General features: G+C 40.3%; 1 protein-coding gene and 1 long non-coding RNA gene across 2 annotated transcripts; one reads left to right on the top strand and one right to left on the bottom strand.

Moving 5' to 3' along the window:
* Positions 1–20,047: 20,047 nt before the first annotated feature.
* On the bottom strand, positions 20,048–20,785 carry LOC114150486 (uncharacterized). The gene is made up of 2 exons (XR_003596757.1): positions 20,746–20,785; positions 20,048–20,427 (listed from the first exon to the last, which is right to left on the bottom strand). It is a non-coding gene; the product is annotated as an uncharacterized LOC114150486 (long non-coding RNA).
* A 13,203-nt stretch (positions 20,786–33,988) lies between these two features.
* On the top strand, positions 33,989–131,719 carry LOC114151415 (uncharacterized). The gene is made up of 5 exons (XM_028028609.1): positions 33,989–34,297; positions 42,345–42,466; positions 52,572–52,619; positions 120,906–121,111; positions 129,940–131,719. Exons 1-5 carry the CDS (start codon positions 34,030–34,032, stop codon positions 130,130–130,132), a joined length of 837 nt encoding a protein of 278 aa, XP_027884410.1. The 5' UTR covers positions 33,989–34,029; the 3' UTR covers positions 130,133–131,719.
* Positions 131,720–144,179: the final 12,460 nt, after the last annotated feature.

Below are 144,179 nucleotides of genomic sequence, written 5' to 3'. Positions count from 1 at the left end.
ATCTATCCATCTAGCTAGCTGTCTGTCTAGTTGCCTGGCTGTCTAACTAGCTAGTTGTTCATCAAGCTAGCTAGCTGTCCATCTACTGTATCTAGCTAGCTATTTAGCTTGCTAGATAATAATACACAGACCACCATCTTGTTTTAACCAGCTGTGGTTAAAACTAAAAATGAACACCAAAAATGTTCCAACAGAACAATGACCTAAAACACACATTAAATACAGTGATAGAATAGATAAAGCAGTGCTCAGATCAAGCTTCTGGATTGAAAAGAATGAGCAGGAAGAAAAACAATTTACTTTTAATTACTGAAGAGCTGCTACTCAGCTCACAATGAACCAGGACCTAAGTGAAGGCTGCAAAGAGACTCTGGCTTCTCAATAACTTGCTAAGGAACATTTAGCTTCATGTGTTTTGTGAAAGAAACAAGGGAGGGAATAAGAAGTCAACATTTGTTAACTCATCAGGGGAGGAAGTCATGGTTCTGCTCTGACTACTGAACTGTGAAAAAGTGGGAGTCCACTGTACACCTACCAAAACTAGTTTACTTTGGGAGTTCTACATCTCATTGATCTGTTAATATTGTATATCATGCTTGTGTTTTCTACCTCTACTTTGGTACATCTTGAAAGTCAACCTGGCTCTACTGCTTTCACCCGACCTGCAGACACAGGGTGGGCTCATATCCATTCAAGGATTATCCTCCAGCGTCTTCCACACCCCCTCCCAAAAAAAAAAAAATCATTAAATGAGAGTGTCAAAAGAAATAAGATTGGTTCCCAATTCTTCCCTCTCTGCAGCAAAAAAAATCAAAAACACTTTGTGTGCGAGTCGTATCCAAATAAGCCGAGGTACAGATGAGAAGCTTCTTGACAGCGACGAACGAGGCCCATATTGCATTAATGCGACGACAGGAGGAGGAGCAAGTGAAGGTTTCAAAGAGCGCCGCAATAAGTCATTATCAGCTGCGCTGTTGGCCCAACACCCAGGCACTTGACTGGCTTTGCTCCTGTCAATTTAGATGGAAATATTCCTTTAATACACATTGTAACATTTCAAATGGCTCGGAGTCTGCATGGAGCCGGTGTCCAAATGTGAAGCCTCCCTCTCATTACTGCAGACAGTCAGGCCAGCAGCATCTATATGCCCACATTATGGAGAGCCAACACAGAGCAGAGGAGGAAGCGATAATGGACGGAGCGGAGACAAAAACAGGTGCAGTGCTCAGGAAAGAAGGTTAATACTTTAAGTGGAAATGGGATACTTATTAACATTTCAACAGAACAGTTTGAATGCAGCTCAATGCAGTAAGTTCCACAACTTACAGAGAAATGCGCCTAATAGCTCCAGTGGAGAGACCCTGATTTCCCCACGCGCTGGTTTTACTTGAGCTTATGCCCAGTGTATCGACGGAAGACGCATTGTATTTCTTAAAATGATTCTTCCGAAGGCGAAATTTGTCTTCTCATTAATAAACAGGGTGAACAAACTAAAGCCGGCAGGTGATAAAGAACCGTTAAATTTATAAAATTTCAGGAAAATAACATCTAATTTTCTCAGGCTCGCAAGAGAAAGACCAATAACTATTTTTAAGTAAGAAAACAAAAGGGGTTACAAATGAGAAGTTTGAATAAAAAGCTTTTTCTTTTAAAGGAAATGGAGAACAAGCTAGTGTGGCCATTTACAACATGAAGGTTGATATGAAAATTTCACTGGAAAAACAAACACATAAACCATGCCACTGTTTGATCATAATGAATAATTTACAGTGTGTATTAATACCATCTTTGAAATCACCAGCAGTTCAGTTACTTCTTTGTGGATATGGAAACAGAAAAGCATCCTAAGTTAATTCAAACACCTTTTATTTATTTTATTTAGAGGCTGCACTTTTCACTCCCTTTCTTATCAAGTCTCAATGTCATAAATGTGTAAAATAAGCTAAAAGTTTTAGATTGGGTTTTAAAACAAACCCATCCGTAAGTTTTTTTCAAATTATGAATCCGATGACAATACCACTCTGCTGTCTGCGTTTTGGCTACATTTTTCCTCCTGTCCTGATCAGGTTTTACACCAGTTTCTCATGTTATATTCAGCTAATTGGGTTCGGAATAAGGTAGGAGGGGTAGGGGGTTCCCATCAGACCGTCAGTTCCAGAAACTACACAAATTTTTAAAAAAAAGAAATGTATTAAAATCACACATGGGGTCAGTGCGACCCCGCTGGACTGCACACAGAGTAAAAGGCTGGTGGGGTTCGAATGACCCCATCTCTTAAGAGCGCGTGGGGCTTCATTAATATAATACATAGTATTTTATTAATATTGATATCAAATAAGTACTTTGCACAACATCTAAAGCACAGGACAAATATTAAAGAAACAAAACCATTTTTATTCGGATAATATGAATAAAATCTAGTAACTTAGTACAAATACTTTAAACATGCATAACTTATTGAGTTTACTGACTATTATCTGATTTAGCCAAGTAAATCTTAAGATGGTTTCTTACAGAGATTCCTTTTGAATTATCACAGTATCTGGAAAATATGAAGGACAGCGCGCCAAACAAAGAATTACCTTTTCCACAAATGTGTGTGTATGTTGGGGAGTGAGTGGGGGGGAGGAGGGGGCTTCTGGGAACTCTTTGGAGATTAAATTTTGTTAATTGCCACCATCCATCAAGCATAACATTCATAAATGGAATAGCCTTTGGACATTTTAAGATAATGCCTAACTATTATGATGGATCACAGTTTCAGTTCTCGTGTTCAATCTGGTTAATGTCTGAGATAACAATTCGGCTTTAATGAGAATTATTTTGTATATTCCAAATCAGCTGCAACACCTGACAACCTGGAGGTTCTTGGGATCCAAAGCTGAAGACAAATTTGTTTAAAACACCAAATATGAATATGTACACAGATTGAATGCCCAATATGTCATGTGTTTTACGGCTTCTTTAATTGCACTCAAATAATGAAACACAACACATAAATCACAGCTGGGTACCATCTGGTTAATTAGTCGGGCTATCAGCTCAGGTAGCCAGCCTGCAGTCAGTCCCTCAGCAGACACTTCCCAGTTGTAGTTCTGAAACAGTATTAGCATAACAAGAATTATAGGTGTCTCTTCTACAGTTTCCATACTATGACTGTTTGTGTTTTTGCCGGCCGGAAAGTTTTTGTTTTTTTTGTTGTTGTTGAAAACCTGAATTTTTCTTTTTTGAGGGAAATTATAGTAGGACTGGCTGTGCACAGCAACAGGTGGGGGAGGGCTAGCACTGTATTTTTCTCTACTCCATTCAGCTGTATAAAGTGGCTAAGCAGTTTTAAATTCATACTATTTCTAAAGTTCAGTCTTTTTAGCAAAGCATTAAAACTTAGTGATTTTGAAACCTTGAAACCAGAACATTTTCTAGTATTTTCCAGACACAAAGTGACATTTTATAGCACAATAAAACAACAATTCAATTGTTATAAAAAAAAAAAAGCTCCACTTAGCGAATGCAACGTCGAAGAAATTTTACTTCCTGATTTAACACAAGGTCTCTTTAAAATCTCCTGCTCTTTCTGAAACTCTGCCTTCAGGAGATTAAAGGATTTTTCAAACATGCATGAAAGAATCGAGGCAACACTCCAGGTATGTTTTTGATAAGGGAATAACGTTATAACATGATGAACAGCTAAAAGTAATACTGCCCCTTTAAAGGGGAGGCATTCCTTAAAACAATTGGGCACTGCTTTGATGTGGTACAACATTATAAAAAACACATCAACAACGGAATTCTAAATTAATTTTTTTGTTTATTTTGTGCAAAAAAGCAAACCTTATAGAAAAAGGCAGAAACACAAACCATTCTTGCTAAACAGAAGCTTTCAGCCTTGCAGCAAGAAGAACCTGAGTTGGAATCCCGGCCTGGAGTGTTTTAGTCCAGCTTCCTCCTACAATCCAAAAACATGGCTGTTAGTTTAACTGGCCAGCAGCCATTCTCGCATTGCTTTGGTGAGGAGTGCTTTTAAAAATCACAATTTTCATCAGTGCACCCAAAAAGCCATTTTCTGGCTGGCAGTAATGGTCCTTCATAACACATTCTTCATCTTTCTGTCTCCGCCTGAGTGGCCTCTTTCTATCATTAAGGTATAAATTACAAGAATATCTTCAGTATTTACCATTTGATTCAAAATAATACACTAAATGTAATTACCAGTTTGTCTCCCTCACATAAAACAAAACCTTACCCAAACTTTTACGTTCTAACACTTTACTTAATACTTAATAAATGGCTGCCTGGTTGTTGGTCAAAACTGCTTCATGTTATCTTCTTAACAATATAGCAGCTAAAACACACATGCAGCTAAAACCATAATGTGTAGCACTGCTAAAAATGAGAAATTATGAAGATATCTACCTGGGTGTGTTGGATTTTTTTTAAAGCAGTTTTCTGGAACTAGTTGCCATGATGGACTGTAATCAGACAAGAAATGTGCAGATAAAGAAGAGAGGAAGAAGTGCATATCCGATTGTTTTATTATTATTATTATTATTTAATGTCTAGAGAGCTATTCATTTTCATTGATTAAGATACTTAATGGAATGATGTCTCTTAAGATGAGTGCTGACCCTAAAGCCCTTATTTCATCTCTGCTGTGCTTTTACTGTATATGGAATTTAAAGATAGCATAGATGCTAATATTGTTATAATTAATATGATGAACAAAGTTATGGGCTGCATATTTGCTTTGAAAAACTTTGGTTAGGTCATTTCTTTTCAGAGACGTTTCAGCTTAATTTTTTGCATATTGAATTTAAAAATGTTCTCCAAGGGATGAAACTGCAGTTACTATGGATACAGGTATTAATCTCATCTACCGCATGGATAAATGACTCGGTGTCAATGTCCCTCTGCTCTGCAGTGATGAAACAGATGGCCTGGGCTCAGTAAATCCATGTAACATTATCATTATGGCTGTTGGAATAGAGCCCCTCTCTACCAGTCCTCGAACGTCAGCATCAGCATTACTGGAAGTATCTAAGTGGAGGAGCTTCAGGAGAGAATTCACTTGCTTGTTCACTAATGGCGTTCAGCGGATAATGTTGATATCACTCACATCTGACCCAAAGCACAGAAAACGTTGCAATCAGCATACCTGTTAGCTTCGCTTTAGCGCCAGACTCTTCCTGTTTGCTGGTTGTTCATCTCAGCAGATTTTATTACTGCCTCCATGAGCTTATTTCATGCGTGAAAAATTCAAACTCGGGGAACTTTTAATGTCAGAAAACATTACTGACACCCAAATGAATCCAGGAAGTTTCCAATTAACAGGTCAAGTGATCGAATCTAGCTCCGAATCTCAAGACGGCGGAAGCTTTTACTCTGATTTCACTGACGGTGAGGGTCACTGAGCAGGACTCTAATTAGTTATTTCCTCCATCTGTCAGTCTTCAATATTTACTGCTCACTGATGAAACATGCTGTTAATTTCTTGTCTTGGAGCTGTCACTGTCTGCCTTTCTGAAAATATGCTACATTTATTAAATAGGGCCATGATTCTCAAACTGTGGTACAAGTACCAGTGGGCTGCCTTTACTGGTACACACAAGAAATTTTGATACTACTTATTTACAAGATAAATATGGCAAATTTACCAGTGATGTAGAGGTAATATGTAATAACAGCTAAAAAGACGAGTTGTTTCTTCAAGCATAAATGAACTTTGATTCACCAGAAGGGCAGTGGATGAGATTTGCTAAACGGTGAACCAGAACCCAAGTCTTTTTAAGACTGGTCAGCCTTTTTAGCCCAGATTGGAAAAAGTATGTTGACTTTCAAATGCAACCTAAATAAATACAGTGAAAATCAGGTTTGGTTAATCAATTTAATGAATTAAACTTATTTATTTAGATGTCTTTTTAAGGGACACCTTTGCATCTTTCACATTTTAACCACAATTTCTTGTTGTCATGTCAGTTAACCAGATTGCACCATGTTGATTTAAGTTTGCGTCAGGCAGGGTTCCAGCTGAAGTCTACCTGTAGCTCTGGGATATGAAACCCGACTTAACTTTGGTTCACATGTCAAAACAAAACCTCACCAAGTACTTTGGTCTAGTTTCTATATTAGGCTATATATTTATGAATGCTTGGAAGATTTAGACCCTGAGGAAGATTTAACCACCTTTCCACACGGAAAAGGCGTTTTAGTAGAGCCTAAACTTTTTCTTTTTCCCAGAGTGAAATTTTTGTTCTTGTGTATTCATACAGACAGTGAAAACCCTGACGGATTAACCAAACCTCTAACCTGACCTTCAACCCCAAACATGTCACACATACGTGGAAACACTGGCGGATTACATGTTCGCTGCACAAAGTTCTACAAAAGACTCGATTTGTTGTTCACCATTGTTGTTCTTTCGATGCGTTTGCAGCCAACCTCATGTGGAGCGCCACCTTCAGGCCTGGAGGAGTAAAAGCAGTCTTTTGGTCTGTCGTCGACGTTTCCGTGCTTTGGAGTCTGGGATCCAGGTTGGTGAGAAGCTTTCTCTTTCTGTTTCATTTTTCAAACTGTAAACTTAGAAATGTCACATTCTGTTTTTAAATAGAATGAATAACTAATTACCTTTTCATTTTTCAAACAATCATGAGAAGTAGGTTTTTTTTCTTTTGCTTTTAATGCCTTATCAAATTGGGGGGAAAAATCCATGTAATGTTGTAATGCTGTGTTCAAATCTCAGTAATAACGACTTAGAAAACGATTCCCTCATATGGTACTTTAATTTCAGAACAAATCAAAATGATTAACACAGAGACAGAAAAATACAGCGGTTCCTGTTTGTTTGAGGTTTCCATTCGTATCACTGCATTTTCTGTAATCCTGGCTAGACAACGCGGTGCTTTTGTTACTTTTACTGCAAGTCTGGCCTAATGTGAGGCTTCAACACAGTAACTTTAAAAAAAATGCAGCAATTGGAGAAAACAACTTCCACCCCTTCAGTCTGCCCTTCATAAGACGTCAGTGTCGATAAATGACAAGCAGGTGGAGCTGTGAGCAAAGTAAAGCTCACGAGCGACACTTGTTACATTTAGCTAGTTTTCCTTTCTCACAACAGAGAGAGCCATGTGCTGCTGCAACATTCCGAGTAAGATGTGCAGGCAGTATTCCACACAGCTAGGCGTAGATAACACCACCCAAATCCCAGAGGCTGACAGCCCCGTTTTAATTGCCCTTACTTCCACATCCCTGCCCCTCTTCCTGCGCGTCCTGCTCGACGCTCGCTGCTGGTCGCCGCTGGAAGTGACCGCACCGCGAGGCGCCTCAAATCCGCAAGTGGCGAACAATCAGAATAATTCGGCCCGCCGTGCGAGCCCGTTCGCGTGTGTGGGCAGAGGCGATGGCCTGTATGTAGAGCTTGTCATTTTTTCAATTACTCGAGCTGTGGTTAAATGTTCATTTTCAGCAGTCAGCCCAGAGCGAAAAAAAAAAAAGAAAAAAAAACCTACTGAGCCCCATTAGGTTTTTACCCACAGCCTCGCACTCATTAGTTCTCTCCGGTCAGACGAGAATGAGGGAGAAGCCGAGGCCGGCCTCTCTAAAGGAGGTCAGGGTGGGGTGTGGGCAGCCTCGACAGAGATTGTTAAGGCCTCCACAGCCGGTACGCCGCAAAGAGAAGAACTCTGGAAAGGCTTCGGTGACCTTTCATAAGGCCAAATCAGCCGGTACGCTGTTTTCTAGGTGTCTTGATTTGAGAGGAAGACCAAGAGCGTCAAAAAGGAGACGGAACATTCTCAACTTGACAACACAGAATGAAGGGTTTATAGTCATGTGTAAATCTAGACTCACAGGAAAATGCATTTAGTCCACAGCTAATAGGTGCAGAGGCTTTTATCCTCCCCATTGCATCCAGCAGGCTGCTTTTAGACCAGCGCAGGCATCATTAACCAGCGTCCTCTGTTTCCACTGACCTGAGGGATCCTGTCTTGATTTTGTGCCGCCACGGCTCTGCCAGCTAAATGGAGGTTGCAGGGAGATGGCATCCATTATTGAGGTACTCCATTCAAATGTCACCCGTTTACACTTGGCACTGTTTTCTCTTCTGGTAATGCTTGCTCGGGGCATGCGAGGAAAGAGGAGAAGAGGGGAGGGACGGCGGTGTCTGCAGCCCCTTTTCCTGCGAAGGAGTTTTCAGCTGACATTAGCCAGGAACAGATGCAAGGTGACACCACCGTAAAAGTCCCGCCACCTCACCTTGCACCTGGACACCTGGATGTTCTCCGGCGCGCTGGCCGGCATCCTCCCAAGTGCAGGCCTAAAACAAGGCTGATTATAACTATTCATCATCCGGCCTCCCGCTTAATTGGACCGAAAGTAGATTGCGAAGGGGGGATGTTTGGGGGCAGGGAGGGAAGCAGGCGGGTGGGTGTGGACCGAACGCAGTCCAGATAAAAGAGCTGAAAATACTCGAGGTGCCTTGCAAGGTACAAACCCACTTTCTCTCTGAGTGCAGGTTACTTATTTGGCCACTACAGACTCGACTTTCATTACCCGGTTACCCCTCCTGTCAGTGTAATTCACTCCTATCATCCCTCAACCCAGTTGAAATTAACAGGTAATTTGTAAATGTCACTTTGGGTTAGACACCTCATTTTCTTCTTTCCCCCCCCCCCAACAATCCGGCAACCGTGAGCTAATTTTTTTTTTTTTTTTTTTGCTTGTCTTTTGAATAAGATTTTCATTCAGAAACAGAGTTATGGTCCACTAAATAAATGAGAGTAATTGATGCGAGGGGGGTTGGGGGGGAGGAATGTGATTTACCGTAACCTATTAGAGTCAATCAATGACATAGCTCCCTGGTTTCCTTTAGTCTCCCTAATGCTTCATGTCTGCTGAAATTCTAAAGATGCTCATTTGAGGAGAGAAATTAGATGTGATGAGATGTTTTTTCGGGGTTTTTTTTCCACACAAGAACACCCACCCACACAAACCCCTCTCACAAACTCTAAAGCACAAATCGTTTATGAATACTTGGACATGGAAGTTTAACCCAAATGAGAAAATATTGTAGAAATCGGTGCGCATTTACACCTACTCTGTCTCAACTGTCAAAAGGGCAACTTAAGACTTTTACATGGGGGAAGCAAAATTGCATATGAAGCTATTTTCACAGGCAGAGAAGATTTCGCCAACTAAAATCAATACAGATATGAAGAAAAAGTAAATCAGATTTTTGCACAGCCTTCGCCTAACTAGAGGTGGAATGATACAGCTAACGAGACGAGACGATGAGTGATGTATGGGTAACAACGATGAGCAACTTTACTGGCAACAGTATAAAAACAGTGAGAGGCTTTTACAAATAAACTCTCACACATTAATATTCAGCCCAGGTATGATGAGTATTAGCCTGGCCACTGCCATCCTGTGTAATTCCACTGAAATAAAACTTCTCCTGCAGCACCGTTTTGGCTTTCTCCCATTCACTTAGATTCCAACCAGTAGACTTTTTTTAATGAACCAATCAGCAAACTGATTTTTTTTTTTCTTGCAAAAATCACTTCTGGCAGAAAAAAAATGACCTAGGCCATTATTTTAAGAAGTTGACAGCTTCTTTTCTTTTATATGTCTTGAAATAGAGCAATAACAATCCAGCAGAACACATCTAGAACAGGAGATTTGCTACAGGGATGTTCAGAGAGAGCTGAGGCAGTACTTAAAGCAAAAAGGGCTAAATCCTGTACTAGCAAGGTGGCTAAAAGAATGTTATGCAGAAATACATGAACGCAACAAATAATTATGATTTTAGGTTCCTGACATAAAATGTTGTTGCATGACTTAACAGACTGTTTTATACGACAACATTTTAGGGTCATTAGAAGAAGTAAGAGAAAAAAATGGTAGTAAGTTTCCAGACAATAGCTCAGAAGTTTTGAAGCTAATCTCATACGTTTTGTGGGACAAAGTTGCCAGAAGAAAATTCTGAAAATTTGAGATTAACCTCAGAAATTTTCTGAAAAAGAAACAAAACAAAAACATGGAAATTTCCAAGTTTGAAAACTCAAGAACTTTCAAAATTGTCCACTTTAGAAACTCAGAAAATTTCCAAACTTTGTGAGCCATGTTTTTTTTTCCCTCTAGAGAATTTGAGAAAAATGTAAACATTTTAGTATTTTTCAGGAAATTTTCTAGTTTTGAAACTCAGGAATATACACATTTGTTTTCCTAGAAAATTTCTGAGATTAATCTCAAAGTTTTTTGCCACAAATTTACCGCCATACATAAATATATTTTATCCTATTTACAGTGGCCCTAATACGCCACCGTAGTTTAATTCTCTGACAGCTCACGTGTTAAAAAAACAAATTCCTAAGAAGTTGATTTAACCTCAGATCTATTCTCTTCATCCGTAAAGCTTGCCCTAAGTTAATATTTTCATCTCGTCTTGTCCTGTTTGCTTTTCAACTTTCATCTGACAAAGCAGCCACAGCCTGAGGAGACATGGACAGTAACCTTTCCCAGCATCGCTTGTCTCGGCACGTGTCTGTCATATGCTCAACAGCATTGCATGTGACACTGCGCTCCGGGGCGCATTTCTCCCAAATATGATTTAGGATGATTGAAAGCTTTTTGATTTAGAAGTGTATTCTCTTAAGCTAAGTGCTCTCAGAGACCATCAAGGAAATTTAATTGCCCCACTTAGAGAAAAAAAAGCAGGTTTTCTGACCAAAATGATATCAGATCTTAACATCTCAATAGAAACGCATGGAAGTGGATGGTCAACTGGGCGCCTAATGTCATTGGGAAATGCAATTTTCTGATGGCATTTCCTAAGTCTGTCTCAGTGAAAGCACAAGATTGATCAAAATCTTAATGAGCCATTTTCAGAAGTGGATTTTGGATTTGGTTTTTATGGTAGATTATGGAGTCAAACAGGCATTGAACGCTGACCTTAGAAAAGGCAAAGTTTCTCCGTTTTTAAAAAGAGCAAATAGGATATTGGGTCGAAGCAGGGCAGCAGAGGCAAAGGACTGGAATGGTTAGTGTCCATGGACTAAAACCTAACTGTTCTGAGAATGAGATTTTAATATTTTCAAGTCCTTTACTCTGGTCTAGAGTGGGATGTCTGATTCCCTTGGTTTGTTGACGAACGAACAGCCTTCCTGAGAGCTAATGCCGAGCTAAAGCAACTGCTTCCAACCTTTTGTTCAAAAGACAGGAAACCAATAACAGAATTAAACGGTGAAAAGAAACTCAAGCTCATCAGGATGTCGAGTGAAACTCTTTCTGTCCATCTAGATGCTTTATGTTCTGTTGATATCTGACAATGATTGTTGGTAACAAGGCAACAATTGTGATGAAGTTCTGTTATACATTCTCCAGTTCTGGGCTCCAGGAAGTAGAGTGGAAATGTTAGGAAGTTCTGCCGCTAGAGACGTGCTTCACTATTTTTATGTATTATTCTTTCAATGTTTCCTGCAAACATTTGTAGATCAGTAGATGTTACGTTTGAATGGGAGTTTTAAAGTAATTCATCAAATTAAATCAATTCAAGTTTGAATGTAACTTTTACATTTTTTTTAAACTGTCATGACAGCATAAGAGACAGATAATCTGAAAAAATCAAGCTCCTCTGCCTATCTATCTAGAAACAACCAATCAGAGCAAGGAGGCGGGTCATACCTCTGTTAATCACTAGCTCATGTGGCGCTGCTCGTCCCCTCCCTTTTTCCCATCAGCGGCAGGTCCTGTTGTGAATGCTCAGGCTAGTTAGCATGTCCACCAATGAGGATGGATAAACAGTTTTTCTTCTCCATTAGTACATTTAGCAGCAAGTACATGAGATTGATCAACAGCGCTAAGTCTCTCCTCCTGGCTCTGATTGGTTGTTTTTGGTAGGAGCGGTGAATTTCTCCTGACGGCAATAGTAGCTCAGGGAAGAGGTGGAGGAGATAGATTTTTTTTTTCTCCCTTTATCTGTTAACATACTCTCATGACATGGTGACAGTTTTAGCAAACATGCCAAATCCATATTCTTTATAAAAGTTGCATACTGCAGCACACCCAATAATCTGTTCAACTGAGGACCAAATGTAACAAATGTAACATTTGTTAGGCTTTCAGTTGATGTGGTTCTCTTTCACACTGCACTGTGTCAAACGATCCAAACGTTCTCCCCTCCATCGCTACACCAAGAGCCACAGAAGCAGACACTGAACACTACTTCCTTTTTCATGAAATGAAAACGTAAACAGAGTCGCCTCAGATTTTAGCGATAGGATTTCTCTATTGTCTCTGGTAAAATATCAAGAGCCATTTGTCTTCCATGGCACTTCACGCACATGTTTGTTTTGGTTGTATTTACCCAGAATGCCCAGTGCTGTAGTCCGCTTCCTGCTTTTGAAGCGGTCTCCGGTCCGCTGGGACCCACACATGCATTGGAACAGCACCAGAGTTCACTTTAACCAAAGCAAGACCTAGATTTGTGGGCGGACCATCGTTGGCTTTCTTTGTACCACATCAGAGTTTGATTACACATTCACACCTCCCCAGACAAACCGGACTTTCTGTACAAATGACCCAGAGTTTGATTAAAGAGGGCCGGTGTGTACGCATGCAGCCTTAAACGTAATTTTCAGTCTGCCTTTATGCACTCATTTATTGTTTCTGTTCCGCCTCATCTTCATATGTGAAGCCCTTTTTCTCAGTTCAGCTCATATTTTTGTATTGCTGGTAATGTACATCTATACCACTTCTCTGGGTCCCACCACAGGAATGTTTCTGTGTGAAGGTTTATTCTTACTAATTGCGCAGCCGCTTGTTCAAGCCTCCGGTGTTGTGATGAAGAACCGGGCCGTTAGCTGTAGGAGTGTTTCTGCTCACCACACTTCGGCTCCAATGACTTCCTGTTTCTGCTCCTCGGTAAACAAACTCGCTCTACCACTGAACACAGCGTTTCAGCGTTTGTTACTAATGTCAGAGGCAAAACAATAACATCTTGTGTTTTGTCCCTTTTAGTTGCCGATGAGAAATTTTGGAACAGAATATCAGAGGCTTTGTAGATGAAGTACAAAAGAAATTTGCGACCACAGAAGGAGTATATTTCCGCCGCCCAGGATTTTCATACATATGTGGTTGAATCTGGGAGAGAGGGACAAGTTCAATCGGCTCAGTTTAAAATCAATTATGGATAAGTGGTTATTCTTCCTATGGCAACTATGGCAACGCAACCATGATGATTATTCTTTGCTCTTTTAAAAAGATAAACTTTCCAATTCCTTTAACTCTCAAATCTTGCTTAGAGTACCAGTCAGGGGAGACTGGATATTTTTCCTTGCCACACCTGATTCGAAGGTGTATAAGAGTTTTTGTAGATAGAAAAAAAGGATTCTGCCAAAACAAAAACTCAGAAATTTAGACACTAATCTAAGAAATTTTCCAGAAGAAAAACATGGAAATGTGTTCTAAAACTCTGTCAGAAAAAAAATCGGAACTTTTGAGATTAACCTAAGATATTTTCTAGAAAAAAAACTTTCCAATTGGAGTTTTTGGAGATTCAGAGGTCGGAAATGTTCATTTGACTTCAAAATTGTAGTTTTTTTTCTTGCACTTTGTTTTAAATTTGGGCTCAGAGACTAACTTGTTTGTTCTAGAAAATTTCAGAACTTAACCTCAAAATTTTAGTTTTATGGCAGGAATTTACTCCTTCACCCCCATACTCATGATTTCTCACGGCACGCTTGTGAAACAACGTTAAAGCTTAATCTATATTTATTTAACCTAGTCCGGAAAATTTAGGCTCTCCATTTTTATGGATATTATATGCTGGCTATGTTCTTTCTCTCCCTGTTTGATCTAAGACCGATGTGGTCAGAACCATTTAGTTTTATGATCATTTTATAGTTGACTCTTACGAGAGGCTCAAGCCGCACTACTTTTGATCCATAATGATATTTAATTGTCTTTAAAGTGCACAAAAACACTTGTTTTTAATCAGCGCGACACGAGCCGGTTTTGATCTTTGCATTTAGATATTTACAGATATGCCTGTAGATAATCAGACATGTTCAGTCGAGTCAAGCTCATCACAGGCGGCGCTTGAAGCTTTGAGACAAGATCCATTAAGATGTTATGGCAGAATGAAGGAATATGCCCTGTAATATCTACACGAGCTTTGGAGATAATGATCAAATGAAGGGGTCTTAGGAAATTAGCAATTCTGATTAGGATCCAATTATGGGGTAAGGAGGAAAAAAACTGACATTAATTCCAGGATGGCTTGTGCTTAACATTTGTGTGACTTCATTTGGGAATAAATGAAGGATCCTGCATATGGCTTCTCAGATGATTTTCACAGGATTATTAAGATAAAAAAATAATAATCTAGAACATATAAGTATTACTTTTCCTATGCGGTAGAATGATGTACATGAGCCCGGGTTGAAACTGTGAGGCCGGCGTGGAAAGCGAGAGACACCCCTCCCCTACGACTGACCTCTTCAGCTCCTTCAGACTAGCCGGGAGCAATTAGCAAACACCTGGTGACACTGTGCACTTGCTGACTTGTTACAACTGAAGATTCTTTTATCAACTTCTAAAGTTTTAAATGGGTTAGCTCCTCCTTATCTTTGGGGTCTTTTGAAATTTCTTTCTGGGTCCAGAACTTTATACGATCAAATAATCAGCTGCTACTGAAAGTTCCTTGGACTCGACTTAAGAGAAAGGGAGTTCAGGCTTTCTCTGTTGTTGCTCCTATTCTGTGGAATAATCTACCTTTCCAGATTAGATCTGCTCACAGCCTTGGTCATTTTAAATCGCTTCTTAAAACTCATTTTTATTCTTTGGCTTTCATTTGAGGCCTGACGCTGTGGCTCTTCTGTTTTGATACTTTTTTTTATTTTTCTTCTCATCAACTTATTTTATTGTCCTTCTTGTACGGCACTTTGGTGCAGTTTTACACCTGTTTTTAAAGCGCTATATAAACACATTTGACATTGCCATTAAAGGTAACATACGTAGTTGCTTGATTGTGCTGTACAGTGACACTTTAAAGGTCCAAAGCATTTGACTTCTGTCATCTAAATGTGTACATAATACAGTAAATAACAAAAAAGCATTCAAAGATGTCCTGGCATCACTCTCTATTGGTGCATAAACTTGTGTGTCCACAAGGCAGTTAAATGAGTCCATACATAAAAATAAAACTAAAACAAAAACAAAACCCAAAGGTGGCAGAGAGCAAAATAAATGCTACAACAATTGATCCTTGTATTACGACATAAGACACATGAATATAGTAATAATAATATTTCCTGAAATGTAAATGCTATTTTTAACACTTCATGGGAAGTGCAATAGGTAGAATTAGCATAGATAAAAATCACATCAAGGTGTAACAAACAAGCCAGCGTGAGCTGATTCTGAGCGGCCCACTGACGTGTTTGTTTGCCACGCGGTAACGAACCGGCCGGATTCACTGAACGCGTTCCGCCGCCTTCTGCGTAGGACCAGCCGCCTCGGAGAGAGGATGAACTATTAGCAGATGAACCCGAGTCGTCGCTTCTGTCTTCCCCCGAATCAGGAACTAGTTTGCCTGCGCACAACCTTCAGGAAATAACGCCGGGCCTCGGCCGGTGCCACGGAACCGCGACCAGACGCCGAGCGCAATTAAGCCCCGCGCGGCATGGGCGGCCATTATGTATGAAATCAAATTACCTTCATTAACCTGCCAAGTTGGCTGAAGGCGTCACTGCCCACCGGTGCGCTCTGTCCGCCCTCGCGCAGGAAGATGAATGACGAACCAGGAGAGGCGCAGCATGCTGATCTCCCTGCGGAGTTCTAATACTACGTCCCTCCCAAAATTTCCTAATGCATTCATGCTCATGGAAACCATTTGTGAAGCCGCGGCCACGTGTGTTTTAATGTTGCAAAATGAAATGCATGGCTCGAAAAACAATATCACACAGTATGAGATAATTAGCTCTCCTGGCTTGACAAATGGGCCGATACCTATGTGCATACATGCTCTTGAGCACTGAATATGTTCCTTCATGAATAGGCATGGAGCAGCATCCCTCGTCATCATACATTTATTTCTTGCCTTGACTCCTATTGCCTCAGCAATAGCAGTGCAAATAAGGAAAAACACAGTCGAAGGACACTTTAGGGACTAATACGGCAGAGTGAATAAGCATACGGTAACATACAGGGCTGTGAAAAAGTATTCGCACCTTTACAGTTTTCTTCTTTTTGTTGCTTCTTTGTCAGTCTTAAAGGCGCAGCATTGTGTAAAATTGACCTTTTTGAGCTTTGCATCATGTTATAATGTTATTTCCTTATCAAAAACATTCATGGAGTGTTGCCTTGATTCTTTCATGCATGTTTGAGAAATCCTTTAATCTCTATGGCAACCGTTCAGCTGTTCAAAACTGATTGGACCTTGCTCTGCCTTCAAGGACAAAGCTCCTCCCTGGAGCTGCAGTTTCTGAGCTTTTGCCTCTCACAGCAGCCCTCCCCCACTAAGCTCCTTCAGACTAGCCAGCAGCAATTAGCAAACACCAGGTGGAACTGCTGAGCTCATCATGTGAACTCAGCGAAACGCTGGTAAAAACATTGTTAAACAGTTAAAAGAGGAGCAATGTCATGATGTCTTCTTAAAGGCAGAGTTTAAGAAAGAGCAGGAGATTTTAAAGAGACAGAGGCCCAATTTCAAGGCGTTAAATTACGATGTCAAATTTCTTTGAAGTCATATTTGATATACACAGCATTTTATAACAACTGAATTTAACATAGATTCTTCATTGTACTTTAATATATCAACATGTACCTGGAGGACACATAATACTGCCCCTTTGATAAATAAAATCAGCATTTCCAAACAGCTGTAGTTCAGGTAGACGTATCTGTAAATTTACATTGATGACCCATCACAAAAAACAAAAAAAGGGGGCAAATACTTTTGGACACTGTTGCAAAAACAAGTACTTTGTTGCATTGCTTCCTCAGTAACATAAAGAGGAATACTCTCTCACTGCCGACCTCATTTGCCACCATGAAAGATGCTAAACTGTATTGAATTTAGACTCTTAAAGGGAGGGGTAAAAAAACATTTCCCCCCACAAACAGTTATTTCTCTCTGGAAAGCAGGAATCGGGTTTACAAAATGCAGTCCTATCTGGCTGCACGCATAATCATGGGGCCTTATGTAAAACTGCCAGCAGATGCACCGGGAGGAGCTGATATTTGTAGTGACTGGCTATCAGAGGCAGCATCGGAGGTAAGTGATTCTATTTAGATAGATAATAAATACGCGGTCATGGGGAACCTATATCCCAAACCCGACGTAATGACTTTGGGCTGCGGCTGGGAGAGAGGAAGTTACCGATCCGTCTTTACAATATTTACAGCAGCTTCGCTTCCCCTTCCATTCCTCTTGCTGCTAATTTTATTTCCTCCTCATTACGAACGGCACTTTTTTATTTTGATTTTTTTTAAATGAGAGAGGCCTCATCCTTGTCGAAATGTCTCCTCACTTCTCCTGTTTATCAATCACGCAGTGGCTTTTAAAAGCTGGAGGCACGCACGTAAAAATCACTCCTGAATTCCACTTAGCCGATGCGCCGACTGATTGGGGAATTAGTGTGACTGCTGTTGGAGTGGTGGCAATAACTGTTCAGAGATATATTTTTTAAAAAAACAACACACATCCATCCCAGGTATGCGCTGCACACTGCCAGGTATGCAGTATGTTAGTCACAGAGGTCGAGATTGAATTAGGGTGGATTTTATTTTAATTTTTTTTAGTAAATTTGTTGCATCTTTTAAGTACCTCGACAACTTTGTATGATTTTCTATGTCTGCCCTGCTGCGTCTCATTGCTAACAAGCATACTGTGACTTTTCGTTCTGAATGCCGCTTTAGATCTGATGAAATCATTTTTCTTGCTGTAAAATAAATCCCAAATCGTTCTACCCACTAGGCCATTACTTCATTTTCATTTTGAAAGTCAGAACATGTGTTCTCTTAATATACGAACGGATACAAACCTCTGGTTTAATCAGCATCAGGCAGCCCTAATATGACTTTCTCATTATAGGAGCTACTTCTTAGTGAAACTCTGGTAAAAACATTGTTTCACAGTTAATAGAGGAGTCATGTTGTGACGACTTCTTGGAGTTTCTTAAAGGGGAGGAGTTTTTAAAGAGACAGAGGCCCAATTTCAAGATGTTAAATTTCTTTAGTCGCATTTGATATAAAGCATTTTTATAACAACTTATTGTAACATAGTTACTTGATTGTGTTTGTGATTGGAAAATATATTAAACTGCCCCTTTAAGAAGAAAAAAAAACACAAGAAAGCACATAAAATGGTGTAGTAGGTATGCCGGGCCAATCGGTGGCGATGTAACGATGTCACAGAACAAGACACACACACAAAAAGCCATGTTTGGTATTTGGAAGATTGAGACACATGCGGGATAGAGAGAGAGGGAGATTGAGATTCAACATTATTGTTAAAAATTGGGAAAAAAAAGAAAAAAAAAGACCTGGCTCGCATGGGACATGGAAGCATAAAACCTGCATTTAGATCCAGTCTGGATCCGGGTTTCAAAAATGATCATTGCTAGTCTAAATATTAAACTAAAAAACTGGGGTGTTCACAGCACAGCTAGATTTATTCTCAGATTATATTAATTGCATACATTCTATGCAATTCTTTAAAAACTGTCATTTATTTCCACTTCACACTATGTACTATACCGGTCGATCTACGTTCCCACCCTCATCTATGGTCATGAGCTTTGGGCCATGACCGAAAGAACGAGATCATGGATACAAGCGGCTGAAATGGGTTTTCTCCGTAGGGTGTCTGGGCTCTCCCTTAGAGATAGGGTGAGAAGCTCAGTCATCCTGGAGGGACTCAGAGTAGAGCCGCTGCTCCTTCACATCGAGAGGAGCCAGTTGAGGTGGCTCGGGCATCTGGTCAGGATGCCTCCTGGACGCCTCCCTGGTGAGGTGTTCCGGGCACGTCCCACCGGGAGGAGGCCCCGGGGAAGACCCAGGACACGCTGGAGAGACTATGTCTCTCAGCTGGCCTGGGAACGCCTCGGGATTCCCCCGGAAGAGCTAGAAGAAGTGGCCGGGGAGAGGGAAGTCTGGGCCTCCCTTCTGAAGCTGCTACCCCAACGACCCGACCTCGGATAAGCGGAAGAAGATGGATGGATGGATGGATGGATGGATGTACTATTTGGCATTTGTCTGTCCCACTAAAATATACTGGATTGGTTATGATATGACTAAAGGTCGTATCATAAGGTTAATATGCAAAATCTGGAGATGAAAGATGTGACACAGATACAAAAAAACAACAACCCAGGCACCATTTGAAAATGGATAAATACTGTGGCCTAAAAAGTACAACTTGTGTAGTTTCTCCATAGAAATCATATTACAAAAGTAAACAGTTTCTGGATTTGAGCTAAAAGGGTTTGGGCTTGAAACATCTGGAGAAATGTGCCAACACAAAATACAATATGAGTTTTTTTTCCCATGAATGTGACAAAGACAAGGTGGACATGACACTCCTGTGCTGACAACCCCAGGCAATGTTTTTTTAATGGAGAAACCACCGGCTGCACTGTGAACGTCCACGGTGTTGCATTATGGATTCCTGAGCTGGTAGGTGTTCTCGGTTGTCTTACACACAGTTTTATTTGTTTTTTTTTTGTTATGGCACTTAACCCAAACATATGCACATCAGAAAACAGACAGATGCATGTAGTTACCCAGCTCAACTCCCTGGCATTCGCTCGTGCTTTAAAGCATTTGTTGGAGTGCTGCATAAATAAACTCTTGACTTGATATAAAGTCAAGAGTTTTTCTGTTTTTATCGGGAAGCTACCGAATTACAGTGCGACTGGAAAGTCTTCCACTTGTAACCAACTAGTGTAACTTACGAATAGATAAGTTGAGAAACTTAGATTTCAATGTTGAAGTTACAGTTAGTCTATCTTTCTAAGTTCAAAAAGGAGGATAATAAGCACAAACAACCATATTATCAAGAATGAACAGATTATTTAATACAACTTGAAACAGAATATTACGGTACAGTTTTTTTTTGTTCCAACATAAAGTGTCCACCTTTTTTATCAGGCAGTGTATTTTCTTTTGGTTCAGATTCCTTATAATTCAGTTCGTCCTTTGGAAGTTTTGTTTTCTTAGTTCAGTAATTTAAGTCAGTCAGTCAAGTCTTTGTTAAATGGCCATGTGTTTCTTTGGATCCAAAATCTTATCTTATCCAGTGCAAAGTAGGCAGCGGATCCAGCAGTCCCAGGTCTTGGGTTGAAACCTGGAGCTCAGCAATCCAATCCAGGCCTGCGATGCTATGCAGCTGGACAGTCTTCAAAGTTGAATGGGGTTCTAAAAAAAACCAACCTGCATATATATAGAACTTAATTAACTATTAAGTTTCAAAAGTATGCAGGAAGCAATAAATTCCATTTATCACAAAAATAATATTCAACTAATGGCAAGCTTGCAAAACAAACGTATCACACTGTATCCGACCTCTTAGTTTGTACATAACAAAAAATGCAATACAGTGAAAATCATCATTTTAATCTCACACGTTTCTCCGATTGGTTTTATTTACGTTTCTCTGTTCTTCCTTGTCGGAATATATGAGCAGTAATGCCTATGACGCCAGTTAGCATTAGCTTAATTTCGGTTGCAAAAACACGTTACAACACTCACCAGAGAAAATCACAGTAAAAATGTGTTTTACTGCCAGGGACCAGGTCACGGATCTTCTTTTCTCTTAACCGTTACCGGAATTAATCAAGAATTTATCTTATAGCATGCGGTAATTCGCACAACGTGCTACAGCCAGCTACGGTTTTCTTCTTCTTCTAATAGTTTCCTGCTGTCTAAACCAGAGTGTAACTCACAAGCCACCTGCTGGCGGTTTCTGGTATGACAAGAAAACTCAAAATGAAAATATAACTAAATTGCTGGGAACATTAAATAACAAAACAAAATCCTACAGAAATAAAATACCACTAACAGTACCACACATATACATGTGGGTTACACACTGATTAGACGTAATGACTTTCAAGGTGAACTTTCTAAAATATGTCCAATTAGAGATGAAGAAAAATCACCCAACGTTCCTTCTACCGCATTTCTAAATTTTGCATAAAAAGTAACCGCATCGACACACAAAAGCTGAACATGGTCCTTTCTTCACTAGCTTTCCATTACAAAGAAGTTCAAGTCTTGTCGCCATTCTGCTGATGTTGAACAAACACAATTTCGCAATTAAATAAATCCAATTAAAATCACACATAAATTAGCTACTTCATGTGATGAGTCATTAAAACATTTTTTTCCTCTGTGAGTAAATACAATACATGAAAATGAATAGATAAAAAATGAAATTGAACAGATATGTAAAGCGTTTTAGTTAACGATGTAAAAAATGCGCGATGGAGTATAAGAGGAAGCATGTTTACGCAATAACTCATTAAAATCACGACACAAAATGTAAACAGTTACTTGAGCTAGCGCTAAATATGTCAGCCATCATTCGGCGTTTAATTCAGATGTCGGCGTGACAGATATAAATGTAGATATACTTTCGAGCGGCGTTTTGGGGAAATTGTAGTCTTTGATTTTTAGAGATTTTCCAGCTGGCTGGAAGAAACACATTACACTTTTCCCTCAGCTAAAACAGAAAACAACATAAATTTGGCTGTCTGGATGTATTTTGTTCCCTTAAAACATGAACATGTCCCCAGTCTTGGTCGGTTCTGGGCAGATGTTTTTCATACTCTGTCCAGGTTCCTCTGAGTGGCAGGAACATCTGGCCCTCTCTTGGCCCTGTTTGGTTTCAGTGAGGCGGAGTTGCCTTCACCAGCCTCTAAACGACAGGCGTTGTCGTTCTGCTCTCTGTCAGCGAGGCGCACAGCTCTGACCAGGTGGAAAGGTGCTGCTGCTCCGGCTCACTAACAGTGGTTATACTATGACCTCATGTCGTGCCTGAAACTGGAAAAAGTTAAGTGGTCTCTGCAGCACTCGACTGGTAAATTTGAATAAACACGGGGCCCCTTTCTCGACACATTTCAAAGTGTACAACAACACTTCAGATCAATTCATTTTCATTCAAATGTGCTCCGTTCTTGTCGGGGGTTGACATGCAGTGTGTCGACCTACTGGGCAGTGACCTGGGTGGGAGTAGATGGGATTACTTTGTAGGAATTATTTTTCTGTATATTATTTTGTACCTGTGTTAGATAAGTACTTTTTTTGTATCCACAGGCTGTATTTATTAGAAGAAAAAAATTCAATAAAAAGTCAGTGATTTAAAAAAAACATGAACAGTCATGGTGACGAAACTACAGCAAAGCCAATAAGCAAGTTTATTCTTCTCTCTGCTCCTTTTCATTCATGATTTTTATTAAGTTGTTACATTGAACTTTTCATATTTATTATTGAGTGAATGAATGAACAATTGAAATGAAAAAAAGAGAAAAACGTCACTCTTTAAAAATAAAACTTGGAAAGCTGCTAGCTTTACAAGTTTTCAAGTAATATTTGTTTGTTGCTAATTTTGTCACAATATGGCGCTGAACCTCAAAATATAGCACATCAAAACTTTTACTGAAACAAGTGACCTGTTTATTGGTCTTAAATCGCATTTATGTTTAGGATAGAATTATTAGAACCACTGTAATTTATTTAAGATTTTAGCAGAAGCTGGAATAGCTGCTGCCTGTGTTTATAGATAATTTTGTTTTTGTAGATGCCTTACAAAATGTAACGTTTCAACTCGGCGTTATCATAATGTGAAAATCTAACACCATCCAAGGTACCCAACACGTTTACGCTAAGTTAACTTGTTTCATCCCAACTTAAAGAAAAGGTTGCCAGGTTTTGGAATTCAATATGAGTGTTTACTGAATTTCTGTCCTGCTGCGGCCAAATACAAGACATGAAAATGAATCCATATTTCCACGCCAGAGTTAAAAATGAAATCGAACATGGATGTAAAACATTGTAGCTGATGATGGAAACAGTGGGCGATGGAGTTGTCTGGTAAGTCACGAATAAAGTTGTGGATTCCCTGCAGGTACATGCTTACTGGTCAAACACTTTGCTCTTCTTTACAAGAGCTAATTAGGCTGGTTTTATAACCAGGTTTGCTTAGCTCCGTCACGCATGGATGAATTACCATTTTGCACTTCTCACTTAATCGTTTTAATTACCACAGGCAATTTATCAGGCTGTCTTCGGGCTATGAATAATTGGAATATTATTAGATGATGAGTATATACTCTGTATGTCAGCATCTACGGCATAGATCTAAAAGTGGGTTTTCTTTTTACTTCGTTTATGATGAAATGTGCAAAGTGTGTAACTTTTTCACTGAGTTTGCCCTTTTTTCGCTACACCTCCAGAGACTGACGGATAGATGCTGCTGCTGCTGTGCACGTTTTCACGTGTGTGTTCGGAGGGGAGGATGTTTGCGAGGGACTGGTCCTGCGCTGACTTTGTCCTGACGTTCTTTTCATCACCAAATCAGCAGCAGGCGCCCTCTTCGCACAGATCAAGGAGGGCTTTGCTACAGAGTATCCACAGAGAAAGAACACAGCACGGTTGTGCACAGCACGGGGGACACTTTGGTAATTGCAACTTGTCAGTTTTACATAGCTTTACACTTGATATATTCTTTCTAAAGTTAACTTTTTATTCTTTGGTTGTTGCTACATCTAGATACTCCTATGCAAAAATATCCGTTCTCTCTAGAAGAGCCAGTGGTAAAAATGTAACAGGATTTTAGAGACTTCTAAACCTAAAGCTAAACTGGACAATTTTGTGGACATTGACAGAAAAAAAAACATCTTACCAAGTATTTTTGTCTACTTGCTGTTATTATAATCTAAGTACACTTGAAATAAGACAAAACTAATTTACAAGAAACTTTTCACTAAGATATTTTTAGCTTCCTTTAAGTAAATGATTCCTGACTGAATCAAAAGTACAAGTTTCATTGCCATATTGTTTTTTGTAATATGGGAAAAATGTCTTCAAGGTGAAAAAATTTGCCCTTGAAACTAGTTTGTTTTGAACAATATTCAAGACTTATTGACTCAATACGAACTCGGCAAGTTAACACTTAACTTGCAAGTGTTACCACACTGTGAGAGGCTGATAGGTCATAGAGAAAACACATGGAGGCATTGCTGTTGAAGATGGATCTAAATGTTGTCATGAAGTTTGACCTTTGCTTAACAAAAAAAAAGACATTGTGGGATTTGTTGTTTTCTTTTTTCACTTAATTTTAGACTGAAATAATTTTACAAACCTTAATTTTTTTTGTTATTAGTTTATTTTTCTGCACGTACATTCACAGCAAACAAGACAAATAAAACAAACTGAACCAAATCTCGCTCAGATCCTTTTTGTGGCTTTTTTTTTTTGTTCTATTTTCGACGTGGACCAGATCTGATGAATGTTGCATCACGTTATTCCCTCACAGCACGGCCTAAATGCAGCTGATGCCGACAGCAGGGGGCATTTTCTTCAAGCGGAGCCTTGTTTTGGTTGTTTTCTTTTATTTATTTTTTTTTAGCCAAACACATATCCTTACTGCTGCAAACGTATCCATATTCATACACGCTACAATATAAGAATAAAAACTGCATGGACTTAATTAAGTTCAGCAAAAACCCACAATGACGGCTTTCCCGAAGCACACCTCTGACTTACAGTAGCGCTCCTTGAAACGTCCCCGCGCCGATGTGCTGTGTCTTACAGAGAGGACTGCAGATTAGCATATGACATGACAGATTACATTAAATCATGTCTGCGCCGCATTTTATGACATTAGCCTCTTAGCCCAGGCATACAGATGCATGCAAATGCTCCTCCAAACCCTCTTATTTAAATCTGCTGCATGACATGGCACCTTTGATATGATTATTAGTCATCTAAGCGACTTGACTTCACCCTCATCAGATAGGGGATGTCAGCGAAGGTGAGAAATGATGGCCACTTTGAACACGAACCCTGACAAGCTGCGGTGGAAATGCCTGAGCAGCTAATGCCTGACTGAAAATGTTATTAAGGGGCTCCTGCTCGTTTCAACGCAACAATTTCAAACTCTTCCGGAGTCAAACTCAAAGAGTTCTCCGTCTTTTGTGTCCACTTCAGATTATGAAATACAAAGGTTTACTCTGATTTTATGGCTGATATTCCTTCAGCGGATTAGCAGAGTAGAAGGAAGAAACCAAGGATTAAAGGTAAAACGGGCACATGAAAGATCGTTGAGGAAATATAGGAGCAAAAAAGGAAGGAAGAAAGAAAAGAAAGCAGCACATATAACAACAAAGGAAGGACACAAGGAAGAATAGCAGGACTGATAGAAGGAATGATGCAAGGATGGAGGGAGGACACAAGAAAGAACAGAAATAAAGGAGGAAAGGCAAGGAAGGAAGACAGAACAGAATGCATGGCGGACACAATGAAGGAAAGAATGAAAAGAAAGGACTCAAGCAAAAAAGACAAGAAATGAAGGAAACAAGAAAGGACAGATGGAAAACAAAACACATGGTGGGAATGGAGGAAGGACATAGAGAAAGAGGGATGCAAAGGAAGGAAAGGCAACAGGGAGGAAAGATAAAAAAGAAGTTACCAATTGGGGACTAAGAATAGACAGATGAAAGAGAAAGGAAAAAAGGTGAGGCAAACGACAAAGGAAAGACAAAAAAGGATGATGGGTAGAAAGCACATGTAGGGAATGGACTAAGGAGACAAGGAAGAAGGAAGGGTTGAATGAAAGGACACAAAGAAGGAAGTTACCATAGGAACTGAGAATAGACAGATGAAAGAAGAAGGTAGGACACAAGGAAACAAAGAGGAAGGAAGAGGCAAGGGAAGACGAAATGTTTTGAGAACTAGATACTGAATAAAGTCTAGACATAGAACATCTCTCCATCCTTTTCCAGATCCAGAAAGTACTGAAACAAAAGCCCATACATTCTCAGAACTCTCTCAGATTGCGTAGGAACCTTGGTCATTCCGCCCTCGTTTTCTGACGTAGGGGAAACATTCCCAGCTGTGCCGCGCTCTCTTCATTTCCTGTTTTTTAAAACGCTAACAGGAAGCATCGGCGCCCCCCCCCCCCAGCGTTCTAGGAGCTAGGAGATGCTGCTCAGATTGTCGTTGTTCATTTCACGCCGTCCAACTCATTAGCAACAGAAGTCAGTCTGTCTCAGTCAAAATGCCTGCGCAGATGGCTTTCCAATCTGCCCCATGTAAAGAGTGAATCATGATAATAACACATAATCTGCTGTTTAACACATGCCTTTTGCTTCAATTCTCTTTTAAGAAAACGACTCCCTGAGAGTTATAAATCAAGCTCGCCCCTTCTTTAGATCCTGCAGCAAACCAAGAGACTTGAGGCTTCAGCGTCGATGACGACGGCGACGATGTGTGAAACCTCGGTCTGCACACATCCAGTGTTTGCGCACCACGTCCCCCTGCTCTTTTGGGAGACGGGGGGCTTGTAGATACTTCCCTCCAATTATTCCCAGTATCTCCAGAGAAGCCCCCAACACCACTTGTGTGTTTTGTCTGCGCTCTGTGGTCTTTAATCTTAATTATAAAGCTATCATTACAGCATGAACCCTGGGCTGCCAACAGTGGAGCCCTGGGCTCATCTGCTCTGAATCAATCAAACTAAGTTCTGCACTGGAGGACTTTTTCCTCCTTTTTTGTTTTTTTCTTCTTCTAGTCAGGTCATTTTGATTCTCCCTTGTCTCATTTTCATAATTATGCCAGTCCTTTTCTCTAATGGTGTGAAAATGCTCTACCTCCTGAAGCTTTAAATGCGTTAGACTGAATATTAAAACCCGCGTTGCCCTGGTTGAACATCTGACCTTGCTTTAGGACTCTGTGACAATGTATTCTTTTCCTCATCGGATGCAGGTGAATCTGCTATGATTAATCCAAAAAAGATCAGGATTTCTTCCCTGTGGTGCTCGTTAAGGCTCATTAACAGAGGACAATAAAGCAAGAGAAAAGGGGGCCGGGGGGAGCCCAGAGTACTTCAGCAATTTATTTATTTAAAGGTGTTAGATCTGGAGCTGTGTGTCTGCGCAACCCACTCATTGACACTAAAATTGTCAGCTCGTGCTGCAAATCAGGCCAGTATAAAACTGGATGACAGAGAGGAAGCTGGCAGGAGCCATCAGTGACAAATTCTCCTCGTCTCAAAGGCAGCTGACATCTTAAAGCTGCGATCAAGTGGAATGATCAAAGGCATTCAGTACTCCATTTAGAGCCATGGCCTGTGTGTGTGTGCGTGTGTGTGTGTTTAGGATGATAGTGTCAGACAGAGGGGGGATGTGGGGAGGTGTATTTAAAAAAAAAATCAAACCTAAATTAAAATTCATTTTCTGCAGATTGCTCACTGTTTAGTGGAGACTTTGTGACGTACCTTGTCAAAACTGTTATGGGGAGACGGAGGATAACGTGTGTACAAACCACCACTTTTATTCTCCCTCCTCTCCCCCCACACCCACACACACACCACCCTCTGCAGGAGCGGCACTTGAATTCCTGGCTCTTAATGACATTATCATTGCTTTAATTTTATTGTACAATACCTGTGTAGACAAGTGCTGAAATAGCAATTTCAGAGCACAAAAGCTATTAATCAGATGGGGTTGGAGGGATGGCGTGTGTGTGTGTGTGTGTGTGTGTGTGTTGTTAGCAGCTGTTAAATCCCATCTGTGACTTTAGTGCTGCTTATGTTACTGTGCGTATTGATTTTAACAAAGATGTATTTACACTACCACTAAAGAAAAGCGTTTCATGTACAGAACCTTGAATGTGTATTCACGCTGTTGAACCGCTCCACATTTTGTCACATTGCAACCACAAACGTTCAGTGTGTTTAAGTAGATCCCGTCGTTAGATGTTTCTAAAAACACCACTGACCAAACGGACATCATAAAGACAAATGGTAAAAATCCTCATGCAGCACTTTATCAAGTCCCGACTACCGCAAAGTGCTTCACACTACAATTAGTCATTCATCTATACACACACACACATTCACACGCTGTTGGTGGCAGTAGCCACAGCTGCCCTAGGGCCCACTGACAGAGGCAAGGCAGCCATGTCTTTACTAGCAGGAAGGGACCAGACTTGACGTTTTGAGGTTGACTCGTGTTGGGCAGGTCAGCGGGGAACTCACAAGTCCTGAAGAGGGAAAGGTGTTTTATCATAGGGTTTGTGCTCTGACTTAGGTTTAGAAATAAAACTTTTATCATAATCAATACTGTTTTTTTTTTAACTTTGCTGTTGTCATTTTGAGCTGGAGACCTTTTAATAATACTGAAAAAAATAAATGAATTCTAAAAATGGTAAAAATGTTCAAATCTAAAATAGAAATTACAACATAATGCAAAATAAATGCGTGTTCAACATGTAATGTAATGGAAACTGCTTTTATTTAGCTATTTATCCAGAAGTATCCACAGTTCAACAGTGAGAGAATGTTGGAGCGTAATAAAAAAATGTTTTTGTTTGTTTCCTAAGCAATCCAAAGGCATTTAATACAGCATTCATTACAGACATACATATGGTCATTATTGTGACGCTGCTGCAAACATGAACAGATTGTTATGCGCCATTAGCATCCCATAATTCACCAACGTCACTGGCTAATAATCAAGCTCATCCCTTCACTGTAAAAATGTGAAGCAGCTTTAGCCTGTAGCTCAAATACCAACTTCCTTTCACTCTTCATTACATCAGATAAAAGCAGTTGATAGAACTCAAGTCTCAGACCAGCAATGGACCTGACCAAGCTCCGCCCACAACCAACCCACGTGACCGCAAGTCTCACAAGCAAAGCCTCGCGGCGCGTTGTTTCTATGTAAATATGACTGATTAGTGCATCATTTCTACCGGAGTTTCACAATATATCAGCTACTACAATGGAAAGAGGAACTAACAAGTTCATGTCATCATCTGGGAGGAGGTTACTGGTTTCTCAGTCACAAGCTGGTTGCAAACCTGAGGCCAGCAGGTGTCAGTCAGTTATGGTAGATCTGAACTTTGACCTCAATATGAGAAGCTACAGACTGATAGGAGGAACCAAAGAGCTCTGTAAAGGTAAAGGCAAACCTTCTGAAGTTGGGATATAATTAATTTAATTTCACATAATTACCACAGTAGAAGCCATTTGTTTGTTAAAATTTTATGAAATATATTTGTTCTATTTGATGTTTGTTGTGAATGACATAAACTCACAAACGAACGAGGTCATTAGTCCAACGTTTAGAAACTACAGCGGCTGTAATGAGCCACAGCAAAGGTAAACAAAGGTAAAATAACCTGAACAGGTGATCAACTCAAAACCACTCTTACCTTTTTACTCTCTCTCTCTCTCTCTTTGTAGTTTAAGCACACCTGTTACCGTGGCAACCGCCTGCGCCCCGCAAGACGGGCAAAGATTGTTAAAAACAAAACATTCAGTCCGTTATGATATCAAGTTTCCAGGCTTGATATTTATTTCCTTCCCTGAACACAGCGATGGTTGATTGACTAGCTGTACTTGGTGCTAACGTGGCTAACACCAGTAGCAGTTTAGTCCAAAGCCTTTTCTGCTAAAATAAAATCTTTAGTGTATGTCAGATACAGACACATTGCATATTGATCTGTTTAGCTAACGTAAGACTGTGTAGCAGACAGGCTTCAAGGTGTAGAAGTTGTATCAGTTCTGCCGTTATGCTGTACTTAGCTAACGGGAAGCTAAGTGTGTTTGTGAGACGGCCACGCACGTGACCACGTAGAATGGGGATCAGCCAATGAAAAGCGGCCCCTGTGGTAAGGTCCATACAGTCCAGTCTAGTCTTAAGTTTTTAGAGCAAAAGTCTAAGCATAGTCTGAGATGGAAAAAAAAAATTGACTGGAAATTCCTTACCGACCTCAATGAATATCCAGCAGATATTCATTGTTGAATATCTGTTGGATATTTTAACAATGAATACCACTACCTTCTACCATGTAGAGGGGTAGTGGTAGCTGTCACAATATCCATTTTCACCTCTTGACAGTTTGTATCTTGTCAATCAGTCGCACAAATTGGTGTATAAACTCTGTCAGTGAATATAAAATCAGTGTGAACATCCAAAATTCGCTGAAATGCTTCATTTTGTGGAATGCACTGTGAAGTGTGTTGAAGATTCTAATTTGGTGAAGCATCACATATAAGGTCTACTAAGTTGGTCACAATGTCATTCCAAGATTTTAAGTCCAACTTCTAAGGTGAATACAATGAACTTTGAATACTTGGCCTTTGTAAAAAAGAAAAAAAAGTCAATCATTTTTTGTGTTTTTTAAGAACTGAAGTAAGTGGAAGATTAGCTTTAAAGATGAAAGATTTCAAATCTAAGTTTAAGTAAAAGGCATAATGCATAATTCAGTTGCTGCAGCACCATCTTTTAACATTTTCTTTTTTTTCCTCCAGCTACATATTGAACCTTTGAACTTACAGTCAAAGGAAGCGAAACCCAAAAGAAGTCCCAAAAGAAGTCCTACACAAAGACAGACTGTAAGTCACTGCGTTTATCGTTGAGGAACGATGAAATCAAAGAGCGGATGAACTAATCCTCTCAACTCTTAGCAAGCCAAGCAGGTAAGATTTTACTTTCCACTGTCTATACTGTTTAGTCAAGGCAAATCTGACAAGTGAGCACGAGACTGAGATTACCTTACAGTTCAAAGGTCAAAGTTCTCAAATTCTCAATCCCTCCCAAAAACCTTTTCACCGTTGTATGAAGAAAGGAAAAAGCCTTAGTTTAAGATGAAAAAATGGAGGTTCTCACTGCTTTTAAAATATGCAAAGCAGACCATGCTAACATTAACCACCGCCTACATTATTTATACTCATGAAAAGTGTTTTATCAGCAATATGTCTGCTTTATTTTACCTTAAAATATTCAAATTGAAGCAGAACTAAAATATCCGCCGCGTAAAGCAAGCCAAAGCAAGGCTCTTTAAAATATTCTTATAAATCATTGCTAACTATTTTTACATATTTGGTGAAATACAGTTTGTGTTATTGCAATTTTCCCAAGTGGCAATTCTTAGATAAATTGCCAAAGGCTTAACAAGCTAAAAGAAGCAGTTTTGTCTTTCTGTGTCTTGAAATATTGTGAAGAATTGATGATCGCCCATTTTTAGCAAGACGTAGCGATATAAAATATCGGAAGATGTCATGTTTCATAGCAAAGATGGAGATTGTCGAATTTTTATTGACGTTATTTAAAGTGGAGGGGATTTTAGAGTGAGAGTGAAAAGCTTTTACCGCGGTCTACATTTGCCACATAGCAGGGAGCTTTTTAAAAACTAAAGTGCTGCTTGTCTGCTTTTTAACACTCAATCTTTTCCATCGCCCTTAATTCCCCAATGCCCATCACAAATTTAGCCTGGTATGTGACTGCTAATTTATCCTTTCGATGTATGATATCCTGTCATCTCCTCATTTGTCCCTGAGTGTTTCTAATCGGAGATAATCCCAGTCAAATCCTTTGATTGTGTGTTTGGAGCAGCTCCATCTCTAAAGAAGCAATTTAATGGCTTTATGGCACTCGGTGTAAAGTCATTTATCTAGCGGATTGGATGTGAATGCTTGTTTTAATAAGTGCTCTTCATGAATAGTAGGAGAGGTGCCATTTAATTAGCCAGAGTGTGGACCCAGCTCATAAGTACAATATTTTGAAGGGTTTTTTTTTTCTTTTTTTTTCATGTTTTTATGTTATTAATAGAACAGAATGAGATATTCTGGTTTTAACAAAGGCTTCACAATGGAAAATTGGACTTACAGCATTTTCTTATTATGAATATTTTCAACTTTTCAACAACTTCTTTTGGGGTCTTGTTTTAATTTTTTATTATTTTTTTTTAACCAAGAACAGTGTTAGCTGGATGGGTGTGTGTTCAGAATAATAACGCTAGTTTTTTTGGATTGGACTCAACTCTCATTTTTTAAATATACAGAAGTACATTTAGTATTTTTATTTCTTACCACATAAATATTCAACATAATTATCACTACTTTACAGCAAAAGACACTTAACAGTGAATTTAAAAAAATCAATGAATGATATTTAGATACTCTCCAAGTGAATTGGACAATTCTATTCATTCCCAAGTATAATCAAAATCAGAATACCACTGTAATCCGGCGCTTTTGAATTAAATGTAACAATATAGACAGAATTTCTGTTTCTGTTCCAGGAGGGTCAATTGAACAGGAAAATTGCCAAAATTAAGTTCAAATAAATGTGAAATTAAATATAGAAGGGAAAAATGTGCACCCTATTTCAGTTTGATGTAATCTGAATGTGACCCAATTAGAAAATGATTTAATCCTAAATGCACAAACACAAACATACACCACAGTGGGATTGTTAAATAAACAAAAATTAAGCCTAATTCTTTGTAAAAAAAAACAACAAAAAAAAAACAACTAAGTGTACCCCACTTTCAGAAACACCATTCATTTTTACATCCAACCATTTACACTTCAGACTTATCTGTGTAAAAGACAGTGTTAGAGAGCTGTTGTTGTAAATTCAACTTTGCAAATCTAATAAAGTCACACAGCCATGTTGTGTTCGCTGGCAACCTTTTGTAACACGCTGCAATGTGACGTCACACAAAAACTGCTCACTGACGATGACTACCACTGGTTTTAGCTGCCAAATTGTCAACACGACTCGCTAAATCTTAAATGTGCATGTGATGTGTGAAAGAAAAATTGTGAGCACGACGACAACTAGATAACAAGGTCAGGAGAAAGTTTTAACTTAAAGAAAAAAAAGTAGTGAAGTAGAGAGAAATAGGTCAGCTTTGCTAGCTTGACTTTTACAACCATAGCATGTAGATGTGCTTCGGGATTTTGTGTTTTTGGTACTTTCTGATACTGTCAGATTGTCAGTAGAGGCGATCACTTATTAATAATAGCAAAATCAACATTAAGTCTGAAAATAAACTGCAACAAACTGGATGTTCTGTTCTTTGTTTGGGAAATATCTCCGGGTTTTTGGTGTTGAATTCCGACGTATTAATGGAGCTAATAGATGGATGTTAATCAAAGATTCATCTTTTGACCTTCCAGCGTTTGGGCACATGCACAAAATTTCCAGATGTAAACGATAACATGCAACGTGTCGATAGCTGATCAGTCATTTTCTAGTTGTACTGAACATTTACCCACCTAACGGAGATGTGCATTGTCTGAGATTCAGTTCTGGGGTTTCAAGGTCATTGCCTGCTTCACATCAAGAACAAGAAGTTTTAAACAAAGTGGCAAGAACAGATGAGGTGGGTTAGAAGAGCTTACCAAGAACTGACAGCGTCTTTTGAAGATACTTAGACGATACGAGTTATGATAACATTTTATTTCCCTTTCAGATAGATAAAGTATTTCTGAGATGAACTGACTTCATCCATCCATTCTTGAGGTGACACACAAGCACTGAGGGTTTTTTTTTTCTGCATTAGTCAGACACAATGTGTAGTTGTTGTGAATGTTCCTTGGGAAGCCTGTATACCACAAACAGAACTTTCCACAGCAGAAGGTGTTGAAAGATGTGCAGGGAAATCCCAGAATTGGCTCATCGTTTTCCAGCAGTAGGCGGGCAGAGCGCTGCTTCCAGAAGCAGCCTCTTTGGCTTTATGTTCCTTATTATAAATGTGTTATAGATTATCCCCCATAACCCTAAACAAAACACCCTCCGCTGTGTGTCTGGAATGGAAAACGAGCAACCTGAGCAAGATCGGAATCATCAGTTTATTAGGCCTCGACATCTGTTTCCAGACAAACGGTGAGAGAGAAAGAGAGAAAGAGAGAGATCCCTCTCAGTGCTGCTTCCTGTTTTGACGTTCCCTGTGCTCCGATTGGCTGCTCGCATTCACTACTTCCGTAGAAACAGAAACACAAGAGTCTGTCAGCTGATGGCGAGTGCCAGCAGAAGTGCAGGGGTGAGAAGCTCTGTTTTCACACAAGAGTCAGTCCATAAATCCTCATCTGTGTGTGTGTGTGGCCGCAGAGAGCAGCAGGCGTGCAAACAGGAAGTAGAGGGAAGTGTTGGCTTGTGTGTGTGTGAGAGAGAGAGAAACCTCAGAACAGGGTGGAAGAAGTTGTCTCCAAACAAAGAGCGAGACATGGGCACTGAGTACAAACCACTGTCTTCTTCAGAATGGTGCAGGAGTGAAGTTGTGGGTATGTGCCAATTCCTCATTATGTCAAGAGAATTCTGCATGCCACAGTTTAATGTTTAAATTAGCAATAGATTAGTTTCTCTTTTCCCTGTTTTTTCTTCTCTTCTATGGAGGTGGTTTACTGCCACAACCAAGCAGTCTCACTCCAAAATGATAAACATTGAAATTCTTTCGGACAGGTATTTAAAATTGGTTTGGTCCGTCACTTAACAATGCGACTAAAAAAGAATTTAATGTTGCAGTTCTCACAGGATTAAGTTACAATGAACTGAACTGAAGACTCTGTGGCCACAATTTGGATCTGACATTTAGTTGTTGGTTGTTTTTTTTTTTTTTGTCTTTCTTTTTAAATGAGTAATGCTTAAAGGGACAGTTTGGCATTTCTGAAGTGAGGTGGTGTTAGAAGGATATGAGTAGTTAATGTTTGCTGGTTTCGCTTGTGTTTCACATAGGAAGGTCCTTGGTGGCGCACCACCTCATGAATCCATTTCTTATGTAAATAATAAATGTTGGTTTCAAGATTGATAAAAAAAAAACGTGTTTCCATAATCTGTTGTGATGTTGTGAACTGGGGCTGTTTAAAGAGGAAGGAGGTCTGCTTCAGTCTGAACCTTTCATGGATTAACTGTTATTGTCAGTCTTTGCTGGTTGTTCTGGTTCCTATTTCTCTCTGGTACCACGGGTCTACTGTCTACTGGGTTATAGATCCAAACGGTCTCTGTAGGAGTCCATAGAAAACTGTGAATGAATGATCTGAGGTAAATATCATTAAAGATGCTTTCTTAAAAGTTGAACATATGAGGCAGCCATATTGGATTTTGAGGGGATTTCTCTGGCAATATTTCCTACTTGTTTATCTTTAGGTAAAAATGGAGCACGTAATTAAATGTTTTTTTCCTCTGTTCTTTCTGTCTTTCATTTTCTTCAGTGTTTATGATATGACAATATGGACCAGCCCTTCTGTATTACTGTGATAAAATCCCTGCGATGATGATGATGGTAGACCATGTCTTCTTCATGAGGTTGCTAGATGAGCTGTTAGAAAACTGATAGACAGCTGAAACGTTTTGCGGGTTTAATCACGTAAAAGGTGCCTGCGTATCCCAGGTTTACTGCCCTAACATTATTTATCAGATTACCTGATGAAGGAAGTAAACGGTAGGTGGCAATTTTTTATTTTTATTTTTTGCCAAAAACCAGTGACGTTCCTGGTGTCAGCTCACTGGTCTCTCCCCACCCCATGCAATGCCGCTGCCACCCACTCCTTTGTAGCCAGATGGCTGTTGCACAGGCGGTTCCTCGCCCAGACCACGCTGATTTCCCATCATTCTTCTGTTAATGAGGTCGTTAGCAATGCAGTGGACAATTAAATTATCCAAATCTGGCATTTTCTTCACATGTTTACTTCTGCTGTGCTGTTCGCTGCTCCAAACGCGTCCGATGAAATGACACACATCTTTATTCATGGCGTTCACACAGTGGCCTGCAAAAATACTTCCATCACTTAGACTTTTCTTGCCTTCTGTCATTTACAACCACAAATGTATCTGTTTGATATAATTACATTTATTTTAAATGATTGACCAACATTATGTCGTGTGTATAACGAGTCACCGTCTTGATGTGGCAGTTCCAACTGACGTGAACGCTCTATGAAGTCCCTGGTTGGACATGAACTCTGCTCTGCTCCATTGCTGCTGCTGTCTGTCTGGCACGCTCCGGTCAGCATGTTGTGCAATTAAACCCGAATATTCAGGAAGCTTATTTCTGGTCGCCTTAGTGCATAAGTACATATTTAGCATTGTTGTTAAGTGGAAGTAAAATGATATTTGGTTTTTAAATTGTTCTACAGATACAAACTGACAATATAACAGCATAATAACCGTACAAGTACTGTCGTTTGCCTTGAAACATCACTTACGCAAGCTGCATTTCTGTTGATTATACATCTGCGCAATTTGGCATAAAAGGTTTTGGCACTAGGATATTGCCACAGGCGTAAGACGACGACAGGAAGTAGTGGGAAGACGATGGCGCGGGATGTTTTTTAATGACTTGTCACGTGAACAAACTTATTGTTAATTGTTTCTTATTTGATGAAAACACCGCAATTGCTTGTGTTAAGATATTTAATGCACACATAAATTTGTATTTCTTAAAAAAATAACAAGTTAAAATCTAATTTGGAAAATGTTCGGCATCACCAAATGTCTCTACGATGTATGTTTAAAATGTTTGCGTTTTTGTAGGTTTTTCAAATCTTAATTGATTCCTGTTCACTGGTTTAAATAAAAAGAGTGAGTGAGATCCTGAAGTCTAGTCAACTCATCCTTTTCCAAGTGTTAGAAGCCATGAAGTTGTAAAAAGCTGTGACCCTCATTGATTTGCCAATGAGAAAAAATGTTGGCACTAGGAAGAAGACAACAGGAAGTAGATAGACGATGATTAAAAACATGATGTCATGTTTTTTAATGACTTATCACATGAACAAACTTATTCAGGTGATTTTTTTATCATTGTGTTCCTTATTTAATGGAAAAACAGCGGTTAGGAAGTTGTGGTTGTTTTTTTTAGTTTTTTTACATTTGCGAAGTAACGACAAGGTTTGTAAATGGAAACGCAGCTGGAGATTCCACCTGTGTGTAATCCGATGTCGGCGTGAACCCAGCTGTTCTGCGAAGGCCTCAGGTTTTATAGAGAACATTGGAGAACAAACAGACCTGTGAACAGCAGACAGGTCAGGGAGGAAAATGTGGAGAAGCTAAACGCGGGGTTAGCTTATAAAAACGAGTTTCCAAACATCATTGGAAAATGGAAAGAGTATGGCACGTCTGCAGAGAAACATCCTTCCCTCCTGAGCTGACAGGCCGGGCAAAGATGGCATTAATCAGAGAAGAAGCTAATCGTTTCTGCTCTTTAGAACCTGCAGAGAGTCACAGCTCAGGTGGGAGGGTATGACAGGACAACTATTAATGACTATGGTTTTCAAGAAAGAAAGAGATATGAAGTCATAAAAGACAACACAGCAAACGTGGAGGAATGTCTTCTGGTCAAGAGTAAAATCAAAATGTTTGGCGTCCAGGCAAAGGCTTTTTGTGGCCCAAACATGACGTCCCTATTGTAAAACAGTGTGGTGGCAGCACCATACTGTGTGGATGATTTTCTTAAGTAAAGACAGAGAAGTTGTTCTGAGTTGATGGAACGTAGGTTGGACCCAAATACTCGGCAAAAGTGGAAGAAAACCTGTTAGAAGTTGCTAGATCACAGGACAACAATGTCGTGTTCTGTGTTTTCTGTGTGTTAATTTCGAGTTTTTGGTCTCTCTGTGTCTCCGTGTTGTCCTGTTCTCCCCTTGATTAGTTCCCAGGTGTTTCTTGTTCCCTGATTACCCCCAGTGTATTTAGTGTCACCTGTGTGTCTGTTCTTTGTCGGGTCCTCGTCTAATGTGCGTGCTGCCTGTTGCTGGACTGTGTTTCTTTTTGATTAAAATCATCATTCTTCTTACCTGGGTCTACAGCATCTGCCTCACCACCCCTCACCGCACCGTTCATGACAAACGACCCTCAGCAGCTTGGGAGTGGAAATGGGGTAGTTTAGATAAGAGCAGTCATGGCCTAGTCAAAGTCTAAATTATGGATTAAATGTACAGATATAATTTTGAAAGAGTGGAAATTGTGAAATGGAGTAAAAATTTGATGTGTAAATATTGATAATGTGGGACATATTTGGATGAGACGATTGGGGGCCGGATTTACGTGGCTTTGGGTTCTTCGGACTCCTTTTTGAACTCCTTATAAAAGTTTTGTTTTTAGGTCTAATTGTTATTTTTATTTTTGACATTCTACATGTTCTAAGTGAAAAACAATCTTTCATTTCATAAATCCAAATAGTAGTGACACACCCCGTCAAGACCTGCAACTCAGTTGCATGGCACACTTTTCAGATTCATCCTATCATTTTTCTTTCACTTCACATTTAAACTCTAGTTTGTGTTGGTCAGTAACATAAAATCACATTTTTTGGCTGGAACACAAGACATGAAAAGCGTATGAATGATCAACATTAACATATGTGATTAATTTAAAAAGTCTAATAATGCACAATTAACCACATTACCTGTTTGATCTAAAAGCCTCTCACCCACACGCTGTTACTTAAGCGGCGCGTTACACAGTCTTGTACTGCGCTCAACTCGGTAGAGTGGCAAACCCATTTCCACTCTACCTTATAGATGGGGAAAGAAACATAGTAAATTTCAACCAAAAAAACTGAAATATTTAGATCAATCTCATAAGTTTTCTAGAAAAAACAAACAAACTACGAAATCAGATGAAAAGTAAAATTTGCTTGAAAAAACTCTGAATATTTGAGATTAATCTCCGAAGTGTTTCAGAAACAAACTTGGAAGTTTTATGACTTTGGAGAACATTTTTGAGAATATTCTCCAAAGTTCTTATTTTTTTGAAGGGGAAAAAAAAAAATTCCTCTGCAGTGGCTGTCGTACAAATCGGTGAAAATTTCACTTCAAATAAAACCCCACCATGATGGACGTTTGGACAAAACCACGCAAGTTATGGTAGCACCGATGAATTATTCTTCCGCCTCAGCACAACCACACTTCTAAATTACGTTTGAAACAAAATTCCCGAATATAAAAACCCAGAAAACTGAGGTGGTAAAACATTTTTATTTTTATTTTTTTACATTTCGAGCTTACAAAGTCAAACACAGCGATTAGTCGGATTTACTTTTTTTTTCCTGAATCGACTCTGGCACGAACACTTTAGCACTCTGATCCAGGGCGAAGCCAGGCAGAGTCTTTATCTCCTTCTCTTGCCTCTCAAACCTTTTCACATTAAAGTGGTAAACAGAAGCTGCGGCGCTGCCTCATCAGCGACAACCCCGACTGGGAGCGGCGCGGCCCCCGAGCCGCCGCTGCTACTGCAGCTGCAGCGCAGGAAGTTTGTTAGCTGTTAAATCGTGCAACTTCAGCCAGTTAGTCGAGCGCACTCCTTCATGCGAAGCACTGCCGAACACTGACACCGCTGACAGTTAATTATGGGAGTCACAGATCACGGCGGCGTGTCAGCTCGGCTACGATTGACACGCCGCGTGTTTACATCTCTGTTGTAATGTTGTTTCCTAGTTACTTTCTCAGCATCAGTGGTGTTATTTAGTTGCACAAGTGCCTCGGGGCTCGCCATAATGATCGTAAAAGTGGCCCGGATTCAGGAGAGTGAAATGCTAAAAAGGACTTGTGGGTATAATTGGAGAACCTGTCATCACAGCGGAGCTTCGGGAAAATATTTTAGCTCAGGCTGTTGAAACACGCAGAGACTCTCCCTGTTAGAAAGACTGTCACTCTCTGCGGGTCCGTCTCCATTATTTTCCAGCCAAATCTTCCTGCACGTACAAAAAGTTATTTTGACAACGACTCGAAACCGACCAAAAAACCTAACGTGGGAGCTGAGACGGGCACACGAAAGGGAAGCAAACGTATGAATTTTGACACGGCGGGGTTTTTTGGAAGCGACTGGCGGGGAAGTCGTGGAGGCCAGGTGGCTCGTGTCAACCGGGGAGGGAAAAGCAAGACGCAAGCCAGATGCCACATAATTGACTCAAAATGCCATTTGTAGGACTAAATAAAAAGCGATTAAAAAGAAAAACAACTTTTACTCGTTTCCCCCCTCATCCGCCTTTTTCTTTTTTTCACAGCTTGTCTCAGACTCATTTAAAGTTTTGGAGAAATGTGCCAGGTCAGTAATAAAATGTGCTTACGCAGATTGAGACGGGGTACATTAAAAAAGAAAAAAAAAGCCCAGCCTTTGATTGAGCCTTTTTCATCTGGTGGTAGATTTTCACCTGAAGCACAACATGGTTCTAATAGACGCCCAGAAGAGACAGCAGCTTCTGAGGCAGCACTTCAATCCTCCATCCCCCACGAAGCGCCGCGATGACAGCGAGCCACCTCCTCCCAGTGTTTTTATGGGATGAAACCACCATAATCTGCCTTCCAGCTACACTGTCCAACACTTAGCTTCAAAGCTGCTGCTTCACAATCATCGCCAAAGAAGAAATTGCAATAGTTTGTAGTTAAACCAGAGGTGCTGGCCACATGTAGAGCATAAACAGCACATAAAAACAGTCAGTATGTCGATTTTTTATTTTCTCCACATGTATAGTTCCGTACAAACCGTCTGAATGTTTCCACGTTGTGTCCCGTTAAATGTCGGGGCATTTTAAAGGGGCAGTGTTATGGAAAATTGACATGTTGTAATGTTCCCTTATCAAAAACATAGCTGGAGTGTTGCCTTGATTCTTTCATGCATGTTTGAGAAATCATTTAATCTCCCATGGCAACCATTCACCTGTGCAAAATGTCTGGGTGGACCTAGCTCCTCCTTCAAGGATAGAGCTCCTCCTTTCAGCTGCAGTTTCAAGAGCTTCCGCCTCACAGAGCAACCCTCCTCCACGGCTCCCTCACTCAGCTCCTTCAGACTAGCCAGCAGCAGCTAGCAAACACCTAATGGGTGACCTCTGCTGAGCTCATTATATTCTCAGTGCAAAGCTGGAAAAAACGTTGCTAAAGGGTAAATAGAGGAGACATGTTGTAATGACTTCCTGAAGGCGGAGTTTCCGAAGGAGCAGCTTCTTAAAGAGACCGAGCCCCAATTTCAAGATGTTAAAATTCCAAATAAAAATTTCTTTCAACTCATATTTGATGTACATAGAAGTTTTATAACAACTGAAGGTAACATAGTTACTTGATTGTACTATAAAATGGCACTATTTGCCTGGAAACAGACCAGAGGTCAGCAACAAGTGACAGAGCCTCTTATGCTGCTGTTGCTACAAAATAAAATGTGTTTGGTGCCACAAAATGACATGTACTAAATGCATAAATATGTACATGAAATGTTTTATTTTAAAAGTTAGGAAAGTTGAACTAAAATGAATTTATATTTTTAAATTTTTATAAAAGCTAGCTAACTTTCACAAAGGAAAATAAAATATTTTGTAAAATGAAGCTAACTGATCTATTTCCTTTAATATGACTAATGAATAGGACAAGCACTTTGCAAAAACACAACCTATTTTTGTTCTATTTTGAAATAAGACCATACTAGCTTACAAGTAACTTTTCACTATATAGAAGCTTGTTTTTAGTCCTTAATATTAATTAAAAAGTACTAATTCCACTGGCAGATTATTTAACTTGTTATAAATTTTTTTCCCCACATTTTAAGTAGGAAAAAAATCTGACATCAGTCTGTCTGGAATTAATCTCTATAATGCGCTTCTCCTGAGCCACTGAAGTAAACGAAATTTTGAATAATATTCTCATTTATTATTAATATAATTTCTTAGCCAAGTATAAATTCAGATATGCTTCAGCAAAGCAGTTTCAGACACTTCTTATGTTCTGACATTTTGGCTTTGCATTTCTCGCCCCCACCCCAAAAAAAACAAAAAAACAGAGGTTGTTTTGTTTTTTTCAGTTGAACAGTTAAAGTGTCAAATTAAGAGGTGAAAAAAATACAATTTATCTTTACAGAATAGCAAAAACCTGCAATTTCACTAAGGGTGTGTACACTTTAGAGAGCCACTAACAATATGTCAACGCCACAGACTCACGAACGCCATCGGCAGATGTGAAAACACTTCCAACGCTTGTCTTTCATCATTTCTTGTTATATAAAATGTAAATGTGAAGCTGCAGAGGCCGTGCACAGAACCCCTGTCATGAAAAGCACGTGGGTTTACCTAACATAGGCCGTTTATTGCCTTGTCAGCAAAAATCTGCTTCCTTCAACAACCTTTGATGTCATATTCACTTCACCACGTTCCCACATGGGAACCAAATAAACGTGGAATGCCCAGGGGAGAGATGTGCAGCGCGAGTTAAATACTATTACAGGAAAAGCTAGCTGTGCACACAGGAGACTATTTGACGTGGATCTTAAAGCAAATCCAGAATTAGCCTATGATTTAGTGTGAACTTGCCTGACATCTTTCTTTTCCTCCTTCTTCTTGTTCTTCTTCTACAGAGACGTCGGAGTGCTTCATATGCAGGGACGGCGAACTGAAAACCAGCGACCCGCTGAGGAATTTCTGCGACTGCAAGACTTTACTGGCTCATCACGTGTGTCTGTCCGCATGGATCCAGAGGGTAAGACAGACGTCCCTCAGCTGATATTTAGGCTGTTTTTCCTCATCAGCCACTTGTCAAAACGTGGAAGGTGGTGTGGGAGTGTGTGGGGTGGGGGGGGGGGGGGGGGGGCATCTGTGCCAGTCTCCTATCAGTGAATAAATGTGTTTGCCTCCTTAGCATTCCTTATTGAGACAAAACATTGCTGCCTAATGAGCTACGTTTCAAATAGCAATCCCAATTACTTTTAATGAGGGTTGCTAACAATGATAAGGCATCGGAGGCTGAGACGCTGAGCGGCGCCTCGTAACAGACTGGCAGAAATTCAGGAGGCTATCATGCAGCCGACACCTGTCACCCACCGCCGAGCAGCTCATTAACACCCGCCGTCCTCCCTGAACTCACGGCTACCGGAGTTTGCTGGGTGGTTGTTTCAACTCCGGACACGCCCACGCGGCGTCTTCTGCTCTTCTGATTCGCAACGTTTAAAGTTTTACTGGTGAACTACCTTTGGTTTTTGGTTCAGACAACTTCCAGGAATAGTAGCAATAACGCAAATTGCTGCCGTCTCTGATAGAGGAGTGTTGTGGCGGAGTATGATCAGTGACTCACCCGTCAGTCTGTTCATGACTAATAAAAAGGGCTAGAGGTAGAGGCAATTTTCCCAGATCGCCTCTCTGTGGCGATTGGCAGGTCAAATATTGATTTACTGTGTTTGTTAATGCATCCAAACTGAAATCTGCTACTTCTTAGGTGCAGAAACACGTCAACAAACAAAACCGGGTTTAGCAATAGTTTATTCAGAACTGTTACTGTTAACAAGCCCTACTGTGCATTTTGTGTTTGAAGCTATAGCATGTAAGTGTTAGGAAAAAAAAAATCCATATTTCTTTAAGCTGTCACCGTGTGATGACAGTTTGATATGAGACGGATAATCTGTGAAATGATCAATCTCAATCTATTGCCGTCCCAGTCAAAAACAACCAATCAGAACCAGGAGGAGGGGCTTACCGCTGTCAATCAATGCTGCTCAATATGCTAATGTTGTAGAAGCAAGTTACCATTCCAGGAAAACTATTTATCCACATTCACCTATGGCTATGCTAACTAGCCTTAACATTTGTGGCAGCCTATGTTGTGGTGAACTAGCTGTAGCATAGCAGAAATCAAGGGGGAGGTGGTGAGCAAGAGAGTGATTGACAGCACTAAGCCCCTCCTCCTGCCTCTGATTGGTTGTTTCTGACTGCGTGGTGTATTTCTGCAGTTAGCACTGGGAGCACTGGAGGAGGCAGAGGAGCTCTCATTTTTTTAAAACATTATATATTTTATGCTGTCACAACATAATAATAATTTTAACAACTATGTAAAAAAAAACCTATTTTTTGTAAAAGTTTCGTCCTGCAGCTTTCATGGCCAATGTTATGGTCTTTGTAAAGTAAACTGGGGTTGTTTAAAATCGGATCTAGCAGGTCGCCCCTCAAAAACAAACTTAAAAATTTCAGATGAAGTGAGAAATCAGGTGGTTAGCTGAGGCATCCAGCCAGTGCAATTCCACTGAGCTGTCGTCGTCCTTCACCGCTCCGTCTGGGATTTCTCCCGTTGAAATGGATTTCAATCAGCAACCGTTTGGGCCTGCCAGCAACCTGGCAGGCCCAAACGTGTTGTGAGGGTCTGCTGGGAACGTCTGGCGGAATCCCCTGTGAGACGGAGCTTTAACTCCCATCTCCGGCAAAACTTCGAACACGTCCCGGGGGAGGTGGAGGACATGGAGTCTGAGTGGACCGTGTTCCGTGCCTCCATTGTCGAGGCGGCCGATCGGAGCTGTGGCCGCAAGGTTGTCGGTGCCTGTCGCGGCGGCAACCCTCGAACCCGTTGGTGGACACCTTCGGTGAGGGATGCCGTCAGGCTGAAGAAGGAGTCCTATCGGGCCTTTTTGGCCTGTGGTACTCCGGAAGCAGCTGATGGGTACCGGCGGGCGAAGCGGCATGCGGCTCGGGCGGTTGCTGAGGCAAAAACTCGGGCGTGGGAGGAGTTTGGAGAGGCCATGGAGAAAGACTTCCGCACGGCTTCGAGGCGATTCTGGTCCACCATCCGGCGTCTCGGGGGGGAAGCGGTGCAGCACCAACACTGTTTATAGTGGGGATGGTGTGCTGCTGACCTCTACTCGGGACGTTGTGGGCCGGTGGGCAGAGTACTTCGAAGACCTCCTCAATCCCACCAACATGCCTTCCACTGAGGAAGCGGAGCCTGGGGACTCTGGGTTGGGCTCTCCAATCTCTGGGGGCGAGGTCGCCGAGGTGGTTAAAAAGCTCCTCAGTGGCAAGGCTCCGGGGGTGGATGAGATCCGCCCGGAGTTCCTTAAGGCTCTGGATGTTGTAGGGTTGTGTTGGTTGACGCGACTCTGCAATATCGCATGGACATCGGGGGCAGTTCCCCTGGATTGGCAGACTGGGGTGGTGGTCCCCCTGTTCAAAAAGGGGGACCGGAGGGTGTGCTCCAATTATAGAGGGGTCACACTCTTAAGCCTCCCTGGCAAGGTCTATTCAGGGGTCCTGGAGAGGAGGGTCCGTCGGATAGTCGAACCTCGGATTCAGGAAGAGCAGTGTGGTTTTCGTCCTGGTCGTGGAACACTGGACCAGCTCTACACCCTCAGCAGGGTCCTGGAGGGTGCATGGGAGTTCGCCCAACCAGTCTACATGTGTTTTGTGGACTTGGAGAAGGCGTTCGACCGTGTCCCTCGGGGAGCCCTGTGGGGGGTTCTCCGGGAGTATGGGGTACCGGGCCCTTTGATACGGGCTGTCAGGTCCCTGTATGACCGGTGTCAGAGTCTGGTCCGCATTGCCGGCAGTAAGTCGGGCTCGTTTCCGGTGAGAGTTGGACTCCGCCAGGGCTGCCCTTTGTCACCGATTCTGTTCATCACTTTCATGGACAGAATTTCTAGGCGCAGCCAAGGTGTTGAGGGGATCCGATTTGGTGGCCTTGGGATCTCATCTCTGCTTTTCGCAGACGATGTGGTCCTTTTGGCTTCATCAGATCGTGATCTGCAGCTCTCGCTGGAGCGGTTCGCAGCCGAGTGTGAAGCGGCCGGGATGGGGATCAGTGCCTCCAAATCCGAGGCCATGGTCTTGAGTCGGAAAAGGGTAGAGTGCCTTCTCCGGGTCAGGGGGGGTGTCCTGCCCCAAGTGGAGGAGTTTAAGTATCTCGGGATCTTGTTCACGAATGGGGGAAGAAGGGAGCGGGAGGTCGACAGGCGGATTGGTGCAGCGTCTGCTGTCAAGCGGGCGCTGTATGACCGGTGTCATACAGCGCCCGGCTGTATGACACCGGGCGAAGCTCGGCGAAGCTCTTGATTTACCGGTCGATCTACGTTCCCACCCTCATCTATGGTCATGAGCTTTGGGTCATGACCGAAAGAACGAGATCGCGGATACAAGCGGCCGAAATGGGTTTTCTCCGTAGGGTGGCTGGGCTCTCCCTTAGAGATAGGGTGAGAAGCTCAGTCAACCGGGAGGGACTCAGAGTAGAGCCGCTGCTCCTTCACATCGAGAGGAGCCAGTTGAGGTGGCTTGGGCATCTGGTCAGGATGCCTCCTGGACGCCTCCCTGGTGAGGTGTTCCGGGCACGTCCCACCGGGAGGAGGCCCCGGGGAAGACCCAGGACACGCTGGAGAGACTATGTCTCTCGGCTGGCCTGGGAACGCCTCGGGATTCCCCCGGAAGAGCTGGAAGAAGTGGCTGGGGAGAGGGAAGTCTGGGCCTCCCTTCTGAAGCTGCTACCCCCGCGACCCGACCTCGGATAAGCGGAAGAAGATGGATGGATGGATGGATGGACCAGAAGAAGTTGTGAACGATGGCATTAATTTTCTGCGCTGTTTTAGAATTATAGTCTATCTGTAGTTTTAGCAATGGCAGCAGAGGAAGCGAACAAAGCTGTTCAGTCCATGTCGGCCACGCTTACAAATGTCGAATATCTTGTTTGGCTTGGTACTTCTCAGTGGAGGATAGTTGTGTGCGGCACAAGCAATTTCCAGTAAGCTTTGCAGAGTTGAACTGGTACTTTACATGCAACACAGACAAACATAGCGATTGGGTAAAATTTAAAACTTCCACAGAGTGGAACTTTCGCCTCCAGGAAGTACGGTAATCATTTCTCAATAGCTGAGAGCCCAGGCCCTCTGGATGAAGTGAAGCGTTTTTACCAGGCTATGACTGGCCGTGACCAGTGGAAATTGAAAAAAAAATAATAATAATTTTGACAGTGCCACATCAAAGTCAGAACTTTACAGAAATCATAGATTGGTAAATACATACCTCTGATTGGTCCATGTCTAGTGGAAATCGGTTTCAGACTGTAAAAACTTAAGTGACTTATCTTTATGTATGATTACAACTGACCCTCTGTGTTAACATAAACCTTTAAAACAGAAAAAAGAGATGGATTCATATGAAAAATATAAATTTAATAGCTCTTAACAATTTTTAGCATTTAAATCCAGTTATTGTTATTTGACAATAAATAGACAATAGTTTTTAAATATAGGCCTCTGAAAATTGTTTTTTTTCTGACCATATATATAGTTTGTATTTGTTTTTACTGTGTTTCTTATTTTAATGTATGAAATTGTATGAATGTTTGTATTTTGTGTCTTATTTCATGGGGACTACAGATGGAAATGACTATTTTGCTAAATCCAGTAGATCTACGACAACATTATACTTTATTTAACATGCTCTGTCCCATTTAAAGAAAACCAGTCAATCAATGAATCAACATGAAAGTTGTCTGTTGTAGTTTTTTGATTCGCTTAAACCGATGTAGTGTTGCTCTGTCCACTTTTAGAAACGCCCTAGTTAAAGTCACATGACTATTCTACAAAAACGCCTCACGAGAGACAGAGAGCGAAAACAACAACCTGGGTCAAACCAAGCTAAAAAGCAGCACACGCATGTTTAATGTTGCTCCGACACAGCTGCATATTTCCTGTCTTGACATCCAATATGTCTTGTGTGAGAAAGAAAACAATTATACAAAAGAAGAAACTTCCCCTTGGATCCGTGCAGCTTTCTAGACTCTCTTGGCTCACGGTTGTTTTGTCAGCCTGCAATTTGACTCTTTTGTTTCGCCCCTCTTATCAAATCCCTTTCAGAAGCAGCAGATATGTGTCTTTGGTAAAAAGCCTTTGAAGCACCTGTTGGGCTCTGTCGGCACCAAAGTGCGGCCTATCATTAGCAAGAAGCCGGTAAACATGCTGAATAGATCTGTATTTCCTTTAAAAGGTGGAGGACAAAAAGCAACAACTTTACTCAGGGTGTAGTTAGAAGTACAAGTCAAAATGAATCAGAAGGTGGATCATTTCCTCTTGACTGTGTCAAGAGCTTTGGGTTCATGAAGTTATGTCTCTGGGCCTCCGAAGTGGAGCAAATGAGACGTAAAGCGGAAAGAAACATATTTTCATTTATAAACTTAAAAGTGATATATAAATATATATATATATATATATATATATATATATATACAGTACAGACCAAAGGTTTGGACACACCTTTCTAATTCAATGGGTTTTCTTTATTTTCATGACTATTTATAAGGCAAGAAATCCCACTTATTAACCTGACAGGGCAGGTTGACCTATGAAGTGAAAACCATTTCAGGTGACGACCTGTTGAAGCTCATCAAGAAAATGCAGAGTGTGTGCAAAGCAGTAATCACAGCAAAAGGTTGCTACTTTGAAGAAACTAGAATATAAGGGCTATTTTCAGTTGTTTTACACTTTTTTGTTTAGTGCATATTTCCACATGTGTTATTCATAGTTTTGATGCATTCAGTGTGAATCTACAATGTCAATAGTCATGAAAATAAAGGAAACTCATTGAATTAAAAGGTGTGTCCAAACTTTTGGTCTGTACTGTATATATATATATACTGTATATATATATATATCAGTCCTTAATCAATACCTCTCTTTGGAGCCACCAAAGTTCCACTTTTAGCTGCAGGTCTTGTGGGAGGTTTCTTTACCAGCTTTGCTCTTAAAACTATATACATATATATTTTTTATTGCGTTTCAAATGTTAAAAAATATATATTTATGCAAAACCTCTACCTTTTTTTTACATAATAAAGCAAATCAGTCTGATTATTGCAGAAAAAACCCCAGCAAATCTGAAAAGATCTGAAACAACAGTCAGGCATGTTTGCCTCATCAAAATAAAAATATGCAATTTCAATCGTCTCTTTAAGATTACATCTGAAATCCATTTGGAAGCCGAAAGCAAACAATCCTATTTATCATTAAAAGTCATTTAAAACCACATTCGTGCAGATGTTCAGTGTGCGTGTTGCGGCTCTGAACCCTGACCAGCAGAACCCGTGTGTGCCGGCGCCTCGCCTCGCCTTGCCTCGCTCCGGACACTCCACAAGTGGCCGACAACACGCCGCAGCAGACCTTTCATCTGCACCACCCAGCTGTCAGAGTGAAGAGCCACTTCCATTAAGTGTGTGTCTTCCCACTATACAATTACATACGAACACACAGGCTGATGCAGCCGGCACGCGCACAGACACACACAGAGACACACGCAGCGCCACACTCAGCTGAGAGCGTGCTCTCGTGTCAGCGGACGACTTTGACTTGTGTGTGTGTGAGAGAGAGAGAGAGAGACAGAGGGGAGCAGACAGACAGAGAGAGCTTGTGACCTTTTAGAGTGCTCAGGGTAGGAGGCCTTTTCCTTTTATGGAACAGAAATTAGCAATTGACCTGTCACTTTTGCTCTGATAGCCATCTCTGGAAAGCAGGTCATGCACATATGTCCAAAGTGCCTCTTAACCGCATTTTATGAAAGCAGAAAATGTAATCCAATAATGATTTGACTTGCGAGGGAGAGGGAATCCGGCCGGGGAGCGGTTAGCTGTAGCATTGGGGCCGTTAGCGCCGATACGTGCCGCACGTACGGAAACATGGACGCTTTCTACGTTTTTCTGGCATCAACAAAACAATGCTAAATGTTTTATAAGGGAATACATTCTTTATCATGTTTGCAGTAGGGCTGAAACAATTAATTGAGTTAATCATGAATAATTGATTATTGAAATAATTGTCAACCAATTTAGTAATCGGTTAATTGTTAAATAGGAATCTGCTGAAAAAACAACACAGTCAGAGCAGTAATTAAAGGGGCAGTGTTATGTAAAAACAACGATTTTGAGCTGTACATCATGTTATGTTGTACCCTCATCAAAAACATACCTGGAGTCTTGCCTTGATTCCTTTCATGCTTATTTGAGAAAGCCCTTAATCTCCACGGCAACCATTCAGCTGTTTGGACCTAGCTTGAATCATTTGCTTAACTGCATTTTGTAATGTATATAAAATATTTTGTAAAAACAAAAGTAAAAAGGCAGACGTGGTTAAATGAACAATCTGCAGAATGTGCAACTTTTTTTAAAATCCGAATAATCATCAAAATAATCAACAGAACAATCGATTACTAATATAATTGTTAGCTGGAGCCCGAGTTTGCAGCTGATGATTACAGTCAGCATGGAGCATCTTTTTTTAGTCCTCATTCTCCCCCCTGCTCCCCCCTAAACCCCCCACCCAACCCGTTCTCTGCATTCAGGTTCCCAAAGATAAATAGCAGGGTGCAAAACTAATTAGTAACCAGGAACTAGTTAGGAGATGCCCTTTGAAATGCATGTCCTGGGGCGGGATTTAAATATAGGGACAGAGTCAGTGACTGAGTGTGCCTGGGAGATCCCAGCCTGCAGGCGAGGCAGCACTTTGACCCCTGACCCTCATTATGGAGGGCACATTCCTGGAGGGGTAGAAGCCCCGCAAGCTCAAAGCACAAGGGTGCAGGAGGACCGTGAGCGCGCTCGACCCGGTTTGGCCCAACGCCGCTCCCTCTGACTGCCACAGACGTAAAGCGGAGCGTCGGGCCTGATGGATTCATTCGGGGTTTTTTTACACATCTGGTTTCACTCCGCAATGCCGTCCAGCTGAAACTGAACACACTAAAAGAAAATCAGGGACTCAAGTGAGCGAAGCCCCAGCGAGCGACGCAGGTGGGAAAGAGTGAGGTAGATGGGCGGAGTTTAATGAGCAGATGAGGACATGTTTGATGGCGGCGCTGGGAGAGAGAAGTGGAAAGACCATTTATTACATCCATCAGCCAGTCGAGTTTATTTGTTCAGCAAAAAGGCAGTTAAAGACAGATTTACAAAAATACAAAGTCATTCAAAAAAACATAGTCGCCAAATGAAAAACCAGAAATCAACATTATATTTTGTCATCAATACACATCATACATGTTGGTCAATGTTCTATAATTACAGACATCAGCATATTTTGAAACATTTAGAAAAATCTAACCTTTAATTCATGTACAGACATTTAAGGGGGGGATACTTGTGGACGGAGATGTCCAAGGTTGATTTTCATTTCTGTCTGCCATATTCTTAAATGAAATATACTTATATTTGAAAACAAATCATGATTCCATGTGATTCCATGCTATCTTACAATCCTCCCAGTACGTTTTAGCACATACAGGCCCACAGCATCACAGGTCCTCCACCATATTTAACTCTGGATGCGAGATGTTTTTTCACATATCCACTTGTTTGAAACCAGACCCATGGGCAGAGTTTGCTGTTGAGAAGCTCAAATTGAGGTAATAATTAATAATAGTTGGTTTTAAAGGAGTCTACCGCCTCTATCACCAGTAGGACTGTTCTGATTGCAGTTTTCAGGTCGATCACAGATATTGAGCTTTAAAAAGCCTGACCTGACTATTTTGATTGTATTACGTCTGAAAAGTTGCTAAATACAGCGACAACCTCACTAAGTTGACAAGTTCTCCGACTGCAAGCCGATGCCTTGTTCCGCTTCGCTTTACGGCAGTAACTGCTGCAAAGTATCACCACACAGCAGATACTAACTCACTGTTATTATTCCTGGTTGGGTTTAAAATAAATACACATTCATATCCGATACCTGACAGGGAGGTAAGACTCGATTCAGACGGAGTTCCGATTAAGAAACCATGAGATTGGACTCGATTTCCGTTTCAGTGATCGTGTTGGAACATCCCTCGTCTGTAGCATTAGCATGACTTTTTAGAATTTTCCAGAAACTCTTATCCATTTAAAAATGTACTGCATAAGTAATAAATAATGTGAACTGGTTGCTTTGTTTATAAGGAGATTGATACCAATGATCAGGTCTAACTAAATAACTGCTTAATATGAAATGCTTTCATTTCATCCTGAGTATATTTGCTCAAAGAATATGTGAATATTTACAGCTAGATGATACTATTGCAGTAAAGGTTTCGTTCATATTAATGCCTTTTAATCATCCGAGTTTTTTCCTTTTCTAATTCGGAGCTGAGTAAAAAAATCCTTCTGAGCGACTTTGTTTCCCAGCGGTTGATAATTGCCATCCTTGCGATCAGACCTGGTTTACTTTCATTAGCCTGACACTCCCAGCACTCTGGCCGCGGCGCCGGGGGCAACAATCCTCTTTAAAAAAAGGGGGAAAAAAACGGGGGAAAAAAAAGTCCTGCTCCTAATAGTAGTGTCCTGTAATTATGTGCCATTAACATCTATCAGAATATCCTGTGACGCGTTGCAGCAGCGGATTTGTGTTTGTGCAAATGGTTTTGTTGTCATTAGCGTCTGGAGCTGCAGATTGTCGACACGTTACTTCCCCTCGTGTGTTTGAGTCGGTGTGTAACTTGTGCGGCTGCGCCTGCCCCGAGGTGCAGAACTAAATAACAAAACTGTGCGTTTGTCTGAATTATGATTCTTTTTTTTCCCTGTTGTTGTTTTGTTCTTTTATTTATTTATTTAAATGTTTTTTTTCAATTCTTGTGCTTTGTTCCTCAAGGCCACCGCACAGTGCAAGCTTTGAACAGTCTAATTAAATTAGCATTACTCCATATAGCACACGTTTGGGTTAGATATAACCAAGTAAACATAATTAGCTCATTTGTCATAATAAGAAGGAATGATTGGGAACTCTTTGATTAACAATTACCAAAATATTCTTTCATGTCACCCCGGCTGACGAGTTTGGCTTCAGAAGCTTCTAATTACGTCTAAATCTCGTTTCTTTTTCCTGCAGGGACGTGGGAGTGAAGACGAACTGCGATGTGTCATCTGCAAGGCCAAGGTAGGTGTGCGCGTCGAGGAGGGGACTCCAAACGGAAAATGCGCCCGAGACGGCTGAGGACGCCTCGATCGTTTAGGCGTTACCGTCTGAAAATGTCAGCGGCGGGAATTTAAGCAAACGCCGTTTAAGCCATTAAACAGTGTCTGCATCTTGAAAAACGGCTTCAACTCGAGCAGATCCATAACACTAATGAGCAATCAGCTCTTTGTTTTGCTCCGTGATTTAGCCCATCTAGCAGCCAGTTGTGTCGCTCACGTGTCGTCCCTCTTTTCCTCTTGCCAGCGGAGGAGGGGGAGAAAAAAAGGAGGGTGAAACATTACAATATTTGGAAAAGGATACAAGGCGTGTAATGACAATATCTGTATTCATTCCATGAGAAGAAATTAATCACGCTTTCTTGTGTTACATCCTCCCCCCACCCCTCCAACTCGATGGAAATTTCTCATCAGGATGTTGCATGGTCGTGTTTGGGAGTTTATTCCTGTGAAACGCCAGAGCTCATGTGTCATCACAGATGGGGTTGCATGCTGGATAAGGTGGCCACATGACTAACCATCTCAGATTAGGATGGCTGCTGTTGATGTGTTGCTCGTATTCATGGCCGTCTCGGAGGTCACAGTGTGGCGTCGGGGGGTTTTATGCATGCTTCTCCGTGCCACCGCAGGTTTTCTGTTCCCGTGTGTATGCATGGGACGGAGGATGATGCCACAGTAACCTTTCCCCGGCGACCTCTCCGGAGTTTGAGGTGTTCGGGAAACGCGGAGTCGTTCGCACATTGATACTGGCTCCATACCGTATTCTGTGACTCTTGTTATTTAATCTTAATCAGGGACGTCTGTTTGTTTCCACTCGGGTTCAAAGAACAAACGGGCCGAAATGTTTTGTTCTTCTCGGTTTGGGTTCTCGCATACACATGTCAGCTGTCTCGTTTTACGTTCACTATGCATTGGGTGACAGCATGAATCTTCAAACAGGTGCAGGTGTGTTTCACTGCCTTATGTAAACTGTTTTTATTGGAAACATCAAGTTGTCAAGTAGAAAAGCAAACACTGGTCAGTCAGATCTCTGTAGGTTATTATCACAACCTTGTAACAGTACTCATAGATTTTCTAGTCTTTAGCATTTTGTCGTGTTACAACCAGTTCTATGTGTATTACTGTGTTTTTATGTGTATATATAATTTGTTTTTTTATGTTACAGGTAGTAGTTGTAGTTTTTATTTATTTTTACAAGACAAAATCTCAAAAGTTGACTTGACTTTGGTTTTCATCGACCCTAAGTCGATAGTTTATTGCAGCAAATGCAGTTGTACATCTGTGTACATCATTTGACATTTTGGTTTGAGTTTCAACGTGGAGCCTGAAAGCAAACCAAACCAAATGAAGGTGTGAGATTGTTTGGTAGATTCATTCCCAATTGAACCAAGTCGCCCAGACTTTGCTAGTGTCTGTTCAAAAGTCCCCATGGTTTTCCTGACAATGGCTGATCTTTGGCTCAGAGAGGCTCGAAGAGTTTGCACGTCTCATGATCTCAGGATCTTGCATTCCCGGAAAATTTCCAGATGAATTTTGAAAATCTCTTACTAGTTTCCAGTGGTTTTCTCTCTTGCGCTGTACATTCCTATTGCAAACAGTAGAAACACAAGACTTCCCAGAAGTCTCTTGCCTAACTTTACTGTAGAAAACTGAGGTTCTCTGAAAAAGGTTCCGAACACCCCGAACTGTCATGCCTACTTGCAGACTAGTCACCTGCCTGTAATAATCCCTGGCAGTTTGGCTCAAATGAAGGCCATTTTTATTGGCTTTCTGTTACCCTGACCATGTTTGGCTGCAGGCAAACCCAATTTGAAGCTTCTCCAGCTGTCTCCGCTGCACCAGCAGCTACGAGGGGACGTTTCTCGCACTTTTTGCAGCATCTTGCACTGATTGTTGCACTTGTCTTCGCCCATTGTACCTGTGGCATCATCATCAATTATTAATACCAGACAGTAAGTGTCTGAGAGGCGTCCCGCTGAGAGACCTAACAGCCATGAACAGGGAATAGTGGCGTGAGTGGTGAGTGCTGCAAGTGGCGGCTGTGCCATTTAGAGAAGGATTGTTTGGGAGCTCCTATGTATATTGATATGAACTCTACCGCACTAAGTTAATGCGTCGGTATAATAACATTTTAATGTCTGCAGTGGCAAGGCCGTTTAATATTTGTCCACAGAGAGATGTATACGCAGAACAGCAATGACTCTAATGGTAGCGATAATCATTTGGTGCTGCGCTGCTATCACTGTAATGCATTACTACAATCACCCTTGGTTAACATTAAGAGGCTTTACTCATTAAGACTTTGAGCAAGCAGTTTTCTTCATGGTCTCCAATTCAATGTGCCAGCCGTTTCATTTGCTGTCGTTTTTATCATTAAAACTGTTCCCCCCCCCTTGTATGTTGTTTTGCCTCCACGCAACTGGGTCTCGAATGTGGGCCATTTGTATGAGTTATGCTAATTTGTTGGGGCAATGAATGCATTAATTTCATTAGCACATGGCCTCAAAGCAATAATTACCAGAGTAGGTGTGTCAGAAGCAATCATGTTAAAATTTGCCAGTTAATTATTAAGATTTTGTTCTGAGGGACCTGGGTTTGACATGAGTCGCCGAGGGGAGGGGGGATCAGGGCGGGAGGGGAGAGAGCAGAAAGTTAATGCATTCCATTGGCCGAGGCTAGGTGCTTGTGTTTATTTGAGTGCTGTGGGGGCGGCTGCGGCGTCGCGGGCCTACTGGCGCGATTTTTGCATGTTGACAGCTCACATTCTGGACTAATTACAACAAATAGCGAAGGTCTAGCTGGTGCTCGGTCAGTCCGGGAGGGTGTAATTATAAAGAAAAGGAGGGCCGAGGCAGTTTAATGGCCCTTGGTCCATGTAACCGTGGTCCAAGAGGGGAGGCAGTGGTGGAAAATGGAGGAAGAAGAAGCTCAATTCAAATGGACGAAAGAGAAAGGGAAAAAATATAAATCAAATTGAGTCAATCTCAAATTGATGTTTTGAGATCGACTGAATTCATCTCGTTTCGTGCTTTTACATGCAAACGGAAAGTTCTTGAAGCCGATCCCATGACATACCTGTTTTTTTCAGCGCAGTGAGTGACTTTTTTTTTCATCACAAATGCTTATGTGTCTCTGCACAGCTAGCTTTGCTAACATCACGTCAACTGAGCTTGCCTTTCTTTGAGCTTCTTTTCTAAGTGACGAAAAAAGTTAGACGTAGTCCCCACCGTCCGTGAAAGCGAAGCAAAAAATGTTCTCGAGACCAAGACCGGTCTTGAGTACTAAAAGACTGGTATTACGTTTCTTTCTCTTGTCATCAAGTTATTCTATTTTCATTTTGGTACAGTTTTAAACCTGTGCTATATAAATAAATTTGACATTGACATTAATCTTAACCTAATTAATATCCATAGAGCATCTTTGCTGCACATTTGAGCTTCATAACAAAACGAATGACCAGCGAAAATCAGAATACTGGAGAATCAGTACAAACAGAGCAATGTTTTTACCCGTATGGTTTATCTCACACACACACACACCCATGCATTCATAAAATGGGAAATCCTTAGGCAGGGTTTTGCACCTTACCCAAACCTTCTCCGCCCCGTGTCTCTCAAGTGTCTTCTTAAAGACGCTGGCATTCCCATCTGCAAAACCCCCTCCGTTAAAAAAAAAAAAAAGTGAAGAAAAAAACTCTTAATAATTCCTTGATTTTATATGAAAAGCAGATTACTGTGTGATTCGGATGAATGTGGCAGCTGCCAGACATTTCATTTGACTAAAAGCAGGACATTCTGTCGAGGCCTCTCGGATGTCACTAAGCCCGCGTTCAGGACGGCGCTGTGATATGAGATGACACATGAAAGGAATTCCTCCTCATGGCTTTCCCAGGACAATGGAACATGGCCTTGAGGTTCCTGTGTGTGCGTGTGTGTGTTTCCTCACAGGTGTTCACACAAATGCTAGCACTCAACTATGTCAGTACAAATTCACTTTGACATGCTCTTACCTTCAGTCTCTATTTCTTGACTGAGTGTAAGGCTTTGGCAGAAATATAAACTGTAAGAAAAAATGTCACTCAATTAATCAGCCTTTATTTCTGAGCACTTTTCATTCACACAAACCCGTGTAAGAATACAGAAATACAATGCACAGAAATGAGCATTTAATTCAAATTCATACATAATAAAGAGTAAAATATTTATTGAAGCAATGGAGGCAGCAATCTTGACAAAAAAAAATCAATAATATTCAAAACATGAGTGAAAAAGTTATAATAAATAATAATAAATAAAATTTTAAAAATTAATTAGAAAAAAACAGAAGAAACTAACGTCTACATTCAATAATCAAAATAGTAAAACAAATAAAAGAAAAATCAAGAGAATGGTCTGAAAATAATTATTCAAAGTCAAACTAAATATGTTTTGGATGAGATCAAATAAGGATTATTTGACTAAAATTCAGCAGAAATAAACATATGAAAGTGGCTTTTAAAACCTTCAATCCATCCATTTTCTTACACCCTTGTCCCTAGTGGGGTCGGGAGTTGCTGGTGTCTATCTCCAGGTAACATTTCGGGCGAGAGGCGGGGTACACCCTGGACAGGTCGCCAGTCTGTGGCAGGGCAACACGGAGACAGACATGACACACAACCATGCACACACACACCTAGAGAGAATTTAGAGAAACCAATTAGCCTAACATGTTTTTGGACTGTGGGAGGAAGCCGGAGAGAACCCACCATGCACAGGGAGAACATGCAAACTCCGTGCAGAAAGACCCCGGGCCGGGAATCGAACCCAGGACCTGCAAGGCAACTGCTGCAAGGCAACAGTGCTACCAACTGTGCCACTGTGCAGCCCCATTTCAATTCAATAGTTTCACTATATAATACTTTCAACAAACATGCTTCTAAATGACTGAATCCGACATGTCAAGTTTAAGGCGCGTGGAACCAAATGATACAATCGTGCCTGCCCCTCTAGAAAACTTCATATATTTATTACTAATGCCAGTCAGTTATATAGCGCCCACAGCAATCACACTACATATCCCATAATACCCTGCAACAGCCACTCAAGGCTCAGGACATGGGAGCACAAAAGCTGTGCTGGTGGCAGCAAGAATCAATGTGTAGCATAGCAGAAACACAAAGGATGTCTGCTGGAATTAACATTAAAAATACAGATTAGCATGTGGAAACTGTTGATAATGTTGAGTAAGTGAAGAGGATGGAGGGTCTATCATATAGTTACTACGCAAAGTGGTGCTTAACATGTTTCAGCCGGAACCTTTGAATTCCCATGTTCCCAAATTAATGGCTGGTACAGCCATTAATTTACTGCACAAGCTACATTCCCAAACAACAGCTTTCAATGACAAAGCCATTTCATTTTTGCTTCAAAAGGCGATCTGATTGGACGCTGGAAAATGGCATTGTTATGCTAAGTTATGCTAGAAGGAGTTAGCTAAGATACTCAAGCCTAAAATAGCATCTCAATGCTAACCATGTAACAGCAGCACAGACGTCCTTATAACTGTCGGCGTCCACAGTCCACATTTCTAAAGACGTTTCATGAATGATGAGGAGTTCCTGAAATTCTGGAAAGATGAATGGGTAGAATATGACTTTACTCCAATCTGAGGGTTGAATAACCGAAATAACAGATTAAAGACAACAAATAGTTTTATTGGGCTTATACAACTCTAGAAAAAATGCAGAGCCCACTGCACTGAACCACATTGGAAACCTTGTGGTTATTCCACTAGATATTGATTTCTGAACTCTTCCTGAGTTAAAACATTAGTATTGTTGTTTCTAAATAAATATGAACATGAATATGATTATTTGAGGTCTAAAAGCATGCCATCTTTTTCCATTATTTTGACCATTTCTCATTTTCTGCAAATACTGTACATACTTAATTTTTGCTTGGAAGTTCGGAGTCGTGTTGTCTGTAGAATAAAAGATCAATGTTCATTTTATTCAAACATTAACCTATAAAAAGTAAAATCACAGAAACTGATAATGTTAAGTGATCTCCTCAGGTTTTCCAGAGCTATATTTAAATTTTTCAATAATGTAGCATCAAACAGGGTTTTTGAATTGAAAATATTACTTATTTACAGTTTTCAATAAAGAGCGATTAATTGCAGTTAATTAGTGCAATTAACTGTTAATTTGATTAAATATTTTAATCGAGTCCCATCACTAATATTAGTAATAGAGTTTAATTTATCACTATAAGCTGTTTGCTCACCTCTACCATCCAACAAACTTGTCTAATTTCAAAAGCTAAATCTAATTCTAAATATTCTGGGCTAGTTTTTAATAAAAGACGTTTAAGTTTACAAGATTTTTTTTTTCTATAAAGAACCCCAAACCAATGAACAGAATCATTTCCTGTATCAAACTCCTGCTGTCATGATGAATAAAACCCTGAAAAACCGAATGGACTTCCCAGGTTTCAAGTTACAGACTTAAGAGTTCTAGTATCGGATAGAAATTGAAATTGAACCTAATCTGTTCAATACAACTAAAACATGTGGGTCTAGTTGCAAAAATAAAAAAAAACAACATTGCAAGCGCAAGCAGGATTTAATTTACATGGCAGCCTGGCCAGCCCGTAGCCAATCTTTCCAGCAAAGACTGGAACTCTCAGCCATTCCACCCTTATTATTTAACCTCTATGCCCTCTTTCTCTTTCCTGCCATTCCTCCCCACACACAATTCATTTAGCTTCCTTCTCCGGAGGGTCCTGAGGCTGATTCAATTAAGTTTTCCTTTAACTGCCTCTCAGGCATCCAAACCAAAACTGATGGAGAATTAATAACAGCCCCCGTTGGTCTCCACACTATTTACAAGCTCGAAAACAACTGTAAAGACCCGAAATAAGTTTTTATGTGTCCAAGTCCGACTGCAGAGCAGCGAGGAAGATGTGGCTAAAAGCTGCAATTTACCCAAGACGTTTGGATCCAACTAGCAATATTACTTGTTGTCTAAATTCAAGTAAAAACTGCTTTACGTTAGTAATGATTCTTTAATATATATTTCCCTGTTTGGTGTATAATTTAGAATAACCCCTATTCAGAGAACATGAGGCTAAAATAGGAGCTCATTCTGAGAGAAATCACTTCCAGCGGCATTAGTATTTAGGCGGCTAACAAAAGATGAGCTGGACAATGACAGGAAATGATGGCTGCTAAAATGAAGGTTTGAAGTTCACTCTTCATTATTATCCTCCAAGTCAACTTTCCTCTAAATACACTCTTTTCCCCCACAGTCCGTCTTTGTCTTCGCACAGCGCCAAAGCAATCATTATGCTCAGACATAATGCACCATAATGACAGTAATTTCAGTATCAAATTTTCAAATGTTAGGCCCTAATTCATTGTGGTTAAGTAGCTTAGTCGTAATGCACATCTCCTGCCCTTCTGGAAGGAGCGCTCCAGGAATGAGCTGCCGAAAGTTGAGCAAGGGAGCAGCGAATACGAGGACGATTCGGAAACTTTGTCTGAAATGTGTGAGGTCTTAGATTCAAGGTTTATCAGAAGTGCTAAACAGCAAGGGGAGAAAAAAAAAGAGACCATTAGACTTTAGCCTTTTAGTTTTTCACCCCCACTGAAATCTCATCAAGCCTCTCTGATTTGCATTTGGTTGCAGTTTTAAAGTAAACAGAGGAAGCAGCAAGACTCTTAACCACGAGCAGCCATTTTCCCTCAGTGTTTACGAGGAACGATCTGATGAAAAGGACGTATCTGACTTGGCTGTGAAATACAGCTTTCAGTTGAAATGTGTGAATGGAGAAGAAATTAGCGGGACTGTCATTTTCAAAGCACAGCCAGCAGGAAATGCAGACTCCAGGAACTCATTTGTGTTGCCTTAGTTTTCCCCTCTAAGTGGAGAGACTGTGTTCTGATGAGTTCAGGGTCTACAGCAGAACTTGTTGAACATGTCAAAGAGGGCATGAACTGCTTTCACTTGTTGGGTGATCTAATAAAAGCACCAGAATGTACTTTCTGGATTTTTACACTAAGTGTTTCAACTTTGTCAAAAAAAATTTTTAATCACTTTTGTCAGACTGTCACTGCAATTTGACCCCTATGTGACCCCAGTCTGACTCCTTCATCACTTCCTTCCTCAGTCCTATCAGGGTCAGCCTCTCTCCCAAACTCCTCAAGGTCTCTTACATTTCCATCCATTGTCTAGATTCCTTCTTCAGTTTATTTTGTTTCTATTACAATGATCAAAACTGTTACATTATTACACCTTTAAATATATGCTTCGTATTTAGAAAGACTTACAAGTCAACTTCAATTCAAATAATATATTAAACAATATTAGGGAACATTTAGTATTGCAGTTTTGTTTTTGGTATTCAGCTGAAACCAGAAGTTTACATACACAGGAACTTACCACAGCAATCATAAGTTCAGTATATATAGCTGTGAATACAGTCAGATATTAATAAGAAAAATTAAACAAATAATAATGGCAATAATTTTTTCACTCAAATTTATTATAAAACTTTTCATAGAAGAACTACAGTGCTCGCCACTCACCGTTGCTTAGAACAAAAATATTGACTAGTTAGTACAAACAAGGGTTTTCTATTATTTCTATTTCTGGTGTGCTGCTGCTGGCCAGACGACAGGCAGAGGATTGGATACAAAGAGTTTGTGGAATATGTCAAAGTCTCAGAAATACACTCACCAAAACTAATGAGTTTAACATTCAGGGAAAAGATAATTTATCAAAAAATATTTTGATCACTTCCATTCATAAGTGAGATTTCCCACTTTGTTAAATGCTGTATAGAATTCGACGTTAAACCAAGACCTTACAAGAGGCACTGTGACATCAGAGTGAGAGAATCTGATGTCACAGTCTCTCTGTGATGTCACAGTGCCTCTATGATGTCACAGTCCCTCTGTGATGTCACAGTGCCTCTGTGATGTCACAGTGCCTCTATGATGTCACAGTGCCTCTGTGATGTCACAGTGCCTCTATGATGTCACAGTGTCTCTATGATGTCACAGTCCCTCTATGATGTCACAGTGCCTCTGTGATGTCACAGTCCCTCTGTGATGTCACAGTTATGTCACTGTGTCGTTGTTATGTCACAGTCTCATACTCTGATGTCACAGTGCATTGTTGTTTGTGTCTTTACAATATGAAGTTTTTAAAGGACTAGTTTTTTTGCTTCTTTACCAAGTTCCACCATTGTTCTTTTACTTGTTTTGGGTACAAAATGATACATTTTGACATGGTATGTTTCACACCAACAACGGGTCAATTCATACCTTCCAGTGTTTCCCCTCTGATTGGAGAGACTGTGTTCTGATGAGTTCAGGGTCTACAGCAGAACTTGTTGAACATGTCAAAGAGGGCATGAACTGCTTTCACTTGTTGGGTGATCTAATAAAAGTACCAGAATGTACTTTCTGGATTTTTACACTAAGTGTTTCAACTTTGTCAAAAAAAATTTTTAATCACTTTTGTCAGACTGTCACTGCAATTTGACCCCTATGTGACCCCAGTCTGACTCCTTCATCACTTCCTTCCTCAGTCCTATCAGGGTCAGCCTCTCTCCCAAACTCCTCAAGGTCTCTTACATTTCCATCCATTGTCTAGATTCCTTCTTCAGTTTATTTTGTTTTTATTACAATGATCAAAACTGTTACATTATTACACCTTTAAATATATGCTTCGTATTTAGAAAGACTTACAAGTCAAATTCAATTCAAATAATATATTAAACAATATTAGGGAACATTTAGTATTGCAGTTTTGTTTTTGGTATTCAGCTGAAACCAGAAGTTTACATACACAGGAACTTACCACAGCAATCATAAGTTCAGTATATATAGCTGTGAATACAGTCAGATATTAATAAGAAAAATTAAACAAATAATAATGGCAATAATTTTTTCACTCAAATTTATTATAAAACTTTTCATAGAAGAACTACAGTGCTCGCCACTCACCGTTGCTTAGAACGAAAATATTGACTAGTTAGTACAAACAAGGGTTTTCTATTATTTCTATTTCTGGTGTGCTGCTGCTGGCCAGACGACAGGCAGAGGATTGGATACAAAGAGTTTGTGGAATATGTCAAAGTCTCAGAAATACACTCACCAAAACTAATGAGTTTAACATTCAGGGAAAAGATAATTTATCAAAAAATATTTTGATCACTTCCATTCATGAGTGAGATTTCCCACTTTGTTAAATGCTGTATAGAATTCGACGTTAAACCAAGACCTTACAAGAGGCACTGTGACATCAGAGTGAGAGAATCTGATGTCACAGTCTCTCTGTGATGTTCCTCTGAAAATGGATGTAAACATCATAATGCAGAAGCGATGTTGTAATGACTTCCTGCAGGCAAGAACAGTACGATCTGATTAAAGAGACAGAGGCCCAATTCCAAGGCATTAAATTGCAACGTGTTTGCAATTTAATGACTTTTAAGTCATATTTGATATATAGCACGTTCATAACAACTGACGGTAACATAGTTACTTGATTTTGCTATAAAATGATATGTGCCTGGAAAATACATAATACTGCCCCTTTAAAACTACTTTCTATGTTCTCTGTTTATTATGAGCAATAGCTTTGCTACATGACTCTATTAAATAAAAACCAGCAAGAGGCTGCTCTGAATTATTTTGGTTTGATTAGAGCTTATTATTGTATATGGCAGCTGGTCCTTGCAGCCTCATGTATGGGGTGCTGGGCCTATCTCCAAGGCAACATAGAGACACAAAGGACAAACAATCATGCACACACACACACTCAGATCTAAAGACCAATATTAGACCAATTAACTGACCGTTCTCAGTAGGAGGAAGTTGGAGTACCCAGGAAGGAAGGACTGTATGAATGGGGAGGGTTATTTATTTTTATTATAAAAAATAAAACGTGCTTCCGGCTTCTCTTTGCGCTCTAACCTTTTTCCCCACACTCGTTCGTGAATCAATATTTTCCTCACAGCGAACCTCGCTAGTTGGGATCACTGTGCTCATTATTAGGGGCCCCACAGCCATGATGCGCTGACTCTTTGGCTTCCAAACCGAGCCGTAAATTTGAGGCCCCCGCTCCCCACCACCTCGCTGGAGGGTTACGGTGGGGATGCTAACGAGGCCGCGCCGACATTTCCATCCCCATACAGTCAGCCGCGCCATACATCAGCTGCAGCGCCGGGCGTCTTGCGGCCGCTGACAATCTGAGACGTAACACTTTATTAGTATCCCTCCCATCTCTGGCGTGTAATGAACAAGGCCATTTAGAGCAGATTTACGATATCTTTAAAACTTGATTGCTCGGAATTTGAGAATTATTCATAAGACTGAAGCGTCGTCTGTCACACAGCAAGTGCTGTTTTGTTGGGAACAAATGGTTTTGTTGTGCTTTTTTTAAATGAACTCTGTCTCATCTACTTTTGAAATAAGCAATTTGTATGCACATATGTCCTTGTGGAAGGCTGTAATTAAAGGGACTATGGAGCGGGTGACAACTCCGGATCCAGTTTTCTTCATCACACTTTGGTACCACAAAGAGCTGAACTATGAGATATAGATACAAATGATTAAGAATTCATCCACGTATTGGATTGTACCGCTACCTTTTTCCTGTTGGATGTCTTTATTATGTCAGATATAACTTTGCTTTAAGGTGACCTCGGCTGAACTCCCTCAACTGATTGAAACAATACAATGAAAATATCCTCTTTGAGTGACAGTGCTGTTAGAATTACAGATTTCTTTTGTTTTGAGGCAAACAAATATTTGGGAATGATGCCCAGAGTAAATTACAAATACAGTCTTCAAATTCTGATTTTATTTATAAATGGAACACCAACCTTGTTCTAATGTGAAAAAGTAATTGTTCCATAAAAGTCATAACTGGTTATGAGGCTGCAACAACAAGCATTACACTGCAAAAACAGAAAATCTTAAACGTTCAAACAGAAATGTCTTGGTACACCTGATATAAGACAAAACTATCTTACAAATAACTTTGAGTTAGAATAAGTTAGAATTCTGAGAAAAAAATCAGAACTCTGACATCGAAGTCATAAATCTCAAGATCAAACTCTTAGTTCAAAGTCATTATTCTGAGAAAAGAAAATCAGAATTCTGAATAAAAATCTGAGTTCTCAGAAAAAGTCGCAATTCTGAGAAAAAAGTCTGAATTTTGAGAAAAAAAAGTTGGAATTCTGAATTCATAGATCAATGTCAGAATTATGAGGTGAAAGAAATCAGGATTTTCAGATTAGAGTCAGAATTTTTTGTATTTTTTCAATATCTTTAATCCACTGCTCTACATCTGATATGGTCATCTTTGTCTGATGTCAAAAAAGTACTCTAATAATGTCAGACTTCTAAGTGCAGCGAAGAAGCAAAAAAAAAAAACCCAGAAGCAATGAGTTGCGGGGAAAATACTTGTTCACAGCAGAGTGGATTTCCTTGTTTTCAGAGCGAATGCTAAGGAAGTCCTCGGCTTGTTACAGAGATTATTGTGCTCACTTCCTGAGGCGATGCGGCCACCCTTTGTGTGCGATGCCCGGATCATCTCTCCATTACACAGGGATCCTGAGGCGCAGGGCGGGGGACCCGAGTGAAGGGCCGGTGACGTCTCCGCTCATACATGCACACAGAGACGCGCTGCTGTAGCTGCAGGCCACGGCCCCGGACCAGGCCTCCACACACAAACACGAGTCTCATCTCGGCCCACATGCGAACGAGAACTGATTACACGGTCTACATTTCAATGCTCTGATTAAACGGAATCAATTTCCCACGGCCTATTTAAAGTTACCCCAACGTGCAGCATAATGAAGCCAAACATAACATCGTCGCTTTAAGGCGTCAGATTAGTCCAAGTGTCCGTCGGATCGACTGGTGAGGAACTATTCTGGCTGACAACGCATGCCGCCTCTTGCATTAGTTGGTAATAGTATACATGTGGAACTGCAAACCATAATCACATTTTTCTCTTTTGCTGAAAAACTGTGACGGTGGCTGAAATCCAATACGTTTCAACAAATACGTTGCTTTCCGTCTATGATTGTTAATAATACCTTCATGGGAGGAGAAGCATAATATTACTTTGACAGTTTCCTTTTATTATCTAATATTTCCCTGCACACACAGAGCATTGACATTTAAATGTATGCTTTTAAAGACGAGAACTAATCTGAATGCCAGTTGAGACTTTACACGATTCTCAATAAGCAGGACTTTCTATTTTAATCAGGCATTATTTAGTTATGAAATCTTGGTGAGGGTGTCTCCCACAAACTGCAGCATGCAGTGACTGCAGTACAGTTGATGAGTTGTTAATAATGAAAATATCACAATGAAAGAAATTACTGCTCGCCTGGTAAGACTGACCGGAAGATAAAACTGAGCATGTATATATGTATTATTTTTTAATTCAAAACGTTGCTGCTTATTACTCGTACATGTTCAGCAGAATCTCTAGACTATTAAGTCATGATTACATTTCTTGGGAATATATGTGAGTAAGGCCTAAAATGATTCAAGTGCTAAGTATTAAAATGCACTAAGCTATAAAAATGGAACAAAGTTAGTGAACTGATTCTTCAGTTTTCTCCAAGTCTACGTGTAAAGCTGCCCTTCTGCTGTTTATTGGCCACAACATTTGTCATATTCCCCTTTATTACATGTAAAACTTATTTGTTTTGACTTCTATTAAAGAAACAAATACTAACATGTTCAATGTTTAGATGAATTATAGGCACCACTTAATACGTGCCTCCTTTTGTGTATGGTGTTTGTCCACTGGGATGAAAGCTGTAGAATTTACAGAATACTACTGTAATACTTTTTGCAGTGACGTAACAGTTTATGTTTTTATTTATTTTATTAGTTTAGGATCACTTGACCCTATTGGGCTGAAAGTTTCATACTCTGCAATTTCTAATAAAACAAACAAACTTCAAAGCATTAGCACCTAGCTACAGCATATGGTGTCGCTAAGGCGGGATACTGGTACCAGAGTGTTTTCCATCCTATCTAAGGAATCCATGGCAGCGATTGTAGTTCCAGTTCATCTTTAAAAGAACTACTTTTAAATTCAGCTCACAACTCATAACTTGTAAACGTCCCAATTCTTTTCTCTTTTCTGTCTGAAACAAATTGTAAACAAACATACACACGAGCTAGCAAGGCTAAAGCTAGCAAGCTAGTTAGCAGTAGGTAACAAACGCAACATTTTGCGCAAGAGCAAAGTTCTGCATGAAAAAAGAAAACTACATATAATATAACTGATTCAATGTTCCTACCAAACCGGAAGTTAAGACCTGCGGTTTACGTATTTAATCATTTGATTTTAAATTATTTGTATTTAATTTTGAGACCTCAAGTTTAGATACAAAAACTTAAGACATTTTAAGAACTTATTTCTAGATACATAAATGTAAGACTTTTTCATTATTTGTGGGCACACTATATAGTGTTGCAATGTATTTACATTACTTATTTTTAATAATTAGCTGCAATTCTACATTATCCCAATAAAAACGGTTTATAAAGGAAAAAAGAAACTCTGCTTATAATTAACTGCAGTACAAGAAGTTATTCCTGAAGAAAAACTCTTTATTGCCCACAGATCTTGTGTGTGTGTGCGTGGGCGTGTGCTGGCGTGTGTGTGCTCTGAGGTCACATGGATGGCCACCCATGAGTGGGCGTGTTTTTAAAATCCCCCACAGTCTTATAGCAGGGCCTCTGTAAAGCTCTTGATTAGTTGTGGTTTTATGTTTGGACGGTCCATTTAATTGGGTTATGTATGAGATAAAGGTCAGCCAAAAGTAATGACAAGGATTATTTACTCTTGTTAATTGAGGCTCCATTCTAACACCACAACTAAAGGTTAATGTTCTCTTGGTATATTATTTACTGTCTACACTTCGCCACACCGTGCACACTGGGGGGGAGGAGGGGGAAACACACTCTACAGGTACAAATGATTTGTAGCATATTATTGACAACGGCTGAACTTTGGATAGTTAATGTTCCCATTGTCAGTGGTCTGAAACACCCCTCCTCCTCCCAACCTTCATTTGAATAATCCGACTTTGGAGTTTCCTGGAGGTAGCTGATCCCTCCTTTGACTCACCGCGGATAATTCTCCGTGAACATGTAAATCACAGAGCGACGTTTGCAGCGAACTGAAAGGTAGATTTGAAGTGACATCGTGCGATTAATTCAGCCGTTCCTCTAAGTGACCCTGATTTCTGTCTTCACAGGGAAGCTTTTCTAATAGTCTTCACCAATAGTGATTAAAATTACAAAAATATGAACCTGTAGGTTAATATAACTGGTAATTTAACTAGTATCAGATTTAATTGACTGAAGAAGTACTTAAACGTGTTTGCACTCTGGAAAATCTACATGGCTCAGCAGCAGAGAAATTGGAATATCCAGCTGTCAAGATAATAAATTTGACTATTTCATCACTGTAATCTTCATACAATCTCCCTTTGTGCTGGTCTCCACCACTTGCCGCTAATGTAATAAATCACCTCCGTGTTTGGAATTGTTTCATATGTTTTAAAAGAGAAAAGAAAAAAAAAAGTGTTATACTAGAGTCCGCAGTTATTCACCGGCGGCCAGGAGCCGTATAGATTTCAGATTTGGAAAAGTTTAGCCGAGCTTTCAGCCTGCATCAGGCTTCGGAAAAGTAGAAAAGATGTATTGCAGAGGATCCGTCAGTGGTCGGAATGTTAGATTCAGACATGGGTGAGGATTTCAACTCCATTTCAAGACGTCCTTCTCCCCTGATTCTTTATCTACAAGCTAGTGGATTTGTAATTCATTATTGTGAAGGGGAAGGCTATATGATATATGTGATTTATGAAAAAAAAACTCGTAAAAAAAGTAGACATATTAACAAGTAGCACCTATGTCTATGGAAAATTGAGTGGAAGGTAAAAGTGTGCTGGATAAACTTGCACAAAAAATGAAATCTTCAGAGTCTATAAACCAATGGAACATTTTTTGCAAATAAATGACAGAAAATGTGTTGCGGAATTAAAAATCACTGATTGCCTGTGATTAATATGAAAAAATATAGTTTTCCATTCAGTTTAGGAAACCTCGCATTCAGATGTCCAATTCTTCCCCTAAGTTTAGAAAAGCACGCACACATTTACTTTTCAGTAAATCTGTCTATTTTCACTCTGTTTTGTGTAAAATACACAAAGAATTGCCGAAACACCAGTGGATTGTTGTGTTGCGTTTTCTTTTCAGTCCATTGCTATCTGTAGATACAGTAGATTGATTTAAATGGGGAAACACAACATAGATAACTTTTAATATATTTCATAAAATCAGCCAAGCTAATACGCAGGACCACCAAAGTACTGGATTTTGGACTTTCTGTGTCAAAATTTCATTGTTGGGTATTTTCTCATTTTTTTCACTCTAGACTGGAGGTGATGGTAGAAATTTGATTAGAAGTTGTTGACTCACATGACTCAGTGGGAGGTCAGACGCACCGTACACACAGGCTGCAGCTATCACTATTCCATTTTCTGCAGATCTTCTCTTTCTCTCTCTGCCCTTCTTCCTGTCCATCTACTATTAAAAAAATGGCCACCATTGTCCTAAAAAAACGTTAAAAAAAAACAAAAAACAATAGAAGTTGCTGTCAGGAAGAAAGTAATTTTCTGCGTTTCCATGGTCACTGATCAAACCAAACATCCTCCAATAGAATTTAAAGTCTTAACAAATTCATACAAAACTCATGCTAATCTGAGGAAACATATTTTAAAACATTTCCAGCATCCAAGAAACTGAAAAAAAGAACCACATGCATCAGCCTCAAAGAAAAAAAAAACTGGATGTTGGTCTTTCTGTTGGTTTGTCTTACAGCTTCTATTGATTTAAGGGTTGAAATGCTAACAGCTCTGTTACCCATTGGATCTGCTCCAACCTCAGAACTATATTTGCTCCTGGTATTTTTTGGTGCTATGAAGTTCTTCACTGTGCTCTATCTGCGCAGAGCTTTTGCAAAGTGATTCAATTTAATTTGAGGTTTACTTAGCGGGCTGGAAACACAGAAAATAATAAATATCTCAGTAATATTATCCTTATGGCCATTTGTGTTGACAGAACCACTATTCCAGACTATTGTGGTTCTGGCTGCATAAATTAGTAATGAAAAGACTTTTAAAAAAATTGAACTCAAAAGTAAAACTTATATTGCCCAGTGTATTCTAAGCCTGGCGGGCCACCAGGCTTTACTTGCCTCCCCGCCAGGCTGAGCATTGTTTGTTTATTGATCATTGTTCAAGTATAAAAGGATTAAAAACATTTGGACAATTTAATTAGGATGAAACAACTATTTAGATTTCTTATGTTTGCCTTTTTAAAAAAATATTTTATAGTTGGTGTTTAGTATTGTTAATAATGTCTTGTAGTATCACATAATTACTTAGTGATATTTTCAAATTCTCTGTCAACATTAAACATGTTTGAACTCAAAAACCCGGTGGGCTGCTGGATGACTTCCCTCAGCACCATTAGCAGGTTTTCCAGGGGCAAACGCTGACATGGACGTCACACAGAGGGAGATACTTCCAAGTTTTTACTTCTGGCGATTTGATTATTACAGAAAAATAACAAAAACCACAATTAGGTTGTTTTGGGGTTTTTTTCCAGAAAGTTAAAACCAAGAAATATTTTTAAATAAAGAACTGCATGACTATCATTTTTGAGTTAGTGAAAGAAAAAAACTGTCTAATTTGTTTTTTTGTTTTTTGTATGAGTTGGTTGTGCCTGAGAACGCTGATCTGAGCAAAGCCTGCACAGAGTCCTTGTCTCCGTCCTCTTCTCCTCCCCATTTCTTTATCATATGACGCCAACTATCAGCTCTCAGGGCTATCATTTTTCTGTGCTTGTTGGCAAAAACAGAAAGCTAAGGGGATTTATCTGTCCGATCCATCACACAAAGACAAAGAGCTGCAGAACAGCGATGTCCAACCGGTGAGGACTGAGAGTGGGCACACCCAACTGTCCTCAGGCCTCCTCGCTAAATACAGAATCATGTTACAGGTGCAGACACCCATTACTCCTGTCCGCATCAATTCTCAGCGGCTTTGTAAAAAAAAAAAGCTAGAAAGAAAGAAAGAAAGCAAAAAAAAAAAAAACACACAATGCGTGTGGGTTGATTGCAGGGACTCCTGGATGCCAGTGTACTGTTGCTTGTTTGGCGCATCAGCGCTCTGGCGGTGGACGCCATTAGAAATGAGCGGTGACAGTGGCAAGACATGCCAGCCTTTGCACCCAGACTCGTTGTAGAGACGGCGTTGCAGAGCTCTCCACTTTTTTTTTTTTTTGGGAGCCATTTGGCCTGAAGCTATGGCTAATGGTTTACTCACTTCCCATCAGGCCCTTAGGCACCAGGTAGTCTCACATTGTCAGGCTGCTCTCATTAGGTCCTATAACTCCTGCAGAGACAGCCACATACTGGAAGGCCTTGCAAGTGGAAGCGCTGCGGACTGACAAACATGTTAAACAGTGAAGTCTCGTTGTTGTCGGGGTTGAGGGGGCGGCTGGGTGGAGGTGAGGGGGATGACTCTGTAAGCATGAGCTGCTGCTCAGACAGACATTTCCAGGTGTATTCCTGCTCTGCAGGGCAGTCGGCGCTCGTTAATCGTCTTTGAGTGTTCTGAAATCTCAGCGCCACAGGAAGTAGGTCTGAGTCTTTACACCAAAAACCCCGCCACAACATATTAACAGGAGCTTCTACAAATGGGTGCAAATCTTTGTCTATATTCTGCTAATGTCAAAAAAACCCCCACAATTTTGCAATTGGTATGTTTCCGTTAAATAAGAAATGAAATTGAAATGAATAATATGAATGAGCTTTTAAAAATCATAACAGTGACGGATGCAAACAGTTACATGAGATATATTAAATATTCAGCCATGGTGAAATCGTAGTCGGCGATTTTACAGAAGATTTGACACATTAGAATGACACACAACTTTTTATGACCTGTGTGATGCTGTTGGAGCTCTGGTGGAGCCAGATGAACATAGTCAGAAAAACAACAACAAACCGTCATCCTCCTGCTACTTCCTGTCGCCTTCTTTGTCTTTTCTGCCAGTAGTAACATCCGGCTGTTGATCATGTGACTTGTGTGATGGAAAGCAATTGTTTCCATTTCAGTTTTGCAAAATGCATTTTGATGTGGCTGAAAAACAACCTCATCCTAGCACAAAAAATATGAGTCTTTTTGTTTGGGGGGGGAGGAATTGCCATGTTTCCACAAAGAAATTTATTTTCATAATTTCAGTTTGCGCAATTTTATGGTTAATGGAAACTCAACTAATGACTAACAGTTATTAACGGGCATGTAGTTTATCTCCTCACTGTATTCCAGTCAAAGACGAGCATTGCCCTCTGTTATGCTTGGTAGGGAAATATTGATGTACAATTGCAGACATTGAATAACTATTTTTATTTTGTGGCTCCAAAACAACAAAAGGCATATCATAAAAAGTAAAAAAAAAAACACACACACAAAAAAACTTTTGTGTTTATGTAAGTAATTGGCCATGTTTTGTTTTTGTTTCTTTCAAAACATATGGGCTTTGTATGACTTAGACTATATACAGTAACCTCTTTAACATTTCTCTTTGACTCTTCAAAACTTTTTTGAAGAAGTTTCATGAATAATCAGGGGTTCCTAAAACATTTTAAGCTGAATGGGTAGACCAACACTTTGCACTTTGAATAACCTAAATAACAGATTAAAAATAATAGATACTTTTGTAGAGCTCAATTTTTTCAGTAAATTAGCTGCAAAAAAGTGGTTTTCAGATATTGAAAATGGTTTTTTAAAATTATTTTGTCGTTGTATGGTTTTTGATTAAAATGTGATTCATTAATTACAAATGTTCCAATTACAAAGTCCCACTACTATTGGGAATGCTTGTAGAAATAATGTAATTACAGATTTATTTTATAAAATTAGGAGACCGTCATGTCTTGTAGTTGTAAAGTTCCTTTTTGAATCGGAAATAATAATTCCAAAAAAATTCTAATCGTCTCTGTGCAAATAAATGTTTCATTAAGCTGGGATAAAATCTTTATATTAAACTACTGAATCAGCCAGCTGAAACAGAATGTGTACATTTCTTTTCTCTGAATGCGTTTCATATAGGAGACACCGGGGAGGACGTGAATAGATTGGATGCTAATCCACGCTGTTCTCTCTCTACGGCAGAGGTCAAGTGGAGGTCACCTTTAACTCTTTCTTAAGGAGTTTTCATGTTAGAGAGCTGCCATGAATGCATCTCCATCCTCTGCTGAGAAACTGCGTTGTCTGTTGACGAGAACATGGACCTTGAAAACTGTTGTTACTTTAAGAGCTGCTGTCCACATTCTGAGAAACTCACTCTTTGTCTGTAATCCTTTTTTTTAATTCTTTGTTTCACCAAGTTCAGGCTGAGGAAGTCTGATCCGACGGTTAGACGACACTTTTCCTTTACACCTTCCGCCGTTTGTCTTTTAATCTTGATTAATTATCTGCGTGTTTGACAATGTTTGAGCAGCTGCCATGCGGTAATATATGCACTCAGGCCTGTGGAGTAGATTGTATTGTGCTAAGCTAACATGTCATCAAGAGGCAGTCGCTGTTGTTTTTATTAATTCTTGCATCTGACTTAGAGGGCGGATGAATTATGGTTAGATTACTGTGATTTGCTGGTGTAATTAAACATGTTGATGGCACATTTAAAGCGTGCTGTTGTAAGATTTAAAATATCTGATCTAAGAACAGGTTGGACCAGATGCAGGCATGAGGACCGTCTGGAAGCTGATAGAGAGTAAACAAGGTTCTATCACTAGCTGTGTGTCCATGAAACTATAAAAAAAAATTGGAATTCAGAAAATAAATTAGCTTAATGGAAAAATTAAACTTTCGAAAAAAGCTCTAATTTTTCAATAAAAGTTTTTTTGTGCTGGGATTAGGTGCTTTTTTTTCTGCTGAGTTGAAACTGCTGTATTTCACACAACTGCAATGGAAACACCATGGTAACCAGAGGTTGTCACGGCAAAGACAACAGGAAGTGGTAGGAGGATCATGTTTTATGTAGTTTATTGCGTGAAACATTCATGTGTGATTTTAACTTCGCTTCTTATTTAAATTGTGGCGGCGGGGGGGTTGAAGCAGAATATCAATAAAGTTTTTCAAATTTGTAATGGAAAGACTGCTACTCAAGCATTAGTGTATCTATTTTAAGCAGCAGTGAATGTTTGAATCATCAACATTTCAGGTCTTGCTTGATTTTCTTTTTCTTTTCTTTTTTTCCACGTTGGCACATGGTCCACATTCAAACAGTATATTGTTTTGGAGACCAAGTCAGATTTTTAAATCATCTTTGGATTGTGGTAGAAATATCCAATCAAATATTTGGAATATCGACATTTAAAGTAACAGAATTATGACAGGAATCAAAAACATACATAAAGTCAATGTCAGGATTATTGGAACTCCAAAATGTGAACTTATGTAAAGATGCCCTAAGTAAGTATCTTAAGTATCAAACCCTAAGTATGAATATGGCTAAATAGGTATTGAAGGAAAAATAGTGTTCATATTTAGGTTATATCTAAATTACAGTTACAGAATCAGTTATTCTAATAAACAGTTGTATGTAGTTGAAGGTAATGAGGGAATTATGTTATTTTAATACATTGTTTTCTATTTCTATTTACTCCTACTTGCCTGAAATCTTTGTCCTGTGTTTTATTATAATCATAATGAACTAATTGAAGTTGAATCACCCAGTTATTCCATAATAATAACTTTTTTTAAAAAGTGTCAGTATTGGTATCGGTGATACTGGTCCTGTATTTACTTGGTTTAGGATCGATACTAAAATCCCCAATACCACCCCCCTGTTTTACATCACTTCTTCCAGCTTTCGTGTTTTGCGTGACTTCATGTTCAAACACCTTAACAATTTTTTTTTTTTAAAAGCTAACATTAAGTCCTGTTCTCTCAGTAACAACTTCCACTCTGAAAATAGTTTTTTAACCTGAACTGATAGTGTTTCTGTACGGCGTGATCAGCGAGTGGGAAAAGATGTTTTCAGTTGGTGACTGATTGCTCCATTCAGGGCAGGTCAGGCTGAAACGCGGCTGATTTCTTGGTGCGTTTTGAACGTGAGAGCCTGGGTTCTGCTCATGATTTTCTTTTTGGGAGGGTGGAGGAATCTTTGCAAATGTGAAAGAGAGTTTTATGTCAAACTATGTAAAACAATACAACCACAATTTTTATTTTGAAACCAGACATACAGATTGTTGAGGCCATTGGTTAAACGGTTAAAGGATTGTCTGTATGTTAAATATTACCGGTGTAATGCCACACAACGTGACCCTACCTTGATATTTTTTTTAATCTGCAACTAGAGCAACTTGTCTGCTATTTTTATCGTCAGCGTCAGAGCCTCTAAACGGTAAATCAGTTAATAACACACCTTGTTTAGAACATCAGAGTCCTCCGTACGTCCCTGGAAGAGCCGCCGCTCTCCGCCCCTCCTTGAATTAGTCTCTGAGACTTAGTTTGTGAAGTAAAAATAGAAAAAGAAACACAAAATAAGCACCACCTATACGGCATCTCTCTCTCTCTCTCTCTTCTCTCCTGTTGTACGCTTGTTAAGGTTGAAAAAGATAAGAGGCAAATAGTGCATCATAAACTGGCTGCAGGCCTCGGGGCAGGAGTGTCTGCTCTAAAGCTGGATAATCTCATATCAGTGTGGCGTGTTCATTTAGCTTAAAAGATAGGACCGTTTTAGAAGCACCTCCTTAGGTTATTATGAAGCTTTTCATTCTCAGGATGATAAACTCATTCTGGCACCTGTGTAATTTCCTAATGACACATGATTTTTTTTTTCTTCTTCTTCTTCTTCTCTCTCTCTCTTTGCCCGCGCCGGCTGAGAGCTCTGTGCAGGAATCGCATCCTCGGCGGATACGCCAGGCGCTGACATGGAAGCAGAAACCTGGTCGGGCTGTTTTAACTCCTTTAATTAGGTGTGTTTACTCTGTATTTTATTTGCAGAGATCACCGCGGGAGCCTGGGGAAAGGTAGATTTAATTAAGGGACACTGATGAAAGCACACAGCTAGCACAATCTCCAAAGTGTTCCCTCTGATATTGCTGCAAAATATCCCGATGACAGGTGGCGTCGGGGAGGAGTTGACACGGCTGCGAAACAGAACGATTTGGATTTGTTCGCACCGCGTGTAGGTGGTGGAAGTGTTATAGGTCCCTCGTTTATATATATATATATACAGTATATATATATATATAATATTCAGAGCTCAACTGCCATATCCAATCTGTTCAAATACGTAGTGTGACTCGTGCGGAAGAGGTCGGATTTCAGAGGTGAAGGCAAAATAACAGTATAAAAACAAAAGACGTTCCTGTGTCTTTTGGCGTTGTGATGGCGGATGAGGTAGCCGGAATGTTGGAGCAGCTTTGCAATTAGTGCGTGCAGACCTGCCACATCGTCAAATGCCCTCGCGCTCTGTCTCGGCGATAATTGTCACAGCCCCCTTTTCTTTTATTACAGTCTGTCACAGAGGCGGCCATGTTCATTAGGAATTCTTATCTGCCCGTGCTTTAACATTTGCCAGATGGGACGTCGGTATCAAAGTTAATAATGATGTAGTAAGGGAATAAAGACGTTATCAAAAGCTTCTTAATTCTGGAGAAAAAGGAAACTCAAAAAAAAAAAAATAAAATTTGCGGCGATGCATCAGATGATCCTCGGTGATCCCATCTGTGAACGTGTGAAAAGATGAATCATCCTGTCTTATAGCCGCCCGCTATGCAAATTACTGGAGAGAGCAAAGCTGAAGTTGGATTGGGTTTTATCTCAACTCCTCTCCTTTTGGTCAGGGTTTGAGTCTGACGTGGAAAGAGATCCCTGATTCTTTTTTTTTGCCGGCAGATAGAAATCTGGATCTGTAACTTACAGAAATGGGATTGCCACAGGAAATCTAAACGGCGGACGCTGAGCGCATCAGGTTGCTCCTTGACGTTTCACGCCCACCGCTGCCCAGCATGCGAAACGTAAAACACGTAAGGCTGCTCGAAAAGCCTGCGGCAGATGAGCTTGAGAGAAGGAGCTCAGCTCCAGTTCATTTGAGGAGGCGTCAGGTTTTTACCTTGTGTTCAAGTCATTTTGGATTCAATTGATTTGGACCTTGTAGAGCTTGAATGGAGTCTGAAGATGGTCTGGCTCAGCAGCAAATTAGAATAAACAAAATAGCTAAAATAATGTGTAGTAAAATTCGACTGATTCTTAGACAAGTATCGGCTGATCACCCAAAATCAAGAAAATCAGGACCGATTTATTGGGGCACCACTAGTAAAATTACAAATTATTAAGAGGTGTGATTATTATTTTATGGTTAGAATGTAATGAACTTAATTCTAGTGTACTGCGTGTGTTTTGATCTGGTGCTTACTTTCTGACTGGATTGTATTATACAGAACAAAATTCATTTAAACCAAATTTGGGTCAAATATGACTCAATATAACTAAATACAATGGGATCCTGTTTGTCTTTCAAAATGCTTTGAGAAGATATGCTTTGTGAATCAATGCCAAACAAAATACTTGACATGAAAAATGATTATTATTCAGGGTGTCTGCACATCCTTAAAATCTTTAAAAAGTCTTAAATTCATGAGAGAAATGAGACGTTAAAAAGTTGTAAGTTGACCTTAAATACGCCGATAACAGGTCGGACATTTTGCTGTGACAGGAACAGCAGCAGATTTATTAAGACAATAATTTAGCCTGAAGCTAAAGTATTCCTGTAAAAACATACAACTACGACGACCAGCTGCTATCCCGGGTTTTCCAAAAGCTTTTAAGAATTGATTTAAACACTAAAGTGGGATTGCCCAACTAAATTCTAGTCAGAAATTCATACCAAAAGCAAATGAGGTGGATTAGCGGTGCTTGCTAAGAACTGATTGTGTCATCCAGGACACGTTGCTGTGGAATATCGTCTCTTCTGTCCAGACATGGAGCGCTTGGCGTGTCATTACAGTCATGAGGAAGTCGAACAGTAACAGCATTCAGTCAGAGGCCTCTTCAGATTTGTTGTAAGATTGACTGCTACTGGAAATCCTCCCTGCCCAAAGATGACAACTCTGTGAAGATACTAGTGTGATGCTAGTATGCTGCCAGCTCAATGATGGGTTGATTTATTTTTTTACATAAAAGATGCAAGTCTGTTACTTTAATACAAAAGCCTCATAAATACAACTTAAAATGCAAGACTTATTTCTTTAGACAGGCTTTAAAACCATGTAGCATAGTGGCATTTCCTTTGTTCATCCTGTTGTTTTTGTGTTGTCCGTTATCCTGCAATAGCTAGCCCCGCCCACTTCGTCACAACCCTCCGGGGCTGACTACTGACCAGTTCTCTGTCTAACAGGTCCGGAAAATCTCTAAGACCTGGGTATTACCCTAAAAGAGATCTATAAGAGATAATCTATTTAAACTGGTGTCGAAAGCGATTCGTCTAGCTCTAACTACCTCCAATCCAGAAGTTACGACCCTTTTCAGTTAAGAAACAATCAGCTGAGTAGCCCTCACAGCTGCATAATTCCAATAACCACTTCTGTTAACGGTAGCTCGCTTTCTAAATATAACTAGCTCTTGGAACCGACTAGACTAGATTTAGTGACTTGGATGTAAGTCCCTGGGTCATTATTTTACTCTCACCAAAGGAAATTATGAAGCCTCCTCTTTACTAGAACCATGTACATTAGTTTTACCCTTATTAAAAGAACTGAAAAATGAGTAAATGACTCAATTAATTCCAATGTCCACCAACCTCATTAGAATTTTAGAGTATGAATTTATTAAGCAAGCTTAAGCAGGGATATGTGACATACAAATCAATAATCAATTGTATATAAGTCAAGAGCAGTGTAATAAGATCAACCTGTACAATCATACCCTACTGTCTCTTTTCCCTAACCTATGTCGCAGATTCTGAGATAGCTTTTTAGGAAGCAAGTTCGACTCATACCCAGTTGGTGGTGGATCTTTAGCAACAGGAACGTCCGAAAACCTTGGTCTGAGTCTTTGTCCTTTGTGTGGAAAATCCTCTTTAGAATAGAAGCAAAGTAGAGAGGGTTCAATTGTTTTGAAAACCCAACTCCTTATCCCTCCGGAACCTTTGTCTTTTCTCCAAGTCTGTTGCAATGTTTGGGTTGAGGCAAGACCGACGATCGAATCAGGAACCCGGGTTGGACGATTGGAACTTGTCTCCCTTTGGCGGCAAGAAGCTTCAGCTTTTCCCGTGGCTCCAGGGTGTGGTCTGCTGTTGTTTCCTCGATCTGCTTCTTCTGTTAGCTCTACTTCGGTGCCTCAGACAAAGAACAAGAACTTCTCCTTTTCCGTCTGCTTATATACAGTTCTCTGCCATGTATGTGTATGGGGAGTGTTAGTTTACGTGGTTTCCTGAACATCTGCTGATTTCACGGAAACCCCCGTCGGCCCCTCCTGTCTGCTGGCTGGGATGGAAAGTACCGTCCTTTCCTCAGCGTGTTGTTCTTAGCCAACCATACCGCCCCACCCATCCTGTGCGTCTGGCCATCTGTTCAGAACTGCTTGCGACAGCAGGAACTCACAAGTTCCCCTTCTCCTTTTTCCCCTTTTCCTTTTAACATTAAAAACTATGTGTTTTTCTCTGATTAACTTTTAAACACAGTCAAATATTAAAAACTATGTGCTGATTTCCATTAAGCATTAATCATAAGCATTAATCACCTCTTTCACTTATTATAAATCATCAAACCTTAATCATTTCATTGTTGTCATGTTATTACAGATCATGATTCGTACACTTCAGAATCATTCAGTGATTACTTACATACAGTCATTTTACCTATTGTATTCATCCATGTTCAACTTAATCATTATCAAAACACTCAATCATTATAAATCAAAACACAAGATTGCTTTATTTCCTTCAGGCCTTCATGCACCTTTTTCTGTGTGTACCTGGATAGATCTCAAACCTCATACCAGTTTTCTTGACAGTGTTTTCTTTTGCTTGTGTTGTAATTTTTACTGTAAAGTCCTTTGGTCATTTTAGTTGGTTGTTATAAAGCACCTTATAAGTAATTAAATCAATCAATAGTGGAAAATGGGAAAGAGAAACCAACTGTAAAAAGATAATACAATGAAATCTTGAAATTTAGAAGTTTTTTATCAAAACATCAAGATCTTAAGTTATTTTTAAAGGAGACTAAGAAATATACAGCAAATTAAGAATGAAACGTCCACATGTTTTTCATCTTCCTGACAGAAAACCAAGGGGAGGAAAAAAACAAGAAATGAAAAAAATATACTTAAATAACTTAGCTATTAGCATGACTAAAATCTGAAGCCAGCTGTTAGTCTTTCCACCTTAAAAAAAGGCCCAGAAAACAGGGAGAATTTCAGCATTGGGAAGAAAATGAGGCACCTGGGAACAGCAGATGCGACTGCAGATTGTCCCTCGCCGTCACATCCTAAATAGTTCAGGAGTTATGTGCAAAAGTTGTGCGGGATAATGTCTGGTGACAGAGACTTGTTGTCACATTTTTCATCCCCTACTATCCGGTCCTATTGCATTCAGATCACACCTCTTCAGGCAGATAACTATTTCCTCAGGATTAATGTCCCAATTTCTGCATCCCCCAACACATCACAGTTAATGACCTTGATTTAAATCACAAGATGGTTTGTAGGAACTCATATTACTTCCAAACGAGAAAATAGATCAGCCTTTAGGTGCTGTTTTTTTTTTGTTTGTTTTTTTTTTTGGCTGGCTGGCTTTTTTGCAACACAACTGAGGCCCTGCAGCTATCAGTGAGATAGGCTGTGGCCTCCACTCTCAGCTTGATTGATTCTGTGCTGCTTCACAAAATTGAGATATGTCACTCTTGTTTATACCGCTGCTCACTTCTCTGATGCTTTTCATATTTCTTGATTTGAATCCACAAAGTCGAGTCATCCCTTACCTTGAACGTACTGCGCCATGAAACTTCCCATGAAAAAGTATTTGCCCCATTTGTCACATTTAAGTGTTTTGGATCATCAAAGATATTTTTGATAATCCAAATATGTCCAAAAGGAGGATCATCTGTAATTCTGCATGCAGTCAGGGACAGAATATATGACAGAAACTAATATTAACATGATGGAAATTATTTTTAGAGAGTTATGATTAATGAAATGAACTGCAAGCCCTAGCAAAATTATGTCAAGCACAATTACAAGCATGTTGGGCATGTTGGGTAACATAGAATTTTAAGTCTAGAAATGCTGTTTAAAAAAAAGGAAAAAGAGAAGCTTTCAGAAGGGCACATTTTTTGGTCCAGAGGAAAAGGGGCAGGTGCTCTACCACTCACTAGTGACCATCTCTGCATGTCTTTGCTATGAAGGAACTTTACAGATCCACATTGGAGGGTTTTCAAGCATGAATAGCCATTTAAGATAATGCCACATCATCTCAATCTGATTGAGGTCCAGACTTTGATTAAGCCACTCCAAAACTTTGATTGATTTCAGCCACACAGAGGTTGGGCACACTGGTTTACTTTGGATCATGGTGGTGCTACATCACCCGATAAGAGAAGATACGATACGATACAATACAGTACAATATGATACGATACAATATGATAATTTATTAGTCTCCCATAGGAGAAATTTCTCCAGGAAATAGGAGCAAGACTGCAATGCAACAATAAATATAAAAACAATACTTCAAAAAAAGACAACAACCATACATACATACATACATACATACATACATACATACATACATACATACATACATACATACATACATACATACATACATACAGTACATACATACATACATACATACATACAGTACATACAGACTCAGTCATCAGGTTGAATGTTGCCCCGTATCACTAAGTTATTTTCTTTACACAAAGTGACATTTTGGCATCCCTGACCTTTAGAGGAAGGAAACACCACAGGTTCAGTGTCACCACAGGGTCAGTGTCACATGAGGCTACTGCAGTTTTATTTGCTGTGGTGCACAACCCCCCCCCCCCCCTCCCCCCACCCCCCACCCCCCACCCCCCCACACACATACACACACACACCACCTGCTCTGACAGACTTTTGAGGTTGGTCAGTTTGAAAAACTTTTGATGGATTGAAGGTTTGTTGGTTTCTGTTTAGACTTCTGTTACAAATCCCTGGCGTAATGTGTTACTATTTCATTGTTTAATGTTTTACTTTCTAGGTGCCAGAGGGTCTTGATCAATGGTTTTTCAGACCCAACCAGGTTTCCTAAGTGTTTCTTTGGGCATGAGTAGACATTGGCTTGCATAAGGTTCGCACTGTACTGCAACATTGACCAAAGTACAACACTTTCATGAAATGCATAGTATTTTAACACAAAACCGTAAATATTTTTGGTCTAGTTTCTAGTGCAAATATCTCAGTACACGCGACATAAGACAAAACAAACTTTAATTAACTTTTCAGCAACAAACAGGAGCTTATTTTAAGTTAACAATTCCTTAACACTGTTGAAAAAGTATTATTATTTCACTTACACCATGCGAGAGATGTCTTCTTGTAAGTGAAATAATCTATAAATTGAGTTAATACTTTTTACATCAATAATAAAGAATGTTCCACTAATGCTGAAACCTTGAACCAACATAGCATATGGCAGAAGCTAATGATAAAGCGCTAAATCAATTAAAGCTGTTTCTTTGTTGCATACTTGTTTGATTGCTCAATAAAGTTTCTTTAGTAAAAAAAAAAAAGGAGAATGTAAGGAGAGGAAACAGAACTGCTGCATAAACAGTTTTCACCCATTTTCAAAGAAGAGCATGAATACAAACATTTAACAACATATATGAAGAATTCAACAACCAGAACTGTTAACACCTGTTAAAGTTTTGGTTTACCTTGCTCAAACTGAAAGTTTACAAAATAGCCAAGTAACTTAGTGATTTCGATATTATCTGGAAAAATTCATTTAGGGGAAGCTAAGTGCTCTAATCGTTTTCAAAGTTAGCGAAACACACTGGTAGATTAGTGGAAGTCTGCCCACCACTGTGAAATAGTTTACAAATAAACTGATCTAACTTCTGTCCTATTTGGGACCACAACAACTTGTGGAATGCTTTGTGATGTTAAACGTGCCGCTAGGCCTGGTTAAACTGTTGCATTCTGGTCTTTAACAAATGGCACCTACTCTTCACTGTTAGTCATTTTTATACAGAATAAAGTTCTTCAAGGTAATTTTCAATGAGGAATTATTAGTCAAAACCAAAAACTAGAATTAAACTACTATGCCTAAGAGAGTGAAACATTTCATATGGGAAAGATTTCTGCTTTTCTTTTAACAAGTTGAAGTTTGTCCAATAGCTGTCAAGAAGCCAACGTCACATGATCCACTTCCTTCCGTAAAACATGCCAAAAATTATTCTACCGTGTTACTGTATGATCCACATGGAAAAAGTTTGCTTTCAGACGTTTATTGTTTCCTTTAGTCTTAATTGTTTTTATTTTTAATCTTTATTATTATTATTATTTGCCAGCTTGCCACATTGCTACTGCTCCAACAGTTTCCACTGAGTAGGATCAATGAAAATTAACAAACGTGTCTTTGGGGGACATAATATGCAATTAAAGTAGCAATAACGACGATGAAGGTCAAATTATACAAAATTACTTCAAATCAAAGCTTTTAAGACCCTTAGCAGAAAAGTGAACTTTAATTAGAAAAATGTGGTGTGTATCCCCTCAAGGGTTTCTTGGACTTGGCAGGTTGCAGGTTCTGTAGCAAAGCTGAACGTTTGTACCTGTGCAGAACAAACAGACAAGAGTTTTAATTGCACTAGCAGACCTTATGGCATTCATGTCAATTAGAAAAATGGCTTACAATAATCAAACGCGAGAACTGCACGCCAGCTGTGTGCCAGGAAAATCCCGAACACAGCAATACTGTAAACTCATTGTTTACTCTTGCTCGAGAAATCAATTTGTGCTGATTTTTATCTCGGAAACATGGTGCGTTACCACGCTGGACTCCTTAGCTACAAGGAAGGATGGATCCATGTTGTGTGTACAATATTCTGACCCGTTTTAGTTCAGACTTAGTGATTTAGTTTTGTTTTCACATGTCCTGTTGTGGCATTGCAGGATTCAAGATTCACCATTTAGAGATCCTGGTCGCCTTGGTTACATCAAGGTTTCATCTGGCTTCAAAGTCAGTAAGGAAGAACAAGGAAGTCAAAAGTCACCAAGAACGTGTACACAGTAAAATAACCTGGGTAAAGGATAAGTGCTGCTACTGGTTGCTGGTAGACAAAGCATCCATGGAACGCCATGACCAAGTGGGCGGAATAGTTTACCATAAAATCTGTGTAGAGTATGGACTGTAGAATATCATGTTCTGTAAGGGCGACTTTAAAAATTGGCACCAAAACAAAGCAGAGAAAACTCACTTCTATCACTAAACCCTTAAGTGTGTGAACATTAAACTGGCAGCATGATATAAAATCCACTTTTTGAGCTTTACATCATGTTATAATGTCATTCTCTCATCAAGAACATACCTGGAGTGTTGCATTGATTCTTCTATGTGCATTTGAGAAATCCTTTAATATCCCATGGCAACCATTCAGCTGTGCAAAACACTCTTTGGAGAGTGTGCGAGCGCCGCTTTCGAGGACAAAGATCCTACTCTGACTTGCAGTTTCTAAACTTCTACATTGCAGATTGTGACTCTCTGACTCAGCTCCTTCAGACTAGCCAGCAGCAATTAACAAACACCTGGTGGAACTGCTGAACTCATTAAATGAGCCACTTCTCAGTGCAACATTGGTAAGAACTTTGTTAAAGGGTTAATAGAGGAACCATGTTGGGATGACTTCCTGAAGGCGGAGCTTCAGAAACAGCAGACATTTCTTAAAGAGATAAGCCCAATTATAAAGTCCTAAATTACTCTGTTACTATCAGTTGCAGCAATGTTACAAGTGCTGTAAAATAGCACTATGTGACTGGAAAATGTATAATACTGCCCCTTTAAGTTTTATCCTGCGGATGCTACTTTTGTTAGAAAAAATATCTAAGTTCATTTACTTGTGAGTTTATTTGAAAGGTTGTGTTTTCATATTATTATAAAAAAAGACAAAAATTTCCTGTCAGCTTAACATTGCTTTAAGTTTTAGAACATGATCAAATCGAATTAATTCCAGCAAGCTGTCTCATTTTGGTGGGTGCAAACCAATTGACCCATCTTATTCACCCAGGGCTTCTAAGCACAGCACTGGCAGCCACAGCGTCCACAGAGATGTGCTATTACAGATCATTTCCGTATGTTCCAAGTTTGTGATGATGCTTTCATTTCATTAAACACAGTGAGAAATCGGGGCCTTTGCATTTAGGCTGGGGTTTGCATGCTGACACATATGAAGGTCTTGACAGACAATGCAATTAACAGACTTGAGAGTGCAAGCTGTAAAGAATCCTCATTAATTGTGTAAAGTAGGTTTCTGTGCATAAGGAGTGTCAGCAGAGCTTCGTGAGAGGTAGAAATGTTCGATAATTGATTCTTTAATGTAAGGTTAGAGCACTTTAAAGGCCTTAAATTGGCCTCTTCTCCTGTCAGAGAATATCTGAAGTGCCGAAAATAATTAGGGCATTGCTGATTGTTATGGAAACCCTTTGCCACACTGTGGCTAAACAGACAGTAGGGAAGATGCCCAATGAGATTTGGGCTTTAGGTTAACCTCATGCAGGGTATTGTGAAGTGTGATTGGTTTAGAGCCATAATATGCGGAGTATTTAGGACAGTTATTTGCAAATGTTATGTTGATATTGACAGAACTACTTTGCTTAACTTGCAATAAATGAAATCTGATGCGTTCACACCAAACACTACGTGCATCAAAAACATGTCTGACGCTTCAAGTTCGTTCGATGCGTGTGCACTTTGAATCCAGACGCTTGACAATTTGCTCTGCATCTAGTGTTTCACGCGTCAGGCGCTTTACATTCAAAGTCTATGTGGAGGCGCGTCGAGGGCGCATCAGAATTGCTCTAGCCTTTGTTTTTTGGTCGCCGGGATATAGCGTATTTTGGCATACAGTAGTTTAATTTCACTAAGGTTCAGAGTCAAGACAAGACGAAGGCTCACAGATTTACTGTAAAATTGGATAAAACCTAAACACTTCCAAAAACATCTTTTCTACTAAATAAGCCAGGCAAAACCTCGCTTTTGTCTGCACACCTTCCTAGTCCCACCAGCAGGCAGTTGATGTTGACGTTGAGAGGCTGGGCTTTTTACACAGTAATGTTAACACCTCCTACTAGCTGATCGGGTATGGAGGCAATTCTACTGAAACTCTGAGGCCTGTTTTCTCACTCATCTTGTTTGCAATGTGCCACCATTCAAATGGCCACATCTTCTACATTTAATTTGATTACTTTGTGTTTGGCGTCATGAGGAAAGCTTAAATAACTCAAAACACTTCATCCTGGTTTTGTCGTAGCCAGGCCCACATTAAATCATAATCTTGGACATTCCTGTCGTCTTTAGACCCCTTCAAAACACCTCAACGGTTATTTGTTTTTACCTAGAAAACTGTTCAAAATTTGAACTTTTCATCTCTGACCAGGATCAAACATTATTGCTGCGGCCTTTTCCCCAGCTGTTTGAGGACTTCCACATTGTTCCACAGCGCTGAGACGAGGTGCGGTTGGATGTCCTCGCAGCCTCATTCCGCCTGCCAGCGGAGCATGTCCCAACTGTTGTCAATTTATCAATGTACCTTGGACTAGTGGGCACAGTTTGAGCCACCATTAGGACAGGTGCTGTCATCCATCATGGCCGAGTCACTTATTCCACCTTGTCGGGGGGGAACTAAATGGAGCTTTTGAAGAAATGTAAACAACTCTCAATGTACAATCAAGAGGGCCCACATCAACACTCGGGGTACAGCGAGAGTTCAGCCTCCCATTAGCATCCCGGGGCCTCTTGCGCTAACGCTAATGTTTCCCCATATGTCCTGTGATTGTAGAGCAGGGGTGGGCAACTCCAGGCCTCGAGGGCCGGACTCCTGCAACTTTTAGATGCATCTCTACTTCAACACACCTGAGTCAAATAATGAGGTCATTAGCAGGACTCTGGAGAACCTGACTGCACTTGGGAGGTGATTCAGCTGCTGGATTCAAGTGTGTTGGACCAGGGAGACTTGCAAGAGTTGCAGGACACCGGCCCTCGAGGACCAGGATTGCCCACCCCTGTTGTAGAGACAAGTCGACATGCTGTACATGGGCTTAAATGTTTTCTTCAAGGTCTAATTATCATTTTGTCTTGATTGCAAAGAAAGCCGTTCTGTAAGAACAGTGCATTGTTAAAATGTTTCTCTTTTAATAAAAATAAAAAAAAGGAAAAAGTGCAAAGATGAACAGATTTCCTTTTCCTGTTTTTTCTTTCTTGTTCCATCTAAATATTTCTGAATTATGAATGAAGCAAGGGCGGAGAAAAACAATCTATGGGAATGGGACTTTGTCCAAAACTCCAACAACAGAGGCATTTATGATTTAAAAGTGCAAATTAATAATGCAACGATAAAATAAAATTATGCATGTGTTCTTTTGCGTGCGAGAACACAGCATCCACCCCCTGCTTGAGCGTTTGCTTTGCTGAAAGCCGCTTTTGGAGAATTTCATCTTGACAATTATAATCTTATGTGGAGTGCTCTTACCCTGAGGGATGTGCTTCATTCATTTTCATTAGACTGCTACACAATGCAGCCAGAGGTGAGGGGAGCTGGGTTTTAATTAAAAGACAAAAAAAAAAAAGAAAAAAAGGTTGCGTGTGTTTGTGAGTGTGTGGTAATCAAAGCTGTTAATCAGTCCCCACCAATCAGCAAAGATAATGACGGCAAACAGTAAACAGAACGAGGGGGGAAGGAGTGCAGGCTGATTGACGAAGACGAAGTATAACAGCAGAATCTCTGCGGTGCTGTTTTTATGCAGAGGTGAGACGTTTAATGGTCAGCATAAAGCACTTGAGATGACGTTGTCATGGCACCCGAACTCACCAGAGCCATTACTGCTATAACTAACAGGTGTGTTTGCGCTCACTAAAATCTCTTCTAGGAAAAACGCAACTTTTGCGTCGACGTTTGAAAAGAAAAAAAAGCCACATAATTATGTCTATTTAACTTGACAGAAGAACATTTCTGAAATAATAATTCAACTTTACCAAGAAGCCAGTGTCTCTCTTCATGTGCAGTTCTTCTGTTCTCCAGAACTTGGCACAGATTTCTCAGGAGACTGTCTACTGAGCCACGTCACTGCGCTGACTGACGCGTTTCCTCATTGCCGCTAATACGGACGCTACTGCTGTCGTCCTTCATTTGATACTCACAGTGCCATTTAAAGGAGGAACACTATTAAAAAATTGATCTGTGATGTTTGGTTTGAGCATAAATTTCTGGAGTTCAGTGAGCGCGACATGCCACGGTTTGCTCATGGATGTGGAAGGCTTTCTGATCTCAGAGGAGCCCATTGTTTTCTCTCCATGGTGTAAAACTCAGAGGGGATGAGGTCTGAAAAGATCAGTTGTCTTCAATTATGAAAGCATACACACACAAAGTTCTGGCTCCACACTAATTTCTTCTGTTTTTGCTTTTTTTGTTGTTGTTGTTGTTGTTGTTTCCTGTTGCTCTTCATTGTTTCAGATCATGAAGCAAATTTTAATGTCAGAAGACTTGAGGACAATACACAAAGCGATTTTCAAATAAGGCTTTTATATTTTAAGGGGAAGCAGTTGTCCAAAACAATGTGGGAAAGTAATTACCCCTGCAGTATTGTTTTATTTCAACTGAATTCAATCGTTTTTCAAACATGGATGGTCATTTAAAAGCCATCCTATGGCACCTCAGTTGGAATTAGGTCCAGACTTGGACTGGGCCACTCTAAAATCTATGTTTTAAGCACATGAAATGACGGCCGGACATTGTCCTTCAGGATTTTCTACTTTCCCGCCAATAATTGCAAACCTTCCAGGTTTTGTAGCAGCAAAGCAGGCCCAGAGCAACACGCTACCACCACCGTGCCTCACGACTGGTACGATGTTCTTTCTCTGAAGTGCCTCCCGACTTTGATCAGTTCCGTTCAGTTTTTATTGATATCCCAGTGGGAAATTGATTTGCAAAAGGCATCGTTAATACTGAAAACGGAGAATGCATCACTCCTTTAGTACATCACATTACAATGATGCAGTACTACTCTCAAATGCTAATACACAACAGCACATAATATAGTGCACTGAAGTGCATTGCGCTCCCCAAATAACAAGAATATAAAACGCGTGTTATCTCAAAGGCCTAAAACGTTTTGTAGTCTGGTTAGTGCCGGAAATAGCAAGGAGATTAAGCTGAGCAATGGCACCAGGAATGAATGAAACCCTGCATGTTCTGACCTTAGGGGTCCTAAAGCGGCGACCCGAGGGAACAAGATTTACAATAGAGGCATAACTTCCAAAAAATTCCTCTTTATAGACAGTGGCTCTCAGTATAGTTCACCAGGGTCTGTCAGCCTTAGAAAAGACTTTGACATTTTGGGCAATCTCCTGCCGGGAGACTCTCTCCAACTGGCTCCATTAGCATGTACAAGGCAAGTTTATGATATGAATATTGCACAAACTGATATTGTGATGACTGTATACATATTTGCTTTACAGTGTGCAGCCTTCACTTAGTAATCCTTTCCAGATTTTATTCTCATCAGTTCTGGAATTTCTTGAGATCACGGGATGATTTGTTTCTGTTTGAGATCTTCTAGCCTCATGCTGTCAGACAGATTCTGTTTGAATGATGTCTTAAACCTACACATCAGGTTTTGGGAACTACATGGAGATATGACTGTCTATGTAGAGGGCACCAAAACTGGCTCCAGCCCAGGGGCCCACGTTCTTCTTATTGTGGCCCTGGTCGTACTCCAAAAGTCTTCCAGCTGCAACTGACTCAAGGCATTTGATTGTAAATATACATTACACGTTTCACCTTGTTATATGAAAAAAAATATTTGAAGGCCATGCTACATTTATCTTATACTTAATCATTATTCACTGCCTTATCTTTGGTCTATCACATGAAATCGCAACCAAATACACTGTTTGGGGTTGAAACACAGCAAAATGGGAAATTATTCAAGAAATAAAAATATATCAGCGTTGGTACTTTATTCTTCTGTTATAAACACATTCTGTAGCTACAATGTTATTCCTCAAGTGAAAGAAAATTCAGTCGAACGAACATTCAGTCCTTGTTTCCAGCTGGAATAGAAGTAGTTTTAAGATCATAAATTGTGTCTGAAGTTCTGAACCCTAACAATAAGCAAACAATTACTAGGATTACCACTGACACAACAGAAATTCAAAGTATTGATAAATTGTGGTCCCGTGTCCACTATTGAGAGGTGCATTTTTAAGTGGGAATTCAGTGAAAAGAGAAGACTTTGCCTCAGAGTGAATGAATCAAACAAGGCAGTTAAATAATGGCTCCTTTGTGAAACTGATGGTCATCATTAGGCAGACACGACTTAATGATGCTACACACGACTCTGAGTAGTGTATTGTATTGTGTATTGTTCCCTGCAGTAACTTACTTCATCATTATGTTGGTGAGATGATGATGATTCTAATCTTGCTACGTGATGAATGTTAATAAAACACATTAAGTTGTTAAAGACAAGGAGCTGCTTCTAAAACAAAATTGTGCATTTAGCTTGCCACAGTATGGGTTAGCTCCATGCTAGCTTTCCACTGTATGGGTTAACTTTATGCTAGCTTGCCACAGTATGAACCAGTCAGTTTTGCTTACCACAATGTGACTTAGCTCCAGGTTAGCTGCCACGGTGTGGCTTGGCATCGTGCTAGCTTGCCACGGTATGAATTAGCTCCATGCTAGCTTGCCACAGTGTGGCTTAGCATCATACTATCTTGCCACAGTATGGCTAAGCTCCATATTAGTTGTCATGGTATTGCTTAGCATCATGCTGGCTTCCATAGTGTAGCTTAGCTCCATTTTAGCTGCCACGGTGTGGCATAGCATCACACTAGCTTGCCACAATGTAGCCTAGCTCCATGTTAGCTGCCATGGTGTGGCTTAGCATCATACTAGCTTGCGACAGTATGAATTAGCTCCATGCTAGCTGCCACAGCATGGCTTGGCTTGGGAGTTTGCATTGCAACAACAGATATTACTGACACATAGAGTTTGTATTCTCTCAACTTTAACATTTATTTTAAAAGCAAAGTAGGTTTTCTTTCATTCTTATAAGCTTAATTTTAATAAAATAAGATTGTCAGCATAACTTTTTCTGTTCAGCTCAGGTATTAAGGTGATTAAATATTTCTTCAACAGATAAGATTGCTCAGAAAGTTGAAGTGGGTGTTGTTACCATGCTGACAAACTGTTGTAGTAGGAGAGACATAGCAGGATTTACCAGGAGTTCTGCACTTGTTTTGTAGTAAGGTATGAAAGGTTCTTGCCAGAGAGAACTATTTTCTTGTTCTCGGCACCTCGAGTAACGTTTGGCTTTTGTGGGACCGCTGCAGTTGTGTTTCAGACCTGATGGGGCAAGAACTTTCAGAAAGTTGATTCCAATCAGCTGAGGATTATAGAAACTATATGCAAGCTTTTGTAATGTATCAATTTAAAAATAAACCGTCATGGCAGTAATTTAAGGACTAGTTTCATTTCTCGTTTTTCTTGTGTTGGTGATTTAAAAAAATTTTTTTTTAAAGGTTTGAGTCTATGTCCATATCTGTGTTTCTGGCAAAGTCTGTGTGTTTTATCTATTAAATCTACAAAGCGCTGATCTCAGATGGGGTTTAGAACTGAACCACTTATATTTTTCTTTTCTTGCCCATGGAGAACCGTGGAGTTTGAGATGTAGATCTTTGTTTTAATGCCCAGTTTGACTATAGGACACATTTTCTGGGTTGTCTGCTTTTTTGGAAAATGGCCAGCTGTCTTAAATCTCTCCCATTTCCGAAAAAACATTGAGCAAACTCTAAATAATGGATTTATGGATGTTTGGGCTTTACAACCCTTCCCAGATTGATCAAGGGCAGCAGTTGATTCTCTGAAACTACGATCTGATGTTTGGCATTGAGTTGAGAAGACCTGTGTCTTCCAAACCAGCAGCGGTGTACTCAGGTTTACCAGAAGTATTTTACTTATCTATTCAATTCATTTTGTTGTTGTTTTCATACTCTTTAGATTATATTCATATTTTCAACCTGCTCTTATTTTATATAATAGATTGTCTTTGTCTGCGGAGTTACTGATTGTTGTCGTGAGTTTAAGTGCGTGATCTTGTTTGCCTAGAAAATCATTACTCTGATGAAGAAAACAAATTAAATTTGCAGCCATTCGCACTTCAACCCAGATCCTTCCCGGAGGAGAGAGGCGGCTTCTCATGGCGCATTAGCACGGTGAATTCTGCACAGAACTTCAGTCTCAACTCTGCGTATTAATTTAAGTGGAGCCACATGTGCACATATGACAAGAATTCTCCATAATGAGATGCATGATGGGGCCGCAAATTCACCCACCCTTCTGAAGAGCCCTGCTGCTGATTAGCTCAGAAGCTCTTGTGAGGTCAACGAAAGTCATTATATTTGCATCAAAAGCACCAAATCGCTTTTTTTTGTTGTTTTTTTTTGTGTCTTTTTTTTCTGCAGAGCCGAAGCCGTGTGTGAACATATGCGCCGACGAAAGCGCAAAAAAAAGATAAAAAATGGTTCGTTTAATTGGTGGAGGCTTTTTTTTTTTTTTTTTTAAGAAACGACTTTCCTGTTGTGAAACGAACAATAACAACAGAGCGCAACATGGTCTTCATTCACCGAGAGCAAAGAGAAGCAAGAAAAAGTTACAAATCCAGACGTGTTGCACCTCATTCAGATACATTGTTATGGAGGGAATTGAATTCAACATGAAAGTAATTATGTCTATTATATTCAAACAAAATGTTGTAAACCTTTGGCCAAGCTAATCACATCTTCTTTTATTTAGTGCGAAGACTCCGGTTGGCTGTTTTTTTCCCCCTTCTCTCCCTTTCTTTCATATTTTATATGCTTATTATCAAATTTTCCTTTGAAGGCCATGATTATTCGCCGTCTGAAAATGAACAATAATTGCTGCCCTACTGCTTAGAAAGTCTGCCGAGCCGAAGAATAGAAGAGTGGTCTCTTCAATGGTCAATCAGCAAAGAACCACATTAATCATTATCTTACATTATGTTCCCTGTTTTGCGCGTGAAACATGATTCCCGAGGAATTAAATGTCTTTTACCCTTCCAATTATCCCGTGAGATTGTACGGTTACTCTAAAACAAAAAAAAATTGAAAATGTGAACAACAAGCATAAAGTAGAATTTGCAGAAATGAGAGCGCTTTGATCACATACGTGCGCCTTGAGGAGTCTTGCCTGAGACTCTTTGATGTGATTTCATGCATGAGAGACAGGTCCAATTGGCCCGAGGTCATCCTCAAATTTGCACTCTTTAATCATGTGGTTCATGTCAGGTGTGTGGAAAAGATCATCCCTCATGATTTGCGGTGCTTTAAGTTTAACTTTTATTGAGGCAAAGTTTTAAGTTTGGGGGGGTTAAAACATAAAGCCACCCTTTCATTTGGCTTTTTTTTTTCTTTTTTTTCTTTTTTTGCACAAATCACTGAGAGTTGTGAAAGACCTTGCCGGGGACGGAGACAGAATGGGAGGAAAAGCCCAAACAGTTGTTGTGTTAATACCTTCATAAACACTGGGATTGTAGCACCTAATTACCATCAGATGGATGGAACTGAAAGGTCAGTCCCAGTCTTTTTTTAGCCAAAGAGCTTGAACGGCTCTGGGGATTTTAGTGCTGCTTGTCTGTAAATCAGTCCAGCTTTTCAGTCCAAAAATGAGTTTTTCCAGGATGGCATTTTTTTTTCTTTGCTTTGGTGAAAATTTAACAAATGTTTGTTATTTAACCCACTTAACCCAAGTGTATCCACCCCTACATACATACACACATAAATACATTGATACATATAGATGTGCATTATAAGCCTGTCGGGCCACCAGGCTTTACTTGCCCTCCCATCAGACTTAGTGTTGTTTGGTTATTTTACCAACGAAGTTTGGTTGGTACCAAGCATTGTGTGGTTCTACAAACAATGGGTGGTAGCAAAGCACATTAGAGTATGCTTATATAGAAATAAAACAGCCAACCATTTAAATTTTTATGGAGTTATTATACAGCAGTGACAATAGCTGCATTTCCATAAACGATAAAATTTATGGTTTATGGAAACCCATAAACCAAGATGTTTTGTCTAACATCTTGGTAAAGTATGGAAATTAATTCGCTCAATGGAAACATGCCACTTTTTGAAAAAACTCAATATAGATATAGACAAAGATTTGTGCACATTTGTAGCTAAAACACAGCGAGTGACAGTGAAGGCAGATTAGGTTTATAGTTGATGTGTTGAACTGGGCGTGATGGAGTGCGCACCAATTGGACCGTTCCTGCGGCAGCCCGCTGGCCTCACACTCTCTCTATTATTTCCATAATTATGATGCCTGCTCATGCACCTCTGAATGTTTGTAACTTTTAACATTTTTCAACACAAAAACATGGTGGGTTACTGATGGAATGCCCTAGTGCTACGCAGAGTGTAGCAGGTTTTCTGGCGGATATCCTGGATGTTGGTTCACAGAGATAACAGTTCTTAGAACAGATCCCTCTCCACCTTGTGCGTTCCCCTGCCACAAAGGTTATATAGTTATATAGCAGGTTCTCAATCTGCCCCCAGGATCTACTCCTTTAAATCAAGGCTTCTAAGCCTTGATTTGGAAGGTTTTAGCATTGCCTTTATCTAGTAGTAAATGGAACATTGATCAGTCTATTTCACATATTTGCATCTCTATTTCTAGTGTTGCCAAACATCTTGGTAAATCGTCTCATCTCGTTCTCGTCAGTCCATCGTAGTGTACCGTCTGGTCTGCTGAGCTCGGGGTGTCCTTCCTCCTTTGGCTCTCCGTTTTCATATTGGTGGGGTTCTTTGGACTTTCTGTTTCAGAAACAGTGACTCTGAGTGTGTGTTGAAGCAGATCCCAAGGTCACGTCTCCAGCACCACATTTTACCAAGAAACTCTGAGAGAAGCAGATTGCGCCCTGCCTGACAGTAATGTGTGTAGCCTCGCTAATCACTGTCATTCCTCTGCTGCGATAGACCTTCAGACCCGAGTGAGCAGACAGATTTCCAAGAAAAACAAAGTTAATTTCTTTACCAACATTTTAATGCAGTAAAATGCTGCAGCGGTTTGGTGAATGGCTCTTGCATATCTCAGTTCTTTGTTTTGTGACATGCTAGCAAGAGAGCCCTGCAGAGCAGAGTGAGACTCTCTGCCTCGTGGATAAAAATGCCTAATTCTTTTTAAGGTAATGAACTTGATTCAGCCTATTTCATGTTTCCTGTTTTTATCTGCATGTTTTCTGTTAAGGAAGTCTGTAATAGATCCCAGAGAACTGTCCTGCTTTGTTGTAGGCTTCGATACAATACAATGAAATGACAATAAATTTTCTTGACGTGTAAAATAACTATTTGGCCTTCTGTCTTACCATCCTTCTGGTACAATTCCTGACACTAATATCTTGCAGTTGTTTCTAAGAAATAAGCAATTAATCAATTAATTGCATAATAAATTAAAATGAGGTCAATTATTTCCCTTTTGATGATTGTTTTCTCAAAGAGCAATTTTTTTGGAGACGTTATAATTTATTTTATGTATGGTTTTGGTTGTATCTGTTCTTTATTTCCATTTTGTTTATTGTTTTTGGTTGCTGTGTTTAATTTTGGATATTTAAAATGTCTTCCACAGTTCCAGAGTTATGCCTTCCTTACAAAATGAAAGTCTATTGGTCTTTGGGAGGGCAAACGTGCGTTAATATAGTACTCAAAAACGGTCTCGAAACAACAATATTATTGTTTATTGCAATTATTATTAGGACAGTTTATCGTCCAGCAAAATTAGTTCTAATGTTTCTTATATAAAGACGCTCTGCTGTAGACAGGGATGATTTGCTCTTATCAGCTCGAACCAGAACTTAAGTGTGCTTTTCAAATTATCCAAACTCTTTTCTTTTTTTTTTTTGCTGTAACTTTCCACAACGTCAGTATCGACGCTGCCGACGCAAACTGTTTCCCGTCCCGAACATTTAATTCCTCTGCTCCCGCGGCACAGACGTTCCCACGTGATTTAAAGCGCTCTTCTCATCTCTATATGGAGATGGAATTGGAAGACAAATAGGATTTAAGGAAACATATTACCTCTTGTCCCTCTCTGAATTCAAAGGGCAGACCTCGGTGCTATCACAAAGAAAACAGCTTAGCAGCGGTGCATTTGTTTTCCCATTCAGGGAGAGAAGCACTTTGTCTTTCCAATCGTTACCTGTCTGTGAATCAGTTGTTCCATTATGGAGGGTCTAAAGAGGGAGATGCTGTCTAGGGCTAAATTGCAATTAGTCGGACTGCGAGTGAGGCTGGCACCAGTTAACTTGGGATATTGGAGTGCAAGGGCCCCGTAATCAGACTTTGGTCATGTAGAACAATGCATAAAATTAAACTGACATTAATGAATAATTGTGTAATGAAAATGGACGAGTCGAGTTAATTGCATGTTACAGTGAGTGTAATGCCCAGATAACCCTGTGTCTAATGCTATTCTTAGTCTGACTGCCGTGGCTCTCACCGTGGCTCCTCTCGGCGGGAAGTCATTAAAGCCAGGGAGTAGATAATGCCAGTGTGCCGAAACCCAGAGTAGCTACAATCTTGCAAAGACTTTCTTTCACAGGCTTTTTTTTCTTTCCCCCTCTCTAAGTGGGCTATGCCGAAGTCATTTGTACACAGCCTGAATGAAATTAAAGGTCACCATTGCTGCACATCCATGTCTGGATGGGCTTTTAGAGTGGGGGGGCGAGAGTTGGGGGGGGGGCAGTCACAACAGGGACCTGTCACACGGTGGAGTGAACACCTTAAGCTAGCTGCAGAACATGGATATTTGCACACAGATGAGGAGCGATTGAGCGACAGCTGCCGGGGCTAATTCAGAAATGCAATCGTTCGTCAGTTGGACGTTTCCCAAAGTCTGACTTCACCTGGATTTCAACGGCAAACTTTGATCGGATTGGCTGATTTTTCACAGAGTCCAAAACAAAGAACGTTTTTCACTAAAGTTCTTTTTGTTGTCGTCTTTTAGTTTTATTAAGGTTCTCAAGATGGAACTAGCTAACAAAACTACAGCTGTTGTTTATGAGGAAACAGGAAGACCAGTATTGACTGCTATTCAAAATATCAGTTGAAACTTGTCATATAAGACATTTTGAAGAAGGTTACCAGTGTTTGTGCTTCGCTAAGACACAAAAGCATATACAGTCCCGTGCAAAAGTATTTAAACTCATCAAGCTTTTTCACATTTTTTTATGTTGAAAAAGGCTGGACCAATGTACAGTGTGTGCACAATTATTAGGCAAGTCTTATTTTTTAAGGATTACTTGTATTAATCACCAACTGCAGCGCTCTCAGTTAATACAACATGTCAATAAACCTCAAAAATGAATGTTTAAGAAAATAAAAGTGAGGTTTTTATTTTTGTTCTTTTTTAGAATATCTATATGTAAACAATTATTGGGCAACTATTATAGTGCAGAATTATTGTGCAACTAAATGAGAAACTCACATTTTCCCATCTCATTTTTTCATTTTCATAGTTTAAATGAGAATTATGAATGAAAACATATTTCTGACATTTAAAAAAATGTATTTCTGACACTTTGTAGATGATCAACCTTTTGTGCAGCTGCGACATCAGCCTCCTGTATTGTATTCCGAGAGCTGGATTGGTGGTGAACTTTAGAGTCAGAGCTGCAGGGGAATGGTTCAGATCCAAACATATTCACAAAGTCCAAATATGTTCTATTCAATCTGAATGAACCCAAGTTATTTTTTGAGGGGAACGAGCAAAAACATTAAGTTGGGTCGTAGAGCATTAGTGGCATTTCAATTACAAATGTGTGCAAAACTTTGTCTATATTCCTCTAATGTCGACAACATTAGAGGAATTGCGGGGTTTCCATTAAATAAGAAACACACTTAAAATCACATGTGAATAAGTTTGTTTACGCGATAAGACATTAAAAACATGCAGCGCCATCATCCTCCTACCACTTCCTGTTGTCTTCTTCTTCATGGTTTTTCCCAGCGGCAGCATCCGGCTGTTGATCATGTGACTCGTGTGATGTGAAAAAAGTGTTTCCCTTCACGTTTTGCGAAATACACTTTGCAAGACATTTCAATAAAATAAAAAATAACCCTCCTCATGCTAGCGCCACAACCTTTTATTGAAAAAAGTGTGGTTTTTCAAAATTGCGAATCTCTTCTTGAAAGGTTAAATTGCGCTGTTAGATGGTCAATGAAAACACAGCAGGACAAGAAAAACCTTCTAACTGCACCTGTATATCACACACCTGCACTGACCGAGGGATCATTTAGACGCGCCAAATCAGTAATGACAGATCCCAATAAGACGGATTCATGTTACACATCACAGGTTCTGAGTAGACTAATAACAGGGTGAATTCTTCATACGTTTGAGAAATTGTTGCTTTACGTCTTACCTGGTAAGCTAGACTTAAAAGATTTTGAATTAATATCTTCCCCCATTCTTTCCCATAAAAAGCGAGACAAAAACCCAGGGGGCAAAAATGATGTTAGAAACTCTCAGTGTGGCGCCGGCAGCAGCAGCAGCCTCCCATAGAGAAATTCAGAGAAAAGAACAGCAATGTATCAATTTACTAGCAGCTAATTTGCCATTGTCTCAGCTCATTAAGCTGAAATGCATCACTAACATCACATTAACACAGAAATATGCAATAAATAAAGCTAAGGAGGCAGTATCATAGTCATTTATCTGATCATTTCTGGTAATCACTGATTTGTTTGTTTATAGCCTTTTTTTTCTTTTCTTTTTTTGTGGTTTTAATGTGCTGAGTGTCTGTTATCCAATCATGTAATAAGTGGACTCAGGAAGGGATGAAAATGGTTATTATAGTGGAATGATTGCAGACATTTTATAAGTCATAACAGTTCATGGCTTTTAATCTGTACCGCTTCTTGTTTTTTTAGAAAAAAAAAAACAAGTGAAAGTGAGAATATGCCCACGATAAAAAGCCAACGAGGGCGAGAGGAATAACGTCTTCTGGGAGTGACGTGACCCACAGAAGAAAAATGTTTGTCATTCATCTACATTCAGAGAAAAGGCTAAATAAATCAGAAACACAGTCGGACATATGTGGAGTTAAGTTTCCGACTCAATTTCATGTCACCAAAAGGACCAGAGGAGCTATAGAAGAAATGAATGACCTTCCTTTACGCAGTCCAGAACTATTCACACACTTGGCAGATTTGGGTTTAAGGTGATACTTGAGAGAGCTGAAGATTACCTTTGACCTTGGAGGTCATCAGCAAAAGATAAATCATCCAAATACCAGATAAAACATCTGCTCAGCAAGTTTATACAGCACTCGGGTGCTGTAATGGCAAAAAGACAAGTTTGATTATTGAGAAGGAAATAAATAATTTTCTACATCTAGTTTTTAATAAAAATGTTAACAATGACAAATCTTTTTTCTTGATCCCTTTTCCATTGATTCGTTACCTTTTGTTTCTGACATTCCCGGTCAGAAACAAACTCTTGGCTAACTGAATTTGCCAAGAATTGACTTCTTGGCAAATTCTTAATCTACATCTGCCAGGGGAACTGTGTTTTAGATCATGTTGTAAAACCACAGAGTGAAATGTTTACAGACTGAACCTGAAGGTCTCTGTCTTGTCACCTGGAGGCTGGCAGGCTGGTTTCACTGCTGCCTCGTGTCGCTCTGTTGTCGTTTTGGTCATTTCAAACATGCCTTTTCTTTTTTCATGTCCAAAATGAAACTTTTTGCAAACAATGCATTAATTCTTCAGCATCTTGTAGACACTTTAACAAACACTTTAACAAGCAATAATTTATCATTTCAATAATCAACCCATTGTTTATTGCACTCCAGTAAATAATATCCAACAGCAGGAGGTCGCTTGGTTAGAGCGGTCATCTGCCCACATTTTACTGTGTTTCTTTATAGTCAATTAGCAAAAGGGGATGAGAACAACAATCCGTGGAAATAGGGTTTAGCATAAAACCTTTTGCAAAATATATACACAGTTATATAAGATTATATGTGAGTTTTGATGGGGATCTCCAGAAAACGTTCAGAACCGCAGCGGAACAACAGAACCAGCATGTCTGGTTTGCAGGTCTTCAGAACGCCAGCCTGGCCTTACAGGGGCTGCATTCACCAGGAGGAGAAGCACCAACCTGCGGCTCCCCTGGCAAACAGCACTCAGAGTGGATGCTTGAGGAGCCGGCAGTATAAAGAGCGGCTGCACATGTAGCGCTCACGTAGGTGTGAGGACGAGAAGCTTTCCGAGTGCGAAAGAATAGTCCATCTGAGAGACTGGAGGTAAAAATCTGTGTGAAATAGATATTTTTGTAACGTTGTTCCGTGTGTGGCTGCACAGTGGCGCAGTTGGTAGCACTGTTGCCTTGCAGCAAGAAGGTCCTGGGTTCGATTCCCGGCCGGGGTCTTTCTGCATGGAGTTTGCATGTTCTCCCTGTGCATGCGTGGGTTCTCTCCGGGTACTCCGGCTTCCTCCCACAGTCCAAAAACATGACTGTCAGGTCAATTGGTTTCTCTAAATTCTCCCTAGGTGTGAGTGTGTGTGTGAATGGTTGTTTGTCCTGTATGTCTCTGTGTTGCCCTGCGACAGACTGGCGACCTGTCCAGGGTGTACCCCGCCTCTCGCCCGGAACGTAGCTGGAGATGGGCACCAGCAACCCTCCCGACCCCATTAGGGACAAGGGTGAACAGACAATGGATGGATGGATGGATGTTCCGTGTGTTTTTAGATAGCGGTATGTTTGTATGTGGATTGTGCAACACACCCGTTACCCGTTTGCATCAACCGACACTTAAGTGCAAACTTTAATTATTTGGGCATTTCTTATTATTTCTGGTTATTTAAGACATGCTCCACAAAAACAATCCACAAAAAGGGAAATCTTTTCATATTAAACTGTGAATTATAACTAAATTAGTTAGTTATAATTAACATTATAACTAACTACATTATAACTATAATCAACAGTTTTTCTGATCAGTAAGGATATTTTTGTTAATACCATAATACAATGAAACTGTAGTATTTGACTTGTGACATGATAATCTCATACTGGCTATGCCCGTTTTTGACTATAATGAGAGTTATTTCTCTCTGTAGGATGTTGGTTAATTCCACAGTTTAAGTTGTTTTGTTTGGATCTACAGAGAAGAACATTTTACGATGACAAAGTTCACCTGATTAAGTTTATATAGGGTTTTAAAAAAGAAAAGCGTTATTTTTGTGGCGCTTGGTAGTTTTGCACCTTTGCATTCCGGAAAGCCATTTTGTTATTCTCTCAACCAAAGCTAACCTAATTATAAGATTTCCTAATGACAATAAAAGACAAATTAAGAAGCCATAGCTTTACTTTCTTTACCTCTTCATGAACCTTTGTGAGCGTGAAATAATCCACCGTGTTTTGAGTCTGACGCTTTTTCAAGCTAATGACATATTCTTAGACAAAATAAGGGCTCCTGCGTGGGAACTATGAGTGCGCCTGATGTAACTGTATTTAGTTTCACATACCTGTGCTCTTCAGCATAGTGACTGCGCACTATGGCCTAGATAGGTTTACCTAGTTATGTCAATCTTGGCTCTTTTGTGCAGTTTTACATTTCACTAGAATGACTTTAAGCCAATGTTACATGAAGGGCTTCAGAAAAATTACCATTATTACCCTTTATATAGATGGTTCACACAGATATAGAACAGCTTGCTGTATCTCTCTGTTCTGTCACATACATTTGCTGTACAGTAAGAGGCCCGTCATGTCCTGTGCTGTTGAGAGTTTGGCTTCCTTATAGATTGTGGTGGAGAGGCAACATTTCCTTAAACGAGCCTAAATTTGTTCAGTTTTTAAAAAATCTTTTAAAAAAACCCCCACCATGTCTCATTGGTGAATACAGGAAAGAAGATGTCACACTGCAGAAAGTAGGCCAATTAATCCACTGCTCCCATCCACATGCCTTCCTCTCACCTCCCTCACGGTCCCAAAGTGGAGTCCCTGGAGAGTTCCCGGCAGGACTTGGCTTGGAGCGGTGTCTTGATGTGGTGATTTCAGTCTGATGGGTTTGAAATGTGCAAATATTCGACCAGTCCAAACTGAAGGATTCAATAAGACAAACAAGCGGAATAAAAACAATAAGCAGAGATGACATTTACAGCACGTGTCATTCCTCACATCACATTGAATTTTGAAGGGTGAAAAGGTTCCACAGGAATTTAGCTTTTTTTTTTGTTTTTGAAGGCAGTGTACCGTTACAGAGCTGCTGGCTCACTGTCACTACATTTTGATAATGCCACTCTTATTCGGTTAAAGCAGCAGTATGTAAGTCTTATCAGAATCCTGAAAATTTCTTGAGATTGATCTCAAAGTTTCAGTTTTTTCTAGCAAATGTTCAACTTTTCAAACTCTGAAAATGTCCATGTTTTTTTTTTTTACATGTTTGTTCAAACTACCACTGTTTTGTGACAGTTTAATATGCAACCAATAATCTGTGAAAAGATCTATCTCCTCCACCTCGTCCCTGAGCTGCAATTACCATTGGAAGAAATCCACCGCTCCCGACCAAAAGCAACCAATCAGAGCTGGGGGGAGGGTCTTAGTACTGTCAATCAACCTCATGTACTTGCTGCTCAATGTGCTATTGGCAGAGAAGCAACTTACTGTTACGGGAAAACTTAATCTGTTGTCGTCTGTGGCTATGCTAACTATCCTTAGCATTCATGACAGGCTAAGGCCCGCCTCCTGGCTCTGATTGGTTGTTTCTAGTTAGCAGTGGGAGAAAGCAGAGGAGCTTGATTTCATCTTTTTTTTTTCACAGATTATCAATCTCATATCATTCTGTCACGACATGGTGACAGTGTGGTATAAGTTTCAACAAACACGTTACAGATAGCCTTCATTTTTCTTTTTTTTTTCTTTTTTTACCCCTCCAGGGGTCTTTTGTGGGCTCTAGTGTCCCTTATATGACAGTAGACTGACAGGAAACGGGGAAGGAGAGGGGTGAAGACATGCGGCAAATGTCGTCAGGTCCGGGAGTCGAACCCGCGACGGCCGTGTCGAGGACTCAAGGCCTCCAAATACGGGTCGCGCTAACCGCTACACCACCACGGCACGGCCAGGCTTCATTTTTCTAAAGGCCTGGAATCAATGAGAAGAGACAAATCCAAACAGATCCAAACGGTTGGCTTGTAAACGCAAAACTTTGATTTTGGTTTTCAAGCCAGCTTAAAACATCAGGATAACTCTCCTCAAGATGAAAGGAAAAGCAAACAAGCCGTGTGGCCCAGGGTTGTGCCGGCTCACCTGTCTGAAAGCGCACAATGAATAATTTGATCACATTTTTCATCTCACTCGAGTGCTGAACAAACAGGAATCTGTGATTAACAGTTTTAATTAGGATTCTAACTTGACAAATTCTTACAGCCTCACAACGTGCCTAAGATGAATAAATCACTGGCCTGGGATCATCAAGCTGCCTCCTAAGTGACTGTGCCTCGAGATTACTTTGTGATTCCACAAACTGTGAGTCAGCCAAGGCTGAGTGTGTGTGTGTGCGGGGGCATGCATGCGTGTGTGTAACTAATCCTGTTCCCAACACATGTCAGGTGGCGGAAGTTTATGTCCGATCATTGATGACTACCTTGCTCAGGTGTTGAATCTTGTGTGTTTTTTTTTTTTCCTTGACTCTTGAAAGCTCTACGTCAAAGTTAAGGGAAGCTGCTGTTAGAGCCTCACAGATGTTCAGATGTTCACACCTGGCTCATGAAAGAGTCGTGGAAATGAGAGTTGCGAAATTGCATTAAATCTACTATTCTCCGTATGATGATGCAATTGTTAGAAAACTCAAAGACCATTTTGTCAGCTTTTGTAAGACTGCATTAAAGCTCCCGCATTCTTCATATGAAGTGCAGAAATCGATTCTCGTTGATGTCGACTGGTGACGAAAATTGCGTCATTTTGTTCTCATCTGCCTCCCATTTGCCACACCAGGCGTGGATCAAACTGTTTCCACAGAGCTCTGTGCCAAGTGTTGTGTTATTAAGTTTGTTTCCATGTGTTGCGCGGAAATGCGCTCAGACAGCAACGTTGATTTGTGTCTCTTCAGTTAGTCCTCTTCCAATATCCGGTTTTTGTATCTGCAGGAGGCATGAAGAGTTTTGAGGAATTATGCACATTTGTACGATTTTTCACTAAATAACCTTGATAATAATAAGACTATCAACAAATGGATAAAAACTCCTGGTTGGAAATTACAACTACACTATAGTAGCAAAAGTATTTGCTCACCTGCCTTGGCTCACATATGAGATTAAGTGACATCCCATTCCTAATCCATAGGGTTCATCATGATGTTGGTCCACCCTCTGCAGCTAGAACAGCTTCAGCTCTTCTGGGAAGGCTGTCCACAAGGTTTCGGAGTGTTTATGGGGATTTTTGACCGTTCTTCCAGAAGCGCATTTGTGAGGTCACGCACTGATGTTGGACGAGAAGGCCTGGCTCTCATTCTCCGCTCTAATTCATCCCAAAGGTGTTCTGTCAGGTTGAAGTCAGGACTCTGACCTCAACCTGACAGGCCAGTCAAGTTCTTGACAGGCCAGTCAAGCTCATCCACACCAGACTCTCCCATCCATGTCTTTATGGAATTTGGTTTGTGCAGTCATGTTGGAAGAGGAAGGGGTCGGATCCAAACTGTTCCCACAAAGTGGGGAGCATGGAAGTAAGGGGCCAAGCCCAGCTCCTGAAAGAAAAAAAAAAACCCACACCATAATCCCCCCCTCCTGTTACAGTTTCATGCTGGAATTCACTGAGCACCTGAGAGCGACTCATTCTTTCACAAATGTTTGTAAAAACAGTCTCCATGCTTAGATACTTAATTTTATATACCTGTGGCCATGGAAGTGATTGGAATGCCTGATTCAGATCATTTGGGAACAAATACTTTTGGCAATATAGTGCATGCTGTCCATGGCAGAGGCTGTCTGCAGAAAGTTGGGTAGTGGGAACCCCGGTGGTTAGTGGCTTGATGTACGCTGAAGTGGGAGGGGTGACCCCCATGTGGTCTGTGCCGTTGTGTGAAAGGTGCAAAACTGAACGTAAACTGTTCAGCTTCAGCGTAAGTATGTGGAAGCCTTTTACTCTTCCACTTAAGAAGAAATTTGGGGGATTGCTGCAGTGGCACGAGGGTAAAGCATGTATGGAGGTCTCAGTCTGCTACATGGCCGTCAAGGGGTTGAGTCCGGACCCATTGACCTTTGCTGCATGTCTTCACCGTCTCTTACAATCCACTTTCCTGTCTGACCACTCTCCACTAAAAACCACTAGAGCTACAAAAATCTTATAAAAAAAAGGAGAAATATGAACAATGGATTCATGTAGGTAAGGAAATGTACTGGTCAACAGTTTAATACATCCAGACACAGTCCATGTGTTTTTTATTCATTTATGTTCCTCTCTCCTAAAGCCGAACAATCACATTGAGGGTGTAGACTTTGACAGGGCCATTGTCACACCTTGGTCCTTTTCATTCTGTGGTAGATCAGTTGTTGTTTTAGGGTTGCCATCTGCTGTTTAGCAGATGGCAAGAGATAACTGTGGTAGACAGAGACGTACATGGAAAAAATGACTGTCCGGATCACAACACGTCGACTATCATGCTTAAGAGTTGGTGTCACATGTATTTGCTAACATGCTTTGTCAGTATCAACAACGTGCAGCTGTGCATTACAGTCCAACATCTACACTACACTCATCCGTCCATTCTGAGTTTCACTCTGACCTTCAGTAGGTTGACTCTCTAACTGAGTGTAAAATAGAACTCTTGTTTTTCTTTGCCTTTTTACTTTAATTTCCTGAGAGTTGTGCAACCTCGGCTTTTCTGTGAATATGCCGGGACCTTCGGTCCTGAAAGGACCGGGAACCGTTTGATATATTTTACTGTTAAATAGTCTTTCACAAGATAGAAATTTGCTCTTAAATTGTTTGAAAATGGCCCTTAAACTCCTCTGAGGTTGACGTACGGCAGTAACTACTTCTGGAAGGTCGTTGCTAATGTCTTTCAGCTTCAGCACTGATCGACCACCCGTATGCTCCAGGTAAGCAGCTGCCAACACGTCTCACTTTCAAATCCGTTTTATTAGCAGCATATGGCTGATATTCCCCCTCTGAAGTTCTGCGGATCAAATGCAAAAATGTCTTTTTTGCATTTTCATACTGACTTCATCTTTGTTTAGTAAAAAATAACACAATAACGCTTGCTGTTTTATGGAAATCTTCAGGTTAGGTTGCCGATTAAGATTAGATTATTTATGATATTTTAATAATTCACATGACCCTAGAGCTAAAAGTTGGTGTTGTGCAGAGAAGTTCTGTCTTCACACTACACAGAACCATGCATGTTGTATTGAAAACTCTGACAGTATGTTCACGGTGCTCTGTTTCATTGGTTTCCATGCTCTCTCACCACTTATTGATGTTTAAACAAGTTTATCATCAACTAATACGGTTAAATTTGCCTGAGCAGTAATAAAATCTCATGATTAAAACTGTTTGGACAATGTTTACCTCACATATTTTATAGGATCAAACTTTAACTTAATGTTTCTTCTTCTGTAGAAATGTATTTTTGTATGTTGAGACTTCTGCAGTGGTTTCCTACTCCAACATACTTTCGCTGTGCTTTGACTCTGTGCTAATGGTTATAAATGAGATATGCAGGAGGTAAACACATGCAGTTTGGCCAGAGTTGTAAGATGGAGATGCACAACATCCTTCATGGCCCGTGACCTTCCCTTATTCCCAATTTAAACATCAGTAATGTGCAGTGGTGTCTGAAACTCCACTGTAAAATGCTGGATTTAAGTCCTGATGATATGCATCATAACTATTGTAATCAGACACCCCGAGCTTCGCCTCCTTTATTAATTGTCCAAAGCGCAGTGATTTATTGTAGTCCTGCAGAAGGATTATTAATTTTCTGCTTGATTATACCTGTGGGCGGCAACGGCGCTGCGCCGCATACGAGCATCTGCCAAATGAAAAAGTGTTCTTCACTTGAAAAGAAGTCCTTAGAGATGCAACAGCTCATTCTTGCTTTAATCAAACGTATAGAAAAGTGCTGCTGATTAAGAGCGCTCTGGCACGCGTTCAGGGCGAGGAGAACGCGATGAGACTTATCCGATTGTCTTCGTTCAGAAAATATAAAGCTCCGTTGTGTTTGCGGCGAAAGTCCGAGAGAGACCTCTCAGGCGGTTTAATGACCTGCGTGCTGCGACCTGGTTTCCAGTCCCGCTTCCCAAACTGCACCTGCGCCACAACAAAACCCCCGGCCTCGCCGTACGGCGGGCAGCTTACATTCCACAGGAAACGGCGGAGAGTGTGTACAACACAAACCGCTCTCCGTCGGGCGTGTCCGGGCATGCCCCGAGACGCAGACATCGAGCCGAGCTCAAACTTCACTCCAGGAAATCCGAAGTGATCGCAACGCTCAGAGGAACGCACAGGTGCAGATTCTCCCCTCCTCCCCCCCGCAAACCCAACAAACTCTTGATCAACCTGACACTGTGCGAGGTCGGGGCCGGTGGCAGGTCTCTGTAGCCGCCTCACGGGGCCCCAAGGAACAAAAAAGAAAGAGGTTTATTGAGGCTGTGCACTCCCCCACCGGCCCCCCTCCAAACACACCCCTGTCTTGATGCCTGCTGTATTCCATGCTTGTGAATCCATCTACCCTCTCCTGCTCCAGCAACAAAGCTGATGGTTGTGTAATAACACTTTTACACTGATGAGCTTGGCGTGGGTTTCCAGTACCGTTTTAATCCTTCTGCATCCTTCCATCAACGCTACATCTCATTCTGTAGCTCCTAGCTCACAGCTTCTGCTCACATCTGCTGATATCGGGGTCACCTTCCTGCGGAAACGTGTCGTAGAAATAGTTAGTTGTTTTTTTTTATTTTGCAGATGTTAACGCTCAGACGAAAGGGAATCTCCCAAGAGCTCCGTTTGCAGATTCACTGACCAGAAGGGAAATTATTACGATGGTGTGTAAGGGACATTGTAGATGGATTTATTTTTTTTATTTTTTTTTTTTAATCGAGTGTATTTACGCCAAAAAACAAGAAAAAAAGTTTGAAAAGTCAAAACTTTTCTAGATAAAAATTTGAATATAAATCTGAAACTTTCTAGAAAAAAACAAGGGACATTTCTGAGTCTGGAAAAGTACAAATTTCATAGGGAAAAACTCGCTTTGAGATTAATTCACATTTTTCTAGAAAAAAGTCCTGAAAATTTCTGAGTTTGAAAAGTTTAAAATGTTAGGCTTTTAAAACAAAACAAATATTTTGGGGTGTTTTGTAGAAGGTTTCCAAGCTTCTGTGTAGCGACTCTTCAAACTTCAAATCTCCAAGTTGTTATCTGAAAAATTTCTTGAGCTTGATCTCAAAGTTTCAGTTTGTTCTAGCAAACTTTTCAAACTCTGAAAATTTCCATATTTTTTTCTATAAAATTTCTGAGATTAATCTCAAAATTTGAGGGGTTTTTTCCCAGCAAATGTTCACGTTTTCAAACTCAACGTTGTTTCAAACTCAAACAACTTCCTTGTTTTTTCTGGATATTAGATAGTTTAGCAGAAATATACTCCTTTTTTATCTACAGTGGCCCTAATACACTATTGTAAATCACCATCCAGCAAACAGGGGAAAAAAATCCCACTTTAATTACCTAAATTAAATAAGATACCTAATTATCACCCTGCTGTTGAAATGAAAGAAGAGATATTTTGTTGATCCTGGAGTTGCTGCATCACAACCGTCTCCTGCTAAACCAGACGTGCTTATTTGCAGCAGGTCTGACACGTTGGTGCTGAGAAGAGCCGACAGCTTGCCGTTCACTCTGTCCTCTTTGGCCACTAAGAAGGAGAGGCAGATTAATTAAAAGACCTTTGCAGCCAATGAAGACAGGTGGCAATAATCCTGACAGCAGACAGATCCGAAGCCCCTCATACAAAACCAATTCCAACCGCACTCTATTTTTCAAAAGCCCATCAGGGTGAGGAAGGAGAGCGTTGAACCCGTGCGGCTGCAGAATTTGTTTCCCTCCAATTGCCTTGTCAGGATATCTTATCCGATGGCAAATGACCAGAACCCCACCCTATACAGACAAAGTCTGCTTCTTCTCGTCTCCGACACCTAAAACCCCTCACACAATGCGTCCTCTGTTGCTCTGCTCGCATGCACTGTCTTGGATTTTCCCACAGCGATGCGGACACAGCCTCCATCGTCCGTTCAACAGGACCCCTGCCAATATTCCCATGCGGCACCGGTGCACTTCACAGATTGATCAAACAGCCGGATTTAACTCTGATTTCGATATTTCGCCTAATCCAGATCTATGACAGGTAGCACTAACGCCTGCAGGTATAGAGTGGATCCCCGCTACTATGGCGGTTAGCCGCTGCCTGTGAACAGCTAAAATCCACAAATACATGAGACCCCTTCTAAATATGCTTATATCTGCCTTTTTTAATAGGTCAAACACCAAACCTGCCTTACCATGCATAAACACTCAAAGTGGAAACCACCTTGGCGCTACCTCAGAAGCTAACATGGTCTTCTTCTTCATCTCTGCTCTTGATTGTAAAGCCGATTAGCACCAAGGAAAATAAATGGCAGCCTTTCATTGGCTGCTTTGTAAACAACAGCCAATAGCTTGTCAAGTACCATTGCATTTGTATTTAGTTTATTTCAGATACGCTCCTGAAAATGGTGTGGGGTCCACTGTGTTTCTATTGACCATGAAGTTGTACAAAATTGGGGAAAAAAAATAATACTAAGAATTTTGCTCAGTGGATACACAGCAATTAAAAAACGGAAGTTTTTTGATAACAAAAATGTTGAGGTGGTTTTTTCACAGCAGCAAGTTGCTTATTTGGAGGCACTTGGACAATGTGCATCATCGAAAGTTGAGTTTGTCATTCGAAAATGTTCAATCTGTAGCTTTCCTGTACAATCGCCGACTACAATTTGTCCAGAACGCCGCATACGTAGCCGTTCTCAAGTAGGCGGGGCTTGTCGCTCCATCGCCTGAATAAGACGCCGACGTCACCTCCAATGGTTGATATATGATGAGCCATGACTGAACTATGAATATATCTCAGAAGTGTTTACATTTGTCATCACCATGAGTCTTACTGACTTATTATGTGAACAAGCTTATTCACATTTGATTTTAAATGATTTTTTTATTTAATGGAAACACCACAATTGCGAAATTGGGATTTTTTTTTTAGACAGTAGCCGCATACCGACAAGGATTTGCTCACATTTGTAATTGAAAAATTGTTTTTGAAACATACAGGTCAGCACAGTTAAAACACTTTATATGTGGGTCAAGACATAACAAAATGAAGCAGTATATATATATATACAGTATATATATATATATATATATATATATATATATGATAGTATATTAATACTAATATTAGCATTAATTTACTATTAATATTATTAATAACAATAAAATTTGTAGTAGTAATAACAATAATTTTAAATATTTGTATTAATATACTAATATTAAAACATTTGTATTATTACTAGTATATCAATACTAATGTTATTCGTTATTATTATTGCTACTTCAAATTTTTATTGTTGTTATTATTATTATGCACAAGTTCAAATGTTCTTCCAACTAAGAAGATGATTGTTGATATCAGAATGAACAGGATCAGATCAAACCCTGTTTCCATCATGGGAGAAGAAGTGGAGGTGGTTGAGGAATATAAACACTTCGGTGTTCAGCTGGACAACAGGCTGGACAGGAGACGCAACAGTGAAGTGTCTATGAGAAGGGACAGAGCAGACCCCATTGAATTCAATGAGAAAGTGTGTCCAAACGTTTGGTCTGTACTGTACATATATATATTTTTTAATAAGCAGGACTGGAAGCGTCTCGTCTGCGGTTAAGCTCATCTCACGTCCAGACTCGGATCACAAACTGAGCTTCAGCTGACATGAAAATCCTGAATCCCGTTTCTTTTTTTTAACAGCGATCTCAGCACATTGTCTGAAAAAAAGTCCTCGTATGTCTGTAAAGTATGCATGTCACTTCTGATGGTACTGTGTTTCATATTGTGTTTGTGTGCATATTGGGATTAAGGGTGTAAAATGCTTCTGTTCTATAATGGCCGGATGGTGTACGTTACTGAACCGCGATCCATTCAAGGCTGGGAAAAGATTTGAGGCAGTAGAGACAGCTTTATCAGTCTGTTTTTCATACCTAGTCATACAGATGAAAGTTCAATATTCCATACACAATCCACATGGATAAATAATTTTGTTGAATTTCTCATAACAAAGGTCAGTGCGTATCAGATGGAGCTCCTCTGACCATTAAGAGAATTTGTGTAACACATTTCAGCAATGAGGCATTTCAAGGTGCTTCACATGATGAAAACATGACATTTTTCAAATGTTGTCATCAAAATCATCAGAAATCATGATATATTGGAATAAAGACTAAGCCTCCAGTGCTTTTTCAGTTGGGTTGCTTTTTCAGCACCCATGGAGGTGCTTTGTGAGCACGCTCCGTCAACACAGCACAGTAAAACAGGAAATACTCCCCTTTTCCTTCAAAATAAGATTCTCACACGTGAACAGCAACAACTTGTCGAGCTTAAACTTCTTAACTTTATGCCACGATGCCTCATCATATCCCTAGAAGATGGTAACTAATGAAATATGCTAATATAATCCTACTACACTTTGTGTAGTTCAGTGAATAGTTAGATATTTACACACTGTTTTTCTTTTTGTAATGTTTGAATGCTGCTCCAACATCATCTCTAGTAGATTCATCAAACTTGTTGCCTGAAAAAAATAAAACCCTAAAGGGGAAAGGCCTGTATAGTAAACATGAAACAGCTGCAGCACACGCTCAATAAAGGGCTCCAGTTCAGACTATTTATCTTAGTTATTGTCAGATAAAATTAGGTTATTTATCTGAACGCGCTGGAACCTCACTTTATTTGCAGCGATGCAATCACCAGGAAACTGTAGTGAATCCAGCCTCCCTGGGCAATTAGTTCATTATAATGTGCAGCACTTGCATTAATGTGATTGAGCACATCTGTTAGCGGTGCGCGTATATATAAACTTCCTAAGTCTTCTTTCCTTTGTGTCTTTCCAACGTACCTTCCCTCATCAAGAGGATCGTCAATGAGAGCATCCACCGCAACCGTCATGGAACCGCTTAGAAACAAAGAGCGTTCACCAGCCATGACACACAGGAAGCAAAAATCCTACGCCTTGTTACTTGTTTTCCACCCCAAAAAACTTCAAGTGAACTTCCATTAACACGTGGGGTAAAATTTTAGTAAGGGTACTTATCATCTGAAAAGTCAAATAACGGATGAACCTTTTGCTCCTCACCCCCTACTTTCAACTCCCCGTGTGTGTTGAAACTGCTTAGATGCATAAGGAGTCTAATGAGAGGAGAGATTCCGATCAGCCTGATGGGTCTCATCAATCACCTTTCTGCTTTGGAGCTGTGCTGCCGGTCAGGAGGGGTGGCCACGCGGGGTGAGGGGAGCAAATGGGAAGGAAAGGCATCAGGCATTTAATCTCAATAAGTTAATAGACTTTCGAGTTTGGTCTTGTCCAAGTGGAACTTCATCCCTGATGTTAGCAAACAAACGGCATGTACACGGGAGACAGACAGAAGAGTCTCAGGAGCGGCCTGGCATTTCCACATTACACAGTTAATTTATGTTGCACCTGAAACCAGGAGATCTAACAAGAGACTGTCGATATGCCCATAAGAGCCAGTTAAAGGTTACTAAGTACCAAAACAGAATAGAAAAAAAGCATTCCAGATCTCCACTACTGCAGGCACTGTGTGGATCTTTGTAAGTAGTTAGAAGTACCGTAACAAGAAATGCTTTCTTGGGTATAGTGTGGTAGACTTACATGTGTGATATCAAGGTAACACTTATTATGCCCTTGACACAATATGTCAAGGGCAAACGTCCAACCCTTGAGAAGGGGAGGGGAGAGAAATGGAGGAGAGGAAATGGAACAGCTGCGTAAACAGTTTTCACCCACTTCAAAGTAAGAGCATTAATATAAACGACTGACTGAAGATTTCTTAACAGTCGATAAACCAAAAAATTCAACACAGCAGTCAAACTTTATTCAACTGAAGGGTGAAACAGCCAAGTAAATTATTGCTTTAGAATTTATCTGGTAAATTAATGTAGTGGAAGCTAGATTCGGTAAACATTTTGAAAAGTTAGCAAAAGAACAAGCACATTAGCAGATGTGTCACCATTTCCTACAGTGCTGAGCCAGGGTTTGCTAAAGCTGAGGCAAAAGAGACGGGTCTGTTGTTATCTCTGCTGATGGAGTAACCCATGGTTACACTTAAGGATATGAATGAGGTCTTTTTTTTAATTAAAAGAAACTGATAGTGTTCCTGCTTTTCTTGGTAAAAGTTCTAGAATGGGCTTCCTTTTTTTGCTGGGTAGAATATTGTTATTTTGCTTACATTTAATTTTAAGAGTAAACAGTGAGGCGGAACAATTTCTTACAAAGTAAAAACAGAAGAGTAAAAGTATAAAATAAATGACATTTACTTGACAGGTGTTGTTTCAGCATTCTGCTTAGAATATACTGACACTTTGGATAGGTCAAATACAACTGGACTCTATGGATTCTTTTATAACTGCTTCAGTCTGCTGCCTAAAATGCTAATGAGTGGAAACTGTGCAGCATGTAGCATAGCTTTAGCAAGTGTTGAAAACAGGTGTTTTCAGTAATCCAGTATGGTCAGATTTGTTGCCTTAAAGACTCCTACGACATTTATCGAGGCTTCGCCCTGGTCTTATTTGGTTAGATGTTCCAGAGCTGCAGGTTTAAATTTGGATGATGCCTTTTTTTAAAAACATCAAACATCACTGTATTCCAGTGAGAAACAGTAATGTTCCCACACTTTAATGATAGCACAGAGTCCTCATGTTCTGATTTATCCATCCTCGTCATGCGTGTCGTTCTGGTTTTGTTTTATGTGTAACTTTTAAAGGTTGCGAGGCAGAACATAGAGTTCCCCACTTTAGTTCTGCACATAATTGTGGTACACGTGTAAAAGTTTAAAGCACTCGTTCTGTACAATTTGCTCAAATGATTGGTCTCCATCATGTTCTTACTGCAGGGATTTTCGTCTTTTGTTCAATTTTCGTTTTAACTTTTTATGTGATTATGTCTCCATGTTTCTATGATTTTATGTGGAACTTCAAGGAATATTGTGTTTTTTTATGGATGGCTTTCTGTTTTTTGTTGGATTTTTTTCCTGAAAAGCACCTTTATTTACCGGTTGACGTGCCTTTAGCTCTTGTCCATACCACAACAGACTGGGTGGATGTTCTCTGTCCTTCACTTAGCTACTTGTCCACGGTATTTTTCTGGCTCATCCCTATCCTCAACATGGATTGTAAACATTTTCTGCTTAAAATCTTCATATGTAGCCACTACAGCTTTGACCTTCCTTACAGCAGACTGCATGGACATCCATCCATCCATTTTCTAACGCCCTTGTCCTTAGTGGGGTCAGGAGGGCTGCTGGTGTCTATCTCCAGCTGACGTTCCGGGCGACAGGTGGGGTCACCCTGGACAGGTCGCCAATCTGTTGCAGGGCAACACAGAGACAACTGCTTGGTCATTATGAACTCAGATTCTCATGTTTGCTAATTTTCTCTAACTCTAGAAGGTTAGCAAACAAAAATGTATCATTCAAAAGAAGAGGTTTTATTTCAAAGTTGTGAAGCCAGCATTGACATTGTCGCTCTTATGTCACTATAACTAATGTTGCAGAGTTACAAGGGTATTTGTGTATTTGAAAGACCAATTTGTGCCCAAACCTTTGCTTTGTGGCTAAGGTCTTGAGGCGTATCTTCAATATTTCCATGTTCTTTCCTCATTATGCCAACTATTTTGTGAAGTGCACCAGTCCCTCTCCCCGCCCCAAACTTACGTACATCCTCCTTTGTCCTCACTGAAAAAACACTAAATATTATCAAGTAATTTTGTTCTACTTTCTAGTGCAAATATCTTAGTTCACTTGAAACAAGTCGAAACTAACTTCCAAGGACATAAAGGAAAAGATTTCAAGAAAAGCTGAATCTGATTTAATATCATACAGTTGGGGTAAAAAAGTTGTATTTTTATATAACGTTTTAAAGATTTTCACCGAGTGGATAACAAAAGGTTTAAACCAACTGAAGTGGTAAAGAGTTTAACTCCTTTCACCAATGGCCATATTATGTGTTTTCCAGACAATAATAGCTGTGGCATATTATTGTAGAATCAAGAAACGATGTTGCCTACAGTTGTGGTGAAAATGCTGCAATATTTAAAGAAATGTATATTTGCATCATCTGACACCTGGAGATTGGCCTGTCTCTTTAAGAACCTCCTACTTTTTCCAATACTCCCCCTTCAGCGAGTCATCACAACAGTACTTCTCCATTCGGCCGTTTACAGCTGTTCTAGGAACGTTGGACTGAGAGTTGATTTCTATTATTGGCTCAAGAGTCGGTCGGTTCCACCAGGTGTTTGCCAACTGCTGCTGCCGCTAGTCTGGTGGAGCTGAGTGGAGCAGGAACTGAGCTGGGGAGGCGGAGCTTTGTGGAAATAGGCGGTGCTTCGTATGAGCCGGCGGTAAGGCACGCCTGAATGGCTGCCAGTGGAGATTCAAACATTCATGAGCCAAAGCAACACTCTGTTTTTAATGTACATTATAATATGATGTGAAGCTTAAAAAGAAAAAGTCGATTTTATATAATATCCCCCCTTTAAATTATTTGCAAAAAGAAAAATACTGCAAAGTTACTGATAACTTTGGAAGAAAAAGAAAGCATTTAAGTGAAGTGAATGTTCTACCTGGACTGAACCTTTATATTGTGTTTTGTGTTTAAAATGTGTTTTCTAGGAAGCAATTTAGCCTTTTAAGACATTCCTGAAAAGATGTGGTGCTGTATCACACAACAGAGCCTCTTTCAGTGACACCAAGGCCAAAACAGAGTAAATTAGAGCCGCACAAGTAAGGATGTAGCCTATTGCTTTTTAATCGTTTTATATTACACTGAATGGAAAAAGGAAATTGTTTCCAGAAATTTGAAGAACTGCATTTTTCCACAGAATCAAGGCATCAGTCAGGATGTCAGAGGAAACAAAATAGTCATTTTAGGTTTTTTCACTGCAATGTGAAATTTTTGAGTTCTCGACCTTCCTGCTAAAACCTGTCATCTGTATATTGATAGCAGTCATATGAGCTATGGTTGTCATAGATTCAAACGATAATTGGAAAACCTTGGATAACTTTAAAAGTCGACACTGTTTATTTACACACTGATGTTTTGTGACTTTGACCTTTAAAGACTAAACCAATCAATCAATAGAGGAGCGAAGAATCCGTATTGGGTTTGTTTAAATCCACATATTCTAAAAGTGGGGTCACTATGTACAATCAATATTAATAACTGGTTGGTCAACACAAATACAATTTCTGCATATTTCCACATAAGTCCCTCTTCATCTAGAAGTAGACACACACACACACGCGCACACACACGAAAGGAGATCATTAATAAACAGCAGCTGTCACACTGTGAAACCAAAGGCGAGACAGTACTACACCCAAAAAGTCACAGCCAGAATTTTTGACCCATCATTTAAACAAATGCAACATTGAACATTATTAAAGATTCCTCTGAGATATCTGGGAGGCAACAGCGATTCAGGAGAAAAACCTTATCTGCAACACTTATTAGTGGGGGTGGAAACACGACCGTGTTACCTGTTTAGTCCAAGCTGCGTCCAGGGATGATCTCTGTGACAACCAGATGCTGTGAAACCCAGTCGACAGCTAATGAATGTGCGCTACCTGCACAACAAGGAAGAACATTTGTTCTGGCTTGTTCTGGTTTTCTTCAGCTGAGGAAAATATAGGGCAAAGAAGAAGACAGTCCTCTGATGGCAAAGACAAACCAACAAAACTTGATAACCGAGCAGTGAGTTTACAAAAGCTGGCCTGCTTTACGAGAGAAAGTAAGTCTACTTAACCGTCTGTCACAGGACAGAAAATGCTGGTTTAGATAACTTTAGTGTAAGGAAACACTTTTTAAATTTCAACTTCAATATAAATTTAAAATATTTCTACAATACTACAATCAACCACATGACCTGCAACACTCAGAACCAGAGTTAGTCTTTCTTAAAGGGTGTTGGTTGGCAGCCCAATTCAAATGTTTGAATTTTGAACAACTTCAATCCAAGACAATATGCAATGGCTTGAGTCTTGTTAATTTAAATATATATATACTATATATATATATATATATATATATATATATATATATATATATATATATATATATATATATGATTGGAGGCTCAGTTTGAAACCTAAAAGTCAGACAACCTGAAGTTATATTTAAGGTGAAACTAAGGCAAGTTTCTAAAGTTTGAATTGCTAAAAATGTGAAGGTTAGTCTGTTACAAAGCAATCCAACGTTGACATGAACCCAGTAAAAACAATAAAAACAGTAAAAATAGTCTCAATTGGAGGCCCAGATTAAAACCTTGTCTACCTGATGGAGACATTTCCTTCCCCCTCCCCCTTCTTTCAATATATGCATAAAGGCAAATAGTATTTTACTGTAAACATACTGAAAAACACCACAGCACTTAATTCATGTTCAGAGAAATTCACATACATGAATTTTTGATTCAAACAAACATGAAAATCCACTCAGTTATCGGCCCCTCTGCAGCTGGCCTTCATCTGGTTTGTGAATTTTCTGTTGAAAATGTTACCTGCTGCAGTCTATCTAAAATCTCAAATATGTCTGAAAGTCAGATGGCATTTCACGTCGGATCCAGTAAATGAGACTAGAGGGTTTTTAGAAAAGCCAAGGACTTCATTTTAAGACAATTTCACATCAGTTTCAAGGCCTCACATGTGGATGTTCTGCAAAGTCCAATATCTTTCAAGTTGCTTTTTATATATATGCAGCATTTTCACAACGACTGATGGTAACAGTTACTTCATTGTGGTATAAAATGACTCTAAGTGTCTGGAACATACATAATGACCCCCCCGACCTCCCTCCACCTCCTTATATACTCTTTCTTGGAACGCCATACAATTATTTGTGCTTTACGACTTTTTAAAACCTTTTAGGCATTTAATTTTTATAGTAATGCTGCACACACTGATGGTGATGGTAATGAGTCGGGGTTACATTTTATGCATTTATTTACAGGAATAAGTTATCCTGCTCATAATTTCAGTTGGGCTTTTATAAGAGTGGTAGTTCTCCTATAAAAGATCGACCAATCAAAGCAACATAATGTCACATAAAGTTTGAATTGTAGTCATATCATTGGTTTCATGACTTTTTGCTGTTGGTCTATTAAGAAGATTTTCCGTTTAGTGCTCTAATTCCCCTAATGCCAACCCAAAGAACAAGGAACTGGCTCGCAGTGGGAGTGTTACTGGTTTAACAATATAGATGGATGATCACAGGATATAACGAATCAGTTTTTGTCACCTAGTAAATTAACTTTTTTCCCCCCCAGTTAGCCCTGGGGGGCTGTACTGCGCGGTGATATGACAGCAATGAGACGGCGAGCAGCACTGCGCCCCCTGCTGACTGATTATCTGTAACACCTAACATAAAATCATTCTTTACGTCGGGCTGACAGGAAACTGTTGGATTCCACTCTTTCAGTAGACTTGTTCCCGATTTACAAAACAGCACCACCCTTCTCATTAACAACAAGTTCATTAAGAGACTCAAATTTTAATTTCAGGTTGCATACTAAGATGTTGTGTTGTTGCAGCGGCAGTTTCGAGTGAGGTGGTCCGTGAGTGTTTGTTAGACGGGTCAAATGGTCCTCGCTTGGAAAAAGTTGGAGAAACACTGATTTAGAAGGACGACACCTTTTCTAACAACCTGCACACAACGCCTCTGTTTATCAGTCTGAATCAAAAGAATTAAAAACTACAATCCGCTAATTTAGTCAGAGTGACTAAAATCCAAGGAGGCAAAAAGTTCAGGATCCGTGTGCGACGAAATGTTTGAGTTCTTTAGAGCCCACTGACACAGAGCACTGCTGGAGGAGCAAGCCCAGACACAGCGGCCTGAGTAATGAAGATGGATGCATTCTGTTATCAGCCAGCCACTTAGTGGGGCCTGATGTAACCTTAAACATTGAGGATAGCTCAGTTGCACAAAGAATCTAATTAATGAATAGCCGCCATGAAAGAGGTTGAGGCGAGTGTGCATTTGCAGATGAATTCCAGACGCTAATCAAACATTGTTTAAGTGGTTTGGTTTGTCTCCAGAGCAAAGCCATATTTGCCCAGGACTTAAGGCGGTGTTTGCAGGCGGGCTTAATGACTGCATGCATCTCTTAGTGTTTTTTATGCATGAGTATGTGTTTTTAATTCTTTTTTTGTGTGTGTGTTATATATAACAATTCTAAACCTAAAGGAAAGTTGTGTTAGTTTAAATTTATTCCAACGGGGGTCATGCTACATTGAACAGGAGGTCGTCTTATAGGAACTTTATATTCCACTTTAGCTCTGTAACTCACAGCATGTTTACTGTTTGAAGCTGCAGCGCACCGGATGTTTGAAGTTTTTTAAAAATATAGACGGCCAGTGGTCTGGAGCTATTTGTGTAAAGCACTCTGTAAGTAGGTAGGCGATACGTTTAGTAGTTTAATAAAAAATCTCTGCCTGCAGTTTCTCAGTTTTGTAACTGTATGCTAAATGAGACGGCTAAAAATAAAAGAAAAATAAATCACTATTTCTAATGTGTTTCAAGATTTATCAATAGCTGTTTACATCTTATTAGAGTTGACTTTAAGTGACAGTAGATTTATGGACATAAACTACAAATATTTCCATGTATATAGCTTCTGCTAACAGCTAACTACCAAAAAATGTTAGCATGTTTATAGGCTGGAATACGGTAGCTAGCCATCATCATTGTGTGGATGTGGCCTTTGAGATCTCAGTTTGAAATATAAAGAGCATTATAAATGAAACTGATTATTATTATATCCTTAAATCTGTTAGCTGCAGAAGGCTAATGTGAACTAATGTTGCTAAAGTATGCACATCGCTGTAGCTTTTATATTTTTTTCACATTAAAAAGCACAAATCTTGAGTTGATATTTTTGTGATAGACCAATGAAGTGAGGAACATCATTGCGAATTAGAATGAAAATAACACATGGTTTTCAATATAAAAAAAAACAAACCAAAAACTGAAAAGTGTGGCATACTTTGACCCAGAGCTAAATACATTTTGCTTGCTTTGCTAGGCACTGAAGTCATTGCTCTGTGTTCTTTACAAAATAACCCAAGCTTTGTCAGACTGGACAGAGTCCTGTAAAAACCTCTCAGTTAGATTCTAACACATGAATATATTTAGTCATTTATTACAGAATCTACACCATTCTGTTGTGGTTCTGGTTGTATATAAGATTATTTCTCCTGCTGCAAGATGAACTTCTACATTCTACTCTGAGGTTAAAGAGTAAGGACTGTATGGTGGAGCTGATAAAGCAACTGGAAAACATTTTGTTAATGATAACAAAGTTAACACCAAACAAAATTTTTTAAATAATTTGAAGCTACATTTTTGAGCCCCATTTAATTGGCTCCCTAACTTAACAACATTTTTTTTTAAAACCTCTTTTGTTATTCTTCCTTTAGTTCACAAAGTTTGCAGTGATTAGTGAAATGAGACATGTGAGATGATGCGATGATCCCTCTTGCTCTCTTCTCCAGTACCAGCTGCAGAGGACGTCTCCGTGGCGATCGCTCAGCTCCCAGTGGAGGACGTGGCTGGTCCTGATCACCGTGCTGCTTCTGATGGGACTGGCGCCTTTCGTGGTCCACTGCCTGATGACGGCCTTCCATGACCCTTCACCTCCCATCACCTTTAAAGTGGCAGCGGCCCTATTCGGCTTCCTGACGGAGCTGCTGCTCGTCATGTGAGTATTTTATCATACAGTAGCCAAGGCTACTACAGCTAACCAAAGCTAACCCAATAACCAAGACTGAAACTGAGAAAACCTTTTCATTACCTGAAATAAATACGGTAATTAACGGGGGAAAGCAGTAGCTAACTGGAACTATATCGTGTTTATACAACCAACTAAAACATACTGAAGTTATCGATATGATGCCCTTTGTTATCATATTTATGAATTTATTTATTAGCTTTTCAAACTGATGGGAAATTGATTTTTGTTTCTTTTGCCCCAACGCAAGCAGTTTAAGTCAGCTGCTGGCAAATTACGGCTGTAATTTAAAAAACTAGACAGTTAATAATAATAATTTGACCTTTTTGAATTCTGCACCTAAATATGAACCGAAGCATGGAAAAACGAAACAATATTTAACTAATAAAAACCAAAAAGCCCATTCTAAAATCTAATTAAAACTAAATGAAACAGGCAATAAAAAGTCACAACAAATTAAAGTAAAATATAATGAAAACAGCAAAACTATTATATCCCTAATTGTACGTATATGGGTGTAATTACACATTCAACTTGCGAGATGAGCAATCGCCTTGAGAAAATGAAGAATGGCATTTTTTTGTTGCTTCGTTTTATAAACCTTAAGCTCTGATTTAAAACTTGGCTGCTGAGTCCAGAATGATCTTTTTCTGGTTTGAAGTACTTTAGATTTTGATCAGTCCAGACTCGGGCTTAACAGTTACCGACTTTAACTTTATTAGCAGCTAAAGTTGCTCATAAAATTAAGTCAAGTCTCCGACAGACAAAGAAAAGCTTTTAGATGTGTTTAGAAAAGCATCTAAAAACCGAAAGTGTTATTTCTTTCACCAATACTATTTAGTCCAGCAGGAACTTTTCTTTGTTATCGATTAAGACGTCAAATCCTGTGTTGTTTGTCCTTACGGCTAATTTAAAACCTTATCCCTTAACAAACCCTACTATAAGCTGCTTTAACTTATTTTGGGAGCTGAAATGAAGGGATGAGGTATCTGGTAGCAACAAGGTCCAGAGTTTGAATCTTGGTGTTTCTCACTTTTCTCACTGCGTCACCCACAGGCGTACATGTAACTCAAAACAGAGTCAGACGCTTTTCTTCATGTCTGCCGACATAAATGTCTTCCGGACGTCACAGACAGTTTTCAATCTTATCTAGAACATTTTATTTTACTGATTACCCAAAGCATTTGAGTGAAGATGGTGTAAGATGTTGGAGGAGTCCTTGAATGGGTTTGCAACTTCAGCGCAACCGAAAAGCTGCTTCCTTTCGTACTTCAAAATAAAAGTCAGAAAACAATGCGCATGCCTTCAAACTGATGCAAGCTCACAATTACTTTAAAAGACAAAAAGTCACACAAATAAATCGTGCCATGCGAGAAAGACTTTGCTTTGGCAAGAAATACAATGTTTTAATGTAGAGCGATCTCATCCTGTTACACTTCTAATCAATTATTAGGAATTAATTTTCCTTAATTACACTTTATGTAAAGAACACTTATTAATAACATGCTTGTTTATGTTTACACGATGTCTTCCTCATCCAAAGTACTGCAAAAACATGTTAGTTCTGACCACTAGCCACAGCATCGCCCCTCCGCTTTATTTTTAGCATTTCCCTTATTATGATATCGCTAATTGGATTGATGCCTGCTGTACTGTACACCATTAGTAAATGAACAGTCTGTTTTTATTAACATCCGCCTCGTAAATATTACATTAGATATCTACTCTCTGATTAGAAAAGCAACATATGGTGGGCGCCGTAATCAGATTAAAAGAGAGAGAGAGGGGAAAAAAAAAAAACGTTTTATGTAATCAGTAATTGCCGTACTCTCAGTTACTCAGTGGGGATACTTAGAACTTCAATTCATTATACTTGTTTTTGAAAATCAATCTATCAATCGTTGTGACCTCTCCACCTTTCCCCGCGACAAGCGATAGCCGAGATTTAGATAAGCGGCGCTCTTTGTGAAAAGAAATCCCCAGTTAATGTTTTTTTTTGTGGGTTTTTTTTTGCAACAGCAGAGAGGACCTTCGGATAAACTGCAACCGCCTCTTGTGCCAGTAGAGGAACTAAAACTTGTCTTCTGCGTGCGTGCGTCCTTCCTTCGGTGTTTTGTCACAAATTGGAGGAAGAGAGGCTGTTTGTAATTAACTCAACAAGGCCCATAACTTCTCCCTCTCTGCCTATTAACTGCCTTTGCGAGGAATGCGGCAAGTCAGCTGGTAATTAATAAATGCGGTGGCAGCGGTGGAGAGCTTCTGCATCATTATGTTGTTGAAGGCCTTGTCCACGCTACTAATGAGCTGTAATTTTATGACAGGAAACGGGTTTGTTTACAGCGTGTTCAGCCGCCTCCAACAGGCCACATTCTTGGCACTTCTCCTCCGCAGGTATTCTAGCCGCTCCCGGAGCGCGGCGAGGATGTGCCGCAGTTGAAAAGCAAACACCTTTTTTTTTTGTAAGAATCCGTGACAAAAAAAAAAAAAACACCCCAAAACAAAAACAAAAAAGCATTGAGTTTCTTGTGAGGAAAAGAACAGAGCCTCAGGGTTGTTGGGGGGGACAGTGGGGGGAAACTCTTCCGTATAAAGTGCTCCGCGCAGGTTTCTCCGCTGACTGATGCTTTGTTGTGTTATTACCAGAATAATAGGACACCCTCATTAGGATTGGTGGTCTTTAAAGACCCCGTGGCCCCCGCGTGGTGCTCGTTCTGCCTGGGATGTGCCAGCCTCCTGCTGCCCCCTGTCAGTGTGTATCTCAATCACACGTCAGCCTCGGGGTTGGGAGGCCTTGTAAGGAGCGTCCCCTCCTCCCTCGACCCCTTCACCCCCACCCGTCACTCCTCCTAAAGGAGGACGAGAGCGGGATCAACAAGCAAACCCTCCACAATGCCTCGCTGTTGCTCATGTTCAGACGGTGGCCCTCGAGTTCAAACCGCATCCACAAATCACCAAACGCAACGACAAAGTGAAGAACACAACAGCAATAGGCCTGTCACCATAGCAATACTTGCTGGGCAATAAATTGTCCCAGACGTTACTGTGATAAATATTATTGTTTGGAGAACATTTTCAAGTCTCAGTGGCATAATGATGCAAGAACAAATTCTCAACGATCAATAAACTTTAAATCCTAATGAACAATTGGAACTAGAAGACATTTTAAATATCCAAAATACATAAACAAAACAGAAACAATAATAAAATGAACTGTGAATTGTAAGTAAAATTGCCCTTCAAAGGAAGGGCTGGTGGAGACCAGAACACCAGACTGAGAACTTTTATCATCCAGTTTTTGGATGATAAAAAAACTGGATTTTTTTTATCAGAAAGAGAAAAATGATAATTATTGAGCTCATTTTAATTTATTGTGCAATTAGTTGATTTACTGCTTGTTGTGACAGGCCTAAACAACATATTCAAAACACAACATTAAGCACAACTACAAATTAAGAAAACACAGCATTAGATGTCAGAGGGAAACCTGATTGGACGACACCACTTTTGGCTTTAGAACCGGAAGTTGCTCCGGTTACAAACCTTTTGAGTTTTCAATCCCTGAGTTTCATGAAACATGAGATTTGGAAATGTTGGCAGGGTTTTGGAAATCTCAAAGAAAACATATAGGTCTACACATGGAGATTGCTACACTAGTAGAGCTAACTATGTAATGCTATAGTTGATTTAAGATGCTAATTGCTTGGTAGTTTAAAACTTCAGCTCCATAGATACAGCCTTTGTCTGAAAAATAAAATCAGAGTCCTGCTTTACAGCGACTGATGTAAAGAAGGACAGATGTCACTCCTGCTCTTATAAATTATGACTGAAACAAAAAGTTTTTAAATTCTTTGTTTATAGCTCTTAAAGAACTAAAGTTGCTTCTATCAACAGGTTTATTCTCGACCAAAACTGTGCTTTAAAACAAGTGCTTTATGTATTTTTCTCAATTTATACATATAAATGAGTTATAAATGAGTAAATGGGAACTATTTCCTTTAATAACACAACTGTGTGCAGTTAGTGCACTTTCTTGCTGTAACTGCGAAATAATTTCCCTGCTGGGATGAATAAAGTAATTCTTCTTCTTCTTTTTGTTTTATATTTTAAGTTTTATGCAACGTTTAACTAACTTCTGGTTTCTTGTATAATGACATGTTTTGACCTTATGGTAAAACATTTAATTAAATGTAAAAAAAAAAAAAAGAATCATATATTCTATTTTAATACCAGATCCAACCTGAATGTGTTTCAAACAATAAGAAGCACAAATTAAACCACTTATTACTGTAGTTATGAGACAAGAGGCAGCCATATTGGAGTTTAAGATCAGGGACAGGAAGAAACTTCCAAATTCCCACTTTTATTCTGACCTCAAACTGAGTAAAAGTTGAGTTTTTTACTGGAACAGGGAGAGTTTTGAGGACAAAGGTAACACACCGTTCTTTTTTTTTCACAACATTCTGTTTTATTTATTTCCTTTTTACAGCATGTGGATATTTCAGGTGGTCGTCATCCGGCTAGAAGCTTTGACAGGGTTGTGTCTCTTACAGATTTTCCACAAAACATAGGAAACTTTATAAAAACCACATTTATAGGGAGTTTTTATGGTAAAAATCATCTTTAACATGATTAATGCTCAAGTACATTTGTTGTGATTTTGTTTAAGTGGATAAATTAATTTGTACAGATCTGCATTATCAGTTTCTGTCAAGTTTACGGTGGCCTTTAAGGGTCAACTCATTCAAATTTGAAAAACAATCAACACAGAATTAAAGAGCCTATAAAGAAAATATCTTCATTAATTTCACAGCATGACACACTTTGTGGAAGAACGCTGCAGATATCCCAGAATCCCACAGGAAGGTCTGACCTACTGTAGTTACACATCACATTCTATCAGTATTTAACTTGTTTTTAAAGCTTCTGTATGTAACTTTTATTTACACATTCCCTAAAATTATCACCATGGTGATGATTTGTTATGATAGATGATTGGTGAAAAGATCTATCTCCTCCAGCTCTTCCCTCAGCTACTGCCATCTGAAGAAATGCTTCCCAACACAAACAACCAATCAGAGCCAGGAGGAGGGGCTTAGCGCTGTCAATCAATCTTGTGTACTCTCTGTACAGGAAAACAGTTTATCTGTGGTAATCGGTTGCGATGCTAATTAACATAGCTTCGTCCGGAAGCTATGCTATCAGAAAGATCCAGATCAGAACCGGAATGATCAGGCCAATGCGAGGGTGACTGACAGCGCTAAGACCCGCCTCCTGGTTCTGATTGGTTGTTTCTAGTTAGCTCTGCGAGGACCTGGATCTTTTTTCACAGATTATCTGTCTGATATTATACAGCCACAACATAGTGACAGTTTGAACAAATATTTAAAAAAATATATTTTTTATTAAAGTTACATAACTTCATATGATTTTAGCTGTTTATTTGAATTAAAAAGTAAACATGCTATGCTAACGTTACATTTGATTTCTGTATGTGGATAAGTTTTCTTCATTTCATCTTAAAAATAGACTCCTGTGACCACTTTACATTAAACACTCCTGTTTACTGTTTAACCTACATTTAAAAAAAGAAAAAGAACTCTGTGTTTTCAGAGTAAAACGTCTCATTCCTTCAGTTTCTGGTCATCGGCAACTTTTTTTTTTTTTTTTGCCGTGGCTGCCCTCATGCCTCCAAACCAGTCCTTCGGTTCGCCCTCCTCTTCCCGCCGCAGGTCGCCCAGTGGACACATTCACAGAGTCACATGACATTTGTCAGCCTGGAACCGCCTTTCGGAAGGCTGTCACACAATATGCGCCCTCTCCTTCCTTTGCTGTCATGGTGAGAGTGTGCGGCGCTGAGACAGTGCCCTGACCGCGCAGCGCCGCGCTGTGAATTTTTATATGCCACCGCCCGGAGGTTAGAAACTCTCATTATGCCGTGTTAGATTTATTAAAATAGATTATGGAAATGTTAATTAAGTCATTAATTACATTATTTAAGCGGCATTGACAGATAAGGAGTGCGTGCGCGTGTGTGTGTGTGTGTGTGTGTGTGTGTGTGTGTGTGTGTGTGTGTGCGCGGGTGGGGTGGCGTCGAGCTCCCTGGGTGGTTTAAAAGGATGTGATTGGTGACAAGGGACACTGTGGCGACGGCGTCTAAGCACAAGCGCTGACATGATACAAAGTGGCCTACACTGCTCTCTCACCTCACGCTACTGTCTCCAGCAGTTTGGAGAGCTGCCTGAGGACGGGTCGCCCTTCTGTAGATGTGCAAGAGCAAAAAAAAATAAAATAAAAATGGGGGCCTTTTCCAAGTGGCAACTGCACATCCTTGTGAGTTGGAGCCGACTCTGAGCGGAAACGCTCTGAAGCGAAGGCTTCTCTTCGGGACTACATTTCCAGCTGTTCCAGAGGAAAACACAGCAGCGCAATTGGAAGATGAATCACCCCCCCTCCCAGTACACCCCCCAACTCCACCGAGTTGATACTGTGGACTCTCTTATCTGTTGACAGTTTAGTTACCAACAAAGCGCAAGAAATGTGTTTTCCAATTCTGGGAGAATTGAGCTTTTCTTTGTGCCATCAAACCTATATTAAGGGAGGGAAAATTGCTCTGATCACGCTTGATAAGAACAAATGATAGATGTTGTAAACAAGCAGAATGCTTCAATTCTGATGCAGGCCATTGATTTGCCTCTGCAGCCAATTACTATGTGGGCTGAGGTTATCCATTCTCTCAATCTACCGGGGGAGTTTGTTTTTTTTCTCTCTCTCTCTCTCTCTGCCTTCATCCGCTGTGCTTTTCAGCTCCTAAAAATGTTAAATTAAAACATATTAACTCTCATAGTTCAAATAGTCCGGTTGGAAATAATGAGTCCTGATTTGGCCGGCCTTACATCAGGGTGCCAGGCAGCACTGAAAGGTGCATGTCTTGATATTAAGTGGCTGCTGATTGCAGGAAACGATACAAAGTGTTGCTGCTCGACCACCTCGGAGTCAAGCTATCGCGATTAGCCCTTCCATCAGTCACATGGACCTAATGATAATGAACTGATTGCTGAGATAGTTAGTATGCAGCAGCATGAATGGCACAGAGCTCTTTCATCACGACTGAAGACGGATTTCCTCCGTTGCGGATACTGTGACTGTGGAAGCGACCGCGCAATCATTTTCCTCGCCCTTTATTGGTTCGTGTTATACGCCAGACAGTCTGACTTTTTTTTTCCCACTGTTCCAAACAAGTGCTGTTGGTGGTAAGTGGACATTCATCTGCTTTCACTGGTTGGTGCTGGCGCGCAATACCAGTGCGGTTCAGATCAGACCTAAAACATCCAACCTGATCTGACCCGACTGATTAACTTTAATGATCGTTTGAAGTGAACCCTACGTGCTTTAATTCTGATTTTACTGCTTTAGTTTTTAGGCCACAAGTTAAGTAAACAGTGTAGGGTAGAACATTACCCTACACCCTTCAGCATGTTTTTTATATGCTGAAAAACATCAGCATGTAAGCGTTTCATATCAGTCCATATTGATAATTATTGATTTCATTTAAACAAATGAAATACTTCCAAACCAATCTCAATCTCAAGCTACAAAGCAAATGAAGAAAAGATCATTGTGTACAATGGCACTGATTTCCTTTACAGAAGGAAATGGCCACAGTTTCCTTTAATATTTGGTAACTTCAACTGAATGGCCACATCGTGCCAGTTAAAGCAGAATGAATTCAGCAGGAGTCTCCCAAACACTCTAAAGACCCTCTTAATAAGAGGAAATACTCTTATTAATAAGATTAGGATTATGTTGTTCCACTAATAAAGTCATTTGATCTCATTTTGAATGTAGCTAATTAGACAGAAATACATTGCCTTGCTGGGGCTTAGACAATGTAAAACCACATTCTGGGGAGGAACGGAGGGAAATGGAAACCGGCAGAATAGGAGGAAGATGTGTCTGTGTGGATGGGATTTTTTTAAAAATTCTATTACAAATGCAGATTTTTACAAGAAACTTTTGTGTCTTTGGTTGACTTTCTGTTTATTCATACCTTTAACCCTCCTGTGGTCTTAGAGGAGGCATATGTCCCAGTTGGACAGCCCTGTCAGCTACCGGTGGGCATTTATCGTATTGTTTATCATTTATCGTGAAAAACTTCTTATCCTGAGAAGAATTTTGATTTATAGTTCTCATGATAAACATCAATTATTGATGGGAAAATAAAAAATAAAACTGACAATATGATCAGAAATGTTACTTTTTACTCTTTTTTTTGGGTTTGCTCCACAAGAGCATCAATAAATGCCAGTAAACTCAAAAACACGACTAAATGCAGTTACTGTGTGCAGTTTAATGACGGATATCGGCTCCTGAAAATGTCTGTTTCATATGAGAATGTTTTCCAAGAGCAGTATACGAGTTTGTGGCTCTATGAAGGCTTTGCCATGCTCTCACAGCAACAGTTACCTATTTTAAAATATATATCACAAAGTATCGCTGTAAAGTTCTCCAAAGCTTTATCTCTGACATGTCTGCTGTGTTCCGTGGTTTTCATCACTCTATTTGTTCATTAATGTTCTTGACAAACCTCTAAAGTCCTCAAAGAACTGAGATCACATCAAACACAGGTGGAGTCTCTTTACTAAATAGGTGACGTAAAAATTGACACCACATTTCTGATTTTGCAAGACCTTCAAAATGTCACGTTTTATTGTCTTTCCGATTGAAAGTACTTTGAAAGTTGTGGCCGTTAAAGTGGGGCCTGTGGAAACGTTGATGGCTTGTGCGTGGTGTTTTCCCAGGTGTCTGTCGAGTTACCTCAGCGGTCGGTACCGGCAGGCGGAGAGGAGCTCCTTCACAGTTCAGCCAAGAAGCAGACAGGGGGAATGCTGGGAAAAATCTGAAGCATCAGCTGCGGCGGGTCAAATGTCAACTGGCGGAGGGGACGACAAGAACCCGGACGTGGTGAAGAGCGAATGCCTCGTCGTCTTCTGAATCAAAAGGGATCTCACAAAACCCTGACTCTTCTGGGTGCCGCCTGCTGAAAACAGCGTCACCCATTTACTGTTTTCTCCTTTGTCAAATCCTCACACTTTGTTCAGAAAGCACATTTGCACGAGTTGCAAGCCGATGATAAGAGAGAGAAAGTGTGTACGTGCTGGGAGAGAGGAGAAAAGAGCCTGAAATCGCTCTCTTTCCTTAATGATGCCCACACAGAGACAATGGGGCGCCGCTCTGATTAGTGTCACCTGTCCTTGTGCATCTCATCAGCTCCATTATGGCTGCATCTCCCATGCTTCTTGTGCTAATTGAATAGCCCGTGAAGTGGTGACGAGGACGGGGGCGAGAGCAACGTCTGTCCCGCTGCTGCCCCACAAATGAGAGAAACGCTTCCCAGAGAGACACGAGCCGAGGAAACATTAGCCATTATGAGACAGACAGAAAAGTGCTAACAAGTCGCCCTCATGTTATATTATCATCAGATTCGCTACAGATTATCTTCACGCAGCAGCTACGGCGTCAGCAGCTGCTGTGTAGTTTTTGGTGGGCGTAGCTGCTGCTCCATGGATCTCCTTAGCCTTCACTTAAATACTTAAATAATGTATTAGCTTAGCCTAGCGTAACGCAACAGGTTAGACGTTGGGATATGTCTTTATCCATCTAATGGGAACAACGTAGCTGCACAGTTCAAGCACGTTTAAGGCTTATCAATGTATTCATTACTTTTTCCCCACTAAACTGAGGTTAAAGAGATAGTTCGGCTTTTCCGATGCCTAAAGGTTGGAAGTTGAAGCTAACTTTTTGTAGGGTGTGTCCTATTTCAGGGGTTAAAACTTTTGAAGGACGTGTCCTACCCGGCTGACCAGGTTCTTCGTCCACCGATGTAAATGTCTTCCCGCCCTTACCTGGGTGTATATTGTGTCGCTTGGCAACCTTTACAATTCTAAACAGAAGCTGGGAAAGAAGAAGATTGAGGGTTTTTTTCTTGTTTTTATTATTTTAATTAAAGAACTGATTGAATAAACACAGTTTTTGCAAAAATTAGATTAAAAAGCATGTCTGTGCAAATGAGTAAAATTTTAACAAGCCATCTGATTAGAATCCTGAGGTATTTAAAGGATACGCCAGACCTGGAGAGAGGAAGTGAGTGGTCTTCCAAAGGATGCAGGTCTTGAATCCACAGGAACATTGCTTTTCTTTGTTTTTTTTGTGGGACATTTTGTAAGTGAATGGGTTACTTCAGAGAGCGACTTGGACTAACCCAAAGTCATAAAATGAACAAAATTCTTGTTTTTAAGATTCAGTGAAGCTGCATCTTTTATCAGTCCACATTGGAAAAAAATGATATTTCAGAGTCAAAAATCAATGTGAATGTGTCATCTACACCATTGATGAATGTATGGCAAAATGTGGGTTATATTATTACCTATTGTTTGCTTTTATAAAAGAATATTTAATCTACCTGCATAGGAAGTTGTTCTGTTTGTGAAAAGGTTGAATGTTTTCTCTGTATGGCAGTGCTGAACCACTATGTGGAAAAGTTTTTCTAAGAGGAAACAAATAAAAACTGTTTACATTGAATGCTTCTCAGGTCTGTCTGTGTTCAGTCAGTGGAAGATACAGGAAATAATATCCTCTTCTGCAAAGGGAACTTTTAATTTTGATTGTTTAAACATTGGCAGCTGTGACGTAGAGCTGTAGAGTGGCGCCTCTGGTGCCAAGCTGGAGCCTGAGGCACAGCTAGTGCAGTTCAATCACACTTCTTGTGATTTTTTTTTTCCTGTGAGTTCTGATCCGTTCCTCCCTATTTTAGCTCCCTGTCACCAACCGGGTCACTCTTAGCCCGGCACCACCTCGACTTCAGGCCTTTCCAGAGACAGAGTAGATGTGTTCTCCTAAATGCCACGGCAACAGTGACCACCGGGCCTGTGTGGTACTGAGGCTTACCGAGTGCCTGCGCAGCCAGATGGACACTTTCACGAGCGTGCAAATGTGGATTATTCTGCAGGCTACATCTGGGGGTCCACATAGTGCAGCAGACTGTGGGAAGTGAAACAGGTGGGTATGTGGGCAGAACGCACCTCCACCGGGTTGTTTTGTACCTTCATCCGTCGACGAGGCTTCACCACAAGTAGGAGAAAGAAAGGTTACGATCTCCTACGGGATGAACGCCTCTCTGAATCCTGACAGAGACTTAAAGAGACGATTTTGTTTAAGACGTTTTATTATTACTACTCGTGAACCAAAATGTACTTGTACAGCACTTTGTCTAGTCCAGAGGACTTGAAAGCTCTTTGTACGACATTGTCATTCACACCCTGATGGTAGTGAGCTACATTGTAGTTTGACAGAAACAAGGCTGGCCAGTGCCGTTGATCCCTCTGACCCCCACCAGTTGGCAGGGCAGGTGAAGTGTCTAGCCCAAGGACACAACAACTGAGACAGAGAGCACAGTGATTCAAACCGGCAACCCACCATTTACAAGACAAACTCCTAACGCCATCGCCACCTTTGCCCCAAACCGAAAAATGAACAGATCAAAGGTAACGCATTGATGAATTCAAATAACTGGATTCTTTGCCCTTGCACAACGCCCTACACCCATTTTGAGGTGAATGTAGGCTTCCTGGTGGAACATTCAAGCACGAAAACCTTCCAAAGCACATCTTTCTTCCACCATACCTCCCAGAAGTAGCATTGTTTTCCAATTTCCATTAAAACTGTTGCTCTGCTTAAGATCAATTGCACATGCTATTGCATCAGATATATTGGACAGCTGTAATGTATTTACCCTCCCGCGGGGTCAATTGACCCCCGGAAGCCTTTTACCCTGTGTGCTGTCTGGCGGGATCGCATTGAACCTGCATGCTCTTTTACAAGTTGTTTTTGTGTGTTTGGTTTAAGAAACGTACCATCTGACAGGACAGCCCGCCCCCCGCTTCCCTGCTGTCCGACCGTGACATCTGCTGCACTCCACCTGAACTCAAGGGTTACAGCCTTGTATATTTATATGCAACTTCTATATGGTTTACATCTGTAAAACACAGTATTCGTTGGGGTTAGAGACCACAGCTGCCTGCGAATAACTAAGACTCACCAAGACTTGACAGCCGCCCTAAAAACACTCATATCGGCCTATTTTCATGGTTCAAATACCAACTTTAAGGTGAATTAATACACAGAGTGGAAACCATCTCAGCACTACAGCAGAAGCTAACATTCACTTTCTTCCTTATTTCCGTTCTTGGAGATGCAGGTAATCAATGCCATGTTGCTCCTGGATTGGCTGTTTTGCTAATGCTAGTCAACAGTGTGTCAAGTAGCATTGTTCCTTGGTAGTTTAGCTCGTCAAGCTGCACTTTATTTTCAATATTCTACATATGCGCTACAAAAAAACAGCAAATAGCTAAGTTTTCTGCAAACAACGTGGTGTTACGGTCCACAGAAAATCCACTACGAACAGGCGAGAGTCCACTGAAATATGATTGGGTATTAGCTGAGTGTTAGCGAGTCTTTTTGTTATACTCCAAGTTTAAATTGTCTTATAATGATAAACTACAAAATATACCTCAAGCATACATAGTACAGAACACTTATCTAAAGTGTAGGCTAATCCAAATAATAAGAAATGCTTTGCCTGAGTTTCCCAGTTTATCTAACTCTCTTCATCAATGTGAGTGTTTATGATTATCATGATGTTTTATATCTAATTAGCTAGAAATTAAAAATAATTAAACACAGGTTCATAAAAGATGCACAAGTTGTCACGCATCAGTCAGTTTGCAAAACATATTCCTATTGAGCAAGGATACAGAACTCGACTCGACCTTATTATCACCCCCTAACCTCATATTGAATTGAACCCAAGCCAAGGCCTTTGTCGAGTCGTAGCTCATTAGACGAGTCCACCTCATAATGAGTGGCCTGATCCATGAGGGGAGATAAAGCTCCTGCTCTGCACTGACTGGAGATCCAGAGGAACACACCCACAGCGCCTCAGACTGCATGGGAACAGTAACATTCGCTTTGAAGCAACAACTCTTTCAGCTGCAAGTCAGAGTGCCGAATGTGGTCGGCTGTGAGAGCCAAGAGGATCCGCTTTGGGTTTGACTGTCTGTTGAGGACGATTAGACACAATGCAGATGATGATGATGTGGGAGTTCATCACCGTCTCTATCACTGTAGGATAAGGTAAAATGGCCATCTCTGCATGTCTGCTGGATCGGCCATTGGTATGTTTTTATTTATAAAGCCATTGTTAAGTTGACAGCACCTTCTCTTTCATCTTTGTTCAATCTAAAGAAGCAATATTATATGTTTTTTTAGCTTTGCATCATGTTGTAGTGTTATTCCCTCATCAAAAACATACCTGGAGTGTTGCTTTGATATTTTTCATGCATGTATAAGAAATCCTTTACTCTCCCGTGGCAACCATTCAGCTGTGCAAAACGCCTGGGTGGACCTAGCCCCGCCTTTGTGGCACAGCTCTTCCTTGGAGCTGCAGTTTCCAGGCTTTGAGCTTCCACCTCACAGAGCAGCCACAGCTGAGCTCCTTCAGACTAGCCAGCAGCCATTAGCAAACACCCAGTAGAACTCCAGACCTGCTGAGCTCATTATAGGAGCTACCTCTCAGCACAATGCTGGTAAAAACATTGTTAAGCGGTTCATAGAGGAGTCATGTTGTGATGACTTACGGAAGGAGGAGTTTCAGAAAGAAAATTAGTTTTTAAACTGTTAGAGGCCCAAATTCAAGGCGTTAAATTAGAAAAGTCTAATTTATTTTAAGTCATATCTGATATACGTTGCATATTATAACAACTGAAGGTAACGTAGTTACTTGATTGTGCTATAAAATGGTTCTATATGCCTAGAAAATACATAATATTGCCCCTTTGAACAACAGGCCTACAGCCTCTCATCTCAAGACTGTAAATTTTCCTAGTGTCAGAACACAACTGGGGAAGAACGCTTTCAGCTTTTCTGCTCCAACCTCCTGGAACAGTTTGCAATCAAAACTTCTTACTTAGAACACTAGTATCTCTGAATGTATTTAAGACCATGATAGATCTCATTGCCCACAAGTTGTTTCTCTTGTAAAAGAGATTTTCTTGATCTCAATGGGACAAGCCTGCTTAAATAAAGTTGATCTGTATTATCATAACTCATCTTGTTCTGTTTGTGATAGGGAACATGGATGCTGCTGTACTTTCTGTTTTGTCATAAACCGGCACATGACCCGGCCGTCGTCCGGTCAAGCGTCCAGGCGGCCGTACATCCCGGCCCCGGACGCAGGCAGAAGAAGCACACTGCGGGTCAGCCTGAATAAATTAAATGAATTACCAGCTGCCTTGTGCAGGCTCGCGGGATGCAGGGTGGCATGAGCACGCCATTCCCCTCAATGATAACAATATCTGCACAGTCTCGTGTTAAAGGAATTACACATAGCATCCAGAGCCTTTAAGGGAGCCTGACAGTTTTGCGCACACTGGCAAGTTACCACGACACGGAAACGTGTGCGGCGGCGGAAAGCCTCGGCCGGGCCTGAGTCAGGAGCACCGAGCGGCTGCTGAGGAGTCCGGAGAGAGAGAGAGAAAAAGAGAAACCTTATTGTGATGCAAATGGACACGGTATTGTCCCTAAACAACACATTAACGTGCCCCCTTTTTGAGGCGATAACACGGTGAGATGCACAATAGCACGCAGTGATGTCCTATTTAAAACGATATGACATCAAACCCTGACACTGCAAGAAGTGCTTCCGGCCTGTCCGACCGTTTCTACCTCAAGCTTTGATAAAAGCAGATGAAGGATAGAAGGCTGCTTTACAGTCCAAGCCCTTGACACAAGAGCCCATTTACATAATGTTATGGATATTATATTCTGTCTCCTCCTAATGTTTGAAAGTAATCGGAATTTAAGTCTTGACACTGGAAGAAGTGTTAAACGGGAGACACGTGGTGAGACGTCCGATAACTCCGTTTTCCACTTGTAATCTGATGCTGTGCAGAGTGGAAGGGAAGGGCCTCACTTCCCACCCCCACCCCCCACACTCCCCTTGAGGTGATTTATGATTGAGGACATCTTAATAAAAATATCAAAACTATCTGAGCTCTGCTGGGGAAGATACCGGTCGGTTGCGTACATCACACTCGACAGGCCGGTGCCTGGTACGGAAATATGCGGCTGTAGTTTGTTTGTTTTGTTGTTGTTTTCAGCGGGAGGTGAAGTGGGGGTTGTGGGGGGGGAGGCACGGCTAACGCAAGGTGACATTTTACCGGAGCGCGCGCCTGCTTACCCCCTACTCCCGCGTGCCAGCTGACGCTCGGCGAGGCCCGTTGTTCAAATCCTCTGCCAAGGGCTTACGTCTCTGCCAATGAATCAGAAAAGACTTGAAAGTGGTGAAATTTGGAGTTGCACACGTCACCTGCCCTTTTAAAAGAGCACAGTGTGCTATCATTAAACACCCCGGGGGCACAGCGTGCTGCTTTTACTGAGTAAACACCCATCTGGAGTCTGCTCGGAGTACGGATGCAGATCTAAAACTCGAGCGGAGAAACACGACCCAGAATGTTCCAGGGACCGAATGACACCGCTCTCTCTCTTCCTCCAGCTTCATCCGGGGTCTTGGTCGGATTCACACTAACTTTGGTCATCGACACATTGTAATTCAGCGTGTTTCAGGAACCACTGCAGGGATGGTGCTCATAATATTAATGATACATTTCTGCCTTAATGTGCTTCCTACGCCCAAGATGATCTCAGGCCACATAAATTAGCTCATCCGCTCCTGGGCTCGTCATCTTCTGAGAATGCTGGGTGTTAGGTTTGACTGAAGCAAAAAATAATAATAAGTTTTTTTTTAATTATTATTATTATTTGTGAGTTGTTTCAAGGAGATTTACAGTACCTCGGAAAAGTATTCACACTTCTTCACAATTTCAGTGTTTCATCATATCACAATCAATGACCTCAATGCATTTCAATGGTATTTCATCTTTTAGACCAACACGAAACACTGCATAGCTGGTAAGTGAAAGGAAAACAACCCAAAAATGACACATACAAATCTGGAAAGTGTGGTGCACATTTATAATCAGACCCTTCCACTCTGATGCCCATCAGATTTCAGTCTTTTTTTTCAAGATTTTTCCATCCATTTTCTACACCTGCTTGTCCTTGCGTAGTCATTGGCATCTGTCTCCAGCATTTATTGGATGAGAGGCGGGCTACACCCTGGACAGGTTGCCAGGCCAACACAGTTATATTCAGGACAATTATCCATGCACAATTAACTAGATTGCAATCTAGAGAGACCAAGAAACTTAAACCTGGAAAACACCCACACAGGATCGGGGAGAACATTCAAACTCATGCCGAAACACTTCAGGCCCGGATTCAAACCCAGGACCTTCTTGCTACAGGGCAACACTGCTACCAACTGCACCACCTTGTAGCCACAGTCAGAATTATTCTTGATTCCTTCAAATTATAAATAATCTTGAATCATTTCTCAATGATTGTTGACGGAGGTAGGTGTCGACCTTGTGGCTGTCCCAAGTTGTTGGGTTCTTGGGCAAGATGCTCCACGTGCCTTGCCTGCTGGTGGTCATCAGAGGGTCCAACAGGTGGCGCTGGTGCATGCCAGCCTCTATCAGTATGCCCCCAGAGCAGCTGTGACTACTATTCAGTAGCTTTCCACCATCACTATATGAATGTGTGTGCAGAGGGATGAATGACTTTGGAGTCGTCTGAACTTTATAAAGCACTATACAAGTACTAGCCATTTACCATAACTTCTAAGCATTTGAATCAGGAATCAAATTTAATATTAATTGACTAAAATCATTTTTCTGATTGGTTACACGTTTGCTGAATATTTAATGGTGTTTCATGTTGACGTTCGACGGACGGCGTCTGCGGACGTTTGATGAATGTTGATGGCGGCGTTCAGCAGGACGCTGTGTGAACATTCGATGTTAGCTGGGTCCAAAACAAATAGAAATGAAACCGACATAAACAAGAAGCAAACAAACAAGCAGTACTTAAACACTAATAAATAAATGGCTAAAGATTCAGAATCCTGAAGCCAGACATTTTATAACCTACTTTTATGTCGTAATAGCTACTTTATTTCAATGAAACGCAACCAATTGTTGAAAGCATGACCAGTTCTTAATAGAGTCTGTCCAAGTCTCCAAACTCAGCTGCTTGTAATTAATACAGTTGATAAACCATACAGACCATGTTGAACATTAATAATCCATGGTAATATTTACAGGTCAGTGTGAATTGTTTAACAGCTTTTTGGGGTTTCTAAATGAAACCAAATTTGTCTTAACTTGGGAGAAATCTTTGAAATCTGTCGTCAGGGTTCTCATACACAGACAGGCCAATAACTTTCAAGTTCAATAAAGTAGACACTGTTGTTGTTTTAAGGAATGATTAATGGTGTCAAATGTTGTTTTGACTAAATCTAAAGTCTAGCCAAGTCATTTGAGAACATTAGGAAACTGCTGAAGGTGAAAGGAACCATGAAAGGAAGGGATTTTTATTCCCTACATATATCACATCTTTTTTTTTTTTTTTTTACATGTCCCCTCAACGGCCCATGAAAACATTTTTTAAATTGGTTCCAGCATTTATTGATTTCCAAAACAGCGGCGATCTTGAAATCCGTGTCTCCCAAACAGCGAACAAAAGCATTCCTTCAAGACCAATTTTGCTCACCACGAACCGTGTGTATCCCGGCCCCGGCAAACTTGCATAAATGTCAAGAGAGACGTGCCCTCCTTTTGTTCGCCGCAGAAATTGCCGGCAGCTCATTTCCTCCAGGAACGCATTAACAAAGCAGTTAATTTTGTCATTAATTAAAAGGAATCACAATTCAGTGAGCACTTCAAATTAATCTGTTGAGATTTGCTCTCACACAATGCTCACTTTCTATTTTCTCTCACCAAAGAAGCCACAGCTCAAGAGCCGAGTTTTTGTTATTTTCTTCATCTTGTTTTTTGTTGTTATTGTTTGTTTGTTTTTTTTTTCTTTATGCTTGCGTCAGGTTGCTCCTGTGTGGTCCCGTTAGCAGAGCGCGTCGCCACGAGAGCCAGGTTTCAAGGTGTACTCGACCCTTCCCATAGAGCAAATAAATAAAATCACAGCATCATTACGGCAGGAAAGGTTTGGCTTATAGAAGGAAAACATGACACGTACGTATTGTCAAGGCATGAACACTTGAGTACGAAGTGACCTTTGGAGCGCCAAGTTCAGAGGAAATTAACGTCGTTTCCTTTGTCTGGTGTAAAGCAGCTAAACAGTTCCATAAGAACAGCAAAGAAACGCTTGATCTGGCTGCTGGCCACGCGGAGCTGTTTATCTCCTCAGTCACTGGGTTATAAATACTAGTGTGCTTGGCGTCTCGGCAGTATGGAGCTACTTGGAGGGTGATAAGGTGCTAATTAGCGACTGTTAGCGCAAGTAGGAAAGAAAAAAAAGCGGGGGGGGAAAGCACGTCTACAGAATGAAGCACATCTTGCCACTGAATGTTCTGCTGATGATGATCCTTTTTCTTCTTTCACCGCGACTTGAGAGATGTCCCTTATTAACACCGCGTACAAGAAAATCTCCCTCCGAAACACCCACCCCCCACTCCCAAACCCGATTCCCCCCCACACCCCCCACCTTTTTCTGCTTTCTTCCGGCAGAGCCAGGTCTGACAAATTAAGGCTGTGGAGTCATTAGATTAAGATAAGAACTTATCTTTTACTCTGAGACAGACTTTATCTATTGTATTTTTCTTCTTCCCCCATCTCATTGCGCAGCAACTCCCCCCCCCCTCCCCCCTTCCTTCTTGTCCTTCTCCACACACACACATACACACACACGCATACACCCCCCCACTTCTCCCACCTTATTCACTTCACCACCGCCGCCTCCATTCAACATGAGATTGTTAAAGTAATTGGGATGTTATGTGACCACCAAGGCCAGATAAGTTTTTAACCCTGTCATGGGTTAACCTTTTTGCGTCTGAGGTAGGTCAAGAAAGGTGCAATTGGACACATGGTAAGTCTCATTTAAAGGGATCTTGATGCTGGCTTGAGATGGCCTGTATTTTGTGTGTGTGTGTGTGTGTGTGTGCAGATACATGTGCCTGGATGATTTCTGCTCGCCATCGGCATGGGTTGGTATTGGGGCGTGAAGTGTATTCGCTTGATGGTGGTGGTGGTGGTGAGTACGTCATTTCCAGACGCTCGACCAGGTTTGATCGCAGAGCTATTTTAAATGACCTTTGAAAGTTAATCGCAGCTGTGCTCGGCTGAACTAGTATAAAGAGGATCCAGCCTCAAAACAGAAAGGGAGGGAAAATATCATCCACACAAGCGCGATGATTAGGGGAGTATAGCTCTTAGGACGTTTGACAAACATTCACCGTCAGATGCTTCGTCTTCATCCAGACGCTGATTATCAAAGTATTCACATCCGATAATGTTTAGTGATGGGACTTGATAGAAATTTTTAATCGAGTTAATTGCTCAGGGCCTGTAATTAACTAATCACATCTCGGTCAGAAACGACACATGAGCAACATGTTCGATCCCAAAACTCTGTTTTTGCTGCTAATTTATAGAATAAATAGACACATGAGCTCAACTTTAAGGTTATTCAACCATGAGATTGTTGCAACATGTTACTCTACCCATTCAGCCTTCCAGTGTTTCATTAATGCAGTGCTTCTCAATTCCAGTCCTCAGGCCCTCCTGCTCTGCATGTTTTAGATGTGTCTCTATTCCAGAGCAGCTGATTCAAATGATTGCATGACCATCAAGTGCTGCAGAAACCTGTTGATCACCCATAGATTCAATCCAGGTGTGTAGCAGAAGGGAAACACCTAAAACATGCAGGGCAGGGGGGCCTGAGGACCGGGATTGAGAAACGCTGCATTAATGGGACTTCTTTAAAAAAAGAATTCTTTAGAAATGTGGGCTGTGGACGCTCACATCAACGTTTGGGGGACATCGGTGCTAGCTGCAACATGTTTAGCATTGAGATGCTGTTTTAGGCTTCAATAGCTTCACTGATAGGCTAACGCCCTTTAGCACAACTTGAATAGTATTTTTTCAAGAGTCCCATCAGATCATTAATTGAAGCAAAGATTAACACCCAGTTGGCCAAGAGAAGCAGATTTGTCGTCCGTTGCTGTTTGAGGATGTCGCTTGTATGTCAGATGTAATCCATTAAGAATTTAACGATGGCATTTGACTTAATGTCATGTTTTGATTGTTGATTCTATGTTGCATGACTTTGTGTTTTTGTGTTTATGATGTAAAGCAGTTTGAAATGCCTTGCTGCTGAAAAGTGCTATACAAATAAAATTTGATTGATTGATTGATAGATAGATTGATTGATTGACAGGAGTACCAGAAACGTGGAAATACAAAGGTCCAAAGGTTCAATACATAATGGGAAGAGTACAGCAGTGTATGTTGTCTTCCTGAAGTTTCAGAAAGAGCAGGAGCGTATCATTGTCGACCGACAGTTGCTACGAACACTAACAATCAGGTGCGAGTCCCCTTACCGTGTCCTGCATTAAAGAGAGAAATTGCTGAGTGCTTGTACCTGTTACTTTTTAGACTAAGAAGTCTGCCTTCTGGGCTCCGGCTCACACTTCTCAATCTGAAACTGAATCCAACCGGAACCTTTGCAAGAAAAAAAAAAAAGGGATTATTTGCATTAAAATTTAAAAACCATGTAAGTAATTTATTCAAATAAATGTCATAAAGTCCTGGCCCTATAGTTTTATTTGATATACCATGGTTCTTTGAGCTTTTTTAAACACCAAAACCTGACAAGTTCGCTGTGCGTTTATATTCAGCCTCTTTTATGCGTATTGTCGTCGAATAAACTCCAGCACAAGCAGATGTCTTTAAAAAGTTCAGCAGCTTGTAAATCGAGCATAGCACAGTTGTAAACCCATGAAGACTCGGATATGCATCTAAATTGGCCAGACAAGAAGAGCATTCATCAGAGAAGCAGCCAAGACGCCAATGGACTGGGCTGACTTCACATTCGCTTTTAGTGCTTAATCCTGTTTCTCAACAGTTAAAGAAGCTATTGCTGCCATGGATGTTTCCACTGCTCTAGAGCTAATCTGTTTAGTTGTTTCTCACCTAGATCACTCTTCTCATTTTAATTCAATAGAAAATGGTCCTGGACTGATGCTTCTGTGTTCTCAGTCAGCCCTCCCTCGGTTGTGACAGATGGCTGCTCCCAGTGAGCTCTGCAGCCAAAATGTCTTTGTGTTTGGATTAATTCGATCATATATTTCTGATTGTCTTGTAAGGCGCCTTGAGATGACAACTCTTGTAAATTGTCACTGTTTACACGGCTGAATTAAGTTTAAATGAATGATTACAATATTTGGCCTTTATTAGATTGGTAAAAAAAAAAAAGAAGAAATCTTTAGAAGTCAAATTTGTATTTTACCACAAGCCATGTTGGGGTCACACCAAGTGATAGAAATATGCTGGTCAGATGAAGCCAAGATTCTACTGTTGGATCGACATGAAAATTGCCTCATGTGGCAGAAAACTAACATACCACCCCAATGGTGGAAAGAGGGGCAGCAGTATCAACTGTGGAGATAGGGAGGTTAAATAATAATAATCAATTTTATTTATAATGCCCTTTATAAATGATTCCTTTTAATATATAAAAATTTGATAGCTAGAAGAAAACCCATTTCATGAAGACCTGAAACTGTGTCAGAGCTTTAGACTGTTTTCACACCTGATAGTCTGGTAGATTCAGTTCAACTGGGGACCAAAATTGCAACGTTTTGTCCATTTTCACACAGTGAACTGCTGGTGCTGTTCACTCGGTGTCAAACGAACCATCTCTTTGAACCTCCTGTTCCCCTCCTCGCCTGTGGTGGCGCTGCACCAGGAATCACTGAAAGAAACAACATGGAAACCTCTGAAGTAGATGTAATCCAGTAAGCTCCAAAGACACTGAGCACAACTTCCTTCTTCACAAAATGTAAACACAAATGGAGTGGTGTCAGATTTTAGTGGTTGTAGGATTTCTGTTTTGTCATTGGTAAAAGACCATGAGCCATTTCTCACGCAACTGCTATAATCGCATGTTTGTTTTGGTTGCATTTACCTAGAATGCCCTGAAATTGATTTATTTTTCTTCCTGGTTTTGGAGCGGTGTCAGCTCCGCTTGGTGCTCACATATGCATTCGAACCGAGAATTAGATTTGTAGGTGGATCAGAGTTTGTGTTTTTGGTCCAAATCAGAGTTTGTTTAGGCATTTACACCCACCAAATGAACCGGACCTTCTTGTCAAATAAAGTAGAGCTTGATTAACGCAAACTGAACAGGGCTGCTGTGAACGCACCAGGACAACAACACTGAACTCACAACCAGAGATACAGTGAAGTGGTTTAGATCAGTGTTGAAGGGGCAGTATTATGTATTTTCCAGGCATTTCACTGAGAAGAAGCTCCTATAAGGAGCTCACTTAATGTGCAGCTCCACCAGGTGTTTGCTAATTGCTGCTGGCTAGTCTGAAGGAGCTGAGGGAGGGGCGCTCTGTGGGGCGGAAGCTGGGATGCTGCAACTCAGTGGAGGGAGGAGCTTCGTCCTCGAGAGCGGAGCTAGGTCCACCCAGGTCGCTATGTGGTTGTCATGGGAGATTAAAAGATTTCTCAAACGTGCTTGAAAGAATCAAAGCAGCACTTTATGCTTTTGATGAAGGAATAACATTTTTAACATGTAGTAGCTCAAAAGTCAATTTTGCATACTGCCCCTTTAATATAACGTAGTCAAAGTTAAAACCTGAATCAAATTGACTCTGTGAGACTTTTGCAAACCACCCTGTTCTGAGCACGACCTGCAGTGACACCATTACAGACTCAGAATGCCATCCAAGGCTCTCTTCAGCGCATTTATCATAATTGATGAACAGGACCGGAGAAAGAGCACTACCTGTATTGATGGCGCTCTAACGCCTGTTAGCACACTGCACTCAGTTCAATATCTA

Source organism: Xiphophorus couchianus, chromosome 9 (genome assembly GCF_001444195.1).
Source record: "Xiphophorus couchianus chromosome 9, X_couchianus-1.0, whole genome shotgun sequence".
NCBI lineage: Eukaryota > Metazoa > Chordata > Actinopteri > Cyprinodontiformes > Poeciliidae > Xiphophorus > Xiphophorus couchianus.
Note: the sequence above shows the minus strand (reverse complement) of the source record. Positions and strands in the feature narration are given on the sequence as shown.

Excerpts from the sequence above, each read along its gene's own strand:
- LOC114151415 (XM_028028609.1), top strand. The coding sequence starts at position 34,030 with ATGGCGAGTGCCAGCAGAAGTGCAGGGGTGAGAAGCTCTGTTTTCACA. Across the intron at positions 34,298-42,344 it reads GTGCAGGAGTGAAGTTGTGG|AGACGTCGGAGTGCTTCATA; the intron begins GTATGTGCCAAT and ends CTTCTTCTACAG. Across the intron at positions 52,620-120,905 it reads GTGTCATCTGCAAGGCCAAG|TACCAGCTGCAGAGGACGTC; the intron begins GTAGGTGTGCGC and ends TCTCTTCTCCAG.